Below are 144,179 nucleotides of genomic sequence, written 5' to 3' on the forward strand. Positions count from 1 at the left end.
TGAGTTTTTTGGGTTCATTGAGAACATGGTTGTTGTTCAATAATAAAATTATTCCTCAAAAATACAACTTGCCTAATAATTCTGCACTCCCTGTATGCTCAGTCCTGGTTTTCAGTTAACTGGACATACATTTATTCCTCTGGCTGTGGTATGGGGCCTCTCTTCAAGTGTTCTTGGCTTCGCTAGATGTTTATTAGAAGTTAATTTTCTTAACCATAGAAATCATTCCGAGATCATCCACTTCCAGGTCTTTTGGTCTTGCTGAGCTGGGCAGTGTGCATTTATTCTTTTTAAGAATGAACCAGACTCCATATCCTGAAGTTGTTGGGTTTTTTTTTTCTATCTCTGTAACAGGTTTATTTTGTTTTTTCAACCAAATGATGGCCTCCTCATAATTTCATACTGTATTTAGAGTGCCTCTGACATGATACCAAATACACGTTAAACACTTGAACTCTACTCCAGATCTTTTACCTGATTAATTCATCACAGAATGATCAGGGCCTCATCTGGTCAGAAAACTGCTGTCAGTCAATCATGCAATTAGTTTTGTGCCTCTGAAAATGGGGGACTGTGTATAAAAATGTCTCTAAAATAGTTAATCAGATAATAAGACCTTGCTTTACAGCTGAATTGCTTAATTGCTGGAACAAACTGTAGTGGTGCACAGAGACAAAATCACAACAACAACAACAAAAAAATCATAAAAACATGTGTACAGAAACATACAGCAGATGACATACTGTATGTGGTCTCTCATAATTCAGTTAGATTTTAGTGACATTTTCAAAAAAGAAAAAGAATTAAAAAAAAAAAACACACACAGGGACCACATTTAGATTTCATATATTTTAATTGATGATCACCAGGCTGTTTCCCTTTTACAATGAATCTGCAGTAGTTCTAGTTTTACCAGTTAGATTTAAAGAGACAGAGAGATATTGAATATTGCGCTGCGGAAGAAACCATAAATTTAATACAATGCAAAAAAATAAAAATAAAAATAAAATAAGAGAGAGAGACAGAAAGAGAGAGAAAGAAAGAATCAAACAGAACTACCAGTACAGTGTCTTTTTTTACAACATGTTAATAGGGCAAGCAATAAAAGCACAGCCCAGTTTTATATTAGGTCAGTACCAGTTAAGACAATTAGCTTTTTTTTTCAAATATACTTCTTTAAAATAGCATTGTATTTTTTTTTTCAATATAATTATTATTGTTATTATTATTTCAATGTTAAACAAGTACATTCAGGATATAACTAAATAAATCACATGCAGAAAGATTAGATGGACAGATGACACCATACGTTGATTGTGATCATTTTAATGCAGGAGATGAAATCGAACTGAAAGATGCACTTTTTTTTTTCTTTCCATATCTTATCAGCGTTTTGTGTAGCTTCAGCTGTTTTTGATCATCCCGTCACATAAAACTGCCTAAAATAAACAAGATTCGCTTCTTCGTTGTATCTTTCAGATTTGCTCTTTCCAGAGCGATATGTACAAATCTGTGTACAGCACACAAGTGTGCGTGTAGCATTTTATTGAGTTTATCAATTTTATTAATGGTGTTTTGAGTCTGCATGTGTTTCAAGTCATTTTCAGGAAAAGGAAAAAGTTGCAGCTGCAGTTAGTACTATGTTACTGTGTTACTGTTAATATGTTGCTTGTGGGATCTCAGTTTCTTTCTTGAACCTTCCTCTTTCTTTGGAACAGAACTGAGACTGCAGTATCTGCTCGCCTTCTGCACGCCGTTACATTTATTTCTGTCTAAGTTGGTGTGAATGTTTTTTTTGTATTTGCATTTTTTCTTTGTTTTTGTCTATTGTTTTTGATCCAGCAGCATTCATATGGTAGTACCAACTCTACATTCAGAAAAATAGATCTCCTGTATAGTGCATTCAGCTTCTGTATAGCAATACAGTTCAGTATTAAGTGATTCACAGCGTTCTACTTAATGCCTCAGGAAAAAAATCTCAAGGCCGGGTATTTGGAATCTGCCAACTTAAAAACATTATTCAAAGACAGTACAACAAATCAGACCATCCATAAAATCTGATTCGCACATTTAATAAAAAGCTTCTTCCTGCTTTGATCCCAGCTCATACAGCATCGAAAGGAGAAGTGAAAAGGACTTTTTGCTTGCTTGATCAGTTCACAGACATTTAAACATGTCTTCAGGGGAGTCATTTTAAAACCTTCATGCTAGGCTGGATATGTACTTGTGCGTACGCAGATGTTTGATATACAACCTGCATCAAACTCAGAGATTCTCTGCAGGTGTGATTTTTTTAAAAGAAAGGAAAAACACACAGAAGCCATGTCTGCCTCTGAAACAACACAAGCATGGGATGCATATCAAGGCTTGTACAGTGCATAATGGATGAGGGCTATGATGAAAAGAAAAGGAAAACAACATTCAGTGGCAGCCGTGTGAGTTCGCCATCTTTGATTTTAAAACTAAAGTAGAGCGGGCAGAACAGCGAGGCATTGGAAGATGAGGTATAAAGTAAGGAGTCTTATGAGCAGCAAGATATTGGCACTGGTCCCAGGCTAGCCCGAGGTGATGACGCGGTCTAGCCTTAGTTTCTTCCGTGTATTGAATCCAATTGAGGTAAAGGACTGACTATAGTTTAGCTGTGAAAGCTTTTAATAGCAACATCCTGACAAAAAGGACTTTTTGGGAATCAAAACCAGCCATGCGTCCTCCATCCTGGTCCTCCTTTTTAGCTTTAAATCAGCCAACAAAAGAAACATAACAAAACAACAAAAAAACATAAAATATTTCTTGATTTTATATCTCAAACAAAGAGCCAATTAACCTCTGAAAAGTAAATCGGTATTGGATTTGCTTTGCAGCACCAAATTTAAAGGTTAAATTGTGAATATCTTTTAAAAAACGTGCATATAAATTAGGAAATGAAACATGGCCCAATGTGAATATGAGCTGCTCTCGAGTCTGGCTGTAAACAAGCAGAAAGACCTTTCACAGTGAACTCACAGAAAACTCTCCTACAAAACCAAAACCATGCTGCAATTAAAAACAGCTACTCAGAGCGTACTGTATACTCAAGCACACAAAAAACTACTTCTAAAACATTCCTACAGTATATCTGTGACCATAACCCACATTCATGCTCATATATATATATATATATATATATATATATATATATATATATATATATATATATATATATATATATATATATATATATATATATATATATAGATACTATATATATATATATATATATATATATACATATATATTACTGTGACTAACATCAGGCAATTGCTTCACGTTGATCTCGTCCCTCGCTATTAGCAAGCTCAGTCTGGAGGAACGTCCTGTACATAGTTTAATTTATATTATTGAAAACTTCCTCTCTGCTACTACACAAACTCTCTGTGCTTCGACTTCAAAGAGCGCCCCATCCCCGCCTCAGAAAAGTGCATTGCTATTTGGTGCAACACGTTGCTCTCAGACATTCATATTGGTTAGAAAGTAGTATTTTGATATGAGGATTTAATGCTTGGCTTGAATTATACGGTTCCAAAGTTTGAGCAGTGGGAGAGTACTATATCGCAGTGCAATTTACAACTTAGTGTATGAAGAGATTGGTCCTCAGTTTTAAAGTTTTCTACTTGGTTTCTTTCATTTTTTTTTCTGACTCTGCTTCAAAATGGCTGACATGTCCATAAAACATCCTCCGCTCTCTAAAGGCACGTGAAAGAAGCCTCCTGTAACATGTTTTTGTTGTGAAAAGTACCCCCCTCCTTAATAAATAGAAATACTGCAGTTCCCGCTGGCATATCGTTACCACTGAAGGGACGAGCAGGCAAGCTTTCGTTGCTACATTTGCCACAGGTCACTGCTTGCTGTTGTGTTTTTTTCTTTCCCATCCCTTTGTGATACTAATGGAGACGGTACATTGTAGCTAAACAGGAGGAAATGACAAGAATTAAACCCTCTCACTTAAAACGCTGCGTTCGCCTCAGGATCAAATCATCACAAAATATATAATTTATTCAACAGAAACTCTGTGTTGATATGAAACATTAATCTTATATGCATACTGGAGTACACAGAACCAACAAAGACTGTGATAAAGACTTAAAGAAGAACACCCAGCAGAGATGTGATTACTGTAGAAACGTCGTCCCTTTTGCCTGGCGCCTACTGAAATCACTTGAGCGCAGACAGCCAAACAGTGTAGTAGTCTATCCACACTATACTGCATTTCACACTTGAAAGGCCGGCTAAAGAAAGGTTTAACCCTACGCAGTTCTCTCCAGAAGAGTCCGAGCTAAAACACAAGCAACATGCACCAGCTAAGCTGTGAGAGCCAGAAGAAGAAAGAGTTTTCCAGGCACCTCCTAAAACTTCACCACAAATCACAAGAAGGAACTTTTTTGTTGTTTTGTTACATAACATCAATTTATGCCGTTATCGAGTTAATCAAAACACTACTGTAGCATGAGCTGAATTGCAAAGGATGCATTTTGCTGTGTACGCCGATGGAAAAGAAAGGTTCGGATTAAGAAACGAAAGCTTTTCTAGTCTTATAAAAACACTTTGCGTATGATCTTAAGAAATAATTGATCACGGATTCGTTTAGACACCATTTTGGAGATGATGAGAATTCCTAGTTCAGTAGTGTTTTGGCACTTGTTTTGACCACTTGGAGGTCTAACTTTGCAATGCAATTTGAGTCACCTTTGTAAGAGCTACACGTGACTAATCTTGATCTTTAACTGTGGCATTATTATTCCTTTGTGGGATAATGATCTATGTTTATCTGTCAGGTGTAAATATGTTTTTGAAAAGTATTTAAATTTGTTCCACAACTGCTAGCGCTTCTATAAGAAATGTGTAAGGGCAGACATTTAACTCACAGAAGAAAACAAATATAAAAAGTACGGTATTATTTGCGAGATAGCCCCACTATCACAAAGCATATACCCAGAATTTTGACTAACAGAATCTAGTGTATTGAGGACTGCAGCGAATGGGTCTGAGACTGGTACCATGAGAGAATGAGAAGCTTTGAAGAAGCAGAGTACTGTTCGCTCTCGCTCTAACGTCATGATGAGGAGGGAGGGGTTGTTGGTGGCGGGAAAAGCGGAGCGGTGCCCTCGAAGCTCAGAACTCGATCTTGCAGGCGGGGAAGGACTCATCCTGCATGACTACGGTGCTGCTGGAGGCCAGAACCATGATGTTCAGGTCCTGCTGCCTCTCGTGCGTCTGCTGATACCATTCCCGGGTCACCTCTGTGTCATGGGTCGGGATCAGAGTAACCTGACAGAGATATAACAAAAGGAAATGAGAGGCGAGCTGGCAGGAAGGGAGTAGGACAGATTGATTTGGAGAGGACTCTGGAGTCAGAATTTGTACAGGTCCAATGGCTAGTGTTTTAACTAACAGTACATAGTCTCCAAACCATTCTCCAGACAGATCTACCTGCCAGAGATGTCTTATATCATCAATGCTGTTCATACGTGCCACAGGGCCACTGACTGTATAAGACAGCTTCCAAACCGAAAGTACTACTATTGATCCACTCAGTTACGCTCTGCACTCTTCTATTTTTGACTGACTGAGCCTCTACCTCTAAAACAGTTCTTATAATTCAATTCAATTCAATTTTAGTGATATAGCGCCAAATCACAACAACAGTCACCTCAAGGCAGACTCTGAAATACAAAAAAACCCAACAGGAAACCCTTTTCTTAGAAATACAATAGACATGTGATATAAATTTTATTAGCATATTAAAGATACTCCCTCTATATCACCCTTCTGCCTCTTATGGATGCATCATATATTGCTTAGAATTTGGATGAGAAAAGGTGTCCAAAAAATGGAGATTTGTACGTGGATAGTAAATTAACCAGTAATCTCAGATATATGAGTTTTGTCAAAAATATTTTCAAAAACATGCAATTAAAACATCTGATATCATCAAAATATAGGCAATGTGAGCTGCCATGATGCCATCTTGGGTACTCTATTCTTCACAATAAGAACAGCCTTGTTTGTTGCATAGTAGTGAATCCAGTACTGACATGTGTGACAGAATACAGATGAAAGGGAGCGGGGACGGGGACGCTTTAAAACCAAATACTTAATCTATTCAAACTAGAACGAAACTGTTAACATACAAACTGCTGATGAGGAATTATATTGCACCAGTGAACATTTCTAACACATGTGTCAAATGTTTGAGGGAAAAGCCACTCTCTTTCACTGTGTATGGGACTATCCTAAATTACAACTATGCTCGAAAGCAGTTGTTTAAATTTTATCAACTGTAAATTTAAAGATTCGCTATCAGGCAATAAATGTACATATTTGGTAAATAACCCAAAATTTTTACTGTCTTAATTAATTTTGGACTGCAGTAGAACAGGAGGCCAAAACTGGATTTATCAACAATACACGCATGAGTCAAAGAAATGGCACGGCACTCTGACGGAAAGACTGACTTAGATAACAAGAGGAAGAGCAGGAGACTTTAAAACACTGTGGAAAACTTTAGCTGAATTCCTTGATCGTCAAGGTGCACAGTTATTTTTAAAGTGCTCTGTTGCCGAGTGTGTGTTTTCTTAAATATGTTTAGTTCATAAACCATGTGAGCCAAAAGCTCAGGCTTCAGATTGCTCTAAATGCTCAATAGCCTTAATAGGGTCATGTTGTGCACACCATAGACAGCGTATAAGGTGGACATGGCTATCATGACATCGCCAATCGGTTTCTTAAGTCCAGTGAGTTGGGAGGAGCAGCCAATCAGAAGAAAGTTGGCTTAAAAGGAAATGAGGTAAAACAGCTTTTTTTAGACAGTCGGTTAATTGAGGGGCTGCACCAATTAACCCCTGAATTTATCTCACACAATTAACTGTGTGAGATAAATAAGGTTTACTTTGAGCTGTGACTCACACAAAGCTACTCTTATAGGAATATAAGAAAGGAGTCGGAAATGAAAATAGCAAACGTTTAATTTTTTTATTACAATTTGATAATTGATAATGTGCTCACTTGAGCTATAGCTGTCTTTTCTTTAGAGACAAGAATGACGTTCTAGTTATATTTGCTGCTGTGGGCCACAAGGTCAAGTAAATGTACACATTAGGTGCTCTGCAGGATACAGTGAAGTCATCAGCCTTATTATGATTATTATCCTTTTAGCTCAGATGTCTACCAACTTCTTTAATAAGAAAGTGTTGATTCCATGATTGCCATGGTTTCCCAAAGTAATGAATCTATGCTGTGCACTTCATATATGTAATCCAGCGGTCCCCAACCTTTTTTGCGCCACAGACTGGTTTATGTCCGACAATATTTTCACGGGCCGGCCTTTAAGGTGTTGCGGGTAAATACAGCAAAATAAAACTAGTACCAGAAAAATAACATTTATTCATAACACATGGTAAAAGACCCAGGGAAACAGTTAATGATAAAAACGATTTAAAAAAATAACGATAAAAACCCTGAAAACCATAAATTTCACACCCGAGCCTCAACTCTTGCTGATGTAATCTATCCATATATTATAGAGTACATATACTATAGTCATAGAAAATGTGAGAAAATATCAAAAGAGAACAAGATGCTGAAGCTAAGGCAGCGAGGGGGTAAATACCTGCAAATTGGAGCCCCACTGAGCTTTGCCTTCCAGCAGGGCATCCAGGACTCCACGGCTAGGCTCTCCACTGCTTGGGTCATTCCCACTCACAACGTAGTATGCAGCCCGCACTCTCTTGAAGAATTCCTGGTCCACATTCTTGGCACTGCAGTGGTTGGGCACATAGGCCAGGTCAACATAGACAGGTGGTCCAGGGGGGACAGTCGAACTGGATTTCTGGGCGTTATTACCTGGAAGTGATCAAGGATACAAAATAAGAATTCAAATATTAAAAATGACTTTCCTGAAAATGCACAAAGGAATAAGCGCTTTCATCAAGTGAGATAATTATCTAATTCATTCATATGACGAAATTATTTTTGTTTGGATTTTTAAATGTGATCCGATTGGGACCTGAACATTCTCCATTTTGTTTGAAGTGCTAATGTTATCACCACCTGAGGAGTTATCGCTTGAAGTGATTTTTCTTAGAAAATCTTTGTAAATAATGAGTTCTGTTGTTATACAATCAACCTTGATGTCACTGTTTTGTGTGCAACAGCCATAGACTTAAAATTCAAGACAAACATAGCCAATAATTTTTCAGCTGTGAAGCCTCAATTTGAGCATTTTTGCCTTTGTCACTTTGGCTTTTTGAAAGCAGATGCTACAGGTCTGACGAAGCTTGCCCTGCTTAATCATTCTTTTTACTCTGATGAAGGCATACAAAATGAAAAATATGAACATCATGTTTCATGGACCCCTTCTGGCCATTATAAATAATACAGGTTAAAGGAACCTTTTCACTGGCATCACTTTTCAGACCCAGAAGCTATTTCCATCAAACAGTAATACAGCAGGTAAATAAGTATTAAAAAAATCATAAATTTTCTAAGAAAAGAGGTGCAGAAAGGCATGGAAAGTCACGACACCTACTGAAATCTATCAGTAATTAGATAATGAGCTCTCTCGAGACCTTAACCTTATTGAAGAGTTGTCCAAGAGCCAAGGAGTACTTGTGGAGCATTACAGAAAGACCTGGAATCAGGAGGTACAATTGTTTCAAAGAAAACAATAAGTAATGTATTCAACCGCCATGGCCTGTATCATGGCAATGGAGTCACAGAAGACTCCATTGCTGAAGAAATGTTAATGCATGTTAAAGCACATTTCAAGTTTGCTGAACAACATTTAGACAAGTCTGTGAAACACTGGAAGGATTCAGTCTGGCTAGATGAGACCAAAACTGAAGTCTTTAGATGCCATGATATATGGAGATCAAAAGTCACTGCATTTCACCAAAAAACACCATACCAACAGTGAAGTCTGGAGGTGGGAGGTGAAATCTGTTTTTTAGCATACAGTACTGCTTCATATAACAGAAGGAAGGATAAATGGGAAAATGTGCCAAGATATTCTAGGTATAAATCTGCTGCCATCTACCAGGATGATGAAGATGAAACAAGTGAGAACATTTTAGCATGTGCGTGTGTGGATTGGATGGGCTGTTACTGACGTCTGGTGATAATTTTATGTCAATAGCACCTTTAGAAGTTTATTTACTTGGAAAATTGGTGACTTGTTCGATGCTTATTTTACCTGCTGTAAATGTGCAAAGTTCTTAAAGTGCTCCTTCTGAATATGCATTACACAGTAAAGTGAAGGTCAAATATCTAGGGGCAATAATGATAATAACAGCTCTCCTGATTAAATTTGGTTTTCCAAAAGCTTAGTGTTACCGAATGTTAATGATTAACCTCACCTGAACTGCTCTTGATGCCATTGACCAAGCCTTTCCCAGGGTTGAGGATCTCGCTCCTTGAACCATGGGTTTCAGACATTTTGATGAGCCTGGAGCTTCTGTCTGTGTCCTTCCTCCTGAGGGAGGCTGATCGCGGCGAGGCAGAGTCCTTAGACTGTTTCACTGGAGTAGAAGACCTCTTCCTGACTTCCCCCTTTCGAGCAGGAGAGGCTGACTTGGGTTTCCCCTTTCTCAGGCCCTTGGTGGTCTTGTGCTCCTTCTTGAGAATTTTCTCTGTACTGCTGTGATCATTGAGAAGAGCCTCTGGATCCACCATGCACACATCTGGGTGAGGTGGGTGGGGTAGAGGGTCCTTCATCGGAGCGGGAAGGGGATCGTGAGTCTTCTGAGATGACCGTGGTGATGAAGGATGGTGGCCACCACCAGCTCCAGATAATTTGTCCACCGGCAGATGCTCAGCATCTTCGTCTGAGTCCAGATTTCCCTCTGCCGTTATTGATGGACACTCCTCAGTTTCTGGAGGGACATCAGAGTCGGACTGTGACGGCAATGACTCGCTCACTGATGTCGGTGGTGTCTCCTCACCAGCTAAAGTCACAGCCAAACCAGATGACATTGCACCAGGCAGCTGGCCTTGTCCCTGTCCGGCATCTCCATGGTGACTCTGAGCATGGTGGCGCCTCTGCTTGTGTGACCTCCTTTTCACAGAGTGCTGCTCTTGATCATCCTCACCCCCTTCCTGGGAGTGGCCACTGCCACAATCAACTTCACCCTCATCACTGGAGAGCTGGTGAGGGCTGGGGTTGATGAAGGATGGAGAAAGTTCGCCTTTGCGATGTTTGTATTCACAGGAGGAGAATCCTGGCGGGGATTCAGAGGAGGAAGTTGCTCCAGTGTTCAAATCCGAAGGACGATCAGTCTTTACATCTCCTTTGCTGGATGTTTCTGTGTGGTACGTGTCTTTTGAGGTACTGTGGGCACTTGCCATCCACTCCATTCCTTCCTCATCATCATCACCATAACCTGGAGGGGGGGCACTTGGAAAGTCGTCCGGCCTTTGTAGAAGCTCCCAATCAGATATACTGCTCTTTCTCCTTACCTCTAATCTCTCAGACGGCATCTCCAATAAGCTTTTCTCCTCCGCTATTTCGGCCTCCCTTTGTTTCCCATCTTCTACCTTTTCACTCAGTTTGGGATCACAAGTTACTTTTTTCTCCTCTGTGATGTCTTTAATGCTCTTTTCCTCTGGTTTCTTTTCTTCTATTACCTGTTTGAATTCAGTGTCTTTCATTTTGTCTGCCTTTTCATCTTTTTCACTTGATTCTTTTTCTGACACCTTGGCATCATCCTTTAGTGGTGCAGTATCCCCAGCACTCTTTTCTTCTTTTACCTGCGATTGTTTCTCTTTCACCTCTTCTGGTTTGGGCAGGTCTGTTACGGCACATGAGGTTTTGGTAGTGTCAGTGTCACTCACCGGAGTGACCGATGCTGCCTGTTGAGCTGTTTCCACCGTTGCATCAGGTTTAGACACAGCGGTTGCAGAGGTAATGGCGACTGTCTTTGTTTCTTCAGAGGTTGTTGTACTCTGTGCGACACATGATTCGGTTATTAATGAGAAAGTCTGTTTTTGCTCAGCTACTTGGATTTTTTGACATTCGATACGACACGGTAGGGTGCCATCCTCCATTTCAAGGGTATCAGGTTCCTTCTCTTGGGACTGTTTGTCAGAAGAGTCAGCCCTTTGGAGGGGAGAGACATCAAAGCGTGCTTCTGATGTGGATGAACTCTCCTTAACGTCTCCTGTAGTTTGTAAAAATGGTGCTGTTGTGGATGCTTTTAACACAGGTTCAAGCATATGAAAGCTGTCAGTAGAAGATTTTGCGTCTGGCTTTACAGAACTACTTTGATCTTCTGGCTGCTTGGCAGTAGTAGACAAGCCTGGAGATGATGGTTTGCTCTCTGCAAACTGACTGGGCAAGGACTCTTTTGTTTCAGGTTTTGTCATTACCTCCATGTACTCATCTCTTTGAAACCCTCCAAAGCAGGAACTTGTTGACGCTGCCGCAGTTGATGGTTCCTCTTTGGCCAAAGATACTTCAGAGGTTGATAATTTATAAGGTTCATCTTTGCCTCCCAGCTTTTGGCTCAGATGGGTAGACCCTGAATATGAATAACTGTAGGATGTTGAGGAGTACGTCGAAGCGGAGTATGTTAAGCTTGTGTATGGGCAAGGTGATGAGGTAGAGTCCTCGTGTTTTTCTGTGATACCAGAAGTACGCCTCACATCTTGACTTCCTTCTTGGACATCTCTTTGGCTTAAATACTTATCCTCACTTTGCTGGGAGGCATCTGAGAGCACAAGGGTGTCTTTCCTGTCATCCTTCAATGCTACTCCATTCTCTTCACTGTAGTAACTCTCATACCTACTATGTCCAATATCAGCATAGCTACCTGTTAGCGGTGAGGATGGACTGGACGTAGGCTTTGACATAGAATCAGTTTGGTCTGTTGCCAAAGAGCTGCCAGTTAAGCTACTCGTGGATGTCGGGTGACAGGTTTCCTTTGATGAAAGACTTGACTCTGGTGATGGAGACTCTTTATCTTCAACTCCTTTTTTTGATTCTAGTACATCAGATGAAGAAACACCCTCTGCTGACGACAACCTCCTCTTTGTGGATGGCTCAGGGGACAAATGCTTTTTGTCAGTATCCTCTAATTGTATTTCTTCAGTATGTTTGGGTGTAACTGTTGGAGCAACAGAGCTTTCATCTATTTTCTGCGCACACGTGTCTGTCGATGAAGTTGTTCTGCCTTCGTCTTTACTTGCTGCTTCAGGAGGTTTGGATGTGCTTGTATCTCTAGCAGTGTCCTCCTCTTTAATTGGTTTTGGTTCAGGTGCTTTTTTACTTACATCCTGGACTTCTTTATCCACGGCTTTAAAAGCTGAGGCATCATCAGGTGTCATCTTACATACAGTCTCCTCTTTAGTTGAGTCAGGGACCTGGGACTTTTTATTTGAGTCCTCTACCTCTGCTAACCCAGCACTGTCACCAGAGCTACGTCTGCACATTTCCTTCTCAGACTGTTCTCTCGCACCTTTTTCCATATCTATGTCACTTGACTCTTCCTCTTCTTCGTCCTCCTCCTCCTCCTCCTCATCTTCATCTTCGTCATCATCAACGTTAAAATCCTCTCCCTCAACAAGTAATCTTTTGTCTATCAGGCTCTCTTTTCCTTCAGCACAACTTAAGGATTTAGATGTAGCAGAACTGCTAACTTCGCTATAATCAGATGCCAAAACATTATCATCAATTTCATGTCCTATAAATGTGGCCGAAGAGGGACTCCTTGAATCACTCGATGCATCCTCTCTCTCTAACACCGATGGCTGCTGAGGTAAAATGTCTTTTTCTGCAGGCGAGTACCGACCAGATGGAGATCCCTCTCTATGGTCGCAGGAGTCAGTTTTGTCTTTGAGTGACTCCTCAGATTTTTCTTTGTCTTTTTCTGTTGCTTCCTTTTCTCTGAATTCTCCAAAAGGTGAAGCAGTACCTGATGCTTGTTCACCAAGATCTGTCTGGCTCCATGAGGGAGAGGGTATTTCTTGTCTTACGCCTGCTGATTGAAGAGCAGCACTGCTGGACTCTAAATCACTTTCTACTGGTGCCTGTGTTTGAAAGGCTGCTGCAGCACCTTCCTTTATGTCATCTTTCTCTTTTTCTGACCTCTCTGGTTTGTCTTCTTTTGGAGTGAAAGAATAGGCCTCAGCAGCTTGAGACATTTTGTTGTCTTGCACCTCTAAAGCTGAAAAGCTTTTGTCAACATATGGTGTGTCTGCCCTTTCTTCTCTCTCACTTTCTTCCTCTTGGCCTTTCTCACGGTCTTCATATCTTGGGGAGGCACTTTGACTGTGGTGGCTGCTTCGCTCGCTCTCTGTGAGGGAAACTGGGCTGTAGTCAACTCTGCTGAATGAGAGAGGTTCTTCTTTGTACTGCTCATCTAGGAGGAACATGGCTCCTCCAGCTTCCGCCTGGCTTGATCTTCTGTTATCATCAATACAGATGTCAGAAGCATGATCAAAACCAAGAGAAACTTCTCGTGAGTCCAAATCGTGATCTCCTGGAATAGGTTTTTCATATGGATCGTACTTGGAGGCGCCAAAGCTGTGCTTCTCGTCTTCAAGCCTTCCACTGACAGTCTCCTCTGTGCTCAGTTTTTCACTTTCCACTTTTGCTGGGCCAGCCGTGCGTCTGACATGTTCAGAATCTTTGTCCAGCATAAAATACGAACAAGGTTGTGATAATCCCGGAGACGCCACCTCTCGTTCTCCTTCCATCTCTCTCTCTGTTTCTTTTACTGGTTTCTCATCCAGTTTTGTCTTCTCTGGAGCACTCTGGATTCCTGAGCTCACCTCAGCTGGCATCTGTTTCTCTTGATGTGGCATTTCCTCCACGCTAGATTGGCTTTCAGTACTTGAAAGTGTGTAGCTCATAGGTTGGCTGTCTGTGCTTGATATTGCTGACAGTGCTGGCTTTTTCTCAGATGAGTCTGACACTGGTTCTGTTTTGGCAGAGGTTGTCTCCTTTGATGTGGGAATATCAAAGGATGGCTCGGGCTTGGCGAGTGGTGCAGGTGTAGCTTCTATTTTTGCAATATTTTTGTCTGCTTCAAGGAAAAGCATGGACTCCTCTTTCCCAAACTCTTTGAAGTCCTCATCCATAGAGGGTTCCTGCATTGTAAGTGTAGGTATAATCACTGTGGGCTGTTGAGATGTAGGTGATTTTGTTTGATCACCCATCTGTACCGTTTGGGTTAAAGGCAAACCTGCAGAAGAGATGTCATGGTCAGATTTTCTAGGCTCCACTGACAAAGGTCTGGAACCTGCTCCTCCCATACAAATGTCTTCATCCTCTTCATCTTCTCTGTCTTCATCAGATGACTGAACCACAAATGCAGGTTTGTACTCTAACTTGGATGCCGATACTTCCTCTCCAGAGAGCACCAGAGCAGGCTGCTTAATGGTTTTGTCCATGTCCTTCTCCTGTAATTCCTCTTTCTCCCATTTCTCCTCTTTGGTGTGGTCTGCATCAGAGACATCTTGTTTTTCCTTCTCTGAGAGCTCATCGGTCTTTACGCTGGCAGAATCCTTTTCTTTAATCATCATTTCGTCCTCTGCTGTCTCTTTCTTTTCTTCTGTGATGCCTTCAGATTCGTATGTGTATTCTTTTTCTTGCTCTTTTTCCATTTTCTGTTCTTTGCTCAGTTCCGCAACATGTGTATCATCTTTTTCTTTTCCCATCTTGTCTTCAACACCAATAATGACCCCTGATTCTATATCTTTTTCTTTTGTATCCTTTAAAATTTGGTCAGGAGATTTACAAACGTCATCTTTTACTGACGTTGCTGCCAAAGAGTCTGGCTGCTTTTCGACTGATGCAGCTCCAAAAATATCCTTCTTATCTGCTTCAGGAAGCTTATCAGAGGTCACTCCATGTTTATCACTAATATCAAAAACATAATCTTTCTTAGTCTTCTCCTCTTCCAAGGTCTGGGTCTGTGAAAGACCTACTAGTTTTCCATCATCTTTCCTAGATTCTGGATCAAGCGGGGAATCATCTTTTTTTTCCTTCTCTTCTTTAGAAACTGTTGGAGTGTCCGCCTCCTTCTCCGGTTCCTGTTTGATAGATTCTGCATCACAAATGTGATGTTTGACCGTATCTATTGTTTCATCCTTAATGGTTTCAAGTTTAGATGGTTCTGTTTTTTTTGCATCTGTGGGTTGCTCGTCAGTGGTGTCGGCTTCTTTCTCTTTTGTTGCATCACCCTTAACAGTTTCTTTATCCTTCAAATCTTCCAAAATAGCTTTGTGGTCATCAGTATCACTCTTCTCCTGCTCTTTAGGCTCCTGCTTTATTTTTTGTTTCTCAGAAATGTCACTTTTTTCCACAACTTTGTCATCCTCAGTGGGTTGAAAGTTGGTATCATCAGTGTCTTTTTCCTTCATCTCCTTTATGGGTGCCCCTTCAGAAATAATCTGTTCATCCTCTTTTTTAATATCTTTATCACAAGTTTCCTCCTTTGGTATTTCTTTTGCCTCTTCCTGGATGAGTTTTACATCTGATGGAGCATCTCTAAGTTCAGCCTCCTTTACCTCGTCCGTGAGGGACTTGACACCAGCTGTGTCTTTGGTTTCCTGCACTATGGAGGGTTTTGCATCAGAAATTACATCTTTAATAGCGTCTGTATCTTTTTCTTCTTTCTTGGTGGGTTCGATAGCAACACTATGATCCTGGATTGTCTCTTCTTCCTTGGACAGTTTGACAGTCAGCATTTCCTCCTCACGTGTCGTCTTCCTTTTTCCTTCTTCTGTGGCTGATTCCACAGCACAAATATCTTTACCATTTTCTCTGTCTTTTTCGTCCTGCGCTGCTGATGTAGCACCAGCTACAACAATTTCTGTGCTTGTTTTGACAGGAGGAATCTCTTTGCTCATCATTGCATCCTCTTCCTCCATCTTGGCGGGTATGGCAGAAGGAGTTACGTCTTTACTCAATACTTCTTGCTTTTCTTCTTCTACAACTGGTTCGACAGTCTGAAGTGTTTTCTCTGTGTCTGCTTCAGTTGGTGTAGCTGAGAAACTATCGACTTTAGATACGGTCAGGTGATCTTTTTCCATCTCGGTAAGTTTAATGGTGGCAGCATCTTTACTTTCCTCTTGTTGCTTTTCTTCTTCACCTGCTGGTTTAACACCAGAAATTTCATCTATACTTGTAAGTTTATCTTTTTCTTCTGCCAAGGTAGGTTTAATAGCAGGAGGAGTCTCATCTTTACATATGCCCTCCTTCTTCTCCTCTTCTACAGTGGGTGTGAAGATGTAAGCGTCGTCCATGTTTGTTGTTATATCTTTAGCCAGTTCCCTGGGAGCTGTGGTGTCATCACTCTCTTTTTTGTCCTTCTCTAGCTTTTCTGTGGCTGGTTTAGCCACAGAGTCATCTTTACACACTGTTGCATCCTTTTCTTCTGACTTGGTAAGGCTTGGTGTAATATCCATACTAATCTCTTGCCCCTTTTCTTCTTTTATAGTAATGGCTGATTCATCTTTTTTGCTAATACTGTCTTCTTCTTCTTTCCTGACTTTAGGAACAGTAATGTCAAAAATCTCTTTTTTCTCCTCTTTCTGCTCAACAGTAAAGGGCTTGGCAGCAGAAGAATCTATCTTATCCATCTCTTTATTATCTTTGAAGACTTGACTAGTATCAAATGTTTCAGTCTCCTTTTTCTTCTCCATGAAAGGGAGATCTTCTTCCTTTCCCTCTTTCCCCATGTCTTCCTTCTCAGGCTTGATATCTGAAAGGTGGATTTCTTTGACTTCTTTTTCTTGAATCTTAAAAGTGCTACTATCAAGGGTGTCACTCTTTTCTGTCTCTTCCTTCTCCTCCATCAAAATCTTGCTATCAGACACATCCTCCTTTTTAACCTGTGTCTCCTTAACCTCACCTGTGGTTTTGAGGTCAAAATCATCTTTTTGTGTTTCGTCTTTCTGTTTCTGTTCATCTGTAAGTTTTTTGTCCTCAGGAGCATCAGTTTCTACCTCTACTTCTTGGGCCACTGGGGTGTAGTCTTTTTCTGGCTCCTTGTATTCATCTTTAATATCAACAGTCAATGTGTCCTTAGCCACTTCCTGTTTGACAGGTCTAGCATCAGAAGTATCATCTATCACTGCCTCTTTCTGTGTGTTCTCATCTGTGACAGATTTAATGGCTGAAATGTCTTCCTGAATGACAGATTCCTGCTTCTGTTCTTCCTTGATTTGTTCAGCATGTAAAGTATCGTCATTTTCCATTTCCCATTCTGCCTTGATGGTTTTAACTGCAGGTTTATCATCATGATCGTCATCATCTTTCTTGTTATCATCATCATCGTCCAGGAAACGACTCTCCCTGTCTGGAAATTTACCTGTTTCAGGCACTTTGGGTTCTTTCTCTGTGAGCCTGTCGTCAGATTCCAGTGAATTGCTCCCTAAAACTGGTAGTTGTACATCTGTTACAGGTTGTGCAACAACAGGTAAAGTTTCTGCCTGTTTTCCTTCATCTTTTGGCGCGAATGAAGCGTCTTTTTCTTGGTCTTTGATCACTGGAGCCTCTTTCATGTCTTTTTCAGATAATTTGTCCAAAGATTTTGCAGATTCTACTTCATGCTGATCTGCTTTCTGTTGATCAACCTCTTTCTGTGTCTCAGTTTTTGCATCATCTTTTGCGCCTTTTTTGTCCTCAGTTGTGGTCACTATATCGCCAAATTCCTCTTGCTTTTGCAGCTCCAAATCAGGGAGCTTCATCTTGTCTTCCACTGGTGACTGACGAAGTGGAGAGTGAGCTGCGCTTGAGGGTCCAGACTGCGGAGGAGAGGCCATTTTCACAGTGACATCATCTGGACTGAAGCAACGCTCTTCGCTCTCTGAAGTCACTGAGTCGGATCCGAAAGGTCTAGTAGGCACAACAGATGAAATGTCTTTAGGTGTAACTGCGTCAATATTTTCCTCTTCAACTGGTAGATGGTCAGGTTTGAGGTCTTGTAGAGACTTTTCAGGTGACCCCGAGCTAGCAACTTTTTCAATGTCTTTCTCTTTACCCTGCAACAATTGGGTTGAAGCGTAGCCCTCTTGGAGTTTTTCAAGTGAAATTTCAACATTAGGAGTTTGGTCTTCTTCTTCCTCCTCCTCCTCCTCCTCCTCCTCCTCTTCCTGAGTATCTACAACCTTAGCTGCCATTTGCACTTCTGCAACAGGAAGTTGTAGATCATCAGATGGAGACTTGGACTGTTTGTCTTCTTCCAAAGAAGGTGGTGAAAGAGTTCCTGCAGAAAGTGGCTGCTCTTTGCCTTGAGTAGAGTCAGGCAGAGTAGACAGGGGACCTGGAGTTTTAGGCGGCTCTTCAGATTGAGGTGCTGCAACGGATGCCACCGACTGATCTTCAGCGATAGATGTAGGAAAGGAGGATATTTTGTCGTACTCTGTTATGGATGTTGCAGAAGATACATGCTCTTCTTCTGCCAGAGGAGCAGTGATGATGTTGGTGAACACCGATACTTGCTCTTGCACACCTGGAATAAAACCTTTCTCTGTCATGGCTGCAGCTTGTATCTCCCTCATGCCGTGGATGTTTACAAATGAACCCGTCTGATCTGGAACAGAGATGTCGTAGGCACCGACGTCATACTGAAGATGTGGTATTCTCTCCTCTGCCTCCTCGTGAATCTCCTCATCAGAGATAGTCTGTTCTGTTTCAGAGTAACCAGGAATAGTTTCATCTTGGATGTAGGACATGGGTTCAGCTGCAGCAGCACCTTGAGCTACTGAGGTTATAGGAGCAGTAGCCCCTCCAACATGTGATAGGTAGCCTTCCTCCTCTTCTTCTTCTTCTTCTTCCACTTTGACCTCAGTCAGAATTTCTGTGGTTTTGTTTTCATCCATATGTTCAGGTTTGATCTCTTCATCAGCTATTACATCTAAATCTTCCACCTCCTCCAGTTCAGCCTTCTCCACTGCCTCCTCCTCTTCCTCATCCCTTGATGGAATCATCTGTTGCTCCTCTTTAGTCACAACCTTGGCTAAGAGAGTTTCTGACTTCTCCATTTCCTCTATCTCGTGTTTTCTATCAAATGCTTCATCTTTTGCCTCCTTCCATTTTGACTCATCTTCCTCCTCTCCTATTCCCATGTCTTCTTCCACCTCCTCCTGTATTTTCTTTACAGCAGCTGGGGGCTCTTCCTCTTCTTCCTCATCCTCATCCTGAGTTTGTGCTCCCTCATCTTCAAACCTTTGAGCGTCTTCTAGTTCTCGCTCCTGAGTCACTTCCTTGTCTTCGTCTTTAGCTTCAGCTTTGAGTTCTGCGGCTGGTGCTTCCTTTTCAGGGGACTTTGTTCCAGGTGGGATTTCAGACACTTCTTTGTGTTTTCTTTTCTCTTCTGTTCCTGCTTGTGGCTCAGAAGAGACCTTATTGCTGTCCACCAGCTCTGCTGAAACCGTTTTAACTTGAGTCTTGTTAAGTTCTTCAAACTCCTTGGTGAGGTCTTCAGGTGTGGAGGGAACAGATGTTCCCTCAACAGCTCCATTTTCTACCGGTTCAGGTTGTATAACTTCAGGTTTGGACTCCTCTGCTTTCGGTTCAGCGGGTTCAACCTTCACCGTTTTGCTTTTGCCAGTTTTGGCTTTACTTGACACTTTAGCTTTATGTAATGTCTTCCTTACCTCTGGTGTAAGTGGTTTCAGGTCAGGCTTAGTAATTTTTCTTAGCTCAGGTTTGGATGAGTCCTTCTTCTTGTCATCCTTGAACTTTGCATCCTTCTTGTCATCTTTTTTGGCAGAGTCATCCTTCTTCACTTTCTTGATCTCCTTTTTTTCCTTGTCCTTTTTCTCATCCATCTTTGACACTCTTTCCTTGGAATGTTTTTTCAGTGATTTTTCTTTCATGATTTTTTTCTTCTCTGGCACTTCAGTTTTAGATTTTATAGTCTTAGTGGGCTTTTTCTCCTCTTTTTTCTCTGATATGTTTTCTTTCACAGAGTCGCTCTTTGCCTCTGTGGTGGCTGACACATCATCCTGCCCCTCGACTTCTTTCTTTGGGGCCTTTGCAGTGGTCTTCGGAGAGGATTTGAGACTCTCTTTGCTATCCGTTCTTTGTTTTAACTTGGTTTGTTTTATAACAGAGGGAGGAGCTCCTGAGGCAATGTCCTTTTGTGTGGCAACAGGATAGCGCAAGAAGTCAAGGTGCTTTAATTTTTCGAGGCCCTCTAGGATCTTGTTTTGTGGCGCATTCCCGGGGAACAGCACCCTAACAATCTTTTCTGTAGGGCTGGCAGGAAGCCATACAACTAAGGCTGTGACTGATGTCAGGTAGGGCACAGATATTTCTCCTTCTTTCCCGTTGGGCAGCACAATGCCAGTTTTGGCCTTGCTGTTGCCAGCCCACTTCTGCATTAAAAATTGCATCTCTTTACTGTCTTTGACGGGGTTGAGAATGTACATGTCTAACCGGCCCACTCCCATCTTGTGGAAAAGTGTAATGGGCTCAATGGTGTTGCTGACAACTCGAAAGAGAGGCTCCGGCTTGACACCGAGTTTGTTAAGGTACTGCAAAGTAAGCGAGGCTTCTTCGATGCTACGTTTCACTTTAAGATTAGATTCTGGCATGCGAAGCTTCTCTGGCACGTTGAAGAACACAACACCTAGTTCAGGAGAAATCAGGTTCTTCATCCAGTCACTATAGTTGGTGGAGCCTTGTGACTGCTCCTCTTCCTGTTCTGCTATCTTCCTTTGAAGAAGCCCATTGATGCCCGGGAGATTGTCAGCGCCGATGTGTGTGAGGAGTATTGAGTCGATGCGGTCTAAGTGGCGGACCAGCTTCCAGAAGCAGGACTTTCGATCGGAGCCTCCATCCACTAAGATGTTGAAGCCATTCACAGCAAAGAGAGCAGAGTCTCCTCTTCCGCCCGGAAAGATGTAGCAGCATGGCTTGGAAAGTTTCAGGAAGCCTCCAGAAGTGGGAGGCTCCAGGAGGTCAAAAGGTGAAGGGACATCGACAGTTTCAGAGACGTACTCTGTGAACTCTGTGACACCCTCCATCTTGGGCAGAACAGGTTCAGGGTTTAGTTTGTATTCAAAGAACTCCCGCAGGGTCTGCTGCTGTCCCAGGGAGCTCCAGCCCACCTCCCCGCGGCAGGACACAGTAAGTGTAGCCTGCTGCTTGGGGGCTGATGTGCCCAGCAATTCACTGACCTGCAAGAAAGGCACACCCAGACATGTCTGAGTCAGTGATCATACGCATAGAAACAACATAAACTCTTATGTCAAGGGAAGAAATGACAAAAATGATATTTCAACTAAAAGAACCACCAAAACTGCCTAAATAAATAAATAAATAATACAGAAAATAAAAATAGGCAATTGGGGATTTCAGTTTTTAATTTGATTTTGTATTATTTTTGTGTTGTAATGAGATGCTTAGACAATGACTTGCTTAAAATTATTTAAAACTGAAGGTTCAGCCGTGTGTGCATGTATGCTGCTAATTGAAACAGATGGTAAGTCAGAGCATCCACACGAAAAAGTAAATAGTCCTGACTGACTGCACTATTTTCAGATAGATTAGCAAAGCGCCGCAGCTCTTCAGCAATCTCCCGACTAAAGGAAGTCATTTCTGCTGTGAGCCTGGCATTGATCAACAAAGGTGACACCATGGCACACTTTGAATGACAAGCCCTCATTTCCATAATGCAGAAATGCAAAAAGTGTAAAAATAAATAAATAAACATTTAAGGAAGCAAACAGGAAACAAAGTGAAGGGTAAATAATTAGCAAACAAATACATTATAAAATACTTTATAATTAAAGTGAACTTATGATAAAACAAAGGCAAATAAATATAGAAGTAAATTATACAGATTTTTAAATATAAATTAATAGACGACTTTATTTATTTATAGTGCTTTTTATTTAATAATCGATTGACTTATTTCTTCTTCCTCTTCTTTCGGCTGTTCCCTTTACGGGTGTCCTGTCACACTGCATGTCCTCCTTCACTACATCCATGAAGCTCTTCTAAGGTCTTCCTCTTTTCCTTCTACCTGTAAACTTCATCTTCAACATCCTTTGTCTGCACATGTCCAAACTACCACAGCCTTGTGTCTCTAACTTTGTCTCCAAGCCGCTCAATCTGAAACGTCTCTCTCATTTCTAATCTTGTTCATCCAGGTACTACCCAATAAACCTCCCCTCTCACTCTTGCTGCTATCCGTCTGTCACAAATCACCCCTGACACTCGTTTCCACCCATCCAGTACCACAGTTCTTCTCTTGGCACCCTATCGTCTGCTTTCACTAGACCTCTAGTCCTTCTGTCTCCATCACCCTAACTTGCTGCACATCCTTTTCCTCTTCCTTACTGTACAGCCTAACATACAACTCACTACAAGCCTTTCTTTTTGTCACTTCTTTACACCTAGTCTCACTACTTTCTTCATCTCCCTAACTATCCGACTTTGTTTTGTTTTTTTGCTAATCTTTTCCTTTAACTTACTTCCTCATTCCACCACCAAGTCTCACCCCTACAGCTGTGTTTTCCCAGTCATCTGGTAACTCGTCCCTACTATCCAGAGCCTGTCTGAACTCCTCTCTGAACTCTGTGCAACACCCTTCTCACTTAATTAACATATTTATTTGTTTAATTTAATTTTGCGAGCTTTGATCTTTTTTAAAACTGAACGTTTAGAAAGTTGGGACAGGAATACTTTCAATTCTCATCATCTTTTGTGGAATATACAGTTATACATATTGTTTGTCTTTGTAGTCATTTTACAACTGATAAAAATTTGCATTTGTCCTTTGAGAGTAAACAGTTTTTAACCACACACATAACTGTGAATGCAAAATCTGAATGTTGTTATTCGTTTCATTATTACCAAAGAACAGTAGATGGCTTACCCCAGGATCAGTAAAGACACGTGAAAAGGTCTGGGAGGTGAAAACACCAGTTTGAAGGAGGAGGGCACCGTGATCTGAGCTCTGCCCACTCAAGACCAGAAGCTTGTGTCCTGCTGAGTCTGTGACTAAAGACTGGATCTGGGACACACACAGAGGAACAAAGGACAGAGAGGGACAGAGGACAGTTAAAGGGGAGCCAACACAGCCAAGATAGATAGAGAAATACCTGCATTAGTGATAAATAAAGATTCACTTAAACTGTGTCAAGGTTAACAAGATTAAACATTAATGGCCTGATTTTTTTCACGCTTCTTTCCTTTCAAAAGGGACAAAAAGATAATGCCGAATACTTGATTTAAGCAACTGAAATCATTTATTTTGTGTCATAGAAAGTCATAGAAACAACTCAAATTTGTGTGCAATAAAGAGATGAACGTAACTGAGGAAAATGACATGGAATAAAGAATTCGAATTAAGTGTATTTGTGGCCTCACCACTATGCTTTAGCTTTGCCCCAGAACCTTTGTACTTATTCTACCAATTGGGAACTCTAAAGCAGTCATAACCTCGCCAATTCCACACTACATTTGGGTAAACATGTAATATGGCTTAACATCTGTGGAAAGGTCTGCCATTTAAAAAAGGACTTTTAAGAAGAAAACAATCTCCATCTGTTAGCATAGTTTAATTTCAACATAGTTGTTAACATACATCTGCTCAAACATGTCTGAAAACCATCTGAGCACAATGAAAGCAGAAACCTCTGGAGCTGAAAACAAAATGTGACGCTGGTTCCAGAACATAGCTAATCCCCAAAGACTCCCATGTTAAAATGTCCGACTTTACTGCAATAAAAAACTGGCAAGGTTGAAATTTTTTTTTTAAGCGGAGTAAGGGGAGTGGTCATATTGACACGTGTCAGCAGAACAAGCACAAATGCAAATGTCGCTGATTGTGTGTCTGATAAGCGTCATCTCTGCTAAATGGTGTCGCTGAACTGGAACTCTACTGTTTTGTGCATTTTTGGAGCCCTTTTAATGGAATTATCAGACAAATAATGTGGCTTCATAGATGCTGACTGCTAACTAAGTTTGCTTGCACTGGCTGGTAGCTTAGGGCTTCATCTTCTCGTCCATATATAGTAACTTCTGCTTCCAAAAACATGGGGCAGCCAAACTAGTCTGTGAAATCACAGTGGGTACATCCTGTTATGGTTCAAAATATTGGGGATGGAGACAAGAGAAAAAACCACAATAACAACACTGGTCCGGCCGGGTTAAGTCAAACGATGATTTTAATGACACACGACGTGGGAGATGGACACTGTATGCAGACAGCCTCAGATCTCAAAATGGTGGAGCATTGCTCAAACTCTTATAGCCTCTGGTTCTCCCACCTTATCATAAAAGCCTAAACATTCACATGCTTTTCTCTCACACGGCGCCTAAGCTACGACCTTGGCTCCCCGTTTATCTGCTCCTGCTGAGTTGGGGCAGAAAACTCCAGTATATTCTGTTCTCTTCTAATCAGACAAATAAGGCGATGACTTTCTGCAAACAGTATTTCTTATAACATCATAAAACAATATCATTCATCCACAATAAATCAGCAGTCTAATGTAATGCAAATCAGTTTAACGAATGCAATAGTTATCAGCTTCTTCTAATTCAGGAGAATAATGCAAACTAAAACTACATAATAATTCACAATCTTTAGTTAGGGGTATAACATGGCATAAAATAATATTATAATCTAACAATCCATATTTTACATCACCTATGGTTCTGATAAACTATGGAAGGAATAGTAACAGCTAAAACCTAAACCAGAAGAAGTTAAAAAGTTCATGAATGTCAGTATCCTCAAAGAGGTTTTCCATAAAATGGTAAATGGCCTGCATTTGTATAGCGCTTTTCTAGTCCCTAAGGACCCCAAAGCGCTTCATACTACATTCAGTCATTCACACACTGGCGATAGCAAGCTACATTGTAGTGTTACGATTCGATGTTGTCAGTGTTTTGTTTTAGGCGTGACTGTTATGCGTTTCCTGTTTTACTTTGAAGGTCTGTCTTATCTCAGTGTGTTCAGATTACGCGTTTTAAGCGTAAACTGAACACACTGAGATAAGACAGACCTTCAAAGTAAAACAGGAAACACATAACAGTCATGCCTAAAACAAAACACTGACAACATCGAATCGTAACAGTAGCCATAGCTGCCCTGGGGTGCACTGACAGAGGCGAGGCTGCCGGACACTGGCGCCACCAGTAGGCTTAGGTTAGTATCTTGCCCAAGGATATTTGACATGCAGCCAGGAGGCAGCCTGGGATTGAACCACCGACCTTCTGATTAGTGGCTGACCTGCTCTGCCACCTGAGCTACAGCCACCCCCCCATAGTTATAAAGGAAAGTTAGGTAAAATAATTAGGTAAAATAGGACTGCTAAACACAGATGAACTCACTGTAAGCATCTCCTTTTCTCACATCAATAAACGTAAACCAGCAAAGAACAGCAATTCAGAACATGCTGCTCTTACCTCTGATAAAACAGTGCCTTCTGAAGGGTTGACGAGCACTACGGTCTCTAAGACATCACTCCTGTGGTGGAGAGTCCTTTGTCCTGAAAGAGAAGATGGAAAACCTTTTAAATATTTTTTTAATGTAACAAATCTGAAGAAAGGTTATGGAGGCCCGAAAGGTCGAATGAGGTAAACAAAAACTGCTGGCAGACATTCAGCCATCTGGTTTGAAGACATCCTGTTTGGATTGCATCCAGACCTGATCTGGAAAACCTCTTTGAGTCAGAGAGATTTACTGTACTGCATTCTCCACTATATGTGGGGCAGTCCCTTTATAGAGACAGGCAACCCACTTGTGCATCAATGCAAGAGCAAAAGTTGGAATAAGAAAGAGGTCACAAATGTCTGTTGGGTGAAGTTTAAAATTAAAGCCTCAAGATTTTATTTGTTGTTTCTCTGCACTCGTCTTTCCTCCCTTCGTTCTCTCCTCACCCCAACCTGGTGAGGGAGATGGCTCCCCTCCCTCAGGCTGGTTTTGCTGGAGGTTTATTCCCATTAAAAGGGAGACCTCCCCTTTCTTCTGCAAAGTTCTCGATTAAAGGGAACTGCTGGGTCATAAGCTTGCTGTATGCAAGTTGCGCTAGGATGGCTAACACCATTTTATACAGTGCATTGCAGAACTTGGGAACAATGTCCGTAAATTGGAGATCATTTTTCTCTATTTTTTGACTGAATAGAAACAGTATTTGGACATGGATTGAAAGTAAACACTAACGCACTTATACATAGAGGACATAAAACAAGCGAAACGCAAGAAAATTTAAAACACTTCCTTACATTTTTTTGTGCATTTAAATTTTTGATATTATGTGTCACCCCCAAAAGTACACCACAAATTAAAAGTTAGGTTTTATCTCACTTATTAACAGATAAACAATCAACACTTTAAATTCAAAGATTTAAAACAGCAGCAGCATGTCAGAGTCATGTCATGTTTAGCTAGAAACAAGCCACTACAACAGAGGCTGCTGTCCCATTTTGGAGAGCTCAGCCTAGAGTTTATATTTTAGTTAATGTGCAAAAGTTACATATGGCAAAATTCCTATACCTGCACAGGGAGTCTATGGAGATGCTGAGATCTCTGTTGCACTGATGTTGATCACAGTCAGCTTGACTATAGTATGAGTTACAAAATCTTTACATGGATGATGAGCAAAATATTGTTTTATATTCGTGCAGATCATTTCATCAAAAGTCTTTGAGTGAATGGGAATGAATGACACAGGGACAGCGGTCAGCTTCCCTGCGTTCTCGTCTAATGTGTTAGGCTGAGGTCTGGCATTTTGTTAGCAACTGACAGCTCTACTCACATGATTGGTAACCAATGTATTGTTTATGTAGTACTAGGTGACCAATCCAGGGCAGGGCTTTTAGGAAGGTCTAGACAGGAGCTAAACGTACAGTATGTAAAAACAAAATGACATTTTAAACATTAACATTTAAAATAAAATAAAAAAAACACTTACTTACTAAATGAGCATAAAAATGGGAACTATCATATTTGTTATATTATGTACATTACTCATTTTAGAGGTGGTGTTAAGCTTTTAATTCCCCTTTGTTTCAGTGCAAATTAGATATCTCAGAGCTCTATTAATAGGAGGATCTCAGTGACTCCACCATCCGCCGGGATCTTCAGTGCATCCCCCGAGTTTGCAGAACTTTGCCTTCCTCTTTGCGATCTGTCACGTGTTTTCCATGAAAAGACTAATGTAAATCACTGCCAGCTTAAGATACCATGCTGCAAAAAGAACAGCATTAAGAAAAAACAAAGTACTGTTAAGATGCAGAGGAGTTTGAATGAAACAAGTAATTTAATACATTAAAGAGAAGCTCTGAAATTATTCCACTTGAATATCAATAATGCAATCAGTGTGATATTAAGTCTAGACCATCTGTGATCACAGGAAGAAGCACTCAAATATTATATTGCACACAATAATCACAGACATATTATCTGTTTTCAGCTGATCTGATTCATCCATTTATATCCTTTTTTTTGTACCAAATGATATTAGTATAATTTTGAAAAAAAGAGTGAACTGAACTGAATCATTTTGTATTCAACCACATTTTTCTCTTTTCTACAAATCATCTGTGACATTTTCAGAAAATGTCAAGAGTTATTTTCTCTTCTCACAGTGATTCTACCTATTCTGAGATCATGAACTCTTTCACACAGGTGATCTTTTTGTGGTGCGTCATAAGAACTAAAAGCTGCATATCACGTTTTCAATAGCAATAACAATGGTTCAACGTAGAGTTAATAAACGTTATATTCTAATTAAGCTCCCACAGTTTTAACACCAAAAACCACAGCATATATACTACTATTATCAAGGAGAAGACAGGCTCTCTGGATATTTACATTAAATTACAGATGTTGGTTGTTACTTCAGGAAGTGAACAATGAACTTTCAGACGGTCTAATTGCTTCTTTTTGATTCAAATGTTGTGGTTCATTAGGAGTTACACAGGGATATGGTTGATGGTTTTTGATATCACCATTTCATAAACACAATATCCTTTTTTTATATTTGATTTATGTCATTTGAGAGTAATAATTGTGTTTAAATTACTGGCACACATACGTCAGCTTAATCTCTCGTCTGAGTGGTCTTGGAAACAAAAGCGTTTGGACTTCTTTAAGTTTCTTGAAGATGTTTCATCTTTTATCCGAGAAGCTTCTTCAGTTCACCTCTGAGTGAATGTTGGAATGTCTGAGGTATTTTTTTTACATGTAATTTATGTGCATAATTTAATAAATGAGTACATGCCCATGCTACGATATTGGTTGACCTGTTCTTGGAACTGGATAAATGCAAAAACTGAGTCATTTTAGTCCATTGCTAGGTGGTTGCTAGGGAAAATGATGACATCATGCTCTCTGATATAGATGAGACCCTTATAGACACTGTGATTTTTAGTTATCATCTATTTCCATTTTTAGTCATGTTGATATATTAAATTGTGTCAGTGTCCTTATATAGAGCCCTTAAAACTGGCTAGTTTAAAGTAGCTATACAAATAAACAAGACTTCTGCTTGCATTTAGCATTCATTATGTTTTGATTCGTTTTAGCATTTTAAGCTAATTGTTATTGTTCATTAAGCTCTCCTGTTACTGGTGCATTAAACTACAAACAGGAAATGTGAGCTAGCAATACTACTACCATAGTGAAAGACTATTTTCATCCAAAACCTCTTGCATCTTGACTGATTTATCACAACTAAGGATGCAAACAGTTTAAATTATGAAACCCATGTGAACCTATAAAGTGGATTTATTTTCATATTGCAATGTATTCTTCATAAGGCAGCATTCTGCCAGCATCATTCAACCAAATTAGAAGATGTGGCTCCCTCTGTTGATGTTACCATAGGAACACACTGCAGACCAATAGAAAGCAACGATTTCTAATCAACTGACAGCTTCATAGGGTGAGTGGCGATGAGAGGTCACTGAAGGATTTAACTGAAGAACGACACCCCTTGCTGGGACAGCAGTCAGAAGTTCTAACACTCCAGCAGATCTGCCCACAGACGCGTCCGGTTTCACAGCGCGATGACTAAGCTGCGAGGGTGAGCCATGATTTGCAAGTTTGCTTTGATACTTTAATGCAAAACGCAACACCGAGCAGCCTCGTCGATATGGACAATAGAGACGCTGGAACCACAAAGCTGCAGGATGAATTTGTTCATTTGCTCTCACAAGAACGAGGCCCATACACTTGGTGCTTTCCTTTGACCTCCAGGTGAAGCAGATGAGGAGAGACTCCATTAGCTGCTGCCGATGGCTGCCCGCAAGCTGATTGTTTGCTGACACTGCAGACTGGTACGACAAGATACTACAACAACAAAGACACTCTCTGTCAGTGTGAAATGCTGATGTTTCTCCTCGGGGTCACAGCACATCAACAAGCCTCTCAGAGGGCTCGCTGTCACTGCAGGATGAGATTTCTCAGACCACGTCACCTTTACTCCTAATTACTGCTAATGGGGATAATTCTGTGTAGGTGACAGCGGTGCACTGGCAGGTTAAAAGGCCCTCCAACACTCAACTTTTAGCATTTTGTTATTATATTTACCGTACTGTAATTCAGGTGAAGACTCCTCCCCTCTTATGTTTTAACCCTCTCAGGCCCGAATTAATTTTTTTGCTGCTAATGCACAACCAAGTCCTGCAGTGGTACTTCTGAGTAAAAAAAACTCATAAAATATGTATGTGGGATAATCAGGTTGTTAGGTCTTAACTGTTGCAAATCTGCAACGTCTGCCTGGAGAGGGTTAAGGGGATTTAATTAAAAGAAAATGAATTTCAAACAACATTTATAATCATTTCATATTTGGAGGTATTTTTTTTAAGATGATAAACATTTTTTAAAGCTGTCCATATAAGAAAATGTGCAGCTATTTTTTGTTTTAACTATAAAAAATATAAGATTTGGGTGGTATAAACTGGAAAACCTGCGAATGGGGTACAGCAGCAGAAGACACCAGGTCGCTCCTTTCCGCTGAGAACAAAAAACTGATGCTACAGTTCATAGAGGCTCACCGAAACTTGACAACAGACTGGAACTGGTGCCAGGTCTCATGAGTCTGATTTGTTTTTCTTTATGTTAGAATCAACAACATGAAAGAATAGATCCATCCTTCCTTGTGTCAACAGTTTATGCTGGAGGTGGTATAATGATGTGTGGGATGTTTTCCTGGAACACGGCCTCTTAGTACCAACTCAGTATTGTTTAAGATTACAGCCTGCCTGAGTATTGTCTTCCTTAGTCATCTTTCAGTGACTGCCTCTGTCACAAAGCTCAAATCAGCTCAAACTAGTTTCTTGAACGTGACAGTGAGATCACTGCTTTAAAATGGCCTCCACTGCCACCAGATATCACTTCAGTAGAGCACCTTTGGGATGTGATGCTGGGAGATTTGGATCATAAATGTAGGGCCAACAAATCTGCAACAGATGTTATCATGTCAACATGAATCAAAGTCTCTGAGGAATGTTTCCACAACCTTGTTGAGTCTATGACATGAAGACATTAAGGTAATCTTAATGCGCTAGACTTAACATACAGACATGCACAAGATAAATGTAAAAAATGTAAAACAAGTAGCAGGCAGAGGAGTTTAGATGGTTGTAGGCAAGTGAAGGTTAGGGCACCGAGTTAGTCATCCCTCCTACTGAGGAGCTGGAACATCAGTAATGAAAATTTCTTGTCCTTTAAAAAGACACGGTATTACTACTACTGCACTATACCAAGTCACTGTTTTATCATTATCTTTATTTATTTATGTTTTTACTTTTTAACCCAATGTGTCCTAATACATGCTGTTTCTCTGTGAATTATAAAAATTCTCTTCACATACACAGTGAAACAACCGGGTCAGCATCATTATATTCCTGTCTCCAAAATAATGATGTAAGCTACATTATGAGCCAAGGACATAATGTATTTCCATAGTGTCATCTGTATCTGTCTGAACATGGGATACATCAATGCATCAGCAGGACTTCTTCAAATAAGATGAAACTGACCAATGGCAGTGGCCAATTTAGCAATGGATAAATGACTAAATCTGAATGAAACCGTTATAATAACGATTGTTTTGTTTCACAGTAAAAAAAAAAAAAAAAAAAGGGTAATACATAAAAACAAAATAAACACACACAAAAAAAGAAATATTGTGAATAATGCTGTCCCAGCTTCCACAGCTATCCAGCCTGTAGTTCACTCCAAAACCACAAATACCAGCATGTTGCTGTACATTCAGGGCACACCATTTACCTTCAGGACAATGTTGGTGTTCTTCATCTAACCTCAGTTTTTCTTTGTACACAGGCAGGCTCAGACCCAGACACCTCGACATTCAACACAAAATGTCAGCTTGCTCCTTTATTTTCTATCCTGTCCTAACTTTTAATTCATTGTCCTGTCATGTACTTATTGTTTTACTTTTGTTTCTCCTCTGTGTGCTTGTCCGTGTCTCCTGTTTTGCAGTTTTAAAACCTCCCAAAATGAAGCTTTTACGTTCAGTTGGGTAGATGTGATCTCTTACATTCTGCCTCTATTCCTCCTGGTGATTCAGGCTATTCCTGAAGCTCTATTTTCTCCCACACTTCTGATTTCCCACGCTGTCAGAATCACCTCATTCTCAATTTCAGCATCACTACTCTTGTCCAGCGAACTTTCTGCCTACGCTCTCCGAGCCAATCAGCACCCACTCCCTGTTCTTTAAATTCATTCTGCGGTAACTCTGCCTTTGATCTATTTTGTATCCATTCTCATCTCATCCAGGTTGTTCAGGACATCCATCATTGATTAATGAGCTCTTCTTATAGAAACTGCTGTTGTCAAAAAGACAAAAGTGTTACACTGATCGGCCACGTGGACTACGAATCTGCAGGACAGTGACAAATGACAAAGTCATGTGCAAGTCCTGCCAAAGTTTCTCACTTATCTAATGAACATGATCAGCATAAAGAAAGCTGTCAAATGCTGGTGGATTTTTCAGTGGTTTAAATTAACACACAATTAACACATATATAAATCAAAATATCCAACTTTCAAGCATTTTCAAGCATTTCCATGTATTTAAAGAAACTAAAGGTAAAAAAAAAAATGGTTAATGACAAACATCATTGTTCATATCAGCCTTTTAACCCAGTGCCCTGTGATAAATTCCTATTGTAATAAATAATGAGACATTTACTGGAAATTACAGCCCGGTGATGTGAGTCAGCCTTGTGGGTCTCAGTACACCGAGAACCAAACAGTGCGAAGCTAAAGGCTCCTCAGGCAGGCCAGCGTCTGCTCCACAGCTTAAATGTGTTTGTTTAAAGAGCCCTATTGAAGACAGCAATGTTCAGCCAAGTTGCCCTCATCTATTCATCCCTGTGGCTTCCTTTTACTGGCATTGCAGCCAGCGAGGAGGCATCATCCTATCACATAAAGTGACGTCCAAGCAAAGGCAGTGAAATGAAGACTCGCGCTGTTCAGACTGGCTGATTTTCACTTTTTTTTTTTAAATTTTTAAATAACTCATATCTCTGCAGAGGCTTTACTGCTTTTAGAAGGTCCCGGCTTTCCGTCTGAGCTGAATTTGTCTTAAGTACTAATGACATACTCGTATCAAATCAGCGCTCAGGCTTTGTGATGTGTCTGCGATTTTAACATCAAAGCAGTGCATTAGAATATCATTGTCACAGATTTTACTAAGTCCACAACAAAGACTGCAGCCAAAGATAAATCTTCCTATTTGTTAGCAGTCGCTTGGTGAGTGTCGAAACTGCAAAGCACAGTTATTTTTTTTAAACAAGAGCAATTATTTTTTTTTATCATATATAGTGTAACAACGGTGGCCAAATGTAAAATAATAATAATAATAATGATAAAGTCAAGTAATCCCCATTAACCAAAAGGTTCAGGCTTCAGGCTGCTCTAAACTCAGTTGGTTTTATATAATGATAATGAGAGTGGATACATGTTGTCACCTCTGGCACGCAGAAGCCCCGCCTAACACAGTGGATGAATTGAGAGACTGCTCCAGGGCTATAATTAAGGATTATTATAAACAGTGAGTCATGCAAAGCTACTCAGTCTGAGCATAAAACTATGGAGATGAAAATGAGCAGATATTGAAGGAAATATTCAAGGAAAGCCTTTCTCCTTGGTGGCCATTCTACTTAATCATCTGTTAAGCTTCTTTTTAGGTAGACAGTTTAGATGACGCCACCATTGTTAAAAAAAATCATCTTAATAATCATTTAAAACAATCAAATACAGATAGACTGACCGATGTTGTTTTTATTACCCATTTTACAATGTTACTATTTTACATTTGACTATTTTACTAAAACTGGCCTATTCTTTAAAACGATATATTAGAAGTATAGCCAGTAATGAACAAGATTGTACATTTTATTGTATTTGGTGATTTTTTGTGGGGGGTTTTTTTAAATTATACCTTATCTAGCATTGTCTTTTAACTTATTTTGTTTCTATATTTTTACTTTATTATTATTTAATTAAATGTATTTGACACACTAGGGTGCTTTATTTGATGTTTCATGTTTGATTGTTAACTGCTGCATGTTATTTGTTTTGTTTCATTACATTTCGCTCCATCTGATTATCCGATTGTCACCGTTAATTGCACTAACCTGCAAGAAAGGTGTTAGACAAAGAGTTTGATTAACTAAATTGAAACTCTGCTCTGAGTTTTTTTTTTGGTTTTTTTGGTTCTTTTAAACAGCAAATACCTCGCAGGGCCAAAGTATTCAAAAATAAAGTTTCCTTTCTTATGAAAACTTTGTGATTACTTGCAGCATCTGGGTACAGTGGTTAATATTCAAATAGGAGCACATTAATTCAGCAACTTCATATTTTTTGACAATGTGTGACAACAGTGTCTCTAAATAAACAATCCATTGAGTGGATTTTGCTTAGAGGGCTCACTGCAAGGTGCAAATCTGTTAAACTTCTGTTTTTATCAACTTTCCCTATGTTTGTTCCTTGTTTCACCCTGAACTTCAAAACTGTTACATATAAATTTCATCAGTTCAAAGAAGTACTCGGTAATCCATCGGAGACATTCGTGCTAACACATGTCTGCAGTGGTCCATCTTCTTGACAAAAATAACTCTGGCAGCAGGTTCCATGCTGGGTGTCATCTGTCCTGCTTCCATCGGTTGAGTTTGGGGATCTTGGGAGATGTGAACTCTTCGCTTCCCCTCAGGTTTTGCACGACTCTGCATGTCAGGCCCAGAGGAAGGAAGGTCATTTGTTAGACAGGACTCAGTGTTTCAGCTCTCGACTCTCTCTCTTCTCAGCTGACCTGCTTGATATAAATATCCACGTCTGAACTCCCAAAATGAGAACGCTCTGTTTAAAGGCGACTAAAACGGAGCACTGATCGACCGAGGCCCAGCCACTGCACTGCTCCATATAGCATGTTCCACATTTACAGCAGCGGGCTGGCGTGAGGGGGGGGGTTCAAGGAATTTAAAGACAACAGCTTAAAAAAAAAAACCTTCTAGGGAGATTGGTCTAACAGAGCTTAGAATATTGGGTTTTATTTATAGTGGAAAACAAACTTGAAAAATGGACCACAGCATTGGATCAGAGGCTTTGAAGCATTCATGAGGAAAAGAGTTGAAAGTGATTCGGGAACAAGGGTCTCTACTTTTTTATATTTAAAAATAATCATAAAATATTTACAGGGAGATATTTTTTAATATAAAACCACTGAGTTTGAGAGCGTACCTACAAACCTTGCTTCTGTACCACCTATGCTATTTTTTTTACCTCGACCACGTACATTCTTTTAATCAATATGATGCATAAAATTTTTACCAATTAATAAATTAACAACTTAATTTCTACTTAACATCTTTCATGCCTATGACGTTAGAAGAAGTAGCCTCAGTTATTAAGAAATATAATAATGTTAATTTAAAAAGAAAGCCATCACATCATGAGAGTCACTGCTGGAGTTATTTTACAGGATCTTCAACATCAGATCAAACCTAGCGTGACTGGAGGTGACTAAGATACTGTAAATTTCAGAGCAGCCATCAGAAAGGTGTGTGAAAATCTGGGATATATACTTTATGTGACAAATTAAAATAAATAAATTCAAAAACAGCACTTGAACCCTACAGTGAGGGGATATGGTGGCTCTGTTATGTGGTGTGGGGTGTGGGGTGTGGGGTGTTGGCATTGTTTTGATCCCCTTGTTCCCTTAGCTCAGTGTTTCTCAAACTTTTTTTCTGGCATGCCCCAGTTTCCAAGCCTAAAAAAAGTTCATGCCCCACAAGAGTAACAATCATTAAGGATCCATAATGAATTTCATTTTAATGCTTAGCACAATAACACTTCTTATTTTTCACCTGGTTGTTCCTGGTTGCTTAGAAATTGGTACTGCAAATCACTACAGTCACTGTTGGTTCTGAATGATCACCTTTATCATACAATCAAACACAGGAAGGAAGTAGACACTCAAAGTTCTTCTTTGGATGTTGGCTGGCTTCGATAATAATAAGGTCGGGGATCTGGGGAGGCCACTGATCCTGCTTCATTGCGTGTTTTTCTATCCAGGTATGCTTTTGCTGCACTGACAGTATGTTTAGGATCACTGTCTTGCTCAAACATAAACCTTTCACCATCAGACACTTTCCAGATGGTATTGCCTGGTGGATCAAACTCTGTCGGCCATTCTCCGAGTTCATAATACAATTAATGTAGACAGGAGCCCCAAAACCACTCACTGAAATCCAGCCCCAAAGCATCACAGAGCATCTACAGTGTTTTATAGATGCCTGCAGATATCAGTGTTGTACCTCTCTCCTTACCTTCTCCATGCATATTTATGATGATTTCAACCAAAAAGTTCAAATTCGAATGAGTTCATAAGACCTAGGCTGAAATAAGAATTTTCATTCAGTTCTACAGTAATGTGGCATACTTCAGCCGTTTCTCTCTTTTCCCCTTCCTTAAGAATGGTTTTGTGACAGCCACCTTTCCACTAAGACCATTTCTGTGTTCAGTGAACAGTAGATGGATCATGTGAAGGACCGGATACATCGCTCAAGTCCTCTGTCAGATCTTTATTTGATTTTTCTTCTTAAGGACATGACTTTTAGATATTGCTCATCTGCTGTTTAATATTTTTCAGGCCAAACACCATTCTGAGATATACCAGGTTTTCAGGCATCACCTTGTTCGTACAGATATACTATTTTATGCCTCTTAGACTGTCCTCTTTGTAATTTTTGTAGATTCAACTATAGAAATATTAGACTGTTAGCAATAAAATGCCAAGAGACAAAATGTAAAATTGGTTATTTGCTAATTTGTCTGTTATGTGGGGAAACAATACTGGTTCATGATTTGAGAACTGGACAGAACAAATGAGTGAAATAACAGCCAATGTCCAAAGAAAGCCTGAAGTTCTATTGCTTAACACCATTATTTTGCCTATACACACAGACACACATAGCAAGCTAGCTGTATGTGTGTCTGTATGTATAGCCAAAATAATGCCAAAATAATGGTGTGCTAGCTAGCTAGCTAGCTAGCTAGCAACCAGCCAGCCAGCCACATAGATTTCATACTCAAAAAAGGTAAAAAACAAGCAGTGGTAGGAAGATTTCAAAATCTGTGACGTGTGTTCATGATTATTTGTACTCCATGAACATCAGCAGAGAGCTGGGTCAAAAAACCAAGCACTGGCAAGAAAGCAGCTGGAGTCTCATTAGCTGAAAATGTTATGCAATTTAAGCAGAAACATTTTTGATTTTTCTGCTAGTTATTTTCTCCACAAACTATCGTTTTCATCTATGAAAAAAAGAAAGATCAGAATTAACAATTTTTCAAAGACCAAGATCACATCTTAAGATGCATGATTTTCTCAAACCAATAGATAGAAGATACTGAGTTTATTATTGTGGAAGATGAAAGAAATCAGCAGAAATTAGCATTTAAAAAGAGTCAGTTCATTTTTGACACTTCTGATGAATAAACGTCTTAAATACTTTGTCATGACAGGCCAGGACTTCTTGCAGCTGTAGGCCTGGACATGATTTCTCCCGAGGAAAATAAAGTTAAAAAATCAGCGAGTTAATGAGGAAGAACCGATGCTTTGGGCTTCATCTTTATATCCCTGTCAGGACAGCAGAGGTTGACTGAAGCAACATCACAAAGTCATTACCCTGCTTTTAATCTCATTTGCCTAATGTGAGCTTATTCCTTCCCTAGGACCGAGTACTATTGTCTGTACTTATAGATAAAGAGGTGTGAAGTGGGCTGGAAAATTAAAGAAGTCAATACAGACATTGCTTTTCCCTGCTCATTTCAGGACTGTGTCGGCTTTGAGCAGTAAAGCCATGCATCAACACTACAAGGCCAATCGTCTGTTTGTATCTAAAAGCAACGAGTGACTGCTGAGTCAATGTTGCAGTCTGCAATCCACTGAAACAGAGCTGCTATAGCTGTTTAAGTTTTAGTAGGTTTTCATCATTTCTAAAGAGCGCTAACTGAATGACAGAAATGAAAATTATGGGATGAATACTGATGAGAATAATTAGCTTCACACACACACAGATTTGTCCTGTTCTTTGAATCTAATAGCTCAAATCAATGTCATATTTTTACACTGCCGCTTACCGTGTTTAAGCTGACTGTGTAGTTATGACTGCCTCATCCACTGTAATTAGCCCTAACCTCAGCTGCTTTGGGTTGTTCTTGTTAATATTTTCAAGGACTTCCAGGCATCAAAGCTAAGGTATCAAACCAGCTCCTCGAACTATAGTCATTATCATCAGTTTACAACAGCCACAGAAAGCCACAGTCTTAGTTTCTGATGCTAATCCAGGTTCTGTGATTTAACATCTGAATGTTTAGGATGATAAGCCAGATAAGTGTCTGTCAGTGACTGCTGGGTGTCAGTGTTGGGGATTCACTGTATTTAATTTGGACAAAATCATAGATATTTTCCACAACTTGCACATTAATGTCTTTAGGTCAGTGGATTAGGTTCTGTTATAGTAATTGTTAATCTTCCTGGAGTCACCACTTTAAAAATGACTAAATAGAAAATAACAAATGAAAATATAGACAAAACTGAACTAACAAAAATTAAACACAGCTAATGTCATGTAAAACATATAATATAAAATGCAATATTGTGTCCAGGGGCAAAACAGTGTGCTTGAGCATCAGAGCTCAAACTGATGGCTGGACATTCTCCTTCAGGATTTTCTGGTACAGATCAGAATTCATGGTTTCATCAATTGAGACCAGTCATCCAGGTCCTGAAGCAGCAAAGCAGCCGCAGACCATCACACCACTACCACCATGTTTGACGGCTCGTCTGATGTTCTTTTATGAAATGAAAAACTTCCAGAAAGTTTTGCTTTTGTCTTGTCAGTCCACAAAATATTGGATCATGTGCATCATTTTTATGACTTTTGAGACTGTTTATTTTTAGTATTCAGACTATGTTTCATGTATGTGTCCTGCACGTGGACTATAAACAGAAACCTAAAATGAACATTTAGCTCTTTGCCAGCAGATTCTTCTCTTGTAGAGAACAAAACTGCAAGAAACAGTACTACAGCACTTAGTAACTGTGGAAACATATTTAAAATGGATGTGGGTGATACTATTTCATATTCTTATATTGTTTGTAGGAGTGGGGTAATGGATACTGAACACAACAGAGTCCACTCAACTTTGACTTGTAATGCAGGAAATCCTTTGCAGCATCTTTTTCGAGTCAGCTGGTTTAATAAGCGGACCGTGTGTGAGCTACCAGATATCCAAATCCCTGCAAACTCTACAGATTTCCCCACAGGGATTCATTAAAGTGTATCTTATCTTTAAAAAAACACTTAAGTCCCACTTGTCACAGCCTAAATATGTGCACAGAAGTGCCAGTATTGGATTGTCTCAAAAGTAATCTTCTACTGAACTCATACCAAGGCCCATTGTTGATGATAAATGGTCTATTATAAAAGTGCAAAGCCAGCGCAGTGATGGCTTCAGTAGACTTGGCTTGCTTAAGACTCCTGTCAAACAATAAGCCATGAATGTAGTGAAATGCACCTTTAACACTCTGAAAGTGGTCGAATGCATCACAAATCTGGTTAAAAAAAAAGGTTTTGTAACTTCACACGGGAACAATAAATGGCATATGATTATGACAAAATTTTAACTTCAGTTAAAAATATTCACCTGCCTACTGTAACTGTTTTTTCTAAATACCTGCAAATCATTATCACCATATGAGTCACTCCCAAGTCAATAAGGGAGATGAGAACACAGAACATTAGGCCACCAATTGCAAAGTGCTTCACTAACTTTCCCAGTGTTTCTGAAGTGGTGAAGCATTAGCTCACTGTCATTATGTCTGAAACAGTGAAAGGAAGAAATCAGTGGGAAGAACAGGAGGAGACTGAGGTCAAAGAACCATGAAGGAAAGAGACACAGCTCGTTGGTGCTTCAGTATGTAAGTATTGCAGCGTTTTGAGTCTAAACGAACTTAGTTTCATACCAGCCTTCCTTTCTGCGCCCTCCTTGAAGGGCCTCTGAGCTGCTTTTGGAAGCCTATCATTCAATCTTTGTTGCTGCAGACTGCCATGGTGATGCCTCGCAGCTCAAACATCCACACACAAACCCAGAGTACCTGCGCCACATGCCTTTATGTGAACACTGGAGTCTGTATACTAAAAGTCTTTTTTTAACTGACATTGCAGATTCACTATCTACAAATACTGTTTTTTATTTAGTAGAATATTGATCATAACACTGGCCTCAAAACAGGCTATACTATTTTATATGCCCAGAATTTCACTTTTTATTCTTGTTACAGAGAAAAGCCTCTGAATGAGGCATTTATAACAATAATTAAATGATGGCTCAAAATAGAAATAATAATAGCAAAGCCCCGAACAATCGCATGCCTAAACAACATACTAAAAATAGCTGTTCAGGGATTAAAGTAAAATGTTTAAATTGTTTACGCAGCAGTGGCACAGCCTGCACAGGCACATGCCAAAACAAACGCTTTAGATTTCAACCTTCAAAGTGAACTGTAGTAATGATGCAGATTATTTAAACCATTTTAATAAGTCTAGCTTGACAAAAGACCTTTAAGGCAGACTTTATAGGACTAACAGAGAGTGAGAAAAACAACCAGGCCAACACGCCGACTGACCACCCTGAAAGTGAGGAGCGGCGTGAAAAAGCTGCTGCTAGAAAAGGGCAGCGGGAAGATATTGGCAACGTGTCATCGTCTCTTAGAGTCCAGTCCACAGTGTGCCAACTATGACATCATTGCTACCCCCGGTACTCAGACCATCTAAATGGCCCCAAATAGGTGCTCAAAACAGTAAACGTTCAAACAACATACACACATAAAGAGACACAGACACACACACATGCTGCCAAAAACATCACACCAAAATGTGTCAGTCCATCCTTTTCAGGCCACCACAAACAGTTTCTGTCCAGCAGAGAGGAAGACCCATTCAAACATGTCTGCATTATTTGTCCTAAGTCAGCTTGTGTGGCAGTGTGTATGTTGCAATGCCAAACTCTGGGAATTATAAAATCCAGTTAAATCCAAGCAGCAATCCCAAAGCTGAAGTGATAAAACTGCAGTTCCTACACATGACCACTTGAGGCTGACTCCAAAAATGAGCCATCATTCACTCCTGTGTTAAAAATGCCAGAATTTAATGCAAAAATGAAAATGTTTGTATCTTGCTACAAAAAGCAGTTCTGATCTGTACAGTGGGTGATTTTTTTTAGGTTTAATGCACTTTGAGTGATATATACCACAATGGGTGGTATATGTCAAAGTAGCATCCACATGGACGGCAGGACCCAAGGTTTCCTAGGAGAACATTGCTCAAAGCATCACTCTGCCTCCGCAGGTTTGCCTTCTTCCCATAGTGCATCCTGGTGCCAGGTGTTCCCCAGGTAAGTGACGTAGATGCAGGCAGCCATCCACGTGATGTAAAAGAAGACATGATTCATCAGACCAGACCACCTTCTCCCATTGCTCTGTGGTCCAGTTCTGATGCTTTCGTGCCCATTGTTGGAGGTTTGGAGGTTGTTGGAGGTGGACGGGGTCAGCAAACTGTGATACTCCATGTATTCTGACACCTTTCTATCAGAACCAGCGTTAAGGCTGGAAGGGTGGACTGAGCTAAGTTGCTAAGTCTGAGTTAAGTAACTGAGACAACCTTTCACTCCCCTCATGCATAAATGAGCCTTAGCTGCACAGTTTGGCCCTCAAACTCGCTCAGACCCTTATACTTGTCCATTTTTCCTGCTTTAAGGGCAAAATGTTCACTTTCACTTTCTCCCTAACATAGCCCATCCACTAACAGGTGCCATGATGAAATCAGTGTTATTCCCTTCACCTGGCAGTGCCTGTCCAACAACTTAATAAACATGCTATTCATTTAATACCATATACTTTGTGATTACAGCAAACATCTGTATTTTTATCGTTTGTTAAAAATACATATTTGCATGGTACTTTCATTCTACTTTTTTCTCTTTGAGCACAGTTAATGGCAGCTTTGCATGTAGTAATTCTTATTACTTTGTATTTCTTTTCAGAACAAAGTGAAATATTTTAAAAACATTTCATTTTTCATTGTGACATAAAAATATATGCACATTTACGCACAAGCTCACATGCTTCTGGCTTGTTTTTTAAAAGGACACTGCTTATTTTTCTCGCTCAGGTGTCAGGAGATGAGGCGCATTGATAATAAACTAGCTGTCAGCAATATATTGACAAGATAAGGCATCTCATTCATCATGGAGATGGCCACAGGACAGGCTCCCTGGGTCGCATACATCCAGGTGAGTGAAAAGGCAGTTTGGAAAAAAATGTGTGTCAATGCGACCTTACCTCACACAAGGACAGTGTATTTAATCCTCCAAGGTGGGGAAAGACAAAACGAAGGGCACGGGAATGACAAAGCTTTCCTTGTCTGTTTGAGAAGACAGGCCTGAGAGAGAGTAAATGGGAATGGAGAGGTGGGAGAAAAAAGTGTCATTCAGAAGTCACAGGCTGTTAAATTGGCTGCAGATAGACTGCTATTTGTTTGGAGCTCTTTCTGCGGTAGCTCCTCTGTGAGAGGCTTTGGCCCTCAGGGATTTACTCTCAGCTTAAGGTGCTTTTCAAACCACCAGAGCGCAGGTTCAAGTTACTGGCTGGTTGCTTGGTAATAACTTGTCGAAAACAACAGCCCTGTGGATAGATGTCTCTGGGTGGAGGATGACTCACGTGGTGATCCACTCTAACACACGCAGAAGTTTCTCGAGCTAGAAGTATATACTATGACTCTGTATCTCAGAGCTTTGCCAGGAAAAGCTGATGGAGCTCCAAACTAGATGAGCTTGAAAGAAAACTGGAGCACACAGCTTCTGCTTCCACTGTTATTTATTGCCTCCATTGATTTCAAAGTAATAACGAAAGAAAAAAAGAGGTGTTCCAGTTTCTTTATGGACCCAGAAATTCATGCCTTGAGAGCCTATGAGGAGTAACGCTTGAAGCTCTTTTCTGAACTGTTTTCTATCATATTTCAGGCTTGCTTATAGAACAAAATGACAGAGTATGCCTCAGACGTTAGTGAGAGTGGTCTTTGCCTATGCAGCTATCCTTGGAAATCCCCAGAAACTATTCGTCTTTACTGATATATGTTGAGGTGACAAAACTCGTCACTACAGGGGAGATTGTCAAATGTTGTGTTTATGGGGGGAAAGAGTTAAAAGTCTGGAGAAACTTCAAGATTTAAATTAGAACTGTATCTATTCAGTATATGAAAAATTCAGTCTTCTAGTAAAGACTTAAAGACATCAATTACTCAAGGCCTGTGGACAAATCACCTTCAATTTCAAATGCAACAGAACAGAAAAGTTTGTTTCTGAAGTGAGTATTTTCAATCCTCACCTTTTTTTTCCAGGTTAGCTCAGCTTTCTTATGAAACATAATAAACCAGTCAAGCTATTTCACATTACAACAGGGTTAAGTGAAGGACAGGTTGCCATGGACACCTCATTAGTTATTGTCTCCCTCCTCATTTGCATCTCCTCGTTGCAAAGCACATTCAATCCTGCAATGTTCAGCAACATGAAGGTCCTGAGGTTAAGCTTCGTAATTTCTTACTTGCAGCGTTTCTTGTCCTTGCACAGTCTAATGACTCACTGTGTTCACTTCAAGTGCAGGAGCTTCATAAAAGAGAGGCGGTAAAACGCTGCTCTTTGAACCGCTGCACATTTAGTCCAAATTTAAAGAAACAACCTTGGCCACAAATATATCTCCTAACTAAACTTCTCAGTTTATTAAAAATGAATTTGCCAAGTGTGGTAATCTACTTCACTGCTTCTTCCACCAGCCTGCATTTTGTACACCTACTTAAAACAGCATTTCCTCCAACTCCCAAAAAAGCCCTTCAAAGACGTCCAGGAAAAAGCCGACACATTTGAGCTTAGGGTTATTACTACAGGTGGTGGGCAAAGGCTAAGGCCTGGGTGTGTGGGCACTCAGCATCGTAGGAACCTGAGCTAGAGATGGAGTGCTATTGACTAGAGACAGACCTCGAACTCACTGGAGAGATTATCTCTCTCATCTGGCCTGGAAATGCCTCAGGATCCCTCAGCACACAACAAACCCTACTGTTGTGTGCTACATATGAGAAAGGAAAACTGCAGACAAAATTAAGACCTGATTCTTCTAACTTTGTCAGAGTTCATTTATTAAAACTATAGATATAAAAGGTGGACGTAGCCAGGGTGGATTCCTATGTTATTTGCTAAGAAATTCTATGGATGCACAGCAGAGACACACATTTCTGCTAATTAGTGCTAAGTAGCAGACTAATAAAATACTAGAATGGTACTCATAAATACTAAAGCCGAAACTATTTGGATGGGCTGGACCCAAAGACAGACATATTCATTTAACATGAATAGTAACTACGACAAAGAGGTCCACTTCTGTGAGGTCTAAGCAGCAAGCAACTACACACCATACCTGCCAATCAAATGTTAATGGACTGGTTCTTATATTGTGCTTTTCTAACATACTGGAGCACTCCCAGTGCTTTATACAGCTTGCCTTATTCACCCATTCATACAAGTACTTTTCTCTATACATAAGTGCTTTCCATCTAACATTCACACACAATCATTCTCCAGTACAGAGAGAGCAGCTTGGGGTTCAGTATCTTGCCCAAGGACACTTTGGTCAGGTATTGAACCACCAACTTTTCAATTAATTAGTGGGTGACCTGCTCTACCTCCTGAGCGACAGCTACCACTAATTTTAAGCACAATCCAAATGTATGACTCATAATAAATAATAACAATGCGTTATGAAGTCTGCAACTATCCTTAAAGCATTTTATCTTTACAACATTTTAACTATCTACAGAGATTAACTCACTTTGGAGCCGGCCACGAGTGACCACTGCAGGAAATGCAGCTTTTCGTACTTTCGTATTGACTAAATAGTTGCTTTAAAGTGATTTAATTATGGCTCAGTACAACTTTACTCTTTTAGATGCCCGTCTTTTTTTTTTTCTCAGAGCATGAGATGGAAGAGTAGACTGGACAGCACCTTCACTTCACAGCAAGAAGGACCAGTAGGTCCTTGCTATGTTCTTTCTGTTATATGGTTCCTCCCACAGTCCAAAGACACACATGTTAACTTGTACAAATCTCATTTCAAGTTCAGTAAGAAAGATGTTTAATCAAACATCTGTCTACTACCTTTGGTGTTTGGTGGCTAGTCTATGATTTTCATCACTTCCTCTTTCTCATTGCTGACATCATCTGTACCAATCCTCTTTCTGCCCGTCATCTTCAAATCAATTAGCCTCCACTCCACGTACTTTAAATCTCACTGCTCACAAATTGTTCTCCCTTTCAGACTGTTTCGCGCAATCCACCTCCTCCCCATTTCCACCTCTTTTACATTCCTCAGAGCTCCATCTCAGCCTCCATCTTTATCAACACCACCAGCATCTACACTCTTGGGGGTCCTGTCTAATTCCTATCACCACTGGAATTTGTGGTGAAAACCCTGCGCTGTGGCCAATCGCTAAATAGCTTGACTGAATTCTGTTTATCAATAAATCGTGTTAAATCCATCCTAACAATCTCTCCTTATTAAACTGTTAGGGTGGACCTTCTTTTTCCCCCCCCAATGCCACATTTTGCAATGAAGTCTGATGAAGCACAAAGCAAATGTGGCTCATTGCAAACTTATCCTGCAACATCTTCCATCTGCAATGCAGCTACATCAAACTAAAAACACTTTTCCAAAAAAGAAAATAAGCCAGACAACAAGAAGCACAAGAAAATGTCTTGTCTTGTTTAGAGGTGTGCTAAAACTCATGGTAAAAAAAAAAAAAAAGGTAAAACAATTTATTCAGATTACACGGCTGAGAAACTGGGTGTGTCGGGTGCACTGCACACGTGGAAGCTCTGTCAGCAGTTCAGAGGGGACAAAGAGATGGAGGATGAAGCGAACAACTGCTGAAGGAGGAATCAATGTTTACTGCTGCTCTGCACCATCAGGAGGCAGAGGGAAGGCAGCAGACACCGTGGCATCACCAATATGGCTACCCTCAGCATGAACTGACTGTGGAGTGACAACTTTCCCTTACCCTGCCCTGTTTTTGTCATTCAGGTCATTCCCCGTCAGTCTGTTGTTGTCGTTGTTAGTCAGGCCGTCTTTCTGTCAATTTAGAGCCATCTCCTTCTCTCTCTTTTTCTCTCTCTCTCTCTGTTGTGTCATATATTTATTTCTGTCCTCTTCTCCTTCTCCTATCCTTTTGCTTCATCATTCACACTCTTCGGTCTTTGCAGCGTTTTAATGAACCTTCAAGTGACATAAGACTTTCCTATATCTGTTCCTCTCTATTTCTGCTCCACGACCCCCCAGGGTGCATGGAGAAAAAGATGAAAACACTTGGTTGTTAACCCTCTATGTGCCTGAGCTGCTGGCTAGTGGACTGCATGTTTCAGAATGTGGGATGAGGGTTGCACAGGTCCACAAGTATGTGTGCATAAAAATAAATAAATATATATATATATATATATATATTATATATATATATATATATATAATATATACATATACATATATACATATACATATATACAAACTTTTTTTGTTTTTTAAACAACAGATTTTTTTTTAACGTTGGTAAAAAGGCAGGTGGAAAGCTTCTGCAAAAATCTCGTCAAGCAGAACGAAGCAGAGGTAGAAAATGAACAGAGGGACAGAGACAGTGATCTACATTTTCTTCAGAGCAGAAGACATTTTTGTCTCAGCAGGAGACATCGTGAAGGGTCCGTCGCACATTGGTCTGAGCTGAGGGTCGAAAGGGTCTCTTTTTAGACAAACATAAGACAAACACAGCGAGGAAAATTTCTGCATAACTGTACATTGTCTCTCTGTTTCTGTGTGTGTCACACACTCCAGCAGCAGAGAGAGCTGGCAAAAAAGCAGCAGAGCAAACAGGGAGGTGCAAAAACACTGCAAAGACTGCTCACTGCTGCATTTTCTGAGCCAGAGCCTCCCTTCTTTTCTCTCCATTGTTGTCGATGAGTCCCGAGACTCTCGCCTCAGTACCCCTTCTCTCCGTGCTCCTCCTTTTGTATTACTGACACAGCGCAGTGTTTTCACAGACAGAATAAGATACGGATGGCCATTTGTGCTTGGCTGTCATTCAGGTACTGAGCTCTTCTATTTTGGACATGAATGTCATAAAGAGATAGAACTTGTATTTTTTGCTGTGAAAAACAAAGCAAGGCCATGCAGCGGTTTAAATAAGAAGAATTTTGACAGTCTTTTAAAAATTAACATGTTCTGGAAATGGAAATTTCATGGCCCCAAAAGTACAGTACTTCATGTTCGTTCTGGCACATTGGTTCAAAAATCAGACACTAAAACTGCCCACTCAAACCAGGAAACAAGGCTTAGGCAGGCCAGACACTACTTAAGTAGAGTGATTTTTCTAAGTCTCTGAAACTGGAAGATTGGAATATTAATCTTTCTCATTTGGTGTCTTGATGCTCCTGTACATGTAGATATTCATCTGGATCTCAATCTGTGATTCACATCATTATCAACCCCGTCAAACAATTCCTTGACACCGTGTCCTTGTGCCTTATGGGTGGGGTTGTCGTCCTGAAAGAGACCACTTCTGTCAGGGAGAGTCACTTTGTACTGATTAGCAGTGACTATTTCCCCCAAAGGAGACCATCAAAGTGTCCACCAACAGCATACCCTAGCCACCAGATGCGTGCATACCTACTAAACAACCATTCATGAATACAAATCTATGCCCTACTGGTTTAACATCACTCTGCACTAAACAGGATCCAAAGAAAATGCTATATATGCAAATGCTGACAGCCAACATCACCGTCAGCAGTTTAAATTTGTTAACTGGTAGTAAAACTTTCACAGACAGCTTCAGTGTGAATTATTAAACACCCTAATTTCATATTTATACAGCCATTCATTGGATCTTTGCTAGCCCTCAGACTTACTCTATTCCAAGCAATGTCCACCCAAATCAAAGCCAAACAATGGCTCTGTCACAACAGGACAAAGAGTCTACAGTCACGCTAGCAGCGCTGTAAAGTTGTACTTGGGCACAGTGTTGCTTTCAGCTGTATATTCACACTGGCATACTACTAAGACCATAGTAACAATAACACAGTGTTACAGATATTTTTACTACATCCACAATGTTTGTTTAATGTCTGAGCATGCTAGCATTCGAAAACTGGCACCAAGTGGCTGACAGAAATCTAGTTAATGGACCTGATCATGAAAAGTCCGAAACTCACCAGACGTAATCATGGTCCCTTCAGGAACAAATTCTATACGATGACATGAAAACACAATGTAATTCAATGGTAATTCATCATCAAATTCTAAATGGACTGCTACCAGTAGGGCATGTTTCTACTCTATTTGAGCACTCAAAGCACTTTTCACTAAAAGAATCATTCACCCAATCACACACATGTTCATTCAAGCACTTTTTCCAGACCTTAGCAACTTGTCTAATATTTGTGCTACACTCACACCTCGGGTCAACTCAGGGTTTAGTAACTTGTCCAAGGATATTTTGACATGCAGATTGGAATAGTCAGGGATCGAACGGCTCCCTCTATTACCTGAACCACAGCTGCTCCTCTAAAGTCAAATATTCCCAAAGAACAGTTCAACTGTTATCATCATTACTAAGATATTCCAGTGTTTTATCAAAGTCATGGACTCCCACTTCCACGCTACCATCCTTAGAGCTGCTACCGAGGCTACCTTTGGTGTTTGTCCTGTGTAGTTGCCCCACACAACTGGCACTACCGAACCTACTGTTCATAATTGAAATTTAGTTTAGTTGAGGATAAAAGTTTCTATGTAAAAGCTTTAAAGCATCTGTGAGGCCAATGAAAAAATATCCTGACCCTTAAGTTTTTTAAATTAATCTCTGACATGTTGTGTTTCCATATAGCACCTGATTCCTCATGCATGCTTACAGGGAAACTGACACATCTGGTGTGGAGAAAAATAGGCAATGTATTCTATTTACATTTATTTTTAAATGACCTGCAGGAATATAAGCCAAAAATAACTCTAAAAATAGATTTTTAGACACATGCTATAACCAATTTTGTAATGGCAGTGAGCCAGCAGCATGGTGATGCCAGTTTTCTGGATTGCCCTTTATGATGTCGACACACTTCATCTAACAATGCAACACAGTCCTGGTATTTCTGAACATACTGTTGAGGATAGTGAATGCTCTTATCTGAACTGAGCAGGTAGGGGCTCAGTGTCTGCAGAAATCATGGAAGCCGCCAACAAAGCTGGGACTTTCCTGCTAGACATCTGCCTCTCTAAGAAGTCAGCTGGGCCTGTGGAGAGCAGATAGTAGTAACTGGATGCCTCACTCTGTGAGACAGGAGAGAGGGAAAAACAGAAATGTCTGTGCAGGATTTTTGCAGTAAGTAGAAGTAATAGTAGTGGTTGTAGTAGCCCAATTAGCAGATCAGTGGACTTCGTTACATAACGAAATAAGTGTTTTGTTTTGGGGGTTTTCTAAGAAACAACAGGTCCTTTCTACAACCCAAGAGGATTGTTCAAAGTCCAGTTAGTAAAAGAACAAAAAAAACAGGTTCAAGCTGATTTCAGCTGCACTTACATAATCTGGTTGGTCACTAATTGGAAAGCTATCTAATGTTCCCAACCGAGCATTTACCCAGTGACATAAGACGACTAATACTTTAATAAGATGGCCTAATGAAGTGTGTCAACGATCACAGTGGTCGCCATCTCGGGCTCTGCCAAGTGGTCCTGCGAGAGTCACGGGGGCTTCGGGGGGCTTCATAATGGCCAGCAGTTAAGCCTTTTAGAGACATTAAATGGGATCAAGGTGGGTGGGTGGGTGCCACATATGAGTGAAGCTCATGTGTGGCACACACATGTATGTGTGGGTGTATGATTTTAATCAATAACATTTATATAAATGAGGTGTTTGGTCTGTCATACGATCTGCCCCAACCCCCACCCCACCCCCCACACGCATTTCCCTCCCCTCTGTGTTAAGCTGGCCAGCAGCTAATCCGTGAGCAAGCACAGCTCATTGTCTCCATCACAATCCCAAATCCTCACAGTTTAACAAGCAAACACCTTCTCTTTCGGCTGAGAGTTAGTGATTTGAAAACATACAGTGAGGTAAGTTGTGTATAATAAGTGAAGTAAGCATAACTGCATTTTAATAAACAAAGATAAACTCGCATTCACAGCTTTGGTCACTTGAGAATCACCAGTTAACCTAACATGGGGGTCTGTGGACTGCAGGAGAAAGCCAGAGTACCCAGAGAGAAGCCACACAGGTGCAGGGAGAACATGCAAACTCCAAATCCAAAGGCCACAGCCAGCCGGTGGATTTCATCCCAAGCGTTCTTACTATGAGGGAACAATACTAACCACTGCATTGACCTTGTGTAGCAACACAAGACTTAATCCCTTTACTTACAATAAATTCAAATAAAACTCTTAAGTCTATTTTTTATGCATGACTCTCAAGCATTCTCAAGCTCCAGCAAACTATGAGAAACTGAGAGAATTTCTGCTTTTCTTCAGCAACCTGAATATCTTTGGAGTTTTTGTCAGAGAAATCAAGCTTGTTGTGATGGACACTATCCCCCCAAAAAACAGAACAAACAAATAATTGATTCTTTAACATAATAAATAGCAAAATAATGGTTTTGGTCCCGGTGCGTAATTGAGCAACATTCATGTTTTTCCTGGGCTATCGATGTCATTGCAAAGACCACTGAAGGTTAAAAAGACTACTTCCTACTTGTTGGTTGCAAATTTGCTTCTGTGATGGCTCAATATAAATAATGGGGAATCACAAAACATGCAATTTTGATCAAACAAGTCTGAACAGCAAGATTATAGTTTTGTCATACTTAGTTTTTGACCCCTTTGCTCAGAAACAGCAGCAACTTCTTAAGTGTGTTGAGAAAGCCACACACATGAATAATTATGTGTCCGTGCGTCCTATCAGCAGCTCAGGTGAAGCAGCTGAGAAATGATTCACTTTATCAGAGGAAGCTGATGAAACGCACCAACTGCTGACTCATTAATTTTTCTTTCCCAACACAGATTAATATCATGCAGTCTGCTCCTCTAACCTGGCGTAGCTCCAACATATTAAACCAGAAGACCAGATTCAGAGCTCTGAATATCGACTTTTTCTTTTACAATTAAAGATTCAAACAACCGACCAGCATCTGAGACATCATTTCATTTGACAGCTCATCTAATGATTTGTTTTTCCTTCACAGGTCATCACAGTTTTTAGAGTTCATGTAGAAGCTCTGAAATTATGTAGAGGCATGTGAAGACTGAATCATGTGAAGCAAATGTCACAAAAAGTGATTCAGCACTCTCACCACCGCTACTTACAGTTGATTCACTGGTAGCCAAAGTAGCCAGGACTGTATGCTATTCCTGAACTTCACTGATCAGTGACTGAGAGAAGCTCTGAGGATTTAAACCATGCAGCTTTAAGCATATTTTTCATTGTCACCATTGTATAAGAACATGGATAGAACCAGCAGGAATGTTACTTTAATGTACATTTAACCAGGTACTTTCAGCTACTGAAATACAGGTTTGCTGTTCTGTATTTTATTGAACTATTTCTATATTATGCTACTTTCTGATACTAAACAAAGAAAAAATGTAGAACCAGTGGGAAAAACTAACTAATATTCAGTAGATTGTAGAACTACATATAGGATCAATAACTTTTTTTGGCCCACTCTTCTTCACTCTTCTTTTGCCAAGCTGTCAGGCAGGTGGTCCCACATTTTACTCTGGTAAACAGAGGAATGCATGATCTGCTCAATGATTGGAGATCATGATCTGTGTCTGCAAAACAAGCCGCCACCATGCTTTTACCATAACCGTAATTACAATTGCATCACTAACTGATAAATATAACCCATTTTTATTCATCATAATTAGTGTCTTTACTGTACTCTAACTTTTGCTCTATGAAGATAATTAATTAGGATTAGAAATTTGACTTAAGTGAAAAGTAAAAAGAAAATTTCCACTTTGCAAAACAATTACTCAGCATAGAATGATGTTTAAACTCTTGTGGAGCACCACTTGAACACAGGGCTGTGTATAAACCTGAAAACCATGCCCAAAGTTTTGTAGATCATTTTCTACACAGATTTTACTCCTGATGAAAAGTTCTGACTTGCTGTTAGAACGTCCTTCCTCTTGCCCCCACTGATGCGACCTTATTTAAAATCACGCATTATAAATCTCTCTCTTACTCCTCTGCACTACCTAGTCTGTGGATTTTTGTATATTTGGAAAGCTAATCCATGTGCCTCCACTAGAAAGCACTTTGGTTCAACTCCAGCTGTGCTCTCTGCCAAGGAGTGTTATGTGATTGGTTCAGTCTGTCTTGTTTGTTTTGTCTTTTAGCAGAATTACTCAAAAAGCTATGGATGGATTTGCATTAAACTTTTTCCAGAGATGGGACTTGTTCCAACTTAGAAGTGATTAATTTTTGGAGTTGATCAGTATGAGCATTTTGATGCAGGAATTCCTTCCCACTGTAAGATGGACATAATTATATCTTTTGCATATTAAAGTAAGTAAAATCAGAGACATTTATTTGATGTTCCACAGAAAATACCACAAACTAATTAGGATGCAGATATCCGGGTGGAACCAGGGATTCAATTTAAGCACGACATGAAGAGAACTTGGAGCTGCTCTGTTTAAATGTGGTATACATTTATAAAAGTGGCTTTACTTAACTTGACCTGGTAACAGCTGATTGGTTTGGCAGTCACAGCTAAAAGTTTAGAGTAGCCTGGTGATCAAAGCAGTGCGACGGATTCCCAGAAAATTGCAGATTCCTAATTCTGCTTAAGAGAGCATCAAGGTGTCTCAGTGAAGATGTAAGTTTTGACACAAACTTTGACACACACACACACTACTGCAGGACAGTACTCGTCAGCTAATTACAGCTGTACGTCTAGCTACTCCGAGATAGCAGCTAGTTAACGTCAAGCAGAATATTAAGATATCATCTTCCTATGACTTCATAAGTAATGCAAAAATAAAATATAAAGTAATGCTGCGTTTTACAAAGTCACTAGCTGATGGGCAGCTTGACCAACAAAAATCAAAGCTGCACATCAGAGGAAATGTTTCATGATATATGATTAGAGAATCTGATGGGTCAATTTTACCCGAAAATGAAAGTTGGGATTATTACACTGCAAAGTAATTACAGACACAGCCATGCATGCAGACGATCACAGTTCACATCGCAGAGCTAAAATCATCCTGCATGCAGACAGACACTCATTTAGATCAGTAACAAAGACACACACACAGATACAGATACACACAAAGAGCCTGGGTCGAACCACCTTTGCTGAGTCACTGGAAACATTCAGTACCAAACCTGGTACAGGAAACTGGAGCAGACTATTACATGATGATAACTTAATAGCACAGGATGAAAACTGACTAATGGGGGAAAATGGGAGTTTTTCCATCTGTCATCGTCACAGACAGCCCACAACACACTCGCAGACACACACTCGCAGACACCATAGAGGAGGATGGCTTCAGAGCAACGGCAGTGGCAAAATGCTCGGCATGAATGAATCATCAGAAACACAGTTATCTACCCTAGAGTACAAATGACTGGTTGGTTGTTTTGCCACCGCAACATATAACCCTTACACACACACACACACACACACACACACACACACAGTCTCAATCTCCTTCTTTTGTGCTCTCAAGTTTGGTTTTACATGGTCATTTGTCTCGTTCTGGACAAACACACAGACAACATCAGTCTTCCCAGCATGCCAAATGGAAACCACAGCAATGTCTCAACTAACACAATACAGGCTCTTTGTTATGTTTTGATTTTTTTTCCACCCCTCTGGGGGAGGGGGGAGGGAGCAATGGGTTCATCTGCATCACCTGCATGTAAGGTGTCTTTCAGATTTACGCACTTTAACTGGCAGTGACAACACAGGAGAGAGTCATTTCAGGGAATCAAACCTGTGTCCCTGCATATACAGGGCAGCTGCCACATCCACCACATCACCCTTTAAACTCTTACGTTTTGCCTACCGTTCTTTTGATTAGTATTTCACAAAGAAAAGTAGGTCGCTGTGTTGGCTTTTAATGATCTTGTGCCAAACAGACGGTGTATTTTTACGAACAGGTTAAAGGCTCGGCTCTCCTAAACACCTGCATTAATCCCGTCACTTGGCTAAGGAAAGGACTTGCTTAAATCCCCGACTGAACCTTGCGTGCTTCTTCTTATGTCAAGGTAGATTTAAGAGGACCGGCTGGTTAACGAGTTTATGTGCTGTCTCATGCCCTAATTTCTTCCAGACATTTCTCTTTCCCCTGTTACGCACCACCAAAGGTAAAAAAATAAAAAAAATATAAAAAAAAAAGCACTGCGCATAAAAGTAAATATCTGGCTACCGGGTGATGTATGCTGGATCGGAATTATGCAACAAAACCAGACGAAACGAAAAACCAGCTCACAAGCAGTGGTTTGAGAAGAAACGTCACGTCTGTGCGGAGAAGAGGAAAAAAATCTTAGCTGAGGACGGAGGGGGGAAAAAACAAGCAACATATGCAGCAGTCGCTCCACAGCATCCCACTCAAGCAATCTGTCGCTGTAATCAACTCCGAGAAGAAGAAAACAAGGCAGAAAAACACACAGCATACATCGTTTTTTGGTTTTTCACAAACACTTTACGTACCGTTATGGGTTACGAGCCACTTTAGCGGAGTGTTGTGCGTCTAGAAACCGGAGAGGAGCGTCGGCGGTGCTTGCGTGTGTGTGTTTGTGTGCGTCAGGCGGACACAGGAGGACAGAGGAGGAGATTTGGCACATTTGGAGAGGAACGCAGCCTGGTGGCGGAGCGCAGAGCACCGGGATGCGGCAACATCCGTCTGCAGACGACAGACCAGCGGCGTGCACTCCTACCAGGGAGGGGCGCACCAGGCACACACACACACAGACACACACACACACACTGCACCAGCAGTAACTCATTCACTGCCAGGGCGGTGTGGGTGGGTGGACTGCTTTTGCAGAGACAGAGAGAGAGAGCAGTTCGCCGTGTCTGTGTGCGAGTGTGTTCATATGCGCCATATGTCACAGCTCTTTATCAAAACACCAGCTCGGTTTAACACTTCTATGACGATATTCGCTGACAATTACAGAAAAAATACTTCTGGACGAAAAAGCAGCAAATTTAAAGTATGACAGTAAAAATCTCATATATGTAAAGAATAAAACAGGACAAGTTCGACATCAGGTCTACAAAAGTGATCTTTTGTTTCTGTAAAAGTTTAAAGTAAGGTTCTGGCTCTATACTTCTACGTAGTATTTAACGAGTGCTGTCTTTGAAAAATAAATGCATTTTTTTTTTTTTTTTTTTGGTGCTACAGGAAAGATCTGAGTCACCCAAACTATTGTAAATCGGGCAAAGAAAGACTATGAAATCCAAATGTCATGCCCACAAGCACAAGAGGGTTACAAACAATTACCAAAAGGATAAAAGCAGCTGAACACACAGAAGAGTCTGGAAACAAAAAAGGAGGCCCCATGCCCCTTCACATTTTTCCTACACTAAACACAGATTAATAGAGAACATGCAGTTTGTAGCACAAACGCCTTTAACTCAGTGACTTACTATGAGAGACTGGGTCTTGAGATTGCTTTGAAAGTATACGAAATGCAAAGACATGTTGTTCCTGCCGTTTAATCAAATCGCCACAGTCACCTCAAAGCACTTTAAATTGTAAAGTACAACAATAGAGAGAAAACCCCAATGATAAAATGACCCCTATGAGCAAGCACTTGGTGACAGTGGAGAGGAAAAACTCCCTTTCAACGGAAATAAATCTCTGGCAGAACCAGACTCGGGGAGGGGCAGCCGACTGGAGTGACGAGAGGGAGGCGGGACAAAAAGACACACTGTGGATCACATGACCGTTTTTCACAATGCTCAGCTGGCCAATCATGTGCAAGTAGGAGTTGCAAAAGGAAGCAAACTGCACTTAAAGCCATGGATGTTTTCTGAAAGTTACACAGAACTCTAAACTTAACTTTGGGGAAAATCGCTTTTTAAAAAACTTAATAAAGTTGCTTATCAAATTAAATTGGTGATTCGATGTGGAGTTTATGTACTGGTGACTGTTTGAATTACAATTATGATTTCTCTCTATTTATTTAGAGGCTTTTAAAAACCTGCCCTGGAGGCTTTAACATGATGGTTGCTGAGCGGCAGGAGAACCTTTGACAGATTCCAACATCTCATACAAGGACATGCTTTAGAATTAGCTATGAAAAAATGTAATGATTTGTAATGACTGTGTTTTTCTTGCTCTAGTTGAATAGAAAACTATAATGTACACATAGCCCTGCTGTGGTCTGACCTAAACAGGCATAATCATAATCCTGCATGCATAATGTACACCCACAATACTGATGAGTCTATATTTAGTTGCTGAATACGTATCATGTTGTGTGACAAGCAGGACCGGCCCACCCTCATGTCGTTCACGTTTGCTCTGAGCTTTTACACCTTGCTCTGCCTCTGTGCTGTTTTATTCTTCGCTCCTCTCTTCTATATAGCAAAAATATCTTATAGTTATTTATAAAAGTGATGACAATATTTACACTCCAGTAAAGGGGACTGCAAATGTGTTTGCTTTATAAGCTGGATGAATAATAATGTTTGGATCCTGTTTTAGTGCATGCCACTAGAAGCTGGCCGTTCTTCTGTGTGCTCCTGTACTCTTGCCATAAAAACACAGCACAAACTGCAGTCCAGTTTTATCTCATACTTTAAAGACCCACATGCCATCCTTTTCCAGACCGTATATAAATTTCTCACCAGAGTAAATTCTGTCAGTCGATTAGGTCAAATTTCACAAAGCCCATTCGGGAGATGGTGAGACTGCACCGCTTCACCCGGCATGCCCAGCCAATCGAAAGAAGCTGAGTGGCTGCTGGATACGTCCCTGAATACATATAGGGAGCAGTTTCGAACAAAGTTTCTCCTTCCTGTTCTTGGCAACAAAGCAGCTTAGTCATGCCCGTAGGTTTGCTGTAGCTCTTCCTAATACCCAAAAGGCTGTAGCCTGTAACTATAAATATGCGTTAGCATTTCCATGATTGTTTTATTTTGTAAGAGGTTGTTTTGCAGTATTGCCACTGAGAAACTGAGAGCTCAAAAAACATAAACACCCAACAAACACACTTAACCCCCCCCCCCCCCACACACAAACACACACACACACACACACACACACTTAAGCTTTTTAAAACAGACATCAGGGAGACTGGCCTGCACGGTAATTAGCTGATGACTTTTCAGTCACAAAACAAAGCCTGCTTCATCGTCCTTTTTGACTACCGACTTAAATTCATGCTGCTTTCAACAAGCCTTAAACCTAGTGACTAAGACCATAAAACTTGCCATGAAAATGTTTACGGAGGTCACAGAGCACACAAAGTGAGGGATATTTTCACAAAGGGTTCTGCACAGCTGGACAACTCTTTGCGCAAACAGAGGAGTCGCCCCCTGCTGGCCATTAGAAATTATATCACATAAGCAACTTCCACGCTGACCTAAAATTTACATCCAATCACAAGTCAAGGAGTTAGAAGATGATACTTTTGTTTTGGGACAAATTTCCAGATCATTTCTTAATAAATATTTTTGTGGGGTTTTTTTTTTAAATTACCTAAGCATGTGTTTTTATTATTAGCCATTTGATTGTGTTTATGTGCAGCCACCACTGAAGCAGTCTATACATGACAAAAAGAGTGTGGAATAGGATAAAGGGCCCTCTTTAAAATATGATTCATGAGTTTAATTAGTCAACACTGGGTAACACTCTTCTTTATTTTGAATTTGTAGTACTTAAAATCATGCATTCTGCTGCCACAGCGCTAATTCCTTTTCACACTGAGGCAGTACTGCTCCTTTGATCAATCACTATGCAGAGTAAAGCATTAGGACAGCTGGTTGTTGTTCAGCAGTACATCAGTTTCTAACATTTCAGTCTTTAAAGTTAGTGTTTCTCACTTGATGTGGTAAACCCCGACTGAATTTTCCCTGATGAACCCGTCAACCAGGAAAACAGTCCCATGGAGACTGACTCAATGTAGGAGTTGCTCTCTATAAAACCAATGCTGATATAAAAGACTCAGCTTTTACAACATATTCTAAATGGATCATGTGCTAAGACCACCTTACTGTTGGCCCTGTAGGGACACCTTTCATGATATGTGAAGTAAAAAGCTCTTCCCAGAGGGATAACATTTATCCTAAATATTTCTCTCTTTACCTTCTCTTCTAAAGCACTTTCTTTGTTCTCTTAACTTCAAAAGTAACTTTACAACTTTAAGTCTTATCTCTGTTCTTCAAAGCAAACTTCCCTGGTGCTGTTCTCATGCACCATCTTTGTCTTATTTTGTTTTCAGCAGGTTCCCCCACTTTCATCAGTGCAATCTCTCTTACAGTATTCACGTCTCTTTCACTACTGCTAATTTCCTTTAGTTACTTTTTCTCTCTCTTCTTCCCTCTCACTCACTTTCTCTCCATCCCACAGACTGCAGCGATGGCAAGCCCTGGGATCAATATCAAAGCTTTGCATAATTCAGCAGCTGCTTCAATAATGAATGACGCAACGAGCCACTTTGGAAGGAAGGCTCCCTCCCTCGCTCCCTCGTCCTGACTCTGTCAGTGTCTCCCTCCCTCTGTCTCGCCTGGCCTCCCTTAGCCAGATGAAGTCAACCTGCTTTACTGTCTTCATTAATGAAAAATAACGGGCATAGATCTGCTAATGAAAGCTGGAAGGCTGCACGTCTGACTTCCAGATTAAGGAGTTAAAATTTTAACAGTTAAAATTGTTCCTTCTCTTACTTAAATACCAATGACTCAACAAAATGTTATACAACTACAAAAAAAGTGGGTGACTCACTGAGATGTGAATCGTTGTGTTGAACGTTGCCTCAATGCTACAATTAGCAATTTTACAAAGATTATCTTTGAGGGAAAAGAAGGTTTGATTCCAGATTCAAAGTTGTTAGATGAGCTGCAGCTAGGACAATACAGAATAGATGAGTACTTACGTTACCAAAGGTTCACAAATTTCACAAACTTCAAAGTAAGGCAACAATTTTGTTTAACCCGAAGAAAATCTTTATCTTCTTTAGGACAGAAATTTAAGTTGAAAAATACGTCGTAACAACCACACACGCTCATTTGCGCCCATGTGGGAAGGGTCAGGCTGGTGGCTGAACCACCTAAAAGAGATTAGAGTAGAGCTGTCTGTGATGACGCTGCGCTCTAAGCACTGCTGGATTAGCATTAGTATAAACGCAGTTGTAGATTGACTCCATTCAGCACCCACGGGAGCAGCTTAAAATATATCCTCGAAGATCTGAGCTTTTTAAAAAAAAAATCTTTCTGAGGACTCCTTCAAAGAGTGACCTGTTATCTGCAGTTACTGTGAATCTGTGGATTCATTTGAGCCTGCCAGTCAAAAATCAACCACCACAGTGTGTTTAGAAAGCTACTACGCAGAAGGACTTTGATGCATCCATTAATCACAATGACTCATTTCAGACTGTAGCTTTTTATTACCAATGGTAAATAGCCTCTTACTTTATTCAATGCAATGTGAATTGATTTTTTGTTACAAGTGAAACTTGAGAAGTCCTTATCTTCCTGTGGCTTCCAAGAACTTAATATAACCAAATAAGTAAAGACCCTGACTACCAGGATTTTTGCCAAAGTCTGACAATATATTTTCCATCTTATTCTGTGTTTATCCAAAGAGGGTTTTTTTATCCAGTTGCAACGTATAATGTCACCCCCCTCATTTGAAATGGGATTACAGTTGGCATGGCTGTTTGTGCCACACTGCATTCCTTTGCTTTTTCCCACACTCTGGCTTCCTAGCAAACCAGCAACAAGGATGTTCACTAAAGACATAAAGCAAATTTGACAATTAACCTTGGTTTATGCCTGGTGCTATTAACCCTGCAAACAGCAGTAGACACCAAAAGTGGCTACCGCTGCTAATGTATATCTTGTGTTCATTTCTTTTTAGCTTCTCGTAGAGGTTTCAGTTTCCTGGCCTGGGAATCGTGTTGATGAGTGTTCAATCATGTTGGTTTTCACTATCACTTCAATGATATATCAGTACGGAGCTCAGAGGTTTCCAGGTTACAGAGAGGGAAATGCTGCAACAGTTCAAAAAGATGAGACTTTCTTGAGAAAACTTTAAAAAAGATGATTTCATTGCTTCCTGTTTCAATTTTGTCAATTCAGGAGACAAGTGTGATGACCCTTATAGCAATGCAGTTGGCAGTCGGCGCATTCTGTGGTGACCATGTGAAGGCAACATAACCTACAACACAGGTAGCAAAAAAAAAAAGAACATTAAAAAAAGTATTAGAGAAAGTGTGACTGTTCATTCGTGCTGTTTGTCTATACAGAAAATGAACAACACAGATTTTTGATTTACCAGTAAGTCACATTACCTAAAATAACCCCCTCCTCCCTCTTTATAGCTCGTGTTCATAGACAGTGAAATGATTTGAAATGTTCCTCGACAGCACTCATACGGGACTGCATCTGGTGAAACTATTCAGCCGAACCTGCCAAAAACACGAATACAAGAAATAAACATGAAATTTTCATGTTCCACTAAGCGACAGAAGCCTGTGGCACTTACGAACTTTTCACCCTCCTCACCGCCTCTGGTCGCTGGGGAGTGTCTTACTAGAAAGCACAAGACAAGACGATGTGCAGAGAGGCAGAAAGAAAAGAGTCGACTCGGCGCAAACAGCCTTTCCACACTGGTTCATCTCAGGGCCAGAGAAACGGAAACCGACAGCTCCTCGGATGCATTTCCAGCGATATGGCTGACTCTGGGAGTATTTGTAGAGCAGATTGTCCTGCAAATCTAAGTGTGTGTGTTTGTGTGCCTGCATGAACATAAGCATATGGTACACACATTGGGACTGCTGCATGAGAAAGAAGCATCTATGTGAGAGTGTGTGTGTGTGTGTGTTCCTGTCTAGCTATCTTTGTGAGGACCAAAATCTGCATTCTGCTATACTTGTGAGAACCAACAGTCACTTGTGAGGTCCTCACAAGCTTGAAGGCCTTTTTGAGGCTCAAAATGTGGTTTTAGTGTCAGTGTTACAATTAAGTTATGGTTAGGTGTAAAGAGAGTTTGATTTAGTTCTCTTTTGCTAAAGCTTTTGATGCACAGTCCTAGGGGCTGCTGGATCATCCATACTCTCCTTTAAGGTTCCTGATAAACTTTTCTGCTCCCCTTCTCCTTCCCTCGACGTTCCTCTTTGGTGTATACTGTAGTTGATCCCTTCTGACCACATATTAAGTTAATGCGGAAATATTCAGCTTTTGAGTAAACAGAAAGAGTGGTATCTTAGGCATTAATTTTTAATGGTTAGGGTAAGGGGCTAGGGAAACCATTATGTCAATGAAGGTCCTCACTAAGATAGCTGAACGGGCTTGTGTGTGTGTGTGTGTGTGTGTGTGGTCGGCAGGTCTTTTTAGGAAGGTTAAAGTGTCCCGGAAGTGAGTCGGCATGCCGCTCTCCTATTAAAGCTGCGACAAGGTGAGAGGACAGAACTGCTGTATCACTGTCAGGACAATGTTACACAGCAGAACTCACTGAGTGTAATTAAAGCCAGCGACACAGCCGGGATATGATGATGAAAATGAAGATGATACTAAATATTATAAATCTTTTTATGTCAGGTTTTACCGGTGTAGTAGACTGCCCAATGACACCATCTGTGATAAAAAATAGAGCACCACCTGTGATTTGGTGATGAAATTCACAGGGGGTTAGCACTTTTTGCTATGTGTCTTCATTCTTCAAGACATTTCACGAGACATTTTGTCTGCTTCCAGTCATTTTCCATATTCAGTTTCTTCTCTTTTGACTGTACTCACCACACAGTTTAGACTGTAGAAGCAACACAAGTCTGCTTTTATTACTTATCGAGCCAAAAAGTTTTACCCTAATCATCCATCCAGTTTTCCAGGCCCTTGTTTTATCACACAGCCACACCACAGTTCATGAACACACTTCATATCTAACAATTCAATGTTCAGATAAAGATAAAAGGAGAAAAGGTTCATATTTAGTGGCTTGACAGTGACATTAATTTTTTTCCCACTCACATCTGGAAGACTGCTGTTTGAGTCCCAGATGGAAATGATGATTTTTATTTTGTATGCTTTAGAAAATAAAACTACTTACTTGGGAAAAAGCTACAATGGTTGCCAGGCACCAGTTTTGCACACTTCCTCTGTTCTCTTTCATCTCTGCTCTACACCCCTGAACTGTTAATTAAAGGCAAAAAGCCTGAAAAAAACACGGTTGCCACTTTTTCCAAAGCTCTGATTCGTTGGTTGACAGGATGACACGTCAACTTTGACTCTCAACAACAATAACACGTGCTGCTAACACTGCGCGTACTTCCAACTCTTGTGAAAAAGTGGAGCAATCTGTATCCATGCACATGAAAAAATACAACACGCTTTGTTGTGGCAACTTTAAGTTTGGTATTAAGACCAGACTGAAAGACCAGAACAAAACCCAGAAGCTGTGCAGTTTACCACTGGCATGAACAGGGAAAGCTTTATATTTCTACTTCTGAGAAGCATAAATAAATAAAAGGATGACACAAATTTAGATTTTTTTAGATTTAAAAAAAAAAATTGTTAATTAACTTCTGGCGACTTTTCCATATGATCCCCATGTGTAGCTTAAACAAATCCCCAGAACAAGCAGAAAATAAAATCCTGCACTTTGTGTGACTTTGTCATGCAATAGCAATAAATACATTTAAAGCCACTTATTAGTGGGAAATCTGGGGGTGGTACTGAGGACACTAGAGGGTGAGATGTCAATTGTGTAAAGAAAAACATTGCACTTCTTCTTCATTTAGTTCTCATATAATAAATATCTCTACGCCTACATGTCTGGCCCAAATTCAGAGACTAAGACAGCAAATCACTGTCAAATAATAGCAATTCAATTTTGGTGTTCAGTAAAGATCCAGTTCTGTCTTCCCTTTCTTGTTTAGTGTCTTGGTGTTTTTTTTATGTTAAAGTACCAAAAGGCAGCCAAAATGCAGATGTGACAATCTTCCCTGGTCCTGGGGAAAAACCCTCTGTGCTTGCTAACCATAACTTCTTCTCCTACCGCGCTCAATCGATTTCTTCAAGGGAATCTAGCAGTGATGAAAATGTCTCCTTTCTACCATCCAGTACACAAGATGAACACAGAGATGGACACAGGAAGAAATATTTCCCACACTGGAGGTGATAGGCGAGGACAGAGCAATGGTGCCGTAAAATTTAGAAACAGCTACGTTTTTATAAGGGTTTAGACATCCTCTCACTGTCGTCCTTCAAAAATTGGTACAACATGATAAACATCACACACGTCACTGGCAGAATGAAAGCTCTGACTCCAACAAATCTCAGGACCAATAAGTCAGTGAGAAAGCATGACCTGGATGAAGTTTGGATTGAATTGTAATTAGGCAGTCCACCTTTTCTTCCCTTCCAAGATTTTACCACATACCATAGCTGGCAAATTTAAAAACATAAAACAAACAATGCAACCTGAAATCCCATGCATCCCTGAATAATTGTGTTTGGTTTTTTTTAATCAAAATTGCATGGAGGTTTCAAATTTTAGTGCAGAGGTTGTTCTCCTTTTATGCTTCCCTCAAGTATGTAGGAGAAAAAGAACTTGACAGAAACATCAGTATTAGATAGTACAAGATTTCAAAAGCATGGCATGGTCCTTGGCGCAAGACAGGTTGCTGATCTACTGGCATTTTCTGGGATCAACTATCTATAGGGTTTACTGAGAATGGTCTGAAAAAAAGAGAAAATATCCAGTGAGCAGTCGAAGTCATGTCAGAGGTCATAGAGGAATGGCCAGGCTGCCTTAAGCTGATAGGAAAGCAACAGTAACTCAAATATCCATTCATTGCAACAAGGAAGAGCATCTCACAACAACGTGTATGCTCAACACGTCAAACCTTAAAGCAGATGGACAACAGAAGACTAGAAAAAACCTCCTGGTCTAGCTGATTTCTGCAGCCTCATTCAGATGTTAGACTCAGAATTGGGTATAAACAACATGAAAGCATGAACGCACCCTGTCCCTAACAATATTTCAGGCTGGTGTTGTTGTTAGTGGTGGTATAAGAATATGAGGGATATTGTCTTGGCACATTTTGGGCTTCTCATGGCTGCTTCCTGTCATGAACTGGACGGATGGCAGGCAGATAAACCAAAGTACATTTTAATTCACAGCTTTGTTTACATTGAGAGCTGAACAGGAACTTGAGGCTCAGACACCATCAGGGAGGACACCACAGAGAACAGAGGGAGACACAGACAGTGTATACACAGGGCAGAATGGACACATCTGGGTGCACAGCTGAACAGAATCTAACTAACTAGACAGGGGACAGCACACACAAGACAAGTGACAATCAGAATAAAACACAAAGTAACAAGGATCAGAAACACGGAGATAAGACTGATGACCACAAGAGACACTGAGGGCAAGACACAAAGACAAAACTAGGACAGACTGGGCATGAAAGGCCACCAGTGTTGGGACTAACGCGTTATTAAGTAACACGTTACAGTAACTACATTATTATTGTGGTAACGAGCACGGTAACTAGTTATTATGCCAAAACCAGGAACGCGTTACTCGTTACTGGGATTTAGATAGTGTCAATGGAAAATTGTATTTAGTAGTCAGTATAATCTTTTAGTGATATAAGTTTGCATATGATAGAATACTGCATGTAGTTATTTGTATTAGGAAATATTCAACCATGTATACTTAGAGGCATATAATCAATTGTGTGTGATCTCTAACAGGCTGCAGGCTTGGTGTGCACTCCAGGAATGCACCCCCACGTCCTGGGAGCATGAGAGTTCGTACCTTGTTTTATTGTTTTATGGCAGGATTAACGTAGCTACGTTTGTTCTAGTCTAAGTGCTTTTTGTTTAGATGAACTGCAGGACTTCCTCACCGTGTTATCTAGGGTGAACCATCTAGGGTGAGGGGGGGTCTACCCTTTTCCTCTCCTAGGATGTTTGCCTTTTGTGCTTTTATGTTATGACCCTTTGATCAGCAGTAACACACACACACACACACACACACACACACACACACACACACACACACACACATGCACACACGCACAGACACTCACTGAAGTATAAATAAAGACCGGGGCAGTTTCTCAGCGCGAGTCACTGAGACTGCCCTTGCTAGCAAGAAGTTCTGTGTGTTTCTCTTCTCTGAGTCTTTACTGAAGAAGTGATTTAGAATTTTAGATAGGCTCGTTATTCGTTACTTCGTGTGGTGGCTATCGCGGAGCTTCCACAGATTCAATAACATTAGCAAGTGGTGGAGGCCAGCAGGTGGATGAAGGAAAAGGGAGGCAAGAGGAGAGACCCGAAGCGGCCGCTGGTCCGAGAGTGTCAGGTGAACTGAACTTCAGGTAAGAAGTTATAACCTGCAGTCCATCTGGGTCAGATATGAACCAAGTTTAGGTGGAGTTTATTTTCGTTATGCTGACTTTTTCGTACTGCGTGCTAGCTAGCATGACGGAGTTTCTATACAGCTGGGTGGGTGCTATGAAGTTAATGATGTTGAACTTTATTTTGTTCATAAGGTTAATTATTAGAGTTGCCAACCGTCCCGTAAAAAACGGAATCGTCTGGTATTCAGAGAAAAGGCAGTTTGCATTATAGCTGGAGTTATTCTGTGTTTGCTGCACAGCTGCCTCTTCTTCTCTCATTCTCTCCCCTCCCTCTCCTGTTTCTACTTCAATCATGAAACTGATCAATGATCAGCTGATCGGCTTTTCTCTCTTGTTTGTTTATCGCCCACTTTGCGCCAGAAAGAGGAAACCAGCGGATGTCGCGCTAAACAACAGCAGCACGTTTAAGCTTGATCAGCTGTTGTTAGAATTTATTTAATATTAATTTCTAGTATCAGCTGATGTTTGCTGGAGCCACAGCTGTAAAGCTGCTGGTCATGATGGTTTGGTTATCTGGTGAGAGGGAAACATGAAGATGAAACCAGGAGATGTCCTTACTGAATCATCAGAGCTGAACAGGTGATGGAGAAACAGGTTTACCTTTTAGGTGACATGAATGAGTTGAAGGGAAGTTATGAACTGTTTCTGAGAGACAAATAACACCAGGATCCTTTTCTAAGTAGCTGACAGCTGGTAACTGTGCAGGGGCGGGTCTAGCAAAGTGTTGCCAGGGGTCCATGTAGGGCATTAACAGGGAAAGGGGGGCACAAAGAAATACTTTCTTATTCTCATTTAAAATGTCTCACTTTTAAAAAAATAATTATCTGAGTCTTGCAACAAACAATTGATAGATTGATACATATATACCATCAGAACAGTGTACATCACTGTCACAACAGTGTTTATTTTCATTCAAAGGCTTTATGATTTTTCCTATAATGGTGGGCCGGTCTCTAGTCAAAATGCCCGGGACGATTTTTTTGTCCCAGTCCAGCCCTGTATGCAGCTCATCTGCAGTCTGGTGTTACCTACATCTTCCTATTCAGAAGGCAGAATTTCCGAGTTCTGAGTACAATCGAAAGCACCACGACTGCAGTTTTTGTGTTGGATGTAAAAAGCAGGCTAGGATAGAATCAGGCGTGGGATTTCTCTCGTGGAAATGTGCACATTATTTTTTCCTTTCTATTGGTAGGTGGCACAGTGCACTTGTGGCAAGTAAGCAAGCTAGAAGACTGGCAATCTTGCTGGGTATCCAGTTACGGAAGCAACACATTAACAAGAGAATTCTGAGTAAAACCAAAGTTACTTTCCCTAGTAACTAGTTACTCTGAAAGTAACGAGTAACTTGAAGTAACTGAGTTACTTTTGATAGAAGTAACTAGTAATGTAACTAAGTTACTAATTTTAAGTAACTTATCCAACACTGAAGGCCACTAACATAATTATAAGAGCATAGAGAACAAAACTCAGAAGCACTGGGAAGCAGGGAACAATATAATACTTAACAAGGTAATCAGTTATTATTCAATATGTAAGGGGCCTGGTTTACAGTACTACATTGTTCTGTGGAAACAAAGAAAATAGTAAATCAGAGTGGGTGCAGTTGTAAGCTTAAGATATGTATGAAAAAATGAAATAAAAACAATGGAGTTGATTTGCTAACCTCTTTTTTACTAGAATTACTGCCAATTAACCTCTATTTTACCTTTAAGTTATTTCAAGTAAAGGTGTGACCTAATAAAGTGGTTACTTAAGATGTCTAGTTGCACATTGCACTTAGTCATTGACAGGAGGTAACAGCTTCCCAATCTTTTTATTTACCACTGCAGCAGGGAGTGAAACCACTGGGCCTCAACTCAAATCCTGCTGGATTACATTTTTCTCGTGTCTCCCCCTCACATATTTCCCCGACAGCTCCTGTCTATGAAAAGAAATAAAAAAAATATGGGCAGACAAGCAATTTTCCCTTAAAAAAAAAAAGACATCAGAAATGATCAGCAAAACTGTTATTTGATGTTGAGATGTTATTGAGGTAAGAGGTCACGATGCTGACTTTTGGTCAGTGCAGGTTTTTAGTACGCACAAGTGTCAGAGGAAGATGAAAGCTGTGAAGTATGGGCCACAGCTCTGGTGTGATTAGAGCTCTGAAATCTTTGTGGCTTTCCCTCTCACATCCACATTCAAAGTACCGTCTCCAGCATGAATGATCCTAAAGCTCCAACCGTACAAGCAACTAATACCGGACTGATTCTGAACCAAAAAGCCCCAGAGCGATGGTATTAGAGGTTAGAGAGAGAAAGAAATAATATGGAAACTGAGGAAAGAGAAAAAGTCTTAATGCAGCAGTTAAAGCCATCAGCTGCTTAGATTTTAGGTGTAAAACTATCAATTTAAATCTAAAAGGACAAAATTTGATAAAAAAGGAAGCGAGAGCTCATAAGAGGGTTGCTTTTGCTTTCAGATAAGCATTTTTTAGAGCCGTTTAGATTTGAATTTGAATTTGGAGAACGTCACAATGGGACGTGAGATAATGCTTCCAAAAATTTAAAGCAGTAAGACTAATAAGACTAATGAAAGGCTGACCACATGATGAACTTTCACATTAGCTTAAAAAATGATGATTAAAAGCTCACAGCTCAAGCTAATACTTCAGAGCAGACTGAGCAATAGCAAAAGGTTAGCATTAACCAAAGTAAGAAGACTGTTTTGAATGAAATAATCAGAGATTCAGAAGGCAAAAAAACTTTAATATCTTTGATTAAATATAGCATCATTAGGAATAAATGACATACGTAACTGCCACATGACAGGGACAATTTTTTACTGCATAGCCTACTGCAGACCAGAAACAGCCCGACACAGAATCCAACCCACAGTGCGTAAAGAGGACTCTCCATTTACATCAACAAATTGGAGTCTATTCATTGGAGTCTATTGAGATATCATTCAAACCACTTCAGCGCATTACATTTAATACCTACAGCATGCTCTAATCACTTTTATAAATATAACAGTCAACGGTATCAAATGCTACTGGTGCATGTGCAACAATATGTCTCAGTTTTTCCAGTTTTGCACAATATGTCCACTATCCCTCCTCTGCATGTCGAAACCATCTCAACAGTGTCGCTTTACAGTGAAGTGTTCAAGGAGGAGAGATGTTGAAGGTACACGAGTTTAAATAACTGGGGTCAACCATCCAAAGCAACAGAGAGGTGAAGAAGAGAGTGCAGGCAGGGTGGAGTGGGTGTCAGGGGTGATTTTTGACAGAAGCATAGCAGCAAAGTGAAAGCGACAATTTACAAGATGGACGAGACCTGCTATGATGTATGGGTTTGGAGGAGGAGGAAGCGCTACCAAAATGACAGGAGGTGGAGCTGGAGACGGCAGAGCTGAAGATGTTACATTTGCAATGGAAGTGACCAGGATTGAAAAGATGAAAAAGAAGAAGAAGAAGATTTAGTGTGAGTGTGGCCAAAGGTAAAGGGTTTGTCAGTAAGAATGCTGTAAATTGGTTGAATCCAACTACTTGCTCAGATGAGTCAGACTGATGACGTGAATAATTCTGAATAATTTCTAACACAATGCTCTCAAAAATTATGCTCTTCCTCTCTGAGATTTTTTCCCTCTACAAAGGCATCCAGTTCATCAGATGATGATGACAATGAAGCTCATCCAGTTACTATAAGCAACCGTTTTTTTCTCGTCTTCACAATGAAGATTTTTACATAATATGCAAGAATATGTAGAACAATATGTTGTAGATGATCATAAGCACAAAAACACCATGCACTTTTTTATATATGAATTCATGATTGCCCCAGGATAATTCTATTGACTTTGGTAATTCCCTGAACTGCCATCTTTAATAAATACCAAGTTAAATTTTCACTTACATGAAATATGACTGTAATAGTTTTTTAAGATTTTAAGGCAATAACATCCACTCTAGATTAATTTTTAACTTAACCCTTAAATTTTAATTTGGCATCTCTATCAGGTTAAAACAGAATTGCATCCACTTGGTTTGTGACCAGTCCTCTTGACACCACCAGCAGCCTCAGTTGCTCTTTGTGTTTATTGGTAACTATAAAACATTAGAAGACTAAACAAGCATTGGAATGCCAGCATTTTACATATACTATAGCTTTTGGATGCGGCTTAGCCTGTTTGACTGGAGCTCATTGTTCACATCTTAATTTAAAGGAACATACAGTCCAATGTTTTCCAGATTTGCACAAGGAGACATTAAACTCAAAAATATGCCTATCATTCACAGCGAGGCTTTAAAATTTTCGCACTCATTAATATCACGTTGTACCTGATTACACATTAGTGATTACACATCTTGGAGCTCTTTGAGCTGCAGATTGTATCATATTTCTCAAACCAATACCAGCTGAAGTGCATCCTCTTATGGAGCAAGGTCACACACGGTGCCTCCTTCTTGTGACCTTCAGCACGTGCTCTGCCCATCCTCCACCAGTTTGACTTTAGCCACAGTTAATCGATGAAGGTCATGCAAACCTCTTTAACATTTCATCTTTGACACCTTCAGGGTCATTAGAGCGTTATTCCACTCGGGCCCTGATGGTGAGGTTGCTACAGCAACAGTCATGAAAGGCACATTTCCCTGGGCGCCAGAGCTAATTGGCTCCACCATCAAATATGAATCTTTAATCACCCGCAGCTAACTCTCACCTCGACCACATCTACGTCAGGCGCCACAGAGATGACGCTCCGCCGTGTGTGTGTGTGTGTGTGTGTGCATACACAGGTCACACACAGGTCGGGCTGAGGGAAACATGTTGGAGGAATTGAATTCTCAAATGATTATGTTTGATTTTTTTTTTGCTGTATTCATCATAACCATGTTGAATTCATGTATGTATTTATGCATTTTTCATGCTAAGAGGTCACATTTAGATGCAGTCTAAGTCCAGTAATATGACTACCTTCATGAATTAACTGCAGTAGTTGTAAAATGACGTCTATCCTGCAGATAATTTTGGAAGCCTCTTATTAAGGATCGGATCAACTATGTAGTCTATCATGAGCCCCCCTGCCTGGGTAAGCCATCTTACTGAGCTCACCCTGCCTCTGAGTGTATGAACGTGTGTGGGAGGGAGGATCCAGGCGTAACGACTGCATTGAGTTTATTCCCACCGATTCTTTCACTTTTCTCCTTTTTCTCCGCCCACACCTCCCTCAGCAAGATTGAGCAAAGGAGAGAGAGTCAGGAAGAAACGAGGAACGTGATGCTTCACATCTCACTTCAAAGCATCTCTGGACCTTTGGGACGTTCAAACACGTTTCCCGCTAACCCAACGCACAAATTCTCACTACCTTGTTCACTGTGTTTCAGATATGTTCCTGCGTTGATGGACTAAGAGCAGCAATACATGCCGTTAAAGCTGCTCTCATTTTAAGCTACCTTCTAAAGGTGTCTCCTAAGAGTTTTGATGTGCTATTGAAACAAATGTGCCTCTATTTAGACCCTGGGAGACGTACATGCTACCAGCTAAATAATAAAAACCTGTTTCAAAATGTTCTGACTTGTGATCTAGACACACTGTTCTTTTCCACAGTTTGACTGCGGGCATGTCAAATAAGACTGAAATTAAATAATAAATAGACATACTAATCATTACTAGAGTCATATATCTCGCCTTTGCTTCACTTCATTTAGCCTAGCAGCTTTACAATGATTCCTGTTGCACAATGAAGAAAACACTTATTTCATAATCAGGCCCAAACATTAAAAAGATCAGACAGACAGAGCAGTTCAAATAATAAATCAAAGTAAGAGCTCTGATACTCGAAACTCAAACACTACAAATGACACGCACAAGTAAACTAATCAAAGAAATTAGGGACACACGCAGAGATACTTGTTAATTCTAAATAGGAGGGTTAATCAGTATAAATCGCTCACACAGGATCCTCAGGCTCTCTCACCCGCTCCTCACCTGGGTATCTGTGTGGCAGACCCTTCGTTGTGTGTCTGTGTGTGTTTGTGTGTATGCATACAAGCTACTGCTTCACAGAAAGTGCATCACTTAAGGGCTTTTTGATTTGTCATTGTTTAAAGAGTAGGACCAGAGAAGTAGGCAGCGTCTCTGTGCAGAAATATCAAGTCATCCCTGCAGTACTCCGTTTCAACACTGGGGGGCCACTGTGTAATATTAATAGGCTGCAGAGTGGATATCTTGAGTACAGCCTGTGTTTTATAAACGTCAGCTTATAAAGTGAACCCTCAAACACCTATCATCAAATACATTGCCCTCAGTTTCTGACACGTCGTTCTGCTTTTTCATCGTGACAGGCAGATGTTGTAAAACACACTCGAGCATCTTTTTAACTGGAAAGGTGATTGTGTTCCCTTAACTGTAAGGCTCTGTATTGAACAGCAGTGTCATCATGCTCCTACTGAATGCACCCATTAAATGAAAAGCGATCACCATGGAAAACCTGATGTAACATTTTATATGTTAGATCAATTTTCTATCTTCCATATTTAACCTCAACTGTATTACAGTAACATAAAACTTCCCAGTATGGCCCTTCAAAGATGTTTCTGAACTTCAAATACAAAAGCACTGCAGTGGGTGTTCCACTTATTTAGCAGTATAGTTGGCCTCTGCTTTCAGGAGATAAAAACAGACCTGAAACATATCTATAGACAAACAGCAGCTGTACTCTGGATACAGTAACTGTATCATGTTATCAGTGGGAATGGGTAAATCTCGTGGGTGAATCCCTTTGCATCCGTATTGTGATGTGACCTTAAGATCAAGATAAAAGGAAGCCACCCTCCTCATTTCACAAGAATGCACAGAGCTTCATAGATGTTTATTACAGAAAACAGAGTACTGTGAAGTGTGAAGACATAATTCCAGCTAGTTTTGAACAGCATGCTGTGTGATTCTAAATAATAACGGTGATTAGAAGTGCTGTACTCTTCCCATTTAATGACACACTAACAAGCAAAGCTTCCAATGCTTTTGTTAGTTCACACTTGGATATGGTTACTAATGCAACAAGGAGGCTTCATATCTAATTGTTGACAGTGCAACCAACCTTGGTTGTGGTAGCACAACCTTGATAGTTAGCAGGATCTGAATAATCCTGCAATGTTTCCGTTTTCTCTGCAGTTACCATGAAGCTCAGAACTGGTTTTGAGGGCAGCTAATCTACATCTGAAAATATAAGTGACACCTCCATATACTGTTGTCCCAACTAGCTGACAACAGCCCCCTGGAGAAAACAGTGCTTTCATTACTGAGAAGAGACCAGCTGCTAGAGCGTTATAAGATAAATGTCCCCTCACGGTGTTTTACCACCAGAGAGTTTGGATACAAAGAAGAAATCCACCAAAAAACATTGTGCATTTCAATGGGGCTGGCACCACAAAGGCTTATCTGGAAAGGAAAAATGGTAGTAGAGCTGTAAGTTTCAGAAACAGGCTCACATTGGGCTGCTGACTTTTTAAATGTTCTCTTAATACTTCCTTTGCTTTAAATATTTCCTTAAAAATAAATCAACTTTACGCTATTTCAATTAAGTTCATTTCAATTTTATTTATATAATGCCAAATCACAACAGTCCCCCCAAGGCCCTTAATATTGTAAGGCAACAACAATGCAGTAATACAGAAAACCTTAAAAGACGATTCCCCATCAGCAAACACTTGGTGACAGTAGGAAAGAAAAACTGCTTTTTAACAGGAAGAAACCTCCAGCAGAACCAGGCTCAGGGAGGAGCAAAACAGGACGAAAGACACACTGTGGAAGACAGCCAGAGATTGATAATAACTAATGATTAAATACAGAGTGGTGTATAAACACATAGTATTTCAAAAGTCTTGAATCATACATTCCATTATATTTTGAGTTATCTCGACTTATCTTGAGTGGTCTTGATCAACACTTCTCCAGGCTTTCTGAAGGTCTTTCAGAGTTTTTTCTTTGGGCATTAACACTGACCAATGAATCATTCAAGTATAAATTGGCACCTTTCTCAAGGGATGAGCCAGCGTTACTTCTAAACGTAACCAGAAAAAATGAAATTGGGTGGTAATTTTTCATGTTTAACAATTTCATGTTTCTATAGTGAACATAATTAAATCATGTAGGATCTGCATGAAATTCAACAACTTAATTTGTTCTTGTTGAGATGACATGATACAATCTAGTAAGTGGTCAGTTGCCTGGACAAGATCACCCGAGATTTCAAACCACAGGAAACTCTCCGGGGGAAAGACAACCATAAACACACTACGTGTATGCTATTGCTATTTATTGTGGTTTAACTTGTCAAGGACAAAAACGTAAAGAAAAGTTTGTATCAAGTATTGTAACCATAGCTTTCCTACTTTATTTGTCCAAAAACTGGACAAGTGGAGGACAAAAGGAGAAGTGGCAGACCTAAAAAAATGGCCAGAGGCAGAGCTGGAGGAAATGACCTGGTCTGGAGATCTCTGTTGAAACTACTGGAAAAGTGATGAACTGAAATTGAACTGTAAACAAAAACATATAAAATGAATACAAATCAAAACAAAAACTACAAAACCAAACTGAACTATAATTTGTTTGTCCCTGGCACACCTGCAAACAGCAGTCTAATACTTTAACTTAAAAGGACTGCAAGATAACATCTTGACAAAGCAGAACATAATCGATGCACCCTGTTGACCTTCCTACATCTGATCAGAGAAGCGATTGGCCCTCCCTCGCCGTATCAGCTCATTTCCAAAAGCAGCCCACAGGGTAGCACTACTGCCGATTTCCAACAAGGGAAATTTTCCATCAACCCAACGAAATGTGATCTCCACATCTATTTCTGCAGTGCAGCCATTGGATTGCTCTGCATCAAAGTGCTATTGATTTAGCTTGTTGTCCTGCACTGAGGAAAGGATGGTGGGATAATCAGGAGCAGTCAATACTCCCAGTTTCCATCCTTGGCCCTCTGGTCTCGGTGGCCTCAGTTTTCAAAAGGGATGAGGGACTTTCAGTGATCTCCCTTATCAGTTGTTTGAAAGCACGCCATTGCTTTTCAGCACAATGTACAGCATGTAAGAATGAATAAATGGTTCTTTTTATAAACGTAGCCCCTAAATACTACAGACAGTCTCACAAGGATCCTGTAGTCAGAATTCAAAATACACTCCCTCTACACATGGTTAAGCATTGAGTTGTATCTGTTGATATCACAAACACATGAATTCATCAACAACAGGGAGTTCCACACTTCTCCTTCACCTCATCTCTTTTCCAAACAAGAAAAAAAAACAGCCATACACTCAGTGTGTTTACATTCTTTCATGCACCGTGTTAGTGATCAGTGCTCACTTTGAGCACATGGTTTACACAGGAGATGGCTTTGCTAGATGTGTGTTATGATCTGTGAAAAGAAAAAGAAATAAGGAGCCTTTCCTCGGCTCCCTTAACAATGCCGTTCCTATAAACAGTCTCTGCAGAGTCCTGAGATTTAGGAGACGGGAGAAAACACAATCTGAAGCTTAAAGGTACAATATGTATATTTAACAGCTAGATGCTTTTTCCACTGAAGAGATACCATATTACATACATTATTACATGGATTCTTTTTAAAGGAAACCAGGTAGCAATTCGTCTGGTAGGAAAGTCTGAGAAAAACACCATATTGCCAAAAGTATTTGTTCAACTACCTTGACACATATATGAACTTGAGTGCCATCCCATTCTTAATTAAATTAGGGTTTAATATGAACCTTTGCAGCTAGAACAGCTTTAGCTCTTCTGGGAAGGCTTTCCATACGTTTAGGAGTGTTTATGGGAATTTTTGATCATTCTTCTAAAAGCACATTTGTAAGGCCTGGCTCATAGTCTCCATTCTAATTCATCCCAAAGGTGTTTTGTCAGGTTGAGGTCAGGACTCTGTGCAGGCCAGTCACGGTCTTCTACACCAAACTCACTCATTCAAATCTTTATCTTTAATCTCTGTGAACTGGTGTCATGTTTAAACAAGAAGGGGCCATCCCTAACCGGTTCCCAAAAATTTAGGAGCATGATATTGTCCAAAATGTCTTGCCTTTCCTTTCACTGGTACTACGGGATCGAGCCCAGCTCCTGAAAAACAATCCCACTCCATAACCCCCCCTCCACCAAACTTTACACTTGGTACAATGCAATGAGACAAGTACTGTTCTCCTGGTAACCACCAAACCCACACTCGTTCTTGAGTAATACCACTTTGTGTATAGTACATTTATATCACTACCAAACTGTTCTCAGTCCAACACGAGAGGGAAAAAAGTAGCGTAGTTTATGACTAAGACCTCTCAGTGAAGGACAGGTGGTCAATAAATTAAACAACCAATAAATAAAACAAGGATCAAACCTCCGACTGTACCTATGCTTCATCTCTCCTCTCAGAGAACTAGAGGCCTGCTTGGTTTTTTGGGGTTTTTTTCTGGTCCATAAAAAAACATTTTTTTCTATATAATATATTAGCAGTATATAATACTTTATATGTTGCAAGTTAGGATTCGGGGGAATTGGGGTCTTTGATTTGTTCTGAGTCTAATCCCTAATAATAAGTCATCCTTTATTAGTTTTAGAGAAGTATTAGTTTCTTTTTTTTGTCTTCATAATAAAATTGAAGAATTGAAGTGACTGAAGTTTTGAAATAAAGCTACAAACTCAGGCGTGCTGAGGGTAGCGCTGTTAGAAAGAGCGCCGGAGCAGGTAGAAAGAATGCCTTCCTTCACATTTCTTTCAGTTTTATGCTAACATTTAAGCCACATCAGACTCTGAACAAAGCCATACTTTTATTTATTTTAATGTAAAAATACTGAGTGAGAAAAAAAAAATCATTAGTGGGTTCATTTTATCCACTTTGCTTCACAGGTGGGCTCAAATGGTGAAAATGCCATCCATGCTGTATGTTTTTCATTTGAAAAATATTAAAATCCCTTATAAAAACCTAAAGTTTAAATAAAAGCATTTTGTTAAGTCAATGAACAGCCTTATTAAATAATCGAGATTACACTTAATGACTAAAAATACTGGTGATTATGTTTTTTGATGTATTTGAGCACAACTTCTGCTGATTAGTTAGTTGTGGTTTCTAAACTCTTCCACTTCCACTGATTTGTTGCAATGGCAGCATCCTATTACAGCACCACGCTCAAATTAATAGAGCTCTTCAGAACGACCCATTGCTTCACAGTGTTTGGAAAAGCGGACTGCATAGCTAGGTGCTTAACTTTATATACCTGTACCAATTGAACTGAAAACATTGAATTTAAAGATTAACAAGTGTGAACAAGTGTAGCATAGCAACAGCTGTTTTAACATAACTGACACATCACTAAGACTCAGAGCACAATAAGAGGATATTGAGGGTATGCAGTGATAAGATAGTTCAGGTGCAAGGTTTGTGGATAAATTCTGACAATCTCCAAAGAAAACACAACTTACAAACATCCAGTGTGCACACAAAAGGATTCAGCAATGCATCCACGGGGATAATGTCTCTCAAATCAATGACAGTTAGAGTCATAAATCAATACTGCTTCTTTCAATACAATATGACTGCATTTAAGATGCATTCAGTGTCAAAGTAACACTGACATAAATATATCCAAAAAAAAACAGGAACTTAAGCTTCATATGTACTTGTCATCCAGCATTCAAAGCTGAAACACTGTTACACGTGCAGCAGTGGCATTAACAAACAGCAGCTTTAAGTCTGTGAAGGTTCTCAGTCATCCAGGTCATCGTAGTCAAAGGAGCTTGCAAAGAAAAGCGTCTGGACTTCTTTAAGTTACTTGAAGACGTTTCACCTCTCATCCGAGAAGCTTCTTCAGTTCTAAAGTCAAATGGTGGAGATTCCTTTTGTCCCTCTGTGGGGGGTTTCTCCCACTAGGTTTATATCTGGGACTCTCCACCATTTGACCTTAGAACTGAAGAAGCTTCTCGGATGAGAGGTGAAACGTCTTCAAGTAACTTAAAGAAGTCCAGACGCTTTTCTTTGCAAGCTCCTTTGACAGCAGCTTTAAGCACAAAAATAAGGTGAATCACACCGATTCAAATGAGTGGAGGAGTCGTTCCTTAGAAGAGTAACCCTTTAAGACAGACTGGATAACAGATGGTATGAAAGACAGTGATGTTTACTGTTTCACAGGAATTCCAGTGTTTCCTTTGAATGTGTTCTCTTTGTTTAGCAGTTGTCTTGAAAAACGCTGTGTCACTTTCTGCTGACTGCAGCTCCTGCTTAGCATTTGCCATCTGTGCAGTTTTGCTGGTCTTTCTTCTGCATATTTGTATATGTTTGATCCCTTCAGGCTCTTACCTGGAAGATGATTGAAATAATTCCCAGTTCAGCATCCACTGCATGCTCAGCCTGGGCTCTGAGCCTAAAGTGCTGCATTATATAGCTGGGTGAGCAAGCACTCTCTCTCACTCTAACACATGCACACATACATCTAACACCACAGGTCCACAGCTCTCTGCAGAGTCGCTGTGGTGATTACAGTCACCGCACAGCTTTGATGCAATGCAGATAAATTAAATGCCTACACGATCAATAGCTCAAATAATTACAATAAAAATTGATTTCTGTGACAGTAGTAGTAGTTTGATGTGCTTTGTTATCATTTAAAATCATAATAATGAACTAATCATGGTTAGCAGTAAGGTAAAAACTCTGAAATGATGTAAATTTTTACCAAAAGATCTCAACATATCATTTTTTTAGAATAGAATAGAATAGCCTTTATTGTCATTGTACAGAGTACAACGAAATTGGAGTGCCACTCCCTTGGTGCAAGTTTCAATAATAAATATAAATGTAAAATATAAAAAGTACAAAAAAAAACAAAAACAAAAACAATTGTAAGTACTCAAACAATAGTATGTACAATATATACAGGGATAGCAGCATTAATATAATCAATGTAATTAAAAATACTTAAGTAAATAGGTTAGGCAGGCAAATAAAGTCATCCAATTCAAGTAAGTGTCACTAAACCTCAAATAAGCCTTAACCTAAATTTATTTTTTTATCAACAAATCTGAAGCAATATTAAAGTGGTCCTGTTATTCTTTTCCTTTTTTGCTACACAGAGGGCTGTGAACCATATTCTTATATTGCTTCACATTATTTTTGATTTTAGACAAGGATAACCTGAGAAAATATAAAATGCAATTTTGAAATGATGACTTTATTCATTAAGGGAAAAAACTATGCCATCTCAATCTGATTTAAGTCCAGACTTTAACTAGGCAACTCCAAAACCTTTTGGGGGGTTTTAGCGATTCGGAGGCAGACTTGCTGGTGTGTTTAAGATCATCGCCCTGCTGCAGAACCCAAGTGTGCTTCAGTTTCAGGGCATTAACTGAGAGTTGTAGCTTGTACTTCATGATTTTCTGGTAAAGAGCAGAATTTATGTTTCCATCAATTATGGCAAGTGGTCCAGGTCCTGAAGCAGCAAAGCAGCCCCACATCATCACACTACCTGTTGGTCTCTTTTCATGAAATGCTGTGTTAGTTTTACACCAGATATAACGCGACTCAAACCATCCAAACTGTTCAACTTTTGTCTCGTCAGATCAAACCACCAACCTTCCGATGAGTAGATGACTTGCTCTACCACCTGAGCAATTCCAGTGAGCTCCTTAATGAGCCGACTGTGCGCTCTTGAAATAGTTTTCGTAGCCCACTCCTGGGAAGTTTCACCACTGTTCCAAGTTGCCTTTGGATAATGGCTGTCATTGTGGTTCACAGGAGTCCCAAAGCCTTAGAGATGGCCTTGTAATCCTTTCAGGACTGATAGATGCTAATGACTTGTTTCTCATCTGTTCGTGACACAATGTGTTGCTTTCTGAGATCTTTTAGCCTACTTCACTTTGTCACACAGGTTCTGTTTAAGTGATTTCTTGATTTAACAGGTCTGGCAATAATAAGCACTGGGTGTGAAATTCAGTGCATTTTAAAAAAAGATTTAATAAGGGGTAGCAATTACTTTTTTTTACTGCACTCACTGTATACTCTCAGTGTATACTGTCAGTAAGTGGACACTTAATGATTGTCCACTTACTGACAAATAATGAGGTCTTCCCATTGTGATTATGATGATTGGGATGAGGCTTTCCATGTCTGCTGGGGGCATGGAGCTAAAACAGCTAATTTCAAAGATGACGGACAGGCCCAGCGTGAGACAAATAACATTATTTTGAAATGTGAATCGTCCAAGGTTACTCTAGCAAAGTCCAAGAATAAAAATATGGAGTTGTTGTTAGTATAACAGACCCCCTTTAATGATCTAGGTGTGTTTGGCAGCTTTGAATGATAGCATCTATAGACCGGATAAAGAAAAAAATCCATAAACTGAAAACTACACGCTGGGCCATATCATACCGTTCACGGTAATACCGGTATAATGTTGGGCAACGACAAGAAAATGAAATATCGCGATAGAATATGGGTAAAACGCACATGCGCAGTGCCTTTGTTTACATACGCACATGAAAAAGGCATGGCGGCGACGGAGAATGAGAAGGGCGAAAGCGGGTCGTTGAATGAAAAGGATGAACCAGAATTGGTTTGTAAAAATGCTGCAACTTCAGTGGTGTGGAACTGGTTTTGTCCGTCAGATAGACAACAAAGCACTATTTTTGGTAGAGCATGCTAGTGGACCGTCGTTATTACCGTGTTGTTTGGAAAATACGGCACACTTAAAATCAATCCTTTGATTTTTCTGAAAATCGACAGAATCCTGTGTGCCTTATGTATGAATTCTGGTTGTGTTTACTGACCTCAAAACGATTTTATGTCGTACCCAGCGCTCGAAAATCCGTCAAATGTTTTAGTACGACTTTGCTAAGCTACAAACCCGCACCGCTTGATGGATTGTCGGAGCATTATGGCTATATTAGGCAGGAGCCTCGCGGAGTGATACGTACGGTGCTTCAACATAATATTACCGTATTGTGTGTGTATAACCTCTTTTTAAGTTTTGTGGATATTATACATGGTTATGCTGAGGATATGTCGGGAAATTTCCACTGGAAATGCCTTTTGGTTAAACTGTCAGCAAGGAATTTGCATTTGCACTGTTACATTTTTATATAACTTTAATGCAAAAAACAGCTGCTTGTTTAAGTGAAAATACATTGATGGGTTTTTTTGCACTAATAAAGTTGTGGAGTTGTAAAGTATTTTGTCTAGTGTCAATTATATTGTCAGTTATATCGTTATCGCAAATTTTCAAATCTATATCGTGATAAATATTTTTGGTCTTATCGCCCTGCTCTACTACACACAGAATGCTCAGTGGTGAACAAATAAACAAAGAAGGCCCCACTTTGTCAGTCACTGCTAGCCTAAAATCCATCCAGAAACACACAGAAACCAAAAAAGATCTTCACTTGATTAAACTGAGCACATCTACAAAATATCACACAGGTCGATAAAACACTAATGATTTATTCTGTATTTTATATCTACTTGCATTCAGTTCAATTCTTGCTAAATGTTGACTTTAAAGACTGGAGCTACATCGTCACGATAATACAAAAATATACAAGATAATAAAAAAAAGCTTCATTGTTTAGAATGTTATTCAGAATACGTTGCTGGTTTCTGTCATCTCCAGGCTCATAAAGAGCCACATCACACTGACCTCTGACCTCGGAGGAGAAGTGGGCAGAGTGGCGAGTTATAAACAGCTGCAGCTGCTGATCAAGGTCGCAGCACTTGAGGTCGACGTCCCAGGATCGAATTCCTGCCAGGAAGAAAGACAAAGATTGTTCAAGGACAACGTGATGCAGTGAAGCACAGGCATTGGTGAAACTAAGCAAACTTTTCTGAGCCTTTCTTTTATCTGTGTACTTGAGGTAACCTTTTATCAGATGCTGCTGTCGTGTCTTGTCTTTCCTCAACTCGCTTTCTGAATTCTGTTTGGGTTTTGGGGAAGGTCAATGACCTGAAACCACTTCATATGTTCAAAATGTCCAGAAACTCAAAGCATCACGTGCTTTTCTCATTTCAGAAATACTAACCTTAAAAACCAGTGAAAGCACATTATATCCACAGCAGTATTAAAGCCTGTGATGACTTTTAGTCAGCTAAAGGTTTCTGACATGACATCATGCACACATTGCTTGAAACTTGTCCACTATATTGGATGTAATACATTTTTATGAGAGTGTGAACAGGGTCTTATTCACTTTACCCTAAAAGTGAATAAAATGCCATTGTGTCACATGTCCAAAATGGCAGACGAGTTAATGTCACATAGCTAGTGGTCAGTTCTGTGTGGTAAAGGTAGATGTGGAAGCTAGCTGCTCAATATTGATGGGTCTAGCCTTGATTTTGGTTTTGGTGATTTTATGAAGGTCTTTTGAACAGTTTACACCCTGTTGTATGCTAATCTGCCTCATTTGTCTGGTGAACACTGTAAATTAGTTACACATAAGGTGAAAATAATTCAGAAATCCAATCCGTTCTTAGATTTCTTTAAAGCTCTGAGTGTTTGTAAAACCATCGGTGGGCTTATTAATTGTAATTGGAAGCCACAGGACTTTGCCTAGAGTTGGATATCTGGCCAAACTGAGTAGAATAAGAAAAATCCCACGATCGCCAAGCTTTAGACGCCCTCTGAAAAGATGGGGTAACATAACAGAGAAATGCGCATCTCATCACACCTTTTCATTTAGGCTTTCATAGCTGACTAGCTATGAAAGCCTACTTAAAATATGGTAAACTATCTTTAAAAGATTCTGAGAGTACAACAAGACAAATAATTGGTCTTCTTCTGTAACCCTTTCTAACTTTTGTTATGACATTTAAGAGTAAGCAGGAGTTCCTGTATTCTCTGGTCTTACAGGTCAAAAAATAAACTGTTCGGGCAGTTTTGTGTTTGTCAGCTATGTGTCTGACAAACACTCACCATTACCTGGCTAATCCCATTCCTACAGTATAGCTTGTGATAGTAGCAACATGTCAGGGGTAGGCTAATCTAAACTAAATCTATATTTGGAAAGAAAGAGAGAGAAAAAAAATCCCATTACTCCAGCAATGCATGTGTAAGTCTTTCTTTGTAAGAGCACAAAAATCCAAAAGGGGCCACTTCCATGAGAAAAAAGGAAAAAAAGTATACTGAACATGTACATGTACTGCTTGTCCATTTTTTCCCCATATGGGCAGAGAGGTCCTTGAAGAAAACCTGCTGAGATTGATCCAGTTAAGTTCAAGACTGAATCTTATTGACTCTTCAGTCCTTTGAATTACAAGGCTCCAGTGCATCTGGCTACTAACCATGTGTTAGCTTGTTAATATGTGTAAATGGAGTGTTGATGGCTTATAACAAAAAAAGGCACGCTTCAACAGACAATAGATATCAAGAAGGTACTGAGCAGGTACTGCATTATTATCAGATAATCGGGGCAGCTCTCTCTCTCCCTCTCTCTCCCTCTCTCTCTCCCTCTCTCTCTCGCTCTCTCATCGTCAAACTTCAGAGGGAACTTATGTCAGATCTCATCCAGCAGGACGGAAACCAATGCACACGCCTCTCTCATCTCACCCACTTCTGGATTCCTTTACTCACAGCAAGAAATTAGATTTAAAATTTTTTCCAAATCCATACCCCTCTGCTTAAATGCCCTTAACAGAGTAGAAAATGTTCCATGACTACAGACTGCAGTCTGTGCACAGAGATGCTGTATCACTCTTACTGTTCTGTCTTTCTTTGCACTACCAGATGCATAAAAATGATAACCTTCTAGAGGCACAATATTACATTTTCATCACAATCCCCATGCCAACATAACTGTTGGCATCGAGAGAAGACTAAAGGACAGGGCAAATTATGATAATAACAAAGGCCTTCTTATTTTTGATCGACCCATCATAGAGGATGACATCTGTCAGCAAGTTAATAGAGTCAACATTTCAAACACTGTAATTAGTCTCACACATTAATGGCTGTTTATAGGCAAGAAAGGATTCAAAAGTTTCTGCATATGCTGGCGTGAGGAGTTCCAGTCGAGTACATTTTTAGGCGTTTCTAAAGAAACCTCCTTTGTGTCTGTGCAAAAAACAGATGTCTGGATATGACACTGCAAAATACGTAGGCAAGGAATACGATCTCTGGTACTGGAAGCTTTCTGGGTTTGGCTTCAGTTTGTAGTTCACTTTTAGTTTGTATTTTCCTGATCAGCCACGTTTGAACAGGTTTTTGGTTGCATGCAGGTAAAACTGTCAATGTGGAGAACAAAAGAGGAAAAAAGCTTTTGCAGGAATGCAGTCTCAGAACCATCTGCTGTAAACTGACCAATTTAGCTTTCTAATAGCCTATATTTAATATCTGAGCAGCTGGGGCTGAAAATTGCCTGTTAGGCCTCACCTTGCTGATTGAAGTCACTGAAGTGGGCGTCTCGATCGCGTTTGTGTTACTATTTTGTTTGTTTTAATGGAATTATCTGCCAAACAATAATAACACTGAAAATAATAAGAGAAGTTTGTGCTTCAGCACTGGAGAATGAAATTCTACAACTTTATTATCTGTTGCTTAGCACTGACTTGTGTATCTGTGCACCGAAACCACTCAGTTTGCCAGCTAACGTCTCAGCACTCCACCCTCTCTTCCAGTGTGAAGAGTTGCTGCTTGTATATCACAATAGATTTGATATTTTTGGGTTTTGGTTTCCCCACATCTTTGTAACAATAAAATAAATCATTAATTTAAAAACCTTAAAAATATTTACTTATTTACATATCTATAAAAAATAATTCGTTAACTGAACCCATTCACAAGTTCAAATAAGTCACCTAAACTAATGAGACGCCTGGTTGGACTGACTTTATACATGCAGAAGAAAACCTCTGACTTCTGGTTGTCGGCATCTGCTCAAAGTGAGTCTCTCAGACAGTCCACGTTAATTTCAAATAAATTACTTATTTTTAAAAACGGACAATGCTCTTCATCACATGGATTGTAAGTTAATCGTACCTGTAGTTCCTAATCTTACTGTATGCAAGGTCTTCTTGTGAAACCTCTCCAAGTAAGGCATAGTTTTCATTCCCATGTTTAATGAGTGGCATTAAAATATCCTTAATGAGGCTAAAATTATGAATTAAACAGTTCAGCACACCGCAGGAAATGTGAAATATAAAATAAAGTCATTTGGTTTAGTCTTGTCAATGTGCAGAGTCAGTAGTGGGTTTATGAAAAATTCATGTTCATCTGAATAAGACCTTAAGCAGAGCACGGCCAGTAAAGCTGGCCAACAACCACCCTGTGTACTCTGGGAATGTCCCTATAATACAGTGTTTGGAGCTGCAGCAGGACAGGAGAATGGGAAGGTTGTTAAAGGCTAATAATAGCATAAAAACAACATACAGTTTTTGAATGAGTCATTTACTACACTATGTGTAGAATATTTCCTCTTTCCCCACTTTGAGATACGGAGAAAGGATTATAACTGCTTAATGCCGCAGACTGCCTACAGGTAGGCTTTATAGCAAAGTTTTTCAATAGTGTCTAAATGAATCAAATCCAAAATATGAACTTGCAGTTTTTTTCCAGCTCGCAGCACATTTGAAGAAGAAATTATAGAAATGAAAGGATTAAAACAGAAAAGTTGGGCACTGATTCTGATGTAATAATCATTAAGCTGAGCGAGTGGTCAGCTTGTGTTCAATAATAAATACAAAGTATGAAAGACGTTTCATGAACTACTGAAAGCCTTAATACTTCAATATCACAGGATATATAATTTTTTTAAAAAGCCAGCCTCAGTGTTAACTTTCAAAGCACCCATGGGCAGACTGGGGGCCAATAACCATCACAATCATACCTAACTAAACACCCCCGCTAAACATTATATTAATAAATCTTGCAGTAAATGGCAGTAATGAGTCTGTAGTGTTGATTCAAAAAAAAAAAAAGGCACTACACTTGTCATGACCCTCTGAAACAAACTGTATATTAAGTATATAGGTGTATGCATTAGTCTATATGTATAACAAAATGTGCACGTAAGAAAATGAGTTAGATCTAGGTGATTGTAAAGACTTATATGACATTTACACTAAGTGGATTGTTTTATCTAAGCAATCTTTTCATTTTTAACATCAGAAGGAGCCAGATACCCTGTAATCTGTAAAAAGGTGAATTTGGTCAATAGCCTCAACCCCAACTGGTGGTGACAGATGGCCCCGCCCCTCCCTGAGCCTGGTTGTGTTGGAGGTTTCTTCCTGTTAAAAGGGAGTTTTTCTTTGCCACTCCTGCCAAGTGACCCCAACAATCAGACAACTCTTGTAGTTTTCTGATTGTCTGGGTTTTCTCTTTTTTATTGTAAGATCTTGTTTTGATTTGATGCCATATAAATAAAATTGAATTGATTAGTAAAATAATCCAGTGTGTCTGCTGCATTAATGGAGTTTTAGAAAAATGCTTTATCTATATCTATATCAATATAATCCTCGGGAAAAATGTTGCCCATCCTTGTTTTAAAGCGCAAATGTCACTTGCTACATGAGCACCATGTTTGCTGATAATATAAATCATAAATGACCAAAGTGCTCAGGGGAAAAAATGGCATAAATGTGACATTTGTCAGTAGTAGGGAGATGTAGATCTCAGTCATTCAGATTTCAGTCAACTGATTTCGCTGTCTTACCCCTCCCAATAATCCTAACTACAGTGGTTACTGTATATATAAAAACAAGTTTTTTTCCATCATGGCTGGCCAGCGTGTTTTCTCCAATAGTTTGGACCAGATCCATATCCCCTGAGATCCCTATCGGTGGAAGACTGTTTACCTCAGCCGCCAATGCTGCATGAGAAACATTCTCATCTGTTCACATCATTCTGGAAAAGGCTGTAAAATTTTGTGAAAAGAGTCCAGGTATGGAGTCAAAGAACCTCACTTCTGACTGATGACAGCGATACTGAGGTGAGCTGTTAAGGATATCGAGAACTTTTCTGTCAGTAAGCGCAGCTGCTGTTAGCTGCTGTTAGCCAGTGTAAGTGAAAGTACCTTTGAAGAAAATGTAACTCATATGTTTGTGAGAATGTAATCAAACTCAGAGGGAAAATGTGATTTTTGAGGCAAATAAATCTAACATTAGTTGGTATATTGTTAGTTTATAACCTGCTGTTGTTGGTGTTTACTCAGCTCTTGTTTTGGCACCTGTCTGCAAATCTATCTCCCTTTGCATTTTTGCTTCTTTGATGAAGGGAACTCCTTTGATGATAAAACAGGTATGATGCTTCATATCTTAAATTCTGAAGGTGCAGACAGGAATTGAACTCTCCCTCCACATGGGAATTTCTACAAACTGCAAACCCACTCCTCTGTATTTTAAATGGGTTCAATGTAAGTTCATTGAAACACATCAATTTGTTGGAAGACATAATCATACACTACTCAATGTATGTTTGTCAGTGTAATGTCCTTTTTCTATTAAATCACCATAAAAACATAAACCGGCTGTACCTTTAAGATGATCATCTGTTTATCTCATTATTTTCGTTCGATCTTTTTTAGTTATTGTTAGTTTTAAAAAAAAAACTGTTAAGGATGTAATAATTTTTCAGTTCCTGACTTTTATTTTTCTTTAGAAAGGTGCCAAGTGTACTATGCACTTGCAAAACTAACCTAATAAAATAAGAATATAAAAGAACCTGTCATTATTTTTAATTTTTCAGTGTTTTCACATCAAATTCATTATCAGAACCTGTCTGATGAGGTTTTCAAGTTAACTGCCTTCATAAAGATCAGCACTGCAATGCCAATTTCTCATTATATTCTGACCTTTTGTATAAGCATTAACCTGTTGTTTCAAAAGACTTGGGGCACGTCATGTCAACCAAAGGATTAACCAAAATGTGGCCATTTAATCAGCAATGAAATGAACCATCAGCTTTAGCAAAATGAAGATTCTGGCCTTTTGCTTTGATGAAATTACAACACTGCAGTGAGGGTGACTTGTTGCAGGCCTACACGGGGACCCTGCAGCTGAGGTGTAATGTGAGTCGACAGCAGGTCTTTTACTTTGAGTCACGCTTAAAACACCGACCTGGGAAAAATCGATGCAGTAATGAGCTGAGTGGGTGTGACACTGAGCTTGTGATCACAAGAGGAGGTCAGACGGGACGCACAGGGGTTGATATGGCGTTGCAACGGGAACAGCTTAGATTGGCAACGGTGGTGCAGAAAATAGCTGACAAGCGTGCTCCCGAAACATCTTTCACACAACAAAGCATTTACTCTCTAAACTTCAGACAGCCCTCAGTGACAGGAACGACTGCAAGCTGCTGCAGTTCCACAGGAGAAGGAAGAGGAGGAGGGTTTCAACTCAGAGTAGCGCTGAGATATTCACCCGAGTAATGATGGCAAAATAATCAGTCCAGCAGGAAACTGAAAACTCTTCCCTCATTGTGTCTGGGAAACAGTTGTGTTCTTGTTGCTGGGCAAAGCCTACAAAGTTTGTGTGTTTACTGATTTGACTTGACATCACTGCAACAAAGAAGGAAAAAAACAAAAAAAACAAAAACACTATAGTGACACTCCAAGCACAAAAACACACGCGGATGCCTGAAAACACAAACTATTTTCTTTTCTTTTTAACTAAAGACTTCCTGTGCAGATTGTGATCTGCTGACATGCTGATTTATGTCTCTTTATCTGGTAAATGGTGAGTGTTTGTAGGTGTTTAGTGCAGTATTTGGAGCTCCAAGAGAGATTTTGGCCAAACTGCTGCACTATTAAATTCCATTCTGCCTCTTATGAGTCTGCAGTTTTTACAGCAACACTCTGTGGGTAAGGAAAATGCGTAGTGTCCCATGGTGCAATGCTGCAGTAACGGCTTCTGCCTATGGATACTATCCCATCATTGCGTCAAAACACGTCTCTCCTGTTGCTGTTCCATGTTTGCTGCACACTGAATCACGGAAGACACACGGGTAATAAAGCGGATGGACGTCCGTCACTCACCCCGCTCTATCTGCGCTCTGGCGGTGTCCAGCTGGTGCTCGGTGCCGATCTCCCCAATCACTAGCAGCATGTAGTAGCTGCCCCGGTTGAACGGCACCCCTCGCCGGCGTCTCCCCGCGCCTCTGCGGTGCCCTAATCGCCCCTCGCACCCCGGCAGCGGCGCGCTGAAGTCCTCGTCTTCCTCCACCACCGGGAGCGCACCTCGCACGGGGATCTCCATGGCAACAACCCCCGGAGCCGACGCCGGGGCTGACTCCATCGCCATGACAACTACCGGTGTGAACGAGGGGAAGAGCCTGGTAGGGTGGGGGCGGGAGTGGAGGATGAGGATGGAGGACGCTGAGAGGTGAGGAAGGGGAGGGAGGTGAAGACAGGTGATAGCAAACGGGCCAGAAATCCAAAAGAAATTTCCGCCTAAACTTTCAAAATAAGAGCGCTTTCGTGAAAGTGCTGTTTTATACATTTAGCAAGCCGGATAGTTTTGTTACATTTGTGATGTTTTACTTATAAATCATGTAAAATTATATTCAAGATGCGATATGTGTGGGGGGGGGGGGGGGGGCGGGGGGGAGAAAACAAATCCTGAGCTTGCTGTCAGTGTAATGTTTGATCAATTCTGCAAGTCTCAATTTAATTTTATTTATACAGCACAAATCACAAAACAGTCGCCTCAAGGCGCTTTGCGATTGTAGGGGAGACCGGGGATAGTTGTAACATTTTTGACATTTCTGTCTGTAAATTGGAGCTCTTTTAAGGTAGTGGATTCAAAATGTAATGCAAAGTATTTACATGTCTCGTGCTATTAAATAGTGCAGCTATTTTCTCTGCAGCACAATTACCCATTGCATGGTATGGCCTCAAACACAAAGAGTGAAATGTTACAATTAACCCCATAGTCTGGGTTAGTTGTAACATATCCTGGGGTGAAATGTAACACAATGAAATAAGGGTACTAACAAAACATTAACATGTAATCTTTGTTTATTCAACACATGAATGCACTTACATCCATTTATGTAGCTGTGTGTGTGTGACAGAATGCAGAAATCTAGCTTTTGAACATATTCCAACCCCCCAAAAAAGACAAATTATGGAATTTTCTGCAACTGAATATTTCATTAATTTTGGTTGGTCTTCCTTGAGTTTGGCCTCATTGGCTCAGTGGGCATTATAACCTACAACTCTTGCACCAATTTTGAACATAACAATGAAGCTGAAAAAATGTAGTTGTTCACCAGCATCGCAATTCCATTACTTTTTATCATGGCTTACCTTGGTGTGGTTTGCAAAGTGCTTCAGAAAGATGAGGAAATCTGTTTCTTGCACCCATCCTGATTTATTTCCACTACCAGTACTTCCTACTGGTCCATCTCTGACACAGTGGTCTGCATAATGTATGTGTGGGAACACAAACAGTGGAGGAATTGTGTTGCCAATGGCATTAACCGCATATACAAAAGCGACCAGTGAACCTCTCTCTGCTGATGTCGTTGCCCCAACTTGTTTAATATAAGTTAAAGTAATAGTGTGGTAAGTTGTAACATCTGCATTATTGTTACAACTAACCCAGACTGTTGCTGTTACAACTGACCCAGACTCCTATAGCCATGAACTAGCTAACATTACAGCCAACGGCTAAAACATTAGCACTAAAGACCTACACAGAATATATCCCCATAGACATACAAATAACATAATTTAAGTTTGATGAGTTTAACTGCAAAGCAGATAATGCTATTAGAAATTGAAATAAAGTAGAAAAACTTACTTTTTGGCATACAAATTGCTTTTTTTCGTGTTAAATTGTCTGTGTTTGACAAAATGTGCTGATTTTTCACATGTGATAGCAGAACTGAGTTGGGCATGCACAGGATGAGTCACATCATTTGAAACTTAGCCCTGACTGGAGAAATTGGAAGTGTTACAACTGACCCACGTTACAACTATCCCCGGTCTCCCCTAAGGTAGACCCTACAATAATACATAAACTTGAACTATGAACTTGAACTAACGGCAGATGAAAAAGAGCAGATGATTCTCTGCTACAGAGTTACGGTGAAGGAAATAATAATTTGATGATTATGATGATTATGATTATTCTGAATTTTCTCACCCTCAAAGAAAGGAACAGTCTACAATGTTAGATTCATTTTAATAGAGGGAGACAAAGTATCAATCAAAAAATTCACATTAAATATAAGGTATTAACTGATTTGTGTGTCACTGAGTGAAATAAGTATTCCTTCCCCTACAATCCAACCAGAAGTCTGGCTCCCACAGATTGGGTGTGTGCCCATGTGATATAAGGTTTACAATCAATTAATCACAGATATACTACACTAAACTGGTTTAAAATCTTGAAGCACCTGCAAGGTCCCACTGTTCAAGCAAGCAGCAGTACAGGTCCATCTTAAATCTACCAGTAAGTGCTAAATGGTTCAGTGAAGGCTTGGGAGAAAGTGCTGTGGGGGGAGAAGAAGTATAAATTGAGTTATTTGGCATAAACTAGATCCGCAATGATTGGAGAAGACAAATGCTTAGTGTTGTAAAGGTTCGCCTTTCAGCACATTCACTTCACTGGATGCACCTTGTTTCTTTTCCTCACCTTTGATTGGGTGTGGTGCTTTCCCTTAATTGCGCTCACCTGCCACTCGTTATATAAGGACTGCACTCACCTACAGCTCATGCTTTCTTCACTCCCACATGGGGCAGCAGCTGAGGTGAGTTTCTGTATTATTTTGAGTTACTTAAAATCTCACTATTTCCTTTCAGAGATAGCATTCCATGTGTCTTTCCATTGCTCATTATTCAATAAAATGAAAACCCTGCAAGTGATTGCTGACTGTTCATTCTCATCCTGACCGGATGAGCCCCTGATGGTAACAATCTCCAACCTCCTCTGAACCTTCCTCCAAAACACTTAGTATGACCAAAGCTTCGAGTTACCAAGAAACTTAAAGGATTTAAAGTGTCTAAAAATAGGAGTGAGCCAAAATCCCTCATGAGATGTGTGCAAACCTGGTGGACCAAACATCTCACTGCTGTGCTTGCCAAAAAGGATTTCACCACCAAGTCATATTTTCACTCAGTTACATGCAGTGTTGGTCAAGTTACTTGAAAAAGTAATCAGTAACTAATTACTGATTACTTCCCCAAAAAAGTAATCCTGCTACTCTGATTACTTATTTTCAAAAGTAATTAATTACTTAATTACTTTTCAAAAACGATTTACAACCTGAATAGGTGATAAAGCGATAGATCTTTCAGCCCAATTCTACCATCATACAATGTAATCAAATGGAAAAGTCCCTTTTTAAAACTTGTGTTATTAGTTTTAATCTTTATGCATCAAGCAAAAATTTAATTAAATTTTATATGCAACATTCTCTGACTGGAAGAAATTTGTTTAATATTTAAACCTATTTTCTGCACATTCCAGCACAAACTATTTTTGTGTTTACACTCAGTCTTTCAAATAGATGCAAGTAAAACACAGCAGAAAATAAAGTCAAAGACTCAGCGGTCCTGTTGCTCTATTTTCACCTGTAAAGCAGGAGTTGGGTAGGCGGAGGTTTACCTTGGTGCAGGTGTGCCGCGGTCAGTTGAAGAATCCGCGAGTTTCTGAGTTTCCCATTACGTCATAGCGCACTTGGTGCTTGCTTGGAAGTTTAGGGGTTTTTTTCGCTGTAAAAAGAAGTTTTCTTCCCACGCACAATGGACGCTAATGTTTTTGTCACTTTTTATGGAATCAAACTCAAAGTAAGGTCAGTACTTCCACGCTTTAAACGCTGCACGCTCAACTCTCTCCCACAATCGATATGTGATCCATTGTTGATCTGCACACAGCTGTTGTCACAAACGTCGCACTCGCTTACGTTTTGACCCTATGCGACCCATCCGATCATGGTATGACAGTGTGAACGGCACAAATCCGATATTTTCAAATCCGATCTGGGTCACTTTCGTATGTGGTACTGAATCCGATACATATCCGATGTTTTAGAAAGCGACTGCTGTTTGAACGGTCAAGTCGCATTAAATCCGTCTTTTACGTCACTGACACAAGACAGACGCCAATTATCAGCGCCGGAGAAGACATCGCAAACGCTTCCTGGCCAATAAGTGTAGATGTTAGTGAAACTGTTGGGAAGACAACAAACGTGAACATTTTATTTGTACTGTATAATCTGCAGATTCTGACAAATCTGCAACTATCCTTTGAAGCACCGCTCCTCTAAAACAGCAATAAGGATCATTATTAGGTTATCTACATTATTATGTAAATAACAAAACTTAAAGCAAAAATTGGGAAACGTAAAGTCCGAAGTCCTTATATTAAGGGCATCAGTCAAACAATATTGTTTGCTCTGGGTCTAAACAGAGCACGTTGTGTGTGACGTTCTTTTGCGCATGCGGGCCGCTTTGAGCGTTCACACTAGAGTGCGTTTGCTGTCGCAATTTATTTGTAGTGTGAACAAGCAGACAAAAAAAAAATCTGATTTGATCAAAAAAAATCTGAATTGAACATTAACACCTGCAGTGTGAACGTAGCCTAAGGGATGTTGACAACGCAACCCGGGAAGAGAGTTACACCTCAGGAAAGATTTTTAATAGCCATATAGATATTACACTAGCTACCAAAGCCCACAGGCTCGTTATTAACAGCAGAGGTGAGGCAGATCAGTTTTACAAATCAAAATTAAGAAAAACTAAAAGCATAGAACTGTAAGATCAGAGAAATTCTTAGGGTAGCAGGGCTGAGACTGCAACACTCTTATTTAAAACACTTTATTAACAAACAGTGATTAAAACAGGCTCGCTACCACAGTGCTACCCTAGTAAAATAACTCAATAAAATAACTAAACAAAACGGTGGAGACAGACCAGTTGAGGAGGCAACCTACAGAGAGGAGCATCCAAGGGTGCCACCAATTACTCACCCGTGTAGTTCCACTGCAAACCTCACTGTCACTCACATTGCACCATTTAGATTTCAATCTACCCATGCCCGGTGTGTACACTCATGCATCGGGGAGGGGATTCCACCTCACGTGCCTAGCCCCTCAACAAGCGGCCGCACCTCCACTAAAGCAACAAAACAAAGCAATAACTAGTTGAACAAATTAGTAAAAGATGAATAAAACAAAGACACCCTAAGTTACAGTTCTTTATAAAAGATTGATTAAAATGTATAAAACAATTTGGAGTAAAAGACCATAAAACCAGGAGTCAGGTGAGGCCAGTCCATAAACGTTTGTAAGATGACAACAAAACAGAATAAAACTAAACAATACAGCAGCAGTATGGCACAATCCTGTAACAAAAGAGGGAAACAGTCGTCAAGGTCCACTCTACTACACACAAACACAACACAAAAGTCCCACTGACCACTATCTAAAGGGCAATACTGAAATGAGCAGCTTTCCTGAGATCTGCAGTGCTTAGCTGCCTAACGCTCTCAGCCACCTTGGATGGGAAAAGACTACCAAGTGCCTCCACATGGTTGTGAAGCACAGCTGTTTCTTATAAGGTTGCTAATTATCAGCTGGGAAGGTGTGGATGTTAGTGCTGCATTCACGGACATTATGTAAAATCCTACCCCAAATCTACTTCACTACATTTGTAAGTGTGCAATTTTACAGTCACCAGGGGATCAAACAATTACTTCCCCCGACTGTAAATCATATTGTAGAAGGTAACAGCAAGTATCAAAGATTAAAGATGTCTGTCTTTGTGGCATCAGTCTGTTAGAGAAAGTGCTCTACTGCCTGTCCAGTAAGTGGTGAAGAGGGGGGTCAGGATTATCCCTGATGGATAACAGTTTGCTCACAGCTCCAAATGTTTCCATTTTACAGCCAATCACAGAACCAGCCCTCCCAATCAGTTTTTTCAGTCTTTTGGTGTCACCAGCTTCAATGCTCATCAGACCAGAGCAAAGTGTCCTGTCTGCCACAACAGACTGACAGAAAATTCCCCGCATTTTGATTGAGAAGTTGAAGGATCTCAGCTTTATGAAATAGTGCCCTGTGTTGGTTTCTTTGTACTCCTCCTACCCTGCACCTATACATCTAACCACTGCAGAGTATTTGTGTAGGTGGCATGGCCTAGACCCAGAGTTGTACTGGAAGTCTTAGATGAACAACAATGACGATTTCTGTAAATATTTGTAAAGTAAGGTGAGCTAATGACAGCCAATCACAAGTATTTGCCCTCAGTGTCAAAGTCACATCCACCACTCACTTTTCATGGACTGATTCTGTATATAGCACTTTTCTACTCTACCTGAGCACTCAAAGCGCTTTATACAACTTACCTCATTCACCCATTCAAAGGGATTGAACGATCAACCTTCTGATTAGAATGTGACCTGCTCTACCTCCTGAGCTACAGCTACCCCATGCTTTCAAAACGCCAAGATGCGGACGGAAGTTATAAAGATAATTACAGAGGTGTTGGGATTCCACGTGTCTTGTACATTTACCTCATTGTATCTGGGATATTTTATAGACGATTTGGTTGCAGATGATGTTTACCTTCTGAAAGTTCTCTTGGCTTCTGCGAAGAAGGCCATAACAAAACGCTGGCTCTGTAGAGATCCTCCCACTGTAACACTTTTTACCTCTATAGTGGAAGACGTCAAATTGATGGAATGTATGACTTTCACTCTGCGACTGCTGCAGGGAGATTTAGGAAGGAGACGGTGGAGAAAATGGCTGGACTTTACAGCTTGTGGCAGCACCCTTTAATGCATAGAATTAGTAATGCAGACTTGTTGACGTATGTATGTGTGGATGTGCAGATGTATGTACAGGTGTATGTTATCTTCCCATGACCTCATACTGTTTCTGTTTTTTCTTTTTTCTTTTATCTTGTTGCATAAAAATGTTCCTAAACAAATAAAAAGTGTCAAAAAAAAAAACGCCAAGATGCTAACACTGAAAACACTTAGCTCAGAACTTCATAACACGACTTCACTAACCAGTGGATGTCATGTGACCATCTTCACTTTTTATACCATCTATGGATGCAGCACTTACAACGGTTACACGTTTAATACAATATCAAAAGCATCGAGTGTGTCGTTCACAACATTGTTGTAGATTTTCTCCGGATAACCCTCTCTCCACCCGACACCATCCTCCAATGGTAGCCTGACTCAGCAGAACACTGTGGCTCAACCAAGCCTCCAAATGCTGACCCAGCCTTCCAGCTCCCCGTACTTCAGTCAGATTGAGCATCCATGAGAAGTATGAAGGTCCAGACTGGCAGCACACAAGTCACAAAGTCCTGGTGTCAGAAAGCACACGTTACCCCCAATGTCATGTATCCATGTGCCAATAGGTCAGAGCTTTTAACTGGCACAAAGGGGACCTTACACAGATGGTTTACGTGTAGCATGTTTATGCCCACATGTCTCCTCTTACACTGTATGAATGTTCAATTAGGTTTTGTTTGTTTGTTTTTTTTCGTTTTCTTTGTTTTGTCGTGGGGTTGTTTTTTTTGTGGGGGGGGGTTAAAAGCAAAACTCTAGGCTCTAGGCAAGTGAGAGTTATAGAAGTAAAGCTTGATCAGACTGCTCTAAACATCAGTCAGGCACTAATTCTGCCTCCCAGTCTTAACTCTGGATTCAGATGGTGTCTAGTAGAATGGATGCAGTGCAGAGGACTTATTCAAATGATCTGCAGAAAATTCAAGTTTCTTCAGACTTTAAATGTCTTTAGCACACAGTGAGGACAAACTGATGAAAACACAAAAAGAACACAGCATTAAAATAGGCTTTCTTCCTTCCTTCCTTCCTTCCTTCCTTCCTTCCTTCCTTTCTTTCTTTCTGCTCACACAAATGATCCTCATTCAGCTTTTTCCTGGTTGACCTTGAGCTTGGCACATTTTGGAGCGTAGTGGAGGGAATCTCAGCATAAACTGTCAGCACCACACTGAGAGGATAACACGAAGATTTGCATCAACTACTGGCTTTTGTCTCCCTCTACCTACAAACAACCTAATACCTGGCAGGAGCTGGTGGTGAAGGACTGAACATATATGACTGTTTATGCATTTACATCTTTTTTGCTTTTGCTCAATAAGCATCTTTCGATGCCAGTGTTAAAAATAAAAGCAGCACTTGCGCTTCATCATGTTTGGTAAGGTTACTGGATATTACAGTTAGCTGTCTGTAATATCCAGTAACTTTACAGGAGCTCCAGTCAAAAAAGGCAGAAATAAACTGTGTGTAGCATCCCACCCTGTGTGGATACCTCACCACAGGCTTTTGCTGCAAGTCTCTCTGACAGTGAGTCAGCACTTCTAACCACACAGCACCTAACCACAGCCATGCTTCCCTCTAGTGGTAAAACTACAGTCTTTTGTCTCACCACACTTTAGCAGATGATGTAATCCATGTGCAGTTGTATTATGTCAAGGCTGACTCACCTGAATGTACAGTGCTGGCTCTTTTTATAAACTGTAAAGCATTTCTTGGTGTATTTGTTTTTCTCCTCCGATGGAGGAGGAGGAGAAATGCGTCTTTCTTTAAATAAATTGACGATTATTTTATTGACACTGACTTGCTGCTATTCACTTGGGGATCAGATATTCTGATCTGGTCAGTACTTCAGAGAAGTAGCAGAGAAGAACATTTTGATGCACAGTTAAGATTAAAGCAGCTAACGTATAGCAGGGCTCTACCTCGCCATCTTTTGGACAAACTGTTTAAAAGCCGTTGTTGTGGAACTGATGCTGAAACACTGCATCTCTGTGACACACAGCTGATTACTTTTTTATTCTACACACATCAACCTCAACCCCAGAGAACTTAAAACTGGCAGAATTTATATGTGACTCAAATGTTGTGAAACAAGTTGTGAAAAATATCAATTAAGAAGCCTTAAAAGTGCTTTTAGTGAACTGTAAGTACATATATTTTAATAGTTGTGCAAATATTTTTTCTACCTTGGCTGAATTAACTCTTTTCATTGAGAGTACACTGGAATAGCTGCAGGATGTGCACAGCAGTTCCTAGTGGATTACTGTTTCCTTCTGCAGCTTTCACCTTGCGCTGCAGACGTTGATAAAGAGAATCTCTGTCTCCACCTTTAATAACATTAACAGTGCCTGTCTGCTCGGGCAGCCATGCTGTCTGGTCCCGTTGTCGATGGCTTTATTTGATGGAAAGTAGTTTCAGCTATTTTGAGCTCCAGATGGAGGCTGGAGAAAGCACACAGACAGGCAGGCAGATGGTCAAAGGAGAGCGGTCATGGTCTTAGCGCAGACTCTCCACAGACTGTCTGGATCACTGCAGACCCAACCTGGTCACGTAGGTCTCCCTCTCCATCCACCGAGGAGGGGGATCTATTAAAGACCACTGTTGTCTACAGTATGTTGCATTTAGTTAAATGTGCTTGCTAATTAAGATTTTAATTTAAATAATCTTATATCGATTCATTAATTCCTGAAATCAATTTTTAAATATAAAAGTATTTTTCCGAGTATGAAAGAGGTAGCCACCCAGGAGTGAAGTAACCTGGCTGCACATGAACCATCATGGCTACTCCACTGAAGGCGCCACCAAGCCTTCACTGTCTCCAGTGAAAAGCTGGACAAAAGCAAAGGCATATGGAAGATGTGCAAAATGGAGCTGAAATACTGTGGAAATACCACAAATCTCAGAAGTAAATAAAAAGCTAAATAAAAAGTGCATTATTGTAACTGCTTTAGGATCTGTTCTTAATTTAAAAATTAATATATTTAATTTACAAACTTTAAAGGGTTCTTTCTACAGCACATTGCCGAGATAAATGATCATAATTATAATATTTCTGGCTGAGTTAAAATTGAATTGAGTCGAATAAAATTGTGAAAGAGAACTGAATTGGTTGTAGAAATCTGTGACAATACCCAGCCATGCTCTGAGGCATGAATGTGAACATGAGTGGTCATTTGCCTCTATGTGATGGTCCTGTGATTGACTGGTGACCTCTCCAAGGTGTACCCTGCCTCTCACCTTATCTCAGCTGCTGTTAGACAACTCAGTAAACAATTTGAGAAATGGATGGATGCCGGTAACACCTCAGAACTCTGATTAAAGCATCCGATGTGATATCCCTGCAGCTCTAGTTCACTCATTGCCCCTCAGCCATAAAAGGCTAATGGGTTATTGGCATGGACACCCAAGTTTGTGAATGCGATAACTTGAGAATCAGACAATGTAGGAGTTTCAAATTGATGCCATAGGTTTAGCCACGGACATCTCCGATAAGTCTGAATCTGTGACCTCAACCTCAAAGTCAAGGTCAGAGGTCAAGCTTTCAGAAAATCTTCTGAATGAGATTGAGAATGAGTTTTCATATCAAAGGTGCATCTACTAGGAGGCTAAGGGGTAGCACCGGTATCCACAATACAGATAAATTTCTGTTACATATTGTAGCAACTAAGCATCAATACATCAACTTCCTTCCCCCAAATTTTTGATTTGCAACACTAAGCAAAACATTATCTTTGTTCTATCATACTAGTTCAAATTGTTACCCAATTTAAAGGTATGTGACATTTATGGATTAAAATACTTAAGCTTTAATAATATTCAAACTCATATTGATGCAGTATCATTGTCTTCACGTCACTGGTATTATGTCTCCTTTGATCATGTCAGATGTTGGGCTAATGCTAATCGATTACTTTTTAGATAACATGTACTTTATTGCGTCCAGATGCAGGAAATTCTTTTGTTCATATCCACCATCCACCCTCCGTACACATCCAAACCTTCTCAACTGTGTCTCCATATTGCTCAATCGCTCTTATATACTCAGATCAAATCCTGTTGCACCTGGTCACTCCCAGTGCACGTCTTGAGATCTTCAACTCTACCACCTCCAACTCAGCCTCCTGTGATTTTTTTTTTTAAAATCAGTGCCTCCATCATGAAATCATTCATCACAGCAGGCCTCATCAGTGTAGTGTATCTATTAACTTGACTCAAATTAGATCTAAAACTTGGGGGGGGGGAAGAGTAAATTTTCTGTAAAACTAAAAAAAGGAAAGTAAGGAAAACAGTTTTAAATTAAAGCAAAGAAATTTTAATAGACGCTAAAATACAAAATCCAGATCTGCATTCAGAAATGTGTGAATTTAAAACCTTATTTACTATACATGTGTAAATAAGCTCAAACCTCCAATCAGACTGTTATGCGGTGCAGGAACGTCATAAAAAAACATTCAAATTTGCACTTGTCATTTAGGAACATGTTACATCCAAGCTGATGCTTTGAAACAGTACAATCAATAAACACGCACACACACATGTTTTTTAATACATGAAATCAGGTAGAAAATATACACCAGCACACAAATAATTTAGAGCTCAGTGGACAAGTTACAGGAATACAAGGAAGATGTTCCACTATTTCCAAGAAGAAATGAAAATACCGCAGCCGTTTACTGAAACTGGATCTGTTCTGAGGAGGATGAAATGTATCATATTCACACTGCTTTGGCATACATCTAATCAGATACATATCTGATTTCTCAGAAATCAGAATACCCGACTTACTTTCTGATTGTTGTTAAATATTCACACCGTTTAAAAAAATCATTGCAAATTTTCTAACATTTCTCCTGCATTAAATGTTAGTAAATTTAAAAAAATACTCTAGCTTGGATGGACTCAGTCCATTAAAGAATCTATATGAAATGTTGATCTACTTATTTTATCAGAAAAATGTTCCATTTTTATATTCAGTACTCGTTTGGTTTCCTTAGAAACATCTCTTAAACAAGGTAGTGAGAAGACAAAGCTGAAGCTGCTAAAAAATAAGAAAAAAATGAATGTGATCCTGATAACATTTGTAAATATTACCAGTTCAGCAAGAATATTCGGCTGGAGAAAAACAAACAAACAAAAAAAAAAAGGACATCAGAACCTCAGTCTGCCGAATTAGATTAAAAAAAAAAAAAAAATCTGAGTACAAGCATGAAATGATGTGGAGCGATGTGGTTTCCTCTGTGGATGCACTTGGTTATGTAGAAATCATGAGCTAACTACCAAGATCATCTTACTCCAGGTTTAAGTCATTTTGTGCAATAACATCCAAAGAATATCCAAAACTTTAAGGCCACACAGATTACAATTAGCACGATCTGTCAGATCCATTTCTTCCTCATTAGACTGAAAACGTGCAGCAAACAAAAGCAAAGAGATATGCTTCCAGGACAAAATACATGTCAATCAATGACAAACACTTCATCTTATTTATATTACAGGATATTCCATCAGTGTGGAGGACCGCAAGCTCACTGCACCCACATGAAATGTAAAATATTTATATTTTATGTACAAGAAATGCTGAAATAGCACTGAGTCAACTTCATGCTTTACACTCCAGTTTGCACTTTCCCTCCACTGCTTGCTTTTTTGTTTGTTTGTTTTTTTAAAAACACCCACTTCAGACGATGTAACTCTGCATAGCACACACTGAAAGTGACAAGCAAAAGGAGATACAGGGAAATGCTGATGGTGAAGGGTGAAGGAGCTTAACCTGGCTCAGGGTCTGTACATTATGAGGTCAAATTCTTATTTCCAGAAATCTGGCCGATGGCTTCAAAAGGCTCATTTGTTCAGCTTTAGTTTAATTAATTATCCAGACCTGATAATGTACAGACATTGACCTGCTAAACAAGCTCAGTTTAGCTAAATCTACCATTAGTTGTTTGCCTGGAAGGCTCCCTGGGCAGCAGAGGAAGCCGTTCCAGCAGCGGCAGTTTGGAAGGTTTTACTGGTGAAGACGCCCTGAGAGAACTCCTGCTGCGCCTTCTGGAAACTGGCCCCAGTACGTCGGTACATGCTGTGGACCTGAGGAGGAAGAAATTGTGAGAAAATTGCTGTTTAAACAGGTAGGTCATCCCTGTATGGGAGGATACAACAAACGAGCTACCTCTGCTGGAAAATAAATCCCGCTTCGGCCTGGTACTGCATGAGGTCTCTTCCTACTAAAAATCATCAAGTACGGCTCATAGGGGATCAACTGATTTTGGCTTCTCTCTAACATAAAGCAATTTGCAATGACAGTTTTGATCTGGTGCTACAAAAATGAAGTGGAATTATTATTTTATTTTTTAAATTGAATTTAGCAGGCAGCACAACAAGAGGGTTCCTGGTTCAAACATGCTGGCCAGATGGGTTTCTCTCTGGATACACTGGTTTCTTCCCACAGACTAGAGATAAGCATGTCGTATTTTTAAAAATGCCTTAGATGTGAGTGTGAATGACGGTCTTTCTCTCTGTGTTAGCCTTGTGACACAATGGTGACCTGTCCAGGATCTACCTTGCTTCTTGCCCTATTAGAAGCATAGGGCTGGGATAGGCTCCTGAACTGGACACACATGTAAGAATGAATGAATGGCTGAAATTCCATTTCATTGTGATTGGTGCACTTGAAGGATTTGCACTGGTGTTAACCAAAAATCAACCATAACATTACACAGACATCTAGCAACTGTTGATTAGTGACTCAACAAGTAAAATAACCAGAGATAAAAAAAGAAAATTAAGAAAAAAAGAAAAGAAAAGTGAGGCAACTCTTACCATCTTGAGCAGAATGACAGACATCACAGCGCACAAAGTGAAGAGGATGGCCACTATGATCATGATGATGCCCACTGCACGGTGTTCACTGATGATAGTGAATGCAGAGAGCCAACCACTGCAACAAACAGCAGAGTTTTAGGTGATCTTATGAACAGCATCAGTGAAACTTAAAATTGTATTCAACAGAAGGAAACATACAACATACAGTGTACAACACATGTACGCTGCTATATTCGATTTGAGGAGAAGAGAAGAATGTGTTTTGGAAGCAGCCGGACAAAAACAAATGCCAACCACTTTCTGGTTAAATAATTAACGTGAAATAAATGAACATCACTGCCCTCATTTTCTGTTGCTCTTATTCTTCTTTTTACCTTTAAAACTCTGTTTGACTTTAATACATTTATAATTAATTTGATCGTAATATTAAGAAGTTAAAAAAAATAGGAAAAAAACAACAACAAACAAACAAAGTAAAAAACAGCAGGTTAGTATTTAAAATGGATCACTGGTTAAAGAGCAGAGGTTATGACACCGTATTCTGATGCAGTTTAAGCTGAAACGCACTTAGATTGGGAAAAGAGAACAAAGAAATGGTGGGGTAACAGACTGCAAGCAGCAGAAACTTACAGAGTTACCCGCAGACAGAGAGGCAGCAGGCTAGAGGCTGAAGAATGGAAAGTTTCTGTCGTGAGAGATGAAAGATTGCAGAAAATGAAGGAAAGAGAGAGGACGGCAGCTGACAGGCAAAATGACCGGTAATAGTTCTGATTATTTAACGCAACAAATCACAAGCACACAAAACACTTTGTCAGTCAGGGGGACACGATCACAACTTGAATACTCCCGTGAAACCAGTTATTTTATTATCTATTCATAAGCTCTTATGAGATTCATACATACTATGAATTAATATTAATATAAACATAATTATTCTGTCAAAATTATATGTTAAATTATAACATTTGTTCGAACTTGAACTTAAAATATACTTATTGCAATTTCTGGTGTTTAAAAATAGTTTTTTAAACTTCTAAATTTCACTAAAGCCGCCAACAGAATATGAAATAACTGTTACGACTTTATATCAAAAATGTCTGGTTTGTGATGAAGATGCACAAACTGAAATTGAAATAAGACTCTGATTTACTTTCATGCAATGCATATATCTACCATAACATGCTGGACTAATATAAGCTTTATTTATAGAGATATGTAATTAAATACAGATTAGAGTTTAAAAAAAAGAATTTGAAATTTGCAGAGGGTAATAAAAAAAAAGCTATCCTATTATATCCTTAACATATTATTTCAAGTATATGCTTAAAAACCATAAACGTAATGCCCACATATTTACTTTTGAAGAAGCCATCTGGAAAACTAAAGTTTTTATTGAAAAATAGGACATACATGACACTCACCTGTTGCCCCAGTGGGGTATGCCTATTGACTGGATGATGAAGATTACCACTTGGCAAAAAAACACAAAGAAGAACAAGAAGAAGCTGAAGGAGCTGTCGGTCCTGAAAAAAGAGGAAAAAACCATCCATTAAACTTTCAGACTTAGAAAACACATTTATATCAGGAGTACAGTTATATGAATGTAAGTGACATGTGCAAGTGCAAATCTTTACCATGGCAACGCTGTAATATAAATGTAATGTGTGAAATACACACTGTGACAGCACAAAAATTACAAGGCAAAGCAAATACATCTGGCGCAGACGCATTATCGTTGTTACAAAAAGTATCAAAGTTATCAGGCATTTTTCTTTTTGTTCACAGCAGTTGATCGAAACTTAAAAATAAACTCACAGGGTTTTTTGTTAAATTTATACACAATACATTTGGGAACAAACATTTCAAAAGCTAATGCATTAATGTACACATCTGTAAAATCCAGATGAAAAAATGCCAGAGTTCTTAAAAACACACATCACTGTCCACACACGGGGTCAAATGATGCATACAGTACCTTCCATGATGGGGGGACTCACCTGAAGGCCTTGTAGACGGGTCGGTACCAGCAGAGGAAGGAGCAGGGAGCAAAGAGGATGAGCCAGAGAATGGAGAGACCAAAGTCCACACCATTGCTTGAAGCCGTGGTGAAGAAAGCCAAACATGCCAGCAGGTTGAGGAACAGAGTCACACAGTTGACTGAGGACGACAGTAGAGAGAGTCAGTGATTGTATTCTAGTCAGAATTTCAGTATCATGTATGTATACAACAAAGAAGAACAAAAACTAAACAGTACTGGCTGGAGTGTTTTTCCCATCACACCAACCGGTGTTGTTAAGAAGTGATTTTAGGGTACATTTTTACACCGATTCAGAGCTTCAAACCTTCCTGAAAGGTTTTTACTTCTCAGACTTCCAATGTCCGCCCCCCTAAAAATGTAATGTGCTTACACATCCAGAGGTAGTACATCATCTTGCAGACTCTCTGGCACTCTGGGGGGATTTCCTCTGAGAAGTCCTGGTAAAAACATGGTTTGATGGGGAAGAACTTTGGAAGTGGAGGCCAGTTGTTCTCTTTACCTGTCGAGTCAAGAGATAACATCAGCATGGCAAACTATAAATACAAGACAGCAGATATATCATGAGCACGAATAGAGTTTAACAACAAGCAACCGGTGGTTATTTTTAAAATACTGACACATTCATCTGAGTCATTTACTCAAGTGTGTGGGAGTCAATGTACAGCAGCATTCCTACCTAAGCAGGCTGGATAATGTCACTGCTGTGCCTCTGGAACATAACTGCACTGTTTACATAAACCTATCTAAGCATCTGCTTTTTAAACTAAACTAAAAACTTATCACCGCAAGTTTACATCAGCAGATGCAGCACATGAAGACACATTTCACCAAACATTCAGTCATTCACCAGAGTTGATAATTAACAGATAATGATCTTCATATTATTGTTATAGCTCTTTGCAGACCTATTGATATGAATATCAGAGCCAAAAAACAAACAAAAAAAAAAAAGCCAGTGAGTGCAAGGATGTAGTTTTATATTTGTCTTTGGTACATAATGCACACGTTGCAAATCATTGTCTGTTATCAGGGCGCTGTGCTGAGGAGTTTTGTTTTTAATGACCTGTCAGGCCTCTGCTCTGTAGCTCATGCTCTCTGCGGTCCAGCTCGGCAGCTTTCCTCTCCAGCTCTTCCTGCTGCCTCAGCAGGTTGGCCTGAGCTGCAGCAGCAGTTGCCTGAAAAAGGAGGAAACGCTTCACTCAACCACCACATTAGATGCACAGAAAATTACCTAAGCCACTGTCAGGAGACTCCGATTTCATGCAAATAGCAAGGAAACGGTGCAGAAATGATTCACTTCACATATAAGCTTTCTAGTTTCAGTTTTTAACACCCAAGACAGCAATCAGTCGCTGTGAGCCACTTCAATAAACACTCTGAATTGCATCTGTTTTCACAGGCATCTAAAAGGGTGTACTTGACTTTTAAATGACATATTACAGGAAATACATATTCATGGTTATCATATCTGACCTCTGACTTGCCAGGAAGAGGTAGGACGCAGGTGATCTGTTTTGCAATTCATGAATATTTATAGGACAGAACAAAGAGCTTCATTATAATAATGTGTAAAGTGAGTAGATGTTTGTGTAGCAACCACACATCCTGACCTAAGGACAATACTGAGAGTCTGAAGGGACAGATTGCCCTTTAGACACATCCAGTTATTTTAGAATTCTAAAATGAGCCACGTGTTGCTAAAAAATGCAATTTCTAAACATTTTAGAACGTCTTTGTGCTGAATCCGTGTACCTGCTCTCATTTACTGTCTTAGCTGTTTGGTGGTTATTGAAATTTTGTGATTTTTCACCTGAGATTCTGGCATTTCGGGCAAAATAAATTTATATTAAAAAAACGATTCAGAATTTTAATGAATCGATTTCACGTTATCCAAGCCAGAATCGATTTTAATCGATAAATCGATTATAAAAACCCACCCCTAATTAAAAGCTCAGTTTTGTGATCTTTTTGGCAAAATAAGGTTTGGACATTTAGTTGGATATAGCAACTAAATGGCTTTGAGTAAAAGAAACGGCTACAGCATCTGTGTGAAAAAAATAACTTAATTAAACAGGCAGGATAAGTAGAATTGGAACTTAAGAAAATACTCTTTCTTAGTGGTTTCCAAACTTTTAGTACCCAGAGCACAGCAGAGGGCAAGACAAAATGCACACCTCCATTCACACTGTCACTAAATAACATCCAATTGTCATCGTAGTTATTATGAGTTCTTCTAAATGTGCTGCAGTAGGAATATGTGATTAAGAGCCCATCTGTGATATCTAGACCTAGGATAAGAACTGAAATTTTTTTAAATGTATTTATTGAATTTCAATAAATGGTCTTGCTCATCTTGGCTTAGATGTAGTGGTCTTCTACAGTAGGTTTGAGTTGCTCTCAAAAATGTTTTACTACCAGATGTATTTTTAGCTTGCTTTGCACAATGTTAGCATTAGCCAACCTCTCCTGACAGACTGGGGCCGTCTTACAGCTTCAGTAAACTGCAACTGAGTCTTATTCTGCTCTTTGTTGTCAATCAGGGCTTCGATGTATCTCAATCTCATAATTCCCACCATCCATCAACTGAAAAAACAGAGTGAGGTCTCATAATTGTGCAATAATAATGCTAGATTGTTATAAAATCTCACCCACACCTGCTCATTCACCTTCATAAAAACTTTTTTTTTTAATCAGATAAGTGGTGGGTTTGGTATAAATTCTCACCTGTGGACTGGGCTCTGTAGATGGCTGTAGCACAGCAGGAGATGTGGTGTGAGCTGCTAGTCCATCCTAAAAAACAACAATAAGCAAATAAAAGATTCAAATGCAACCAGTAAAAGAGAAGGAATACCAGGAAAACAAGGCTAAGAAGGGAATGGCGACATAATCAGGCCAAGACCAAAAAATTGAAATGGTGAACTGAAAGATGGTGAGAAAAAACAAAAGATACAATATTTTGACAGGAAAACGAAATAATGAGGAAATGTGCAAATAAGACACCATCAAATGGTTTCAAAACCAACAAAATGAGTAGAAAATGTAGCTTCCAGATGTCTTACACTGGGTTGAGCAGAGAAAGGGTTGAACTGGTCAACTGGTTCGATGTTGGATTTTGTCACCCGAGTGACAGAGGGATCCTGGAAAAACAATAAAAATAATAATAAAAACACGTGCTCATCTTTGTCAACTTTTCTCCATGCAGCAAATAATAATGGGTTACCTGAAAATCTACAAATACATTTTGATCCAATTTCTGTTTATGATGACAGCTTGGAAGTATTTCTTATCTTTGAGCCAAAAGCTGCAGAAATAAGTGTAGGTGCTATGCAGTAATGAAAAAGAGGCCTCTTGTACCAGGTTTGGTGAGCTGCTATTAGAGGTAAGTGCATTTACATGGCTTAACTGACATGGCTTAACTGAACAGTTTTGCAAGAATATAAATAAATATAAAATAAAATAAATATATATTTATAAATAATAAATAAATAAAGAATATCAAGTTTATTTAGACTTAAAGTCTACAAAGAAGAAATTCATTTAGTGCTGTTCATTTTCTCTCCAGAAGAACTCTTTGTTATAAGCTTTACCATTTCCTGAAACACTGAAAGCAACCCTCAAAAAGAAAAAAGCCGAGATTATGAAATCTCGTATCATGCTTTGCCAAAGTCATAAAGTAAAGTACAATAACATCCAGCAATAACCTCTGAGGTTCCTAGTAATATTACCCCTGCAGAAGCACTGGTAATCATTAAATGACTCTAGTGAGCTCACTATTGATTTAACCACTCTCTATAATATGAGAAGGCACTGCTTATTTTGACACGTCTGAGAAAAGAAAGTCAGGACCTGATAAATTCCATCAATGCAGTTCAGTATATTTTACACACATGCACGCAATTATAGATTTCTCTCAAAGCCTTTTAAGACCTTTTGGAGACCTTTTAAAGGCTTAAAAACATTATATTCACATACAGTTTTCTTCCTCCAATCAACCTTTTTATTAAGGAATTAAAACTGTAAAGCACAACCTAAATCTAAAATAAAAAACTAGAAAGCATGTTTTGACATCTGCACCGGATGATGACACTATTTTGGCAGCTTGTGGCATCCCAACACATGACCCAAAATTTTAATGATGCACTTTATATTGGCATGCAAAAACAAAAACAAATATGAGGGGGGTAAAAAGGTACCAGGAAATTTTTATTCACACCAAAACTACAACAGTAACTGTGAATTCCTGCCATACATGACGCCACTTCAGCTTCAGCTTCTGTTTAACTTAATTGCTACAACTTGTCCCAGTTACACCTCACACAATTATTTCTGATTTTTTTCTCCTCTCCAATCTATAGCCCCCGTCGACGATGAGATTCTCTGATCCAGTACCTGAAGTTTTTAGACACACCTCTACACTCAGCAGTTCGCTCAGAATAAAGGCTCAAATTCAGCCCAGCTACAAATACCAGCTTTGAAAAAAAAAAAAAATCCAGGTCTTAAAATGGGACACAGCTCAAGATGTGTCGGGGGTGGGGCCCGTAGGCTCAGTCTGGAAAACTTGGCCTAGTTGTTCAGCAGCAGTAGTCAGAGTCTGAATCAGAGATGTCTTCAGGTAGATTGGAGAGATTTTTTTCCTCCAAAAGGTTCAATAACTATAACCTACATAACTAGTGAAGGGGTTATTACAAAACTGAGTTAGCAGGTTTGTATTCTTTTCCTGTGTCCTAGTCAGAAGAGTCCTAGTCGAGCTGCAAGAAGTCCTGCTGTGTTTCCATATCCTGTGTGCTTCAACAGGTTGTTCATGGTTTCTTTACAGAGGATGAACAGAAACTCCATACTGTCTGCTCCATGGCCATGTCTTGAGCAGACACACCACACGACATAGGCTGAACCAGCTCGTTTCTGATGGTGGTGCAACCTCTGGCCTGCTCTTCACGTCTTTCAGTAGGGAAAGTATCTGAGCCTTGACTTCTATGAATATCCCTTTGATATCTGGATTCTTCAGAGGGCTGGGCAGTGGAGTCAAACACTCTTTGTATTTGGAGCCCTAGTCAGTTCTTTTCTTCGTGAAGTCTAGCAGCAGTGAATTAGTTGACAGTTGACAATGGAAATAATGGTTTCCTAAGGCTGAGTTTGTTAAGCCCTCTGGGGCTGAAAATTGAAGCAGCTGAACAAGTTCCAAAAACTGCAGTTCTTCTGATGGCCACTTGAGGTTTACTCAAAATGTGAGTTACAGTGGAAGGATATGCATATTTGATTTGGCACAGATTATTACATATTGTGTTTGCAACCCTCCCAATGACCTTTGTCTACTTCAGGTCTCGATTTCAGCAACATACCAACATGGCAGCAGCCACAACAGCAATATTTAAAATTCAGAAAGCAGAGGGTTATGCAACAGTAACTATAACCACTGTCATATACATATACGAAATAAACAATTTACTGATAGGGTGTGGTGGTTGCTACTATGTTGTAAAATGTAACTTGTGCATATGTAGACTCATACCTTGTCCTCATTAAAACATTCCTTATAAAAGGTTTGAATGCAACTCAACAACCTGTGATGTTCTGGAAGAACCTGAAACTATGCTGTAAATTACTCTGACAAGGTCTCAGAGATAATCCCAGACTGGCAGATAAAAAGAAACATCTAAACACATATATATACACCAATATCTAATATTTACACTAGAACATATTGTAACAACTAAGCTTTTATTTGGAAATGATGGTGTACAATGCAGTCCTGAGAAATGCTGCATCTGCAAGTTTGTGTGAACTCGGTGGGTGATCAAAAACAAAAACTATGACACAGTAACAACTTCCAGAATCACTTCAATAATCTGGGACAAATCAGTCCTTCCTTTAAAAGGTTGACAGAACGAGTACTTCACATGACTACGTGACACGTCACTCACCAACAGTGTGATAAGAGCTCGCCTGCTTGTTAATATGTGCTTGTGACACACCTGTAAACATTCCCAGACGGCAACATAGAGACGTCTGAGTGAGATGATCAACAGCTAGCAATATAAAGGGAAAAGGGTGAATGGAATTAACCTCTAAACCCAACTTAAATGACCCATGATACATTTTACGAAACAACTCCTTGTTGCCTGCAAAGATATTCAAAGGCTCTCGTTCAAAACGTCTTTACCTAATTGCACAGATTAAAAAAAACCCATATGCTTAGTAAACAGCGAGGAGTGGCTTATTATACATCCTTTAGAGAGACAAACCGACAGCAGTGAATAAAGTAACTGATGACAGCAAACTTACACAGTCTCTGAAATGAAAACCGAGCTGGGACAAGCCTCAAACAAGAGGACAGCATCTTCAAAACAATAGACAGACATACAAAGATGCAGTTTTCCATATATGCCGATATATGGAAAACTGCATACAGTATATAGATGAACATGGCATATTTTAATACAAAAATAATACAGTGACTTTAACGTCTCTGTACAAGGAAACCGGACATGCTCTCATAACTGCTGATTGCCTAGGTGTGGCCATTTCAAAACAGCAGCTGGATACTACTACATTTTACATTAGATACCACAGCCATGGGGTGCAGGTTTAGCTCACTGGGTGAACAGGTGACCAAAAGCAGTATGGCATGGGTCCGTCTCCAACCCGCGGCCCTTTGCTGCATGTATTCCCCTTTCTCTACCTGCTTTCCTAACCATAGGAAAGTGACACACCTGTAAACATTCCCACCCGTAAACATCTTCACTGCATCTGTCCAGCAAAGGCCCAAAAATAATAATTTAGATACCACAGTGCTACAAATGATAGAAGCACATGCTCAGAAAGGCCTACAGGGGGAAAAAGCAGCATAGTGCAGTCTGCAGACCACAAACATGCACATTTTAACATTTTTAATATTCTTTCAAAGGTTGGTAACATGTTAAATATTTAATGTGACCACAGACAGCGAGCTTTTATGAATAGAACTGCTTTTCAGAGTACATATTATACTCCAGCTGCTACTAGGGTATTTATCCAGTCCACCCACCAAACAAACAGAAGTCTCCACTGACGTCACACCTATTGAACACTTGAGATAACAAAAGTTCCATTCTGCAATACTGTAAAAGCATAATGCCACTTAAATCTTACACAGAATAGTACCCACAGGTCATTGGTTTTGATTTGGAGTGTGATAAGAGCAATTTACTGTTAAATATGTCACACTAAATGTGAGGCCTGGTTGAACCTTGGACTCTGAATGCTCCTATAAACTGTTGCTCTCTCTGTAATAAGATGGATTTCTTAACATTTGGTAGAACTGAAAAACCCTAACAACAGCACGTGTGTGTTAACAGATGCAAACACCCACTTATCTATGCGGTTATTCAAATCTGACATCATGATCAAGCCATTGTGATTAATCTGCTAAGTTTCTATTCACCTTTTATGTTGCATTTTATCTAATTCTACATTTTCAAGAATGGCCACTGTTACTAAAATGTTACACTTCATTTCAAAAACTGTTAAATAAGGAGAGTTATGACAGGTTTAATTTTGTTTTTTTTACTTTATGAATTTCATATTGCATAATAAGAAGAAAAGATGGAAAACATAAACAGGTTCTTTACTACTGCAGAAACTAGGCTAACATATCTAGCTCATGTCCTAGAGAAAAAAAAGAAAACTTGTGGAGTGTGAGATAATTCCTGACAGACTTCAAAGGTTTCCGTGAAAGAGAAAGAGAAAACCTGATATAAAAGGACTGTTTCCCTGCATGTACATACACATGTACAATAAATCATGCATTCTTATATATACACATATATATGGATAAAAAATAACAAGCAAAAGATGATGGTTAACATTTTTAAATTGGTGCTCTTCCATTGTTGGGTTTGAAACTTCTGTGTGTTAAATACTGTGTTAAAGGAGTATGAGACACAGTGACAAAAACTAGGTTTTTAAAGAGTAACTTACATTAGGGATTAATTAATGTCAGAGTCTCCCTAACTGCTGCTGCCTCTGTGTCAGCCATTTATTTCATTTTCATCCTTTTTCTTGGCTGGCATAATATTAAATCACAGACTGGTGCATTTAAAGGGGTTGTCTACTCTTACTGAGTACTCAAAGCACTTAAAGACTAAAAGCCACATCTTCCTTTTCACACACATATTCACATTGTACTTTATTCTACTTGTCTTTTTTCTATGGCTTCTGTTACTTTCTATTAATTCATTTTCAATTTCAGATGAGGACTAGGCAATAATGGAGGTAAAATTGCCCAAGGACACATTTCCATGCAGACTGAAGCAGCCAGGGGTCAAACCACTTCCTTTATGAATGGCAAATAATTCTAGCTCCTGAATGTACTACAAAGTACAATTAATGGGTCAGTGAGCTTGTCAAACCTAACGTGACAGTTTCTTGTGTCTCAAAAGTGGCTCTCTTCATAACTGGCCAAATTACCTTGGTAACTTAGACTGAACACATAGCCTTGTCCGGAGCAGTAACCACCACTGTGATCCCCATTACCTCAGACTAGGGTTTTAGGTTTTGTCAAGCCTGCTAACACTAAGAAAACCTGGCTGTGTTTACAGTATACCCCTCAAAGCTTCAACACGTCTTTGTGAAAAAGCCAACAGAAACATTAATGACCAAATGTGAAATTCTGGGCTTGTTTCAGTTATTAACCCATTTTAGTGCAAGGGAACAAAAGAAAATCTATAAAGACATAGCAACTAAACACTCTTACTCTCACTATTTCTGAACATTTATCCAGAGAAAAATGTATGGGAACATGAGGATAAGAACATTCCCAGTAGGCTTTCCTACTATAAATCTGTTCATATAACTAAATATTATTTCAGTGCATATAAAGAAAGACCTTAGTTTGTCGTTCGCCCTTTTTAATATTTTAAAGTGAAGGAAGGACGTTCCTATTTCCACAAACAACTGGCCTACTATCAGACATCCTGTGTACTAGAAGCTCTTTGTAGAGAGAAAACCAGCAGTTTCGATAAACGTCACATTACAAACCACCAGAACTATCACAAATCACGTCTAAGACATTAGAAATACACACAATAATGTACATTATCTTCCGAAGGAAGCAGAAAATAGGTACTGTGGCTTAAAAAATATATCTGACACACATTTCAAGTTTAACTTCCTGCAACTAAACTCACAGGATATCCAGCCGTTTTACAAGCCACGTGATTGGTTAAAAAACTGTCAGTCACACTTCCTGCCAAATGGTTGCAATCCTCAAAGACGTAGGTTCCCGCCCCGACATCCACCCAACAAGTTTCCTGGCGTGCTGGCTACCGTTTAACTGCCGCCGTTTGATATGTCACCGACTGCGCCTTATAATCTCAGTCCTCGTACTTACATTGAAAGGGTTTTCGCTGGCAGTATCTGCGAACGGGTTGGTATCAAATTCCGACATTTTGAAAATGTTGCGAGGTGTTCTTTTTGTCTTATCTGAAGGTGGAGTTAACAACAAACTCTTCCCTATCGCTTCTGGTGCCTGTCCTACCACTTCCTCGAATAAAGTTTAAAGCGCATGCGCACTGAGCCAGTTGGACGATGACGTGTGCGTCAAATGATGCGCAGGTAATCAAAGCGCGCCACCTGCAACTCCTCTCGGCGCCGTTTGAGATTAAAAGCAAATTCCAGTTGTTATGTCTTATCATTTTTATTATTATTATTTATTTTCTTTACCTACATGTTAACCTTGTTTCTATCTTACTTCACTATATTGTGCAATTGTTTAACCAGAATCAGAATACTTCATTGATCCCTAGGGGAAATTATGTTGGTTACAGTGCTCCAGTACAAACAGTAACAAAAATAGACAAAACAAGAAGTAAGAAATAGCACAATATATACATACATATAAGTCACTTACGACTAAATATCTGAATAAGAAAGAAGAGCATGTGCAAAAAGGATGTAGCTATTGCAGTATACAGTGTGTTAGGTGGATGAGTTGTACAGGGAGATGGCCACAGACAGGAATGATTTCCTGTGTCGTTCAGTGGTGCTTTTTGGTAATCTCAGTCTCTCACTGAACGTGCTCCTGTGGCTAGCCAGCATGTCATGGAGTGGGTGGGAGGAATTATCCAACATTGTCTTTATCTTGGACAACATTCGCCTCTCCGTCACCACCTTAAGAGAGTCCACCTCCATCCCCACAACATTGCTGGCCTTGCAGATCGATGTATTGAGTCTGTTGGCATCAGCAGCCCTCAACCTGCTGCCCCAGCATGCAACAGTGTAGAGGATAGCTCTGGCCACAACAGACTTGGAGAAAATCCTGAGCATTGCATTGAGCATAACGATGTTGATATGAGTCCATGGCTTATATTGTAGATGTTATTTGAGTTTTTGTTATTAAAAACCCCTACAATCTTATTTACCCAACAAACTGATTACTAAACTAATAATGACAACAACAATAACAACAACAATAATAATAATAAAGTATTAATAAACTATTTGTGAATCCTGTGGATGCCTCTGCATTTCTTCCTTTGCTAAATCCATGAATCTTCTCTGAGGTCTTCCTCTTTTTCGCATCCTTCTGTAGTTACAGTTTGCACATCACCCTTGTTCTTGAAAATTCATATCAGTGCACTTCACCTCCTTTCTTCAGGCATCCTCTCATTCTCCAAGATTGTGTCAACCAATCTGGTCAGTAAGACAACATCTCCATACCTCCACAGGTATGTCATTTGGACCAACCACATTTCCACTCGTAGTTCGTTTCATAGCTGGCTCATTAAATTTTCTGAAAAATGTGTAATGTATTTATAGAAAAAATATATATAAGAGAAGACTTCTGTAAAAATCTCATATGTATGAAAAGTTTTAATGCATAAAAAACTCCATACTCTTTTAGTTCAACTTTAATTTACTTATTATAAAAAGAACACACACACTCACACACTCTCTATATATATCTATAGATATAGATATATCTATAGATATATATGTTTATATGTATATTGTTCTTGTTGTTTTATTTTCTTTCCATTTTGGGTTGGTCCTAACTGTCGGATGTCCTCGTAGGGCATGTCCAGAATGCCCTGTGACCAGTTATGATCGAATAAATATTAAAACAAACAAACAATCTGTGGCGTTTAGTTTTAATTTTTTGCTTTGTTCTTTTCCAAGCAATTATCTCTGTGGGTAAAAAGCTGAAATTATTCAGTTGAATTACTCAAATTTCAAAAAAAAAAAAAAAAAAAAACATCTGCCACGTCCGTCGTGACGTCACCAGCAGCCGTCAGTCGACGTCGCAGACATGGAGGAAGTGAGAGGTGAGAGATTTACTCCTTTTAAACTGTCTGAAATGATCTCTTTTACAGATACATACTCAGCTAGCTAACAGCAGATGTTTGTTTACGCTGCGTGATGTCCGGTGCTGCTCGGTAATATGACGGGAGGCTCGGCGTTACCCGAAAAACCACCTCATTGTTTCAGCCGGCGTTTTGATTGCTTTACGTGTGGCTCACTGTCCTTTTCACTGTGCTGTTAGCACCTCAGCCACAAAGATGGAGTTTAGTATTTTTTCCCTACCGCATATAAAACCTTTACTTTCAGCTACATTTGTCTGAAACCGGCAAACAGAGCCTGCCAAACGTAAAGCTGCTTACTGTGTGTTTCTGTCCTGTGAAGGCTGCACCGTCAGCTGCCCGGTGTTCTGATTAAAAATGTACCTCCAGCAATCCGTTCCGCTTGTCTTACTGGTTTAGCGAAGCTGGTAGTTATTAGACATCCAGTGAAACTTGTTTAGTTCAAACTGTGATAAGACAGAAAGAGAGGTAATGAGGTAAAGATATATTATTTAAATCAATCAACTCAATAAAAAGTGTTATTAAATAAATTAACATCATATAAAAAGCCGAATATAACACAACAAAGAGCCTAATAAGTAAACTATGAGGTGTAAGGTAGAGGCGATTTTCCTGTACCTACATAAATCTAATGCATTTTAATATTTTTATAGATGACTTTAACGCAGGTTTTTTCTGATGATTGGTATTGCATTATAAAGGATTACTGGATCATGGGCACAAAAAACAATTATTACCATGAGCTTCTGATGATATTTAAAGATAGCTTGTTGTTTGAATGATCTTAGAGCAGTACAGCTATCACCATTAAAAGCTCGACATGGGTCTCACTGTGTGTGAAGATGGAAGCCTAATGTGTTATTGTCTCAGTTCTGCTGCTGATAAACTGGCTGCTGTGTGCATATGCACCTGTCAGTAGAACATTAAAGAGGCTCATACTAGAGTTTTGTAACTCACTGTATGTTTTTGTTTTTTTTTGTTTTTTGTAATATTTATACACTTATTGCACATTAAATGTTTCCTCCTCAGTGTTTCCCCTGACCTGTGCTGTGCAAAATTATGCATGGGGCAAGGTTGGACTGGACAGCGAGGTGGCCAAGCTGGTGATTGGCGGAGATGCACTTGCTGTCGTAGAGGCTGATAAACCTTATGCAGAGGTAAGGCCCAGAGATATTTGGGGTACCTGTTGGAGGGAGGGTAGTGAACATTTAACACTCAGTATTGAAAATGTACAAGCATGCATGTGATTCATTCTTAAAAGTTAAGGAAACTTAATGTTTTCAGGTTTTCTGAAAACATGAGACCACTATGCTGGAACAGAGCTGGAAACTTGGTTTTCACCCTGGTTTTCTGGAATAGATTTGAATAGAATTGTAGGACTACCATTTCTTGAGATAGCTACGCTTGAGTCCCTTGAGCTTGTTTACACTTACTGTCAGCAATGAGGGATCTTTAACATTTGAATTTAGCTCTGTAGTCTTATGTTACCGTTAATGATACACAACTCCTCAGCCAAGCAAAAATAACGTAATCATTTTGGTTTTAAATGCAGTCGTGTCCTAGGCTGTCTTGGCACAGGCTCGGTGCTGTGCATGCCTTTAATAAGTCTGTCTTTATTTAGCCACAACAGCTTTGCAGTGTTTGTCATAAAGGTCATTAGTTCAGGTTACGATAGTGCTGATATTTTCACGTACTGTGGACCACATCCCTTGGTTGTACACATTTTCAGAAGGATGGCTTTGATCAACACATTATGTGACATGTCTTTTTGTTTAACTGACTTTTGGTGTTTTATTTTGTTTTGTTCTTTTTAAGGGACTTGTCACCATAATTCTTCCCACAGCTGTTGCTTTTTTCCCCACAGACTTCCTGTTATAGTCACAGCCATTGCCCCCTGGTGGCTAGTAAAAATAACGCAGATTTAAGCTACCTAAGGCTTTACGTTTCAGACCTGGGCCTCTAATATGAATAAACATTCACGCAAAACTAGTTAACTGGCTAAATTATCCCAGGCATTCCCCTGCCCGTTCGCATAAAAGGGGTGGTCTTGGCACCACCTGACCAATCTAAAGGGGGCATTTCACGGGTTGTATGACTTTTCTTTCTTTTTTTTCCACAGAAAATGATCCCTATCTGAGCCACCTACTGCAGAGATGTTATCAAATGGTTCTCACTGAGAACCAAGAACATATAAATATACTATATAAGTATGCAAGATTGCAAGATATGTTGTAGAAAGTTATTAATCTGGTTATTTAGCAGTAAAAATAATCATTTTAATTCCAGTTATTTACACATTAGAGTCCATTTAAACTTTAAAGCTACACAGCTTGATAAACAAGATGTGGAAACCAATTCAGTTAGTCATGGATCAAAGTGAAATTAATTGTACTGGTTGAACAGGTATTCTCAGTGTGTTTTGTGTTCTAGAACCAGTGTAAAAAAGATTTAGAATAAAATTATAATCAAATCCAACTATATTTGATTTTCTAAATCTCTGAATCATTACACACCCATTCTGTGATATATTCCATACAACACACAGTTTGTGCTTCATTCAGTGGTTTTAGGCACAGCTTAACAAGCAATAGAAAACAAATTCCCCCAGCAGACAATCTATTAAACAACCATGCTGTGAATAAAAGATTCCATAAAAACGTCATTGATTCCAAATGGAAACTCTGGAAGTAGCCTGATTAAAGATAAAAACACTATTCAACCTTAGTGTGCTGTCAAATTTGATATGAAGTCAGGAAGTACAGTGTAGGTATCTAGTTTTTGGATCATCTGTTTGCTCACTGACACGTGACTTTGATAGAGCTTGTCCTTTATTTACAAACTGGAATAGCGCTCTGATCCCGTAGATTACACTCTCATAGTTTGGATTCCTTCCTTTTCACTCACTATAAATGACCATGGTTTGGAGTATTGGATTAATTGGGTCCATGTATAATCGCAGGCTTTTCTCTCAGTCAGCAAGACATCTGGGGCCTCTCATAGGTTTTTTAGAAAGTTTCAAGGCAGATAAAAAGAAAATAAGGAGAGCTACAAAACTGTGGTTTTTATTATTAAGATTTAGTACTTAGGAAATGTAAAGTGTGCCCACTTTTGGAACCTCTTGCTGCAACACCAACAGGAATATTTCTAAATAAAGTAAATAAAGTATGAGCTGTTATTCAGCTGAAAGCTGTGCTGTTTTCTCCAGCTGTGGATGGGCGCTCACCCAAAAGGTGACGCCCAGATTAAGGACAACCGGATCGCACAGACCACCCTGGGCCAGTGGATCGCCCACTTCCCTGCATGTCTGGGCTCAAAGGTGAAAGACACCTTCCAGGGTCAGCTGCCTTTCCTCTTCAAAGTTCTCTCGGTCAACACGGCTCTGTCAATACAAGCCCACCCCAACAAGGTGAGTACACGGACTCCCACACCTGCTCAGAGTTCAAGTTCTGCTGAAGCTGGCTCATCATTGTGAACTGACTGAAGTTTATGGGTGGAGGCAAATGTCAGCTGCTTTATTAAATGATTTATCAGGAGAAAGCATTACTCAAATCTACTCGTATAGCATGTAGTGATACTAAACTAATTATATTTTCAAGTTTTTTAGGATCAAGGACATACTTTTTTCCTTTGTATGTGTATGAAAACGCATGTTTTTTTTCTATAATGTTTTGGTCAGGAATTAGCCACTCGACTACACACTCAGTTTCCGGAGCACTACCCAGACACCAACCACAAACCGGAGATGGCCATTGCTCTCACCCGCTTCGAAGGCCTCTGTGGCTTCAGACCAGTGGAAGAGATCCTGGAATTTCTTGAAAGTGAGTTTTGGATTTTTTGTGTCAAACCAAAAAACATGTACTCTGCTTCAAATGGTCATAAAACAAAATTAATCTGTGTGTGTTTATTTGTCAGAGGTCCCAGAGTTCCACACTCTGGTGGGTCACGGGGCAGCACAAGAGCTGCGGGGCGGCGTGGGAGATGCAGACCGTACGAGCCAGGCACTGAAGAGGTGCTTCACCAGGATGATGGATTGGGAGAAGAAGGTGGTGGTAGAGAACCTCAACGAGCTGGTGAAAAGGGTCACGGAAGACGGTGAGAATTAATTTATTTAAATGATCGTCAACAGGTTTCATGATGTGTATGTAGATATGTGTCGTTTAACTATTACACATTTCTGAGGCAGTTTTAATGTAAATTACACAAAAATTTAATCAAGGCCACTGAAGGCAAAAAAAATATTTTGAAAACAGTTTATTAAAAAGAGATTAATTTACAATAGTAGATTCTTTAAAAGATCTATACTATATTAAATGAAAAAAAACATTGACAATTGCAGAGTCAAAGTCTGATTTGCAGTATTTGTTTTTATAGCCAAGGATAATTTTTAAAACTAATCTCTTAATGCGCAATTTTAAATGTACAGTGGGGCAAAAAAGTATTTAGTCAGCCACCGATTGTGCAAGTTCCCCCACTTAAAATGATGACAGAGGTCAGTAATTTGCACCAGAGGTACACTTCAACTGTGAGAGACAGAATGTGAAAAAAAAATCCATGAATCCACATGGTAGGATTTGTAAAGAATTTATTCGTAAATAGGGTGGAAAATAAGTATTTGGTCACCTCAAACAAGGAAAATCTCTGGCTCTCACAGACCTGTAACGTCTTCTGTAAGAAGCTTTTCTGTCCCCCACTCGTTACCTGTATGAATGGCACCTGTTTGAACTCATCATCTGTATAAAAGACACCTGTCCACAGCCTCAAACAGTCAGACTCCAAACTCCGCCATGGCCAAGACCAAAGAGCTTTCGAAGGACACCAGGAAAAGTATTGTAGACCTGCACCAGACTGGGAAGAGTGAATCTACAATAGGCAAGCAGCTTGGTGTGAAAAAATCAACTGTGGGAGCAATCATCAGAAAATGGAAGACATACAAGACCACTGATAATCTCCCTCGATCTGGGGCTCCACGCAAGATCTCATCCCGTGGGGTCAAAATGATCATGAGAACGGTGAGCAAAGATCCCAGAACCACACGGGGGGACCTGGTGAATGACCTGCAGAGAGCTGGGACCAAAGTAACAAAGGTCACCATCAGTAACACACTACAACGGCAGGGAATCAAATCCCGCAGTGCCAGACGTGTTCCGCTGCTGAAGCCAGTGCATGTCCAGGCCCGTCTGAAGTTTGCCAGAGAGCACATGGATGATACAGCAGAGGATTGGGAGAATGTCATGTGGTCAGATGAAACCAAAGTAGAACTTTTTGGTATAAACTCAACTCGTCGTGTTTGGAGGAAGAAGAATACTGAGTTGCATCCCAAGAACACCATACCTACTGTGAAGCATGGGGGTGGAAACATCATGCTATGGGGCTGTTTTTCTGCCAAGGGGACAGGACGACTGATCCGTGTTAAGGACAGAATGAATGGGGCCATGTATCGTGAGATTTTGAGCCAAAACCTCCTTCCATCAGTGAGAACTTTGAAGATGAAACGAGGCTGGGTCTTCCAACATGACAATGATCCAAAACACACCGCCCGGGCAACAAAGGAGTGGCTCCGTAAGAAGCATTTGAAAGTCCTGGAGTGGCCTAGCCAGTCTCCAGACCTCAACCCCATAGAAAATCTGTGGCGGGAGTTGAAAGTCCGTGTTGCTCGGCGACAGCCCCAAAACATCACTGCTCTCGAGAAGATCTGCATGGAGGAATGGGCCAAAATACCAGCTACTGTGTGTGCAAACCTGGTAAAGACCTATAGTAAACGTTTGACCTCTGTTATTGCCAACAAAGGTTATGTTACAAAGTATTGAGTTGTATTTTTGTTATTGACCAAATACTTATTTTCCACCCTGATTTACGAATAAATTCTTTACAAATCCTACCATGTGGATTCATGGATTTTTTTTTCACATTCTGTCTCTCACAGTTGAAGTGTACCTCTGGTGCAAATTACTGACCTCTGTCATCATTTTAAGTGGGGGAACTTGCACAATCGGTGGCTGACTAAATACTTTTTTGCCCCACTGTATGTTCTTGTATACACAGCTTACAGCTATCTAGTGTTATGTTTGTAGTTCTGGGTCTGTGAAGGTTCTCAGTCATCCATGTCATCGTAGTCTAAGGAGCTTGGAAAGAAAAGCGTCTGGACTTCTTTAGGTTGCTTGAAGACGTTTCACCTCTCATCCGAGAAGCTTCTTCAGTTCTAGGGTCAAATGGTGGAGAGTCCCAGATTTAAACCCCGTGGGAGTTTCCCCCCAAAGGAGGGAAAAAGGGACCCTGGGCCATCTGACCTCAGGAAATCACATGATAGGGTGGGGCTAGGTTTCACAATGAGCTCACCCGAAACCCTGGCTGATTGTGACCCACACCCGCTTTCACACCTTGGCTCATGTGATTAGGTAGAGGATCATCAGGGGGTCCTTTGTCCCTCTTTGGGGGGAAACTCCCACTGGGTTTAAATCTGGGACTCTCCACCATTTGACCTTAGAACTGAAGAAGCTTCTCGGATGAGAGGTGAAACGTCTTCAAGCAACTTAAAGAAGTCCAGACGCTTTTCTTTCCAAGCTCCTTAGACTTTGTAGTTCTGCCCACATTTTAACCAGGACCTACATGTTGAAGATCGAATCTGTGTGTCAGATTGGAGTAATTACTAAAATTATAAAGGCTAAGAAACCTTTGTGTGATTCTGTTGTATACTGGCATTGGATAGGAAGGTTTCTCATTAGCTAGTGATGATATTTTTAATCTTGACTCCCTCAGGCAGTCGGGGCAGATGGCCGTCCCTCCCTGAGCCTGATTCTGCTGGAGGTTTCTTCCTCTTAAAGGGGAGTTTTTCTTTCCCACTGTTGCCAAGTGCTTGCTCCTATGAGCAAGCATTTGACTTGAGGCATTTGATTTAGCACTACATAAACTGAATTGAATTGAAAAAGTATGTAAGACCTGAAAAAGTGTGGTATCCGCTAACTTGAAGCATTTACTAAAACATAATTGCTGAAGTATAAATAATGTTTTGAGGGTATTTGTGTTAGAATAAATAGCTACAGTGAAAGGGTAGGGTCCAGCTGTGATTGTGTTGCCCTGAGTTCACATCAGGGGAACGGTGCTGTGCGTTCACACCTAGCAGTGTTAGCATCTGGCAGCAAAGTCGACCATTCTGCAATTATTCAAAAATGACTTTAAAACACAGAGAAAAATAAGAGCTCAGTCTGATCTTATGTTTTGCTAACACAGTCCTACCTCGGGATGTTTGTGATCCTTGCAGCTGCAGCTGGAAAGGACACGTCAGGCATCAGTGGTGACCTGTTGCTCCGTCTCCACTCTCAGTACCCTGGAGACATTGGCTGCTTCTCAATCTACTTCCTCAATCATGTGGTCCTGAATCCAGGCCAGGCCATGTTCCTGGGAGCCAATGAGCCTCACGCTTACCTTTATGGAGGTCAGTAGATAGCATTTACATTTATAAGATTCTAGTACAATAGAGCTCCAGATTCAGTTGAGTGAGCGTGACTGAAACTGTTGACTTTCCAGCGTCGCTGCAGTTCTTCTGCATAACAGAGCAGCAGATACGGCTTTTAAGAGCTAGTATGGGATTATTTAGCAGCTTAGGCTTTTCTGTCTGGACGACCAATTTGACTATGCCAAGACTGGCTTCTGTCTGTCCACAAGACTCACTTCTCTACAGTATTGGTCAGAATTTTAGTCAAGCTTACAACACACTCATCACCTAATGGATCACATTTGTCATTTTACAGTCAATAACCTGTAAATTGTGAAGGTGAATAAACTGGATGAGCTATTATTATGTCATAGAAGCGCTGGGACTTTAATCCCAATCATAAAAATAAACAATGTTTTTATCCATCTTCTGTTACTCTCAACGTCACGTCCACTGCATCTCTACCACAAATCTTAAAGTATAGATCATAAAGTCTCAAAACTGCAGGCCTCTGTAGTTTTGAGAAAATGCTACTCAAATATTGAACTACGTTCAGCTACAGATTAATACACAGGGAGTTTTTAAAGGAGGATTGTGCATTTTTATTATTTTACACTAAAGAACCCTGAAGTATACTAAAAAGCTTGTGACAGAGCAGAATACGTGTTGTTGTACAGTCAGAGATGTTTAAACTGGAATCTGTCCAACTAAATTATATCAAAGACTGCCACAGGAGTGAACTAATCAGTCTGCAGGTAGGGAAACACAAGACAGGACGTGGTCTGCCAGTAGCTAATGAACTTTCACAAAAAGTGGTGTTTGTCTGACAGTAAACAGTAAATGGTGTCTGTCTCTTGGGAGGAGGAGAAAATAGTAGGCAGAATAAATAATGTTTTGGGTGTCACTAACATAACCAAGTAGCCAACTCCAGTAAATTCTGTGTGTATTATTTGATTCCTTAGATGAGTTGATGTTAAATACATCGATTTAGTTATTTTCAGCAGATGACGTGGAAGCTAGTAAAACTGTCTCATCCACTGGGAGCAAACTGCAAAATGCTGAGAGCCAGCCTTTTTTTTTTTTTACCAGAAATGTCGAGCTTTGGTGTCATCTTCTTTGAAACATGAAGCATACACAAGAGCTTCTCTGTGAACTCAGCAGTCTGTGAAGCACTGATTTACCGCAGTGTCTTTTTTAGCAGCTGTCTCAGCAGAATAAAATGCAATCCGGCTATGAGATGTGTTGATGATGTGTTCAGCTCATCTTTATCTCTGGAAAATTGCCCTGTTCTGTTGTTCGCCCACATGAAAGCATCTGAATCTGTTTAACATTGCAGGATTTTCTGGGAATTGATTTTAATATTTGATTTTCTATTTATGCACCCATCTAGACTGCATTGAGTGCATGGCCTGCTCAGACAACACTGTGAGGGCCGGACTGACACCCAAATACATCGATGTTAACACGCTCTGTGAGATGCTGAACTACAGCCCCGCCCCCGCCTCCTCGAAAATCTTCCCGTGTCTTCAGGACCCCTCTGACCCCTGCGTGTCCATATACAACCCGCCCGTGCCAGACTTCACTGTCATGAGGATACAGGTTAGAAAATTGTATAGTTGATCTCATCTTTAAAATAAAACCTTGTCATTTGAGAAAAAAAACAACTAACTTTACGTGATATATTGACATTATATACAAATTAGACATAACACTGTGACCGCTGCTAGTTAAAGTGAATAACGCGGATTGTCTCTTTATCAAGGCTTCTGTTAGTGGGTTTGATATATTAGGGAGATAGTGAACATTTTGTCCTCAAGGCTGTAAGTGAGTTTGAAAAGGAGTGATGGCTAGATGACTGGGTCAGAGGATCTCTGCAGCTCCTGTGGGCTGTTCCCCATCTGCTGTGGTCAGTATCTATCAAAAGTAGCCCAAAGAAAGAACAGTGCTGAATAAGCGACGGGGTCATGGACAATTAAGGCTCATTGATGCATGTGAGGAGTGAAGGCTGGCCCGTGTGGTCTGATCCAACAGATGAGTAACTGTAGCTCAAACTGCTGAAAAGGTTGATGCTGGTTCTCATAGAAAGACATCAGAATACACAGAGCATCACAGTTTGTTGTGTATGTGGCTGCATAACAGCAGACCGGTCAGGGTGTCCATGCTGATCTGCATCAGAAGTGGACCAAGGAGCAATGGAAGCAGTGGTCTGGTCTGATGAATCATGTTTTATTTTCTTTTACATCACGTGGATGGTCAGGTGTGTGTGAGTTGCTTACCTGGGGAACACCTGGCACCAGGATGCATAATGGGAAGAAGGCAAGCTGGTGGAGTGTGACGCTTTGGAGAATGTTCTGCTGGGAAACCTTGGGTCCTGCCATCCATGTGGATGTTACTTTGATGTGTACAGCATTTGATAGAAACAGCATTCTCTGCTGACTGTGGCCTCTTTCAGCAGCATGATGCTCCCTGCCACAAAGCAAAAAATGGTTGGACCACAGCAATGAGTTTGAGGTGTTGACTTGGCCTCCAAAGCCCCCAGATCTAAATCCAGTCATTCTGTGGGATGTGCTTGACAAAAGAATCCATGAAGGCCCCCTTTGCAACTTACAGGACTTAAAGGATATATTGCTAACATCTTGGTACAGATACAGCAGCACATTTTCAGAGGTCTAGTGGGGTTCATGCCTCGATGGGTCCGGGCTGTTTTGGCAGCAATACGGGGACCAACACAGAAGTTAGGCAGGTGGTCATAATGTTATATCTGATCAGTGTATATAATAACCAGTTTTTTTTGTTGTTTTTAATTTTTCTTAGAATTTAGTTTAAAATGTAATATTTGGCATAATGTGTTTTGTGTTTTTAAAAAGTTAAACTTTTACTCTCAACCCATGTGCACTCTGAGTTGATATTATAGAAACCTTCCTTCCATCAGTCTGCCTTTGTGACGCTTTGACACGTAGTTTGTTGAACTGATAGAGTGCGAAAACAAATTTGAAAGAAATTAGAGTTTCTTCTATTTTCATGTATTTTCCAAAGTGGCTTTTATTATTTGAGTTTAGTTTTTGTAAAACTGCTTAGTTTCACTTTAGTTTTTACTAGTTTCAGTATTCGTTTTAGGGGTTTGATTTAAGGAGTTGCAAATTAATCGTGCAATACAAACACAACACTTTTTGAAGGCAGCTGAGTCACAGTTATGTGACTCTAACAATCTGACCAAATTAACCCTTTCACGCATAGTGGTCACTACAGTGGACAGCTATGCAAAGGCTGTTTTCTTGTATTTGGGTCAGTGTTGATGGTATACTTGCACATAAACCAATACATTGGACACTGATGTGTCACTCCATACCCTGCCATCCACTGGTCGCTTAGTGTGACTATAGATGTATGATGTGTTTCATTGTAATTATTGTTATTTAACCCTGTCATGCATGAATTATGACAACCTCAATCAGGATTTTTTCTTAAGTATTTTTATTCATCTTTTCATGCCTAAAGATGAAGGAAAAAAATCCTGATTGAGGTTGTCATAATTCATGCATGACAGGTTTAACAAAGATCAATGAATACTCATGCTAAACTTCACTGATTTCAGGAAGTTAGGTCCCAATTACAGACAGTAAAGTAAAAATAAGGAATCGCTTAAATCACCTTTCTTCCCCCCGTTGATGATCAGTCTTCTTAACCATATCTACATCCCCAAGTACAATGTGGTGCCGACATGTGACTGATTAGATAAGAAGCAGTTTAACATGTGTAGTTAACTGTCTGGTGAGTGTATATGTCGTCGTGTACAGTGTCATTTTACTTTTTTCATGTGTCTAGATTTTATTTGATTCCAGTTCAGCAAAATGGTTTTTCATACCTACCTTTAGTTAATGATAAACCATTATTGATGTTATTACAACACCTGTGATTTTAATACTGTTAAAAATACACATCTTTGATTGACATCCAAACTGTCATTGGACTATTGCAAGCACCACCTTTAAACAGAAAGTCTCGAATGTTTTCTTTCGTTTTTTAATGTTTGTTTTAAATACCGACTCATTGTCACCCTTCCATCCTGCAGATCCCAGCCTCAGTGAAGCAGTACAATATTTCTCCAGTCGACAGCGCCAGCATCCTCCTGGTCATTGAAGGTGAAGCCACGGGAACCTCGCCTGCTGCTCTCTCCGACCTCACACTGACGCGGGGCAGCGTCCTGTTCGTCTCGGCCAACGAGAGCGTCTCTCTACACATCACCTCGCAGTCGGGGATGACCCTTTTTCGAGCCTGCTGCCTTCTGTAGTTGTGGGTCTGTGGTCGTTAAAGCTCATACTACCTGTTTGTTTGTATTTGTGATTTGAAGTGTCGAGGTTTGTCCTTGTGTTTTACCTGAGCTCGATGACTCGTGCACTTTTTACAAGATAGTATAGAAGCTAAAGGAGCCTCATCGGTACCTGCTGCTCCCCTTTAACCCCTAAAATGTAACATGTGCCCTCTCTGCCACCTCCAGCACTCTTCTCTAGCTTTAAACTCCAGTTTTAATCCAATGCTGATGGATTTAATTGGTTCTTACCCTTTTCGTGTGTGCAAGTACTCATAAAACACAGAAGATCTGCACATCCAAAATTCTTTATAGGTGCTGGATAGAGGGCAGAATAAAAAGTAAAATATGTCTGTTTAGTTGCTGTTTTGGTGTTTAAGGTCCTTAGTTTGCTCAAAAATAGAAATCTGAACATCTGCCGTCCCAGGACAAGTGAAGAACATCCAACATGATTAAAAGTTTTCAATTAGCTGAAGGTGGATTGTAAAAATATTGGTGATAACTGGAAAAAAACATCAAGTACAGTTAATTTCTCAATTTTTTTCCTGCATGTTATTTTATACCCTGAATTATGAAGGTGACACACACTAGCTGTAATGAACTAAACAGCATTGTGGGGCTGATGTTTACTGTTGTACACTTCACCACCACTCAGTGCTTTGAACAGCCAGACAACCAACCTGTTAAGGACAACAAAGCACATCTGTTTTATATGCCAGCTACTGCGTTCCCCCAGGATCAGTGTTGTCATTTTAACTTTAGCTCAAACTGGAGAATATCCACCTTTCAAACTTAATTTTAGGCAAAAAAAAAAAAGTAAAAGAAAAACAGTAAAAAGTACAAAGTGTGATACTGAGATGCCTGTGCATGTTTTAGAGCAGTAGCACTCTCCAGAGCACTTTCTGTGATTACTATATCAGTGCTACAAACCAATCACAGTGAAGCTAAGCCTGCTGAGTGTTACTGCTTCTGTTACTGCATGTTTTACAGTCTGGAAACATCCCGTCAAAGTGGTGAAAACTCATGAGTATTAAAAATGAATGAATAAAAATAAATAAGAAGCGGGCATGAAGAGCCATTTCCATCTCTGTCCCATAAAGCATGACGATGTGGCAACCATGTAGGGGTGTAACAATTCTGAGACCGAAACCATGATACAAACGTCCACCATGCTGTGTCACGTAGGTACTCTGGGATTCACGTAGAGCAGTTAAAGCATGCTAACTTTATGAAAGATGTAATAAAGATTGTTCAAGTAACAAGCAGGGACGCCTGCTATTTGTCGACTATACATAAAGTCCAGAAGTATTAGAAGTGCAGACTTTAATTAGTGCTTTAATTAGATGCAAGTTAACTGTTGATTTGAAGAGTTTGTTCAGTCACCCATAACAGGTGGGAGTACCTCTCCCTGACAGGGCGTGATGTTCGACTTTTGTATGTGGGCTTATCTGACAAAATTAACAACCAGAGCATGTGGGCGTTAACCTGAAAAGAAAAAGTACTTCTGGTGTTTATGCTAACACTAGCCACACTCGGCCACACAAAAAGGCAGAACAGAGTTCAGATTTTTGGTTACGCATTGTGCGAACAGTATTTGTATGGACAATGATTCATTCCCTTTAATGTTTCACACAAAACATGAAGTGAAGTGTTTGTACGTCTCTGCAGTCTATCTAACGAGACAGAGGAAAATTGTCAATTCTCTCCTGATGAAACTACAGTCAGAATGGATGGCATCATTACGGCTTACAACGTGTCAGTGTACACATATGACCTTGGAGGGAGCCAGTGTGTGCATACATGTGTGTGTTTGTGTGAGAGAGAGACTGGGCCTGGGGCCTGTGGGACATTGTCATGGAGGATGGGACGCTACCCACTGGTCATTGCTGCCTCCAGTGGGATGTGAGTACTTGATGTACTTGATGGTCCAGGGAGTGCGGGTCGATGATTTGTTGTGGTTGCTTACCCGCTTCTTTGTGTGATTCCAGGCCGTTCTTGGGCATTTTGGGGGCTGGGGTCTTGTCCTCAGCTTGTGCTGGGATGGTTGGCATCTGGCCAGGTCAGCTCCCTGTTGCATCTGGTCCTCTGAGTCTCGTCCCTTTGGCGATGGGGGATAAATCTGTGGCCTCAATCTTCCTTCTACGGGGTTGAGCACACAGTTTTCCCTGGGTCGTGCGGTCTTGGGTCTTCAATACTCGTCTGCTCCTGGCTAACAGGGGATGTTGCTGCGAATTGTTGCCCTCATTATCAAGAACGTTTTGCATTGTGCTAATCTGGATGTATCAAAGAACTTTTGCACTGATTTGATTGATTGATTGATTGATTGATTGATTGGTAATTTATTTCAACATGTGAACAATATACAAGTACATTTAGAAAAGAAAATAAGAGAGAAAAAAATACTATACAAATTACATACAAAAATAAATGTTCTGATTAATTTACATGTTGAAAGGGAGTGAGAAGAAGTACACACTTATTTAATCCCACCCCTTTGCCATAAATTATCAGTTAATATTTAGTCAGCTTCCTTACTGATATAATTTGTAATAAAAATAGTGAACAGATTTCTGATATACTTTATACTATAATATCACATCATGAGTTTTTTGTTTGTTTGTTTGTTTGTTTTTAAATAGAGACATTCACTTAATTTCAATATTTTCCTTTTCTTTATAGTTCGAGAAGATCATATTTTTATAACTCTTTTTGAACAGTTTTATGTTTGGACATTGCTTTAATTCCATATTCAGACTGTTCCACAGTTTCACTCCATGAACAGAAACACAAAAGCCTTTTCTTGTAGTACGTACCTTCATTGTTTTGAAGTTACAAAAACCCCTTAAATTATAACTTCCTTCTTTCAAAAAAAACATACTCTGAATATTACCTGGCAGTTCTTTATTTTTTGCTTTGAATAGAATTTGTGCTGTATGGAATTTCACTATATCGTCAATTTTCAATATTTCAGACTGCAAAAATAGTGAGTTTGTATGTTCCCTATAACCTGCATTGTGGATGATTCGAATTGCTTTTTTTTTGAAGAGTAAAAAGTGAATGTAATGTGGTTTTATAGTTATTGCCCCAGACCTCTGCACAATAGCTTAAGTATGGTGAAACCAGTGAACAGTAGAGAATATGAAGTGATGTTCTGTCGAATACCTGTTTTGCCTTGTTTAGTACTGCAATGCTTCGTGATACTTTGGAATGAATATATCTTACGTGAGCTCTCCAGTTAAGTTTTTCATCTATTATTACCCCCAGAAATTTATTTTCACTGACTCTTTCAATATCAACACCATTTATTTGAATCTTTGCATTTGTATTTAAACTACTATTTCCAAATAACATAAGTTTAGATTTATTCAAATTTAATGATAATTTATTTTTATCAAGCCAGAACTTCACTTTACTTATTTCATTAGTCATATCCTCCAATAAATTCTGCAGATCATCACCAGAGCAAAAAATGTTTGTATCGTCAGCAAAGAGAACCATTTTTAATACACTGGACATTTTCTTCTTGGGGAATCAAATGTTTTTGGGACAACAGCTGAAGCTGTCGGACAGGACGGGTATTGAGACTGTCTGAGGGTATATAGAGCTGAACGGGTAAACTTCACTTTGCGGAAAAAAGTGAGGGAACTCATGCAACCTAATGGATTTTTACACCATTTTCAAATTTTGAAATCACTCTGACATGTTTCCAGCTATTGGTTGTACTCCTCATTGTCCTGTTCGCTGTTAGTAGCGTAGTAACTTGAAGTGTTACATTAGGAAGGGTATCTGGCATAAAAACTGTGCCAAATCAAAAACTCAGATCCATCCGCTGTGGCAGCATCTTGGGGAAAAAAGAAAGCAGCTGTAAATACCTCATTCAGCAGTTTTCAATGTGCATGAATTCACGCAAATAACTCACGGCAATACTTCACTTTGTCTTTGGTGTGAACGCAAAAAAAAAAAAAGAAGGTATGAACCTTGTAGTTTGGGAGAATTGTTACACCTCGAGAATCATAAATGCATACCGAGTCAAACATCTTGTTTGTCAACTAACAATTAACTAAACCTGCTTTAAGGTACTTATTGTAATTTCCTCTGTTTTGAAAGTGTTTTTAACACCTTTTAAATTTAAATGAAGCTTTCAGCAGAATGTAAACAATTGATCGGCATGACTTTACATCCAAAACACTGATATATTTTTTTGTTGAAGAAATATAAAGAGAACCTTAACCAGGGCTGGACGGCAATTTTGTGTAATACCAATTTGTACCACAAGATGGTGCATCAGCGTAACCTTTGTTTAACCAGGCAAGCCATTAGAACAGTTTGTACAAAGGCATTTACTGGTGAAATACTGCCCCCTGGTGATAAAGGTTTTAGTTAACATTTGCTGCAGTTTAATTACAAAAAGTACCTTTAAAAGATTTTTTTGTCTTTTTGTACAGTTGTACAACAAAATGCTGCATTGAATTTTATACCTTATTGTATTGGAGAGATTTTTTGACTGTTGTTTGTAACGATTAATCAGCACGTGACGATACATATGAAGTAAATGGTTTTACATGTTTATTATAATAGCTAAACAGGTTTCTTTTCCTAAAATATAATCTCTTTTGGTGACCACTTTACAACATGTTGGTGCAGTAGTAATAGTAGATTATTTCGGTAATGGTGCAAACTTCTGTGTAACTTTCCGGTTCTAGTACCAGGGTCGATCTGAATTCACTCAATAATGATGTGCACTTTCTTCTCGTAGTAGTTTTTATAGGCTCTCAACTCAAATATTCAATGATAGGTCCTCTATCAGCCTGCCAACCTACCACTGAACACGTTTTTCAGAGTGAGTGAAGCCGTGTTAATGCTTTATTATCACGCTTGTGATGTAGGTTGATTGTCCCCAGTGCAGATGCGGTAAACCTTTACTTGTTTACTGTTGTTTTTTTAAAAAAAAGAAGAGTATTAAGAAGGATGTGAAGTTATTTTTAGATCACTTTTCTTGATTACCTCAAATCATCCTTCTGTAGCTCAAAACACTGTTAACGAATCATCTCTTGTTTGCCATGTTTTCATGTTATCTTCGTTTTGTGGAGTACTGTATTTAATGTAACTTCTGATTTAATGATCACGCACCTTTTTGTTGCCGATCTTGCTGTAAGTCACATTTTCACTTGAATACTGGACACCTGAAGTTTGTGGCTCTTTTTTTCCTTACTGTAAACTAATGACTTTCAAATACAGTTTGCATTTTCTTTAACCTTTTAGGGGAACATTTACTAGAATATGTCTGTAGTCAGGGCATGGTTGAGTATTTTTGAATGTGGTGATGCTGTAGCATGGTACTGCAGAGAACATGTATGTAAAAACGGTTTAATAAAGCCAGGTTCTGTTAACCGTACGGTCTGAACTTGTTTTTTATTTCCTGCCTCTGGAGCATGAACATGAACAACACACACAGACTTTTACAGCCCCCCCGTGTGACAGTACTGTATTGTAGCAAGTATTTCTATTATATCATAGAAATGTTTGTTATAACACAATGTCATAGAGTGGCAAATGTGTAGCAGACTGGGGTGACCTGATGATGTTCTCCACAGCCTCCCTGGAAAGATCAAAGCCTTAAGAGAAGGGTGTGTCTGTTATGCTCTTGAGGATATTTGAATGGGCAGCAGGTCAGACCCAGGACACGCTTATGAACACCTCAGTGTCAGCCCTGAGGAGCGAGAGGGGAGGGCGGTGTAGGCATCTCTGATTGGAATGTTTTACATGCTAGTGAGCAGAAAAGAGCATGTGAGAGTATACAATCTGGAACAGAGTAGAAATGCAACACATTTATTAATGTCAAATATAGCTTTCTATAGAACACATTGAAACATTAAGTATATGAAGTTTCTTTTGTCATAAAGCTGGTAGCAAATATCTGAATATAATAATGAAAGTAAAGCTGCTAGGTCAACGATGAGTAAGGCATTTTAAAATTTACCCCACACTGCCTAAGGCTCGACCACTTATGTTGTGTTGTAGAAAAGTGCAATAAAGCTTTATTTCCTTATATCCAGTGTACAGGCTTTCGTTATGTTTACTTATTTTCTTTTAATATTAATTTCTTAAGTCTCAGATAATGAATTAAAATTGTATCAGGTTCTGTTATGATCCTCCGTAACCGTCACGGTCTGTTTGAAGTGCTCCCACAGGGGGCGCTGTCCTGGTAGTCTGCAGTGCACTTTGGCAGCTGTGACAGGTGTTTTGTCGTCCATGGTGTCCAGAGTAAATCTGTGCCTGCAGATCACTTCCGGCTTGGGCCGAAGAACATCATACAGTGCCTGTAAAGCCCGCACGTCCTCCAGAGCATCATGGGCCTTGTAGCTCACGCCCAGCAGCTCCCTGACCAAGTTCTCCTGTCGAAAACTCTCCAGCCCATAGTCCTTCAGCACCTCACGTGACAGCGGCAGAGTGTCAACGTAACCTGAGACCAAAGACTCAAACTCTGCTCTGAGACCAAATTCATCTAGCGCGCGAGCCAGAAGCACACAATCAAAGCGGCGAATGTTGTGGCCGACGACGAGAGGGCGGCCGAGCATCTGAAGGAAAGCTATAAAGGAGACGAGCACCTCTCTGAGGGAGTTGGTGAGAACAGGCTGCCGGTGCAGGTACAGCCTCTGCCTGTGAACCTTGAAGCCAGTCACCTTGGAAGCTCCTCGCTGCATTCGACAGCGAGGGACGACGTAGAGGTTCAGCGAGTGGCCTCCACTCACCGCAGCCAGCTGGACGATCTCACAATTTGGATCTAGAGGAATAAAACATAAATAAAACATTTAGCAGAAACAAGAGCAATTTTAAGAGCCAATAAATGAAAGTAAAATAAATAAAGAAGAAACAGAAAAAACACCCTCAAATAAGTTAATAATTGTTGATGTTGCACAGTTTGTTTTCCACTGTGCAGCTTCCTGCAGCAGACATGGGCTTAGCATAAATGGGTAAAAAAAATAACTACAAATAATAAACCTGAGGGACATCTGTTTGTGTTTTGTCTTTGAAAGAATAAATAACTCAGCCATTATACTGGAATATGATTTTTAAATAATCAAATATCAGTCCAAATCTATATTATAGCTTCAACTTTCTGTTCTTAGCTCACAGGAGTGGTCTTTTACTGCTGTAGCCTTCAAGGTTCAACATGTTGTGCATTCAGAGATGCTGTTCTGCACATTTTCTGCTATTTAATAGTTGTTGTTTTTTTCTTTTAAAGAAAAGAAAAATGACCAAAAAAACAAACAAATGAGCTATTGAATATTTTGGCTCCATTTATCTTCCATACATGTGTGCACGGTGCGCTTAGTGGGTCAACCGTGTGTGTCTTTCCAACTTTTAACCGCAGTTTACAACATTATCACCATGATACAGTTTTATCGTCATAATAACTCGCGTAAAACAAAGTTAGAGTATGACCGTACCCAGTCCAGTCGTCTCCAGGTCAAAGAAAACCAGCGACTGTTGAGCGCCTTCAGCTTCCTCAGTTTTTTGCATCACGAATAAATAACTTCCGTTAGTGAGAGCAACGGAGAGGTTAGCTAAAAAAGTCCAAAAGCGACTATCATCATTGGCCTAAAGTGTTTAGCGATAAAACATTACATTTGGTCGGCACAGTTCTACTGTACACCGAGTCTGTCAAGCTTTCCCCGCCATGTTTTAAAGCACCTGCGCAGTGACCGACCGGAAGCTTGAAAGTTTCAAAACAAAAGCCTCGACGAAAAGGACCATATTGGACCATACAACGAAGATACATGAAAAACACAACTAAAAAAACTCGCACGCTTAGGTATAACATGCAACTGAAAACCGAGAAATAAAGAACCTTCCCATTTAACTTTTTTTTGTTATTTCTTCCTCTTTGGAGCTAAAAGAGGCCACACATACACATGAGATGTCAATGGAAACCCCAGGATGTCCTTATTTTGTACATCAGGACTTGGTAGGGTAGCTTACATAAGTCAAATGATATAGACCAAAAACAAATGCCCATTACAGAGGACATAAATGAATAGGCTGGTTCTAAGGAGGATATATTTGTTTGACATACTGATTTTTTTCTGCGTGAGTCATGCAAAAATTTTGAATAGTACAATGCTCCCATCTATAAGAGACAAAAAGATAGCAAGTCATCTATACAAATTACAAGCTATGTTGGGCTCCACCACTGACTGTAGAAAAAATAAAATAAATCTTTGATATAATCATTGGTGTTAACCAGCAAGCCCAAGGTTCACAACTATGCCCTCTAGAGAAGAAGACGTGTGTAATTGGTTCCATATGCTTGTCTGTCTGTCTCTTTGTTAGCAGTCTAGCTTCTACGGTTCTCAAGAAATGAAGAGTCAGCTGAGACAGGATACGGTGCAGTTTAAAGGTGTCATTTCCTGCTCTTATAGAAACCTGGGATAAAACAGAATCAGTGGAACCTTAGAAACCACAGAGAGACACTTTGTAGTAGCAGATCTTTTATTAAGGCTGAGAAAGATGTGGGTAATGCGCTTTAAAAAAAAAAAAAAAAAAAATTTTGCAGACCCATTGCATTTTGGTCCACAGAGGCTACAAAAAGGCATCAATGAGATCAAAGGGAAACAGAAAAGGAAGATTGCACTGCATGTGACACATTACATTACATTTAACAGTAAATAAGTTAAATCTTGATAACTTATGACCACACATACTCCATTTCATTTGTTCCTGTTTGTCCACTGACCTGAACATAACAGCTTTAACATTATTTATTTTATTTATTAAAATTATTTAATATTTTTGCTTTGTCTGATAATTTCTCATGTATTTCTTTCAGCATTTTGTTAATACACCCGGACTGCCCTGAAGGTACAATTGGAGACGCTAAATGTGGTAGGTCTCCAGGCCTTGTACAGCTCCTGCAGCATTTTGGCATCCTCCACAGCATTATGAGCGTCGTAGCTTTTTCCCAGGAAGCGCTGGACCATGGACTCCTGGGAGTAACTGCTCAGACGAAACAGGTTCTTGCTAAGCAAGAAGGTGTCCAGGAACCCAGACACCACCTGTTGGAACTGCTGCAGGAGGGAGCAATTCTGCAGCCACCTGGTGAGCACAGGTGCGTCGAAGCGCTTTGCATTGTGGGCCGCCAGCAGCACTGGACGGTGGAAGGAGCGCAGGAAGGCGATGAAATTAGTGAGAGCCTCGGCAAGAGGGATGGTGTCCACGGGAACCCCGCGGAGAAAGAGGCGGTTGTTGCTGACGGTGAAGCCCGTGACACGTTTTGCGCTCTCTGTGAGAGGCTGGCGGGGGAGGATGTAGACATTAAAGATCCTGTCTTCACAGATGGCGCCGAGCTGAATGATGTCACACACCGTGGTGTCTGAAAATAGAAGACGGGACAAAAGGAAAAACAGATAACCACAAGTTATAATAGAACAGTCTTTTTGCAGAAAGCAGTGCAACATGAACAGGATGATAGCTTTCCATTTAAAAGCAATAGTTTGTCAGGTTAATATTTCTATCCTTGTCAAGACTTAGATGAGAAATCTTACACCACTCTTAACATCTGTCACTCACATGGATACCTTGACAGAAATGCTGAAAACAGTAGCCTACTGGTGGGCAGATCTATCGCAATATCGATACCAACACTGGTATTGGATCGATACTAACACAATCGTATGTAGTTAAAATCCCAACACTGTTGTGTTGGTGTTCATTAAAATGTACTCAGGAATAAGCAAATTTATGATAATTCAGCTAATAAATCATGACACACAGCTCTGACCTACATAAGCTCCCCTTATAAGTTAAAGGTATCGGTATCGGCAATACTGCTCCTAATCCACTTGGTATTGGATCGATACCAAAATTTACAGTATCGCACAGCACTAGAAAACAGACAGTCTTGAGGATGATACAGAGCATGCAAGTTTTTGTGTGGTTAGTTTTCAAACAAATGGGAGAGGTGCCTAGACATACATTTGTGCAGGAGTTGGGGCTCGAACATTCTCTTTGTTGTGCTGGATGATAGTTTCTGCACCTTTCAGGATGTTACGCCTGATAGGGATAACCCTTCTTTCTATTTTGTGAACTGAACAGTTTTTCCTTCACATTTCAGGGCTGCTTCCAGATTGAAATGACTGAGTGTGAATCAGAAGATGATGGAAAACAGCTTATTGTATTTTCTGGATGCAAGTCCACTGGAGAATTACGCAACATTAAAAAATGGCCGGTAGATGTATTAAACATAAATAAATAGACAAAAACACATAATGTTTGTTATCAGGAAGTGATAACAGATAATCACTCCCTATTTGTAGATTACAGTGAAAATGAAAATATCATCAGCTGCTGTTGTTAATCTTCAGCTCTCTGCGTGCTGTTCTTTTTGTCCTGCAGGGCGGTTTGCTGATCCCGCTTATACTGACGTCAGTAACACGCCTCTCTTTAATGGACTCCTGCCAAGACGTGTGACACCAACATGCCTGGCCTATGAGGCCATTCTCACACCCACGCTAGCTCAAATCACAGAAACGAAATCAGCATCTGGTTTCATCTATGGCGTGTCTTATGTCCCAACGATGACAGGAAATATAATTTTGACTGACTTCCTAACTGAACAGTGCTGTGGTTTCCACTGAGTAATCTGCTGAACTCTTTCTCAAATTAACTGCAGCCATGCAGTCCTGAAACACGAGTGTGTATTTAATGTTAAATGTACTGTTCATATGATGCAGAACATGTATGATACTAGCACGTGGGCACAGCCGTGGTTTCTGTGCTTCTTGTTTGTTTGTTTTTTGTTTAAAGCTGCCTGACACTTTTTATAATCCCTCAAAGAGAGCTTGAGGAAACGGAAGGCTGACAAGTGTAAGATTAGCTTAGACAGCAGTAAAAACAGAAACTACCACCCTCCTTATCGCGTAGAGTAAGGGCTTTACATGATGTGCACACATGATGGATAATATCAGTACATTTTTTATGTGTGAACAACACAAGGTAATGTAGGGGATCACTGATCTAGGAAGTTTGTCCCATAAAATATATATTTATTTATTTTTTAAAACAAAAAAAACTAAGTGCAGCAGCGGCCGTCTATCAAGTAAATAAAGTGATGTTTTGGTGCTTAAAGCGTGTTGTAATTCTGTTTTGGTAAATTGGTGAACGCAGTATTAGGCAAGGCACAGAGTTGCAACTGCATGTAACTACTGCTTTCATTTCATTGACATCCAGTGATGCTGAGGTTTAAGTTACTCCAAAAAAGCTCTATCTAAAATAACATAAAATAAAACAAAATACAACAAGAAACGTTATATTATTAGATTAGTACCTAATCCAGTGGTTTCCAGGTCAAAGAAAACGACAGTTCTGTCTTGAGCCATCTGCAGATGAAAAATTAAAACAAAACAACAACAAACAACAACAGTCAGTGTTTAAACGGAACCTTTTTAAAGTTAATTTTGCCTCCTCAGTCACAGCTGTAGTCAGTCACTGAGAGCGTGTATTGAACTCACCGTGCAGCCTGCAGGTTGCTGTAAGTCTGCTGAGCCTTGTGACAGATGTGAAGTCAGCTGGAGAGAATAAATGTACTCATGCGGACTCCTCAGGGAGGGCCCAGCAGGTGAACCCCCGCCACGACATTTCACAACTTAAAACTGCGCCCTGCTTTCATTTTAGTGGAAGAGAAACTCTTTTTTTCTTCCTTCTAACCAGTCTCCTTCCTGCTCGTTCGGCCCGAACGTCCGTGAATGTGCCAGCGGTAGAAACACACTCACACGCACGTTTCTCGGTAAACGTGGAAACTTCTCTGCTCTTCGTTCACTTTCATTTTTGAGCCGCTAGATGACACACGGTTTTTGTTCTACGGCAAACCGTAGATTTGAATAGCCTATGTTATATAAATGAATAAATAATAATACAGTGACTGTATGACACAAAATACAAATATAAAGAAATTCATATTTTTAAAAAGTTACACTATTAAGCGAAACTTTAAAAAGTAGAGTGTGACCGTAATGATTTTGAAGTAATTTGAAATAAAAAAAGTTTTTAAAAAGCTGTTAAAGACGGTAAAAAACAACCCCCCCCCCAAAAAAAAGCAAAACAACATCAACAAAAAACGTATTCTACAGTATTATAAATATTCTGCGAAGCATTTTATTTTATTTTATCTTGCGCTCGTTTGCTGCCGCCTTCTACCAACCAGGGATGCTCATGATTGATCATTTTCCTATAGTCCAGTATAAACGTTTTCACAGCCCCTCTGCTGTTCTGTGAAAGTTTGTAGACACCTTCAGAAACAGTAACTTGAAGTAATTATTTACTGTGTGACTTTATCACATAGTAGTGAGGAAATTGTGGTCCGCTCTCACAGCGGTTTCGGTTCACTGAGCTTTATGGTGTTTCATTCATACACAGCATTCCAGTCAAGCTGAGATCTGGACTTTGACTGGATCATTGCAGCTCCTTGATCCATTCATTTTCAGACATTGTAGATTTGCTGCTGCACTTGGGGCCATTGTCCTGTTGCACAACCCAGTTTTCTCCAAGCATTAACCGTTGGACACACTTGACTCACACGTTAGAGAACTTTGGTATTCTTCGGTTTGCCAAGTTGCATCTGAGCAAACCACAAGAGTTGTTGAACCAATGTCCTTTGGATAGAGGAGAGCGAAGCGGAGACGTTTGGCCAAAATGCACAGATCTACATTTAGAGAAAATTAAATGCAGCATAACAAACACTTCTTATCAACTGTCAGGCACCGTGGCGGGGGGATGGTGATTTGGGCTGGGGACCTTGAAGTGACTGACCAATACCTCCTCAGGCTGTACTGCCATGTCTTTTGTTTGTTTTGTTTTTTTTAGAAATCAGACCTTGGGTTGAAATTACTGGGACATTCTGTTGACTATTTTTCAGCTGTGAATAATCTTTCTCACTGGACCATAGATGTATAACCTTTGCAGGTTGATGTGCAGCAGCTCATTGCTTCTCTAAGACCATTGTCGATGCCTTTCCTTCTTCACATTGTGTTAACAAACACCTGAGTGCTCCAGACCTGCAAACAGACAAAACTTCTGCTTTTATAGAGGAGGTGACATTTTCTGCTACTTACTCTCTTTATTCCTATGGAAGTGCAAAGGGTGCACTTAGTTTTTCACACTGTGGTTGTGAAAGTATCATGCATTCACTTAAAATAAGGCTGGTTTTTGTTTATTTTTTATGTACTCGGATAATTATATGAGTAATTCAGTGGTACGTGCTTTAACGCATTATGTTATTTTGGAGAAAATTTGGAGAAAAAAATCCCTTCACTATTAGGCTATAACGTAAAAGTCAATATATTGTATTCAGACCTTTTCTATCTGAACCTGAGCTTAAAAAAAAAAACATACCAGACATCACTCAAAACACATCAGCATGAAGACGATCACAGAGGTGAGGAGGTGTGGTGCCAACACAAAAAGCTTATGTAACTGTTTCTGATTGCAGTTTCCCCTGTTTCCTCTGGAGCAAATCTTATTGGATAACTGTTGTAGAAAAGAAATACTCTGTGTTAATAAATTCTAATTTTTCTTTTATTCATCTGGTTTACCCTCTCGCACCCTCCATGTCTTTCTCTGCACTGATGGTGGCACTAGAGCAGTGTTTCCCAACCTTTTGGAGCCACAGCACATATTTCACATCAGAAAAATCACACCAAACAAAAATGCCACAAAAGCATATTGATAGTTTTTGTTTTGAATTGGCTCGGTTTGTCCCGAGTATGCCCTTCTCGCTTTCTTCTGACCACTACTCATGCTAGGGCCTTCATTTGGGTCAGAATTTTCTCCAGCACCCAGGTCAGATTGACTACCTTTTCTTTTCAAATATTTATCTATTCCTTATACGCACTGCGTTGCCTGACAGAATGACTATTATGTAATTTCTTCTTCCTTCTTCTGTTTTACTGGCAGTTGGCAACCAATTTAATTAGAGCAGGTTGTACTGCCCTTTAATAGAAGATAATGTAACTACTCTGCCCATTACGCCGATTGCTTAGAGTACTAATCAGGTGAAACCAGATAATCCTCCACGGCACACCTATGTGTGGTTGGGAAAACACTGCACTACAGCCCAATGACGCGTCACCAAGGGCGTAGATTTGGCATGGACGGAAGGGACATGTCCCCACCAATCATTATTGAATTGTCCCCACCAATAATTTGATCTATTCGAGTAAAGAAAATCAAACCCGATAGAAAGAAAACAAAAACGATCTGTCAACGTCTCGTTCACCCAGCGGTGCAGAAAGAGTTAAATTACGTCCTCTACTGGAGTCCTACCTCATGTGACAAATATGGCCAATGTGATTGGCTGTGCCTTTCAGGGAGCTCTGTTTAGTTTTAGCAGCGGCAAGCCTGCGCTGTGAGGAGGACGGCAGCAAAAAGGAAGAATCTGGATATAAGTATTTTTCAAAGAAACCTGTAAGTCACTTAAAGCCAAATTAACTCATAAAATGTGTCCGTCATAATAACGTTACAGGCTATGCTAGGCTTTGGCCCACATCAGTCTAAAATTGTATGTAACCACGAATAAGTGTTTTGGAAACTAACTGCACAACAGGCAGCACTATTAGTTTCTCAGTCTCAGAGCAGCATTTCTAATTTTGATTGAAACTGTCAGAGAAAACGGCAGCCTCGAGCAAGCCAGGATATTAGTTTACAGAGGCTGTTAAAATTATATGTCTAACGTTAAAATGTTGGTGACACAATAATTTCATCCTAATGGTACTGACATATTCATAGGGTTAATTTTTGAGACAAAATGTCATGAGGTAGTCATGATTTTGCAAATATTCCACCTTGTAGTGCAGTTTGCACAAATTGTTTTAAAAATGCACTCACCTACAAACATTACTGATGAGTCAAGATCTGCACAAATTGACAGAAACACTGAAGCAGCTCCACATTTTATTCTTATTGTCATGTATGTCCTATTTGTCAGGTGACAGAAGAACCAACACAAAGCTCAGAGAGCAATGGTGATGCAAGATCACAGGTGAAATTGGATCATGACGAGAGCACATGTGTGACTGCATGTATGTGGAATGTCTCACTGTTATTCATCAGGTGACAGAGGCAGCTCTGCCATGTTGTAGCTCAGACAGAGGTGAAGAGGCGAGGTCACAGGTGACTGACTGATGATTTGGTGCTATAGATTAACTAGTATTTATTATCATGACAATTGTTAGGCTGCTGATGTAAATTGATTCATTAGTGTATATTTGACAAAGAATCTGAATTGACATGTCTCACTTTTTATATGGCACGAATCAATGTGTTATTTTATCAGGTGGCAATATGTCCTAGTGCAGTCAGAGGGGAAGAGCCAGGGCCAAAGGTGAGGCACATCAAGCACAGAATAATAATTGTAATCTGAGGATAAAACGCATGTACTGAGGCTGAAAGAAGCTTCAGTGCTCTCAGAAGACTAAAAAGATGGCTAAGGTCAACAATGACTCAAATGAGATTAAACAATGCTGCTGTATGTCCACCAGGAGAGACTGGACAGTATAGATGTAAAACAAATATGCCAGCAGTTTATCTCAGTTAACGAGAGGAGCAGGCATGTGTTTGGCTCCTTCACATAGTGGACATTGAGTTGTTGTGTGGGACACCAGTAGTCCATGTCTGTTGCTGTAACAGTAGTTCATGTTTAGAATAGAAAATCTCAGCTCACTGATTTGATCGGGGCAATAGTGCCTAAACTGTTGCATAATTTTGCTGAGAGATCTTTTACTTTGTGGTAATCTTAGATGAGTAGTTTTATGGACAAAAACCAGCAGGTCATTCAGTGTTCCCTTAGTGCCAAAGTATAACAGATGTTGGTGTACTATAACTGAAGTAATGATGTTAAGTCCTTAAAGTCATATTCTTTTATTGTCATGACTGTATTTGAAGCTATTTTTATTTTTGTATGATACCTGATTTATATGGAATATGGCTGAAGTAAACTAAAGCCTAAAATACTTAGTCAGTCATTTGTTTAATAGTAATTTAACATTATATAATTCACATATAAAACTATGAATTGTGAATTTTAAATGGTTTAAAAGCACTGTAGAATAGCATATGTAGGCAAGTATATTTCTCCTCTTTTTATAAGAAGCAAAAAGAAAAAGAAACAGGGCAGAGTTCGGTGGTTGAATCATCCGTCCCCACCAATGCCAAAACCAAATCTACGCCCTTGCGCGTCACAGAACATAAATGACAATTCATAAATATCTGGAGTAGATGAAAGCCCTCTAGCTCAATGAATTAATATGCTTCCTTAACAACAAATGTTTATTTTAAAGATTTATACGTTTCTCTTAGGTTCTCAAACTGTGGGACAGCTCCCACTAGTGGTGGGTGGTGGTACTGCAGGTGGGCTCTGCACAAGCGAAGACGTCTCTTGTGATTTTATTTCAGGTTGGATCTTTGTTGGTGTTGACCGAGTGAATGATTGTGTGAGCTTCTTTTGGTTCGTGAAGTCAGGTTCAAAAGATGACTCAACTCACTCGTGCTTGGCTGCAATTTTGCTTTTTTAATAAGCAGATGGATTTTCCCTCATAAAGTCTTTTTTTTCTTCTTACAACCATAGACATGTTTATATCATTTAAAAAAAGAGGAAATGTAACACAAATCGCACCTTATACATACATACTGTGATAACTGTGTCCAGAGTGGCGCAGACAGACACAAGGCTTTTTTTTTGTTTTGTTTTTTTGCTTTTTGCTTTATAGCACAAAAAATGAGTGACTGAGTATGGCCTGCTAAAATGTCGCCATGAGTAATAGTAGATAATGAACCGTACACAGGATAATATATCCTTTTATAACACCTTTTTATAACAGATTCTTTTTAAATCAATGTACATCCCAAAAGCATGATCATAAATAGCACATACACTGTGTATAAAAGAGGAACAAAACCAAAAAACAACCAAAGAAAGCAGAGCATGCCTTCCAGTGATAGGTACATTCACTTTTTCCTTTTTTTTTCTTCTTTTTTCTCCACATGGACAGCTTAGACATACACAACAAACATCATCCCATCAAATATCAGCTAAAAGACATTTGACCAGAATCAGCCATGCCCTTTCAGCTCAACTCCGAAAACAGGTTTTTTTTTTAATGTCTAAATGGTTCAAAGTGATACTAAAAAAACCAAAAAACACACACTAAATCATCACTGAGACTTCCAGCTTTTAAAGTTCCTCCAGAGACGCGGCAAGCAAAGAGAGATCG

At 39.8% G+C, this 144,179-nt stretch overlaps 6 protein-coding genes across 21 annotated transcripts in view; 1 reads left to right on the forward strand and 5 right to left on the reverse strand.

Annotated features, from left to right (window-relative positions):
• Positions 1-3,261: 3,261 nt before the first annotated feature.
• On the reverse strand, positions 3,262-88,552 carry LOC102297617 (microtubule-associated protein 1B). Of its 2 annotated transcripts, XM_042224625.1 has the most exons (7): positions 88,219-88,552; positions 80,898-80,999; positions 25,403-25,485; positions 22,866-23,003; positions 9,390-21,162; positions 7,646-7,878; positions 3,262-5,304 (listed from the first exon to the last, which is right to left on the reverse strand). In XM_042224625.1, exons 1-7 carry the CDS (start codon positions 88,481-88,483, stop codon positions 5,149-5,151), a joined length of 12,750 nt encoding a protein of 4,249 aa, XP_042080559.1. In that variant the 5' UTR covers positions 88,484-88,552; the 3' UTR covers positions 3,262-5,148. The 2 variants fall into 2 exon arrangements, with proteins under 2 accessions (XP_042080559.1, XP_042080560.1); XM_042224626.1 differs by lacking the exons at positions 80,898-80,999; positions 88,219-88,552 and adding an exon at positions 54,339-54,367.
• A 10,725-nt stretch (positions 88,553-99,277) lies between these two features.
• Positions 99,278-113,378, reverse strand: scamp2 (secretory carrier membrane protein 2). Its single transcript, XM_005931660.2, has 9 exons — positions 113,206-113,378; positions 106,898-106,975; positions 106,563-106,628; positions 104,902-105,013; positions 104,209-104,337; positions 103,798-103,957; positions 103,222-103,323; positions 101,798-101,915; positions 99,278-101,065 (listed from the first exon to the last, which is right to left on the reverse strand). The coding sequence occupies exons 1-9, from the start codon at positions 113,260-113,262 to the stop codon at positions 100,916-100,918; spliced, it is 972 nt and encodes a 323-aa protein (XP_005931722.1). The 5' UTR covers positions 113,263-113,378; the 3' UTR covers positions 99,278-100,915.
• A 1,636-nt stretch (positions 113,379-115,014) lies between these two features.
• Positions 115,015-128,308, forward strand: mpi (mannose phosphate isomerase). The gene is made up of 8 exons (XM_005931661.2): positions 115,015-115,138; positions 116,204-116,331; positions 118,380-118,580; positions 118,851-118,992; positions 119,087-119,266; positions 122,433-122,606; positions 123,997-124,205; positions 126,679-128,308. The coding sequence occupies exons 1-8, from the start codon at positions 115,123-115,125 to the stop codon at positions 126,895-126,897; spliced, it is 1,269 nt and encodes a 422-aa protein (XP_005931723.1). The 5' UTR covers positions 115,015-115,122; the 3' UTR covers positions 126,898-128,308.
• A 3,042-nt stretch (positions 128,309-131,350) lies between these two features.
• On the reverse strand, positions 131,351-134,638 carry trex4 (three prime repair exonuclease 4). Its single transcript, XM_005931662.3, has 2 exons — positions 134,367-134,638; positions 131,351-133,699 (listed from the first exon to the last, which is right to left on the reverse strand). The coding sequence occupies exons 1-2, from the start codon at positions 134,437-134,439 to the stop codon at positions 133,050-133,052; spliced, it is 723 nt and encodes a 240-aa protein (XP_005931724.1). The 5' UTR covers positions 134,440-134,638; the 3' UTR covers positions 131,351-133,049.
• An 809-nt stretch (positions 134,639-135,447) lies between these two features.
• LOC106633399 (DNA polymerase III PolC-type) lies at positions 135,448-138,692 on the reverse strand. Its single transcript, XM_014336578.2, has 3 exons — positions 138,426-138,692; positions 138,242-138,293; positions 135,448-136,288 (listed from the first exon to the last, which is right to left on the reverse strand). The coding sequence occupies exons 2-3, from the start codon at positions 138,291-138,293 to the stop codon at positions 135,753-135,755; spliced, it is 588 nt and encodes a 195-aa protein (XP_014192064.1). The 5' UTR covers positions 138,426-138,692; the 3' UTR covers positions 135,448-135,752.
• A 4,764-nt stretch (positions 138,693-143,456) lies between these two features.
• The window catches only part of myo9ab (myosin IXAb), a 150,664-nt gene continuing 149,941 nt past the window's right edge, over positions 143,457-144,179 (reverse strand). For all 15 annotated transcript variants that reach the window (XM_042224657.1, XM_042224656.1, XM_014336579.2 and 12 more), the window contains one exon: positions 143,457-144,179. This exon is cut by the window's right edge and continues 2,111 nt beyond it. The gene's annotated coding sequence lies outside the window, so the exon portion shown is untranslated.

This window comes from Haplochromis burtoni, unplaced genomic scaffold, assembly GCF_018398535.1.
Source record: "Haplochromis burtoni strain Fernald_Lab_line unplaced genomic scaffold, NCSU_Asbu1 Contig_145, whole genome shotgun sequence".
NCBI lineage: Eukaryota > Metazoa > Chordata > Actinopteri > Cichliformes > Cichlidae > Haplochromis > Haplochromis burtoni.

Excerpts from the sequence above, each read along its gene's own strand:
- LOC102297617 (XM_042224625.1), bottom strand. The coding sequence starts at position 88,483 with ATGGCGATGGAGTCAGCCCCGGCGTCGGCTCCGGGGGTTGTTGCCATG. Across the intron at positions 25,486-80,897 it reads CTTCTCCTCCGAGGTCAGAG|GACAAAGGACTCTCCACCAC; the intron begins GTCAGTGTGATG and ends CTTCTCTTTCAG. Across the intron at positions 23,004-25,402 it reads AAGGCACTGTTTTATCAGAG|ATCCAGTCTTTAGTCACAGA; the intron begins GTAAGAGCAGCA and ends TGTGTGTCCCAG.
- scamp2 (XM_005931660.2), bottom strand. The coding sequence starts at position 113,262 with ATGTCGGAATTTGATACCAACCCGTTCGCAGATACTGCCAGCGAAAAC. Across the intron at positions 105,014-106,562 it reads CTACAGAGCCCAGTCCACAG|GCAACTGCTGCTGCAGCTCA; the intron begins GTGAGAATTTAT and ends CTCCTTTTTCAG. Across the intron at positions 101,066-101,797 it reads CTGTCATTCTGCTCAAGATG|GTCCACAGCATGTACCGACG; the intron begins GTAAGAGTTGCC and ends CTTCCTCCTCAG.
- mpi (XM_005931661.2), top strand. Across the intron at positions 118,993-119,086 it reads GATCCTGGAATTTCTTGAAA|AGGTCCCAGAGTTCCACACT; the intron begins GTGAGTTTTGGA and ends TTTATTTGTCAG. Across the intron at positions 124,206-126,678 it reads TCACTGTCATGAGGATACAG|ATCCCAGCCTCAGTGAAGCA; the intron begins GTTAGAAAATTG and ends TCCATCCTGCAG.
- trex4 (XM_005931662.3), bottom strand. The coding sequence starts at position 134,439 with ATGCAAAAAACTGAGGAAGCTGAAGGCGCTCAACAGTCGCTGGTTTTC. Across the intron at positions 133,700-134,366 it reads CCTGGAGACGACTGGACTGG|ATCCAAATTGTGAGATCGTC; the intron begins GTACGGTCATAC and ends TTATTCCTCTAG.
- LOC106633399 (XM_014336578.2), bottom strand. The coding sequence starts at position 138,293 with ATGGCTCAAGACAGAACTGTCGTTTTCTTTGACCTGGAAACCACTGGA. Across the intron at positions 136,289-138,241 it reads CCTGGAAACCACTGGATTAG|ACACCACGGTGTGTGACATC; the intron begins GTACTAATCTAA and ends TTCTATTTTCAG.